Below are 117,500 nucleotides of genomic sequence, written 5' to 3'. Positions count from 1 at the left end.
GGTGCTGATGCTACAGTAGATGACAATAAGCTGTCCCCTGGTGTCTTCAGAAGCCTTGCCAACTTGAAAAGGTCAGTCATAGTTTCAAAACGTAGTATTATTCCTGTCCACAGTATGGTAAATGAAAGAAAACAGTGTAGTACATAACAGTGCATAATGCACACCTACCTGCATATCTGTAAACTGCCGTGGTGATACACGGAGTGTACAAAACATTGAGAACACCTGCTCTTCCATGACATAGACCAGTGATTCTCAACTTCGGTCCTCGAGTATCCCCAACAGTACACATTTTTATTGTAGCCCCGGACAAGCACACCTGATTCAATTTGACAACTAATCATCAGGCCCTAAATGAGTTGAATCAGGTGTGCTTGTCCAGGGCTATAACAAAAATGTGTGCTTTTGGGGATACTCGAGGACCGGAGTTGGGAACCACTGACCTAGACTGACCAGGTGAATGCTATGATCCCTTATTGATTTCAATTGTTAGCTCCACTTCAATCAGTGTAGATGAAGAGGAGGAGACAGGTTAAAGAAGGATATTTAAGCTTTGAGACAATTAAAACATGGATTGTCTATGTGTGCCATTCAAAGGGTGAATGGGCAAGACAAAAAAATATTTAAGTGGCTTTGAACAGGGTGTGGTAGTGGTGAAACTTAACATTAGGAAGGTGCACTTAATGCTTTGTAAACTCAGTGTAGGTCTTTGTCTGTTTTTTGACTACAGCATTTACACCTGCAGGAGAACCACATCTCAGTAATACCGAAGGTGTTACCGAGGAACCTGCAACAGAAGGGATATTTGTAACACCAGCAGGTGTGTCTGGAACAAAATTGTGATGAACAGGACTTCGGGAATCCTCCTGTCTCTGAGGGGTTGGAGACTGAATACATTAATGGTTGGTATACTATATTGTCAAAGTAACGTAGCTGTTTTTTGCTCACTTTGCTTTTTATTAATACTTCATGCTCTATAAAACCAACATGTACTAGTTTTCTGCATGTTTTTTTCTCTTATAGGATGAGTGTGGTCAATCCAAAAACGATTCCCCCACTCACATTCCTTGATGCTGGAGCTGAGGACAGAGGAATTGTATGGAGCGTACGGTTTGCTACTACCAGAGCTTTGTTTCCTCAATGTGGCTGATCATAAGGTATGTACATTGTCAAGATATATTTCAGGAAGACTATATACTGCGAGTCAGTGAAGTTCCTTGTCTCGTTATTGCCTCCAGATTGTTGAGGAAGAAGCACTGTCTGTAGCTGTGTTTTCCTATGCTCAGTGAGCTTGTTATTCACTCCAACCCACTGACCACACGGGGGAAGTGGTATGTTAACTCTACTTATGTGAAGCCATTATTAAGTATTAACAGATTTGATTAACTTAAATATTTTCTTATCATTCATTGTATTCCCATCCAGGTGACCCACGTACTGCTGACTGACTTCCTCCACGAAAGGCTGGGTATTAGAATTAGGTGCAAGAAGACATCGGGGCTGGTTTCCAAGACCCAGATTCAGCCTTGACTAAAATACATCCTCAATAGACTCTCCATTGAAAATACTTTTTAGTCCAGGACTAGACTTTCTGTGTCTAGGAAACTGGCACCAGACGTTGTGAAACCACCTTTTGATATTATGTATTGATTCCAAACGACAGGTTCAAATGCAAAAACGATTTAATCCACATTTTGGCTTTGCATTCACCTGGAAAGTTAAATAGGACTGCAGTCTTTGTTTTCATGTTAATATTTTGTAAACGTTGCATTTTGGTCTAACAGTGACTCACTTTTGATATTGAAACTAATTGTTGAACATTCATCTTTCTCTAGGTAAAAATACATTCCAAAGGTGCCTTTATTGATGCTCTCTGGAGATGAAAGATTTTGATCACAATGGTCATCAGATGACACCTTCCAAAATGAGGTGCCATTTTTTTTGTGGTGGCTGCTGAGGGAAGGACTTTTCATAACAGTGGCGTTCAGTGCCGTTTATGATGAGGGAGGAAGATAAAAAAACAAGCATGTCTTCTATTACAGCATGTTGGATGATGTCATTCATATTCTATTCACCCAGTTCAATGTAACATCGATGGGTTTAGGCTACTACAGTATTCTCAAATGTTCCCTATACCCACCATGACATTGCTACAACTTAGTTTATGTAATTTGGTATTGGTGACGCATTCAAAACTGCCTTGGCTGCAGCTATCTTATCTAGGGTGTAATCATTAATCCAACAGTTTCTAAGGGACAAATTCAGTTTTTTTTCTCTGTTTTGTTTGCTTCCATTTAAGTAATGTTTTTCAACAGAATCATCAGCATAAATAAACCCCTGATCACAAAGTGCACTTTCATAGTATATATTGTATTCCTTCTCGGCTCTATGCACTTTCACCTTTCCCCTTCATTGAAATCCACAAAAGAACACATCAGCTGCATGTGACCAGGTGGGGGGGAAGAATATTCCACCCAAATCATGCCATAACCGCTACACACAGCCTACATCGTTGTCCCCATATTAGCTAAAGTAACGTCATAGTCAACATAGCTAATAGAACTAACGTGTTAGTAACCACACAATCATGCAGTAACGTTAGTGTACAGTCAGTAAGCAGTTTAGCAGTTACACCAGCGGACCCCGGTGGCAATTTGTAAAATCAAAAGATTACCTTGGAAGAGTTCAAGTGTTTTGTTGGATAGTCATAGCAAGCTGGTTAACATGGCATCCCTCTGAAAAGCCAGGTATTTGAGTAACTAAACTACCCAGCTACATTTGCTAAGTGAAAATGAAGAAAAATGGATTCTTACTGCTTCATATTAAGAACAAAAACGGTCTCAGTTTTACTATTTATATTTTTATGAAATTCACTGAGGATGGTCCTCTTCCTTTGAGGAGCCTCCACTGGTTCATAATGGTAGGAACAGTGCGAATGGCATCAAAAACAACCATTTGATACCATTCTAGCCGCTCTAGCCAGTGCCATGAGCCTGCCCTCCCCAATTAAGATGCCACCAACCTGTATTTATGACAGGTGATTGTCATGGTCTCTTTCATGATATTCAGGAGGATAGTTATTTGCTTTGTTTAACATGCCTATGTACAGTATGGTGACATGAGTATAATAGTACCACTCTGCATGCCACTGCTGGCTTGCTTCTGAAGCTAAGCAGGTTTGGTCCTGAAGCTAAGTCCCTGGATGGGAGACCAGATGCTGCTGGAAGTGGTGTTGGAGGGCCAGTAGGAGGCACTCTTTCCTCTGGTCTAAAAAAAATATCCCAATGCCCCAGGGCAGTGATTGGGGAAACTGCTCTGTGCAGGGTGCCGTCTTTCAGATGGGTCGTCAAATCAAATCAATTTTATTTATATAGCCCTTCGTACATCAGCTGATATCTCAAAGTGCTGTACAGAAACCCAGCCTAAAACCCCAAACAGCAAGCAATGCAGGTGTAGAAGCACGGTGGCTAGGAAAAACTCCCTAGAAAGGCCAAAACCTAGGAAGAAACCTAGAGAGGAACCAGGCTATGTGGGGTGGCCAGTCCTCTTCTGGCTGTGCCGGGTGGAGATTATAACAGAACATGGCCAAGATGTTAAAATGTTCATAAATGACCAGCATGGTCCAATAATAATAAGGCAGAACAGTTGAAACTGGAGCAGCAGCACGGCCAGGTGGACTGGGGACAGCAAGGAGTCATGTCAGGTAGTCCTGAGGCATGGTCCTAGGGCTCAGGTCCTCCGAGAGAGAGAAAGAAAGAGAGAATTAGAGAGAACACACTTAAATTCACACAGGACACCGAATAGGACAGGAGAAGTACTCCAGATATAACAAACTGACCCTAGCCCCCCGACACATAAACTACTGCAGCATAAATACTGGAGGCTGAGACAGGAGGGGTCAGGAGACACTGTGGCCCCATCCGAGGACACCCCCGGACAGGGCCAAACAGGAAAACGGGTGGCCTGACTCTCTGAGGTCATTAAAGATCCCATGGCACTTATCGTAAGAGTAGGGGTGTTAACCCTGGTGTCCTGGCTAAATTCCCAATATGGCCCTCAAACATCACGGTCACCTAATATATCCCCAGTTTACGATTGGCTCATTCATCCCCCTCCTCTCCCCTGTAACCTTTCCCCAGGTTGTTGCTGTAAATGAGAACGTGTTCTCAGTCAACTTACCTGGTAAAATAACAGATAAATAAAATAAAAAATATTGGTTGCCAAACATTGCAGAGCCTGTTGGTGAAGGCCCTTTTATGATTACTTGAAGTCGAGTTTTTCTACGAGTCAAAGCAATTTTGTACAATTTCAATGCTACACTGCAGTACCTTAAGTAATGTAAATGTGTGTCATACAGGAATAGAACATGTGATGAGAAAGTTGGAACAAACACTCAAGAATCTCCAAGTTTAAAGAAATCCCAAACCTAATCTTGATTGCATAGAGAAACCATATAGAAGAGGGGGGGACAAAAGGTGAGCTATGTGAATAACTATTGAAGGATGTGCCTAATGAAGATGTCAACATATGATTTTATCTGTCACGAGGAATCTGCATTCAAATGAAATGGCAGTCATCCGTATTTAATAATGAAACAACAACCTTTAATTCTCAGATTGGAAATCTATCTTCTGAGACCAATACAGCAGAAAGGGGAAATAGTTGAAGAGATGCTCATACAAATAAAGGAGAGGTCAACAATCAGCGAAATCTCTCTAAGTAGGTAGGCCTACTAAACCTATTTTTATCCTCATCGATTACATGAAGTGCATATCTATTGTATGTAATAGTATTAGTTGAATATGTAATCCTGTTTGTTTTGTAGCCAGCGTCTTAGAGGGCAGGGGTGTTTTTCAAGGAAGAGGCTTTGACTTTACTAAGGAGTATGAAGAAAAAGTAGGCTGCAAGATGGTTTACGTGAAAGCAGTGGAAAGCAGGGAAAACCTTATTGATTGAGTTTATTTAGCCTATTACAACTGTAATGTATGACATCATGCATTTGTTTGCCTTGATAGTCTGTCATGTTCTTTCAAATAGCTGTTTAAACTTTATTCAACCTTGACAAGAGGGTGACAGTGGATCTTGCAAATGTCCTGGGCTGTCACCCAGGCTTCTGGAATATTTTTGTAATTCAGTTGGGTAGCAATAACATCTGTGTTAATAAATGAGTTTATAAAACTGTCCATCTTACAAGGGACCAATGTGATATAGCATCAACTGTGTGTGTCATGATGATTCCGTACAAATGCAATGCACAGACCCCGAACCCTTGATGCTCTTGAACACATCCCACGCTAACCGATGAAAGAAAGTAAATAAAGCGCGTCCGTGACGTCAGTGTCTTCCCGCCTGAAACAGAAACGGAGGTAGAAGAGCTATCGACTCGTTAGCTTCATACATTGCACAATGGATGACCTTTACTTGGATAATATTGATGAATTTGTCAACGACCAGAATAAAATCGTAAGTCACCTAGTTAACTAATATCTCGATCTATCCACCTACTGTTAGCTTGCTGCTGGGGCCAATAGAAGTTAGCTACAGTAGCTATCTGACTGCTCAGGCTGGCTAGCTAACTTAAGCCATCACTCGCCCAGCTTGAATGGTGCAGTGGGTTTGGACAGCATCAGCAGGCCCCACATTTTGAGACTAGCTAACTAGCTACAGTTGGTTGAATTGGGGAAGGTTGGAGCTGCAATCCTAGAAGATAGGAGTACACCAGAGCTTGCGAAGTTGTCAGGGTTAAATACATTGTTGTGGTGTAAGTTACGTCGTTACTTAGGTACTGTAGTTAGTTATGCATCCCAAATCTCTCGTGGACAGACCACGTTAGCTGCGTAAACGTCTGACCAATTACGCAATATTTTTGTTCTCGGTTAACCGAGTTTAGTGCATCCCGGCCATATCTATGTTGACAGACTGTTGTGTTCTCTTGTGTGTGTTCAAACAGGTGACCTACAAATGGCTGAGTCTCACCCTTGGGGTCCATGTCAACCTAGCCAAACAGTGAGTAACGTTATCCAGAACCACCCACATTACTTGCCTTCCAACGTTTTGTTGTGTTTAAACAACCACCTGTAAATGAGTCTATGGTTCCACCACAATGTGTCTATTTCAGAATGCTCTACCATTACTTGGATCAAAAGAGGAAAGAAGGCTCTGCTCGGCTCCATGCTACCTACCTTGTGTCTGGCAAGTTTGTTGAGAATGGTACCACGGTAAGAGAAAAAGCCAAAACGCCAATTTGTATGCACAATGCACACAACTGCTCACCATGCCCCTTCAGAACATGACATACAGCAAGCAGTAAGCCTATTTGGACTTAGGATTCTTACTTTGTTTTAGTTCCAGTGTTATATGCAGTGCTTAGGTCTTTTCAATGTTTTTTTTTTCATGCTTTCTTTTCAGAGTCACAAGGTGTCAGTAGTGCGAGAGGATCAGCTGGAGGGTAAGTTGTAAGGATTTAACAATTCACCCATATGCATCGATACCGTTTCAAATGTTTAAGATATGAGCGCATCGGTCCGCTGGAGTCCGATCCGAATGAAGTATTCATTGGTCAGAAAATGTATTCAAAAGCTATGAATCATACTATTTTCTTTCTGTCTTATTCTGAAAATACCTCAAATCTGTTGACTGAATTGATGCGTCCTCTCCTTCTGTAGCCTATCAAACCTTTATGCTTGTAACTATGTAGGACATTGATCTACAAGTGCATTTTGTCATTTTTACATGAACAGGGTAAAGTTGTAATTTCATGACGGGGACAGCAATTATTTTGCAAGTTCCAAATGATCAAAACTATTAGCTTTTGAGACTGGGTGAAATCTAAAGCTGTGGTAGAATTGATGTTTTATTTTGTATTTAGCCTTTTATTTTACCAGGGAAGACCTATTGACACCTGGGTATTATTTTTCTTCAAATATGCCCTGCATGATACAACATGAATATACACACACACACACACACACACACACTAGAGGTCGACCGACTAATCAGAATGACCAATTTCAAGTTTTCATAACAATTGCCAATTATGGCCGATTTATATTGCACTCCACGAGGAGATTGCCTGGTAGGCAGACCACCTGTTACTTGAGTGCAGGCAGCAAGGAGCCATGGTAAGTTGTTAGCTAGCATTAAACTTATCTTATAAAAAACAATCAATATTAACATAATCACTAGTTAACTACACATGGTTGATGATATTACTAGTTTCAACTAGCTTGTCCTGCGCTGCATATAATCAATGCGGTGCCTGAAATTGTGTCACTTCTCTTGTGTTCAGTGTAAGCAGAGTCAGGGTATATGCAGCAGTTTGGGCTGCCTGGCTTGTTGCGAACTGAATATTGGGAATCTTAACTGGGAATATTGAAGACTCGTTAAAAGGAACCACCAGCTTTCATATGTTCTGAGCAAGGAACTTAAACGTTAGCTTTTTTTACATGGCACATATTGCACTTTTACTTTTCCAACACTGGTTTTGCATTATTTAAATTGAACATGTTTCATTATTTATTTGAGACGAAATTTATTTTATTTATGTATTATATTAAGTTAAAATAAGTGTTCATTCATTATTGTTGTAATTGTCATTATTACACACATAGATAAGATAGATATATCTATATAAAAATTGACCGATTAATCAGCATCAGCTTTTTTTGGTCCTCCAATAATCGGTATCGGCGTTGAAAAATCTTAATCTGTCGACCTCTAATATAGACACACAGTACCAGTCAAAAGTTTGGACAAGTTTGGACCTACTCATTCAAGGGTTTTTATTTCTTTCTACTATTTTCTACATTGTAGAATAATAGTGAAGACATCCACTGCTTCATGAGGAAGTCACCTGGAATGCATTTCAATTAACAGGTGTGCCTTGTTAAAAGTTAATTTGTGGAATTTCTGTCCTTACTGCGTTTGAGCCAATCAGTTGTGTTGTGACAGGTAGGTTTGGTATACAGAAGATAGCCCTATTTGGTAAAAGACCCAAGTCCATATTATTTCAAGAACGGCTCAAATAAGCAAAAATAAACCACAGTCCGTCATTACTTGAAGTCAAATGTCAGTCAATCTGGAAAATGTTAAGAATTTTGAAAGTTTCTCCAAGTGCAGTCTCAAAAACCATCAAGCGCTATTATGGAACTGGCTCTCATGAGGACCGCCACAGGAAAGGAAGACCCAAAGTTACCACTGCTGCAGAGGACAAGTTTATTAGTTACCAGCCTCAGAAATCGGAAATTAACTGCAGCCCAAATAAATCTGATTTTATTTCAAATTCAAGGCACACTTAACCAGCATGGCTACCACAGCATTCTGCAGCGATACACCATCCCACCTGGTTTGCTCTTAGTGGGAATATCATTTGTTTTTCCAACAGGACAATGACCCAAAACACACCACCAGGTTGTGTAAGGGCTATTTGACCACAGAAGGTGAGTGATAGTGTGTTCCATCAGATGACCTGGCCACCACAATCACCCAACCGCAAACCAATTGACATGGTTTGGGATGAGTAGGACAACAGAGTGAAGGAAAAGCAGCCACAAAGTGCTCAGCATATGTGGGAAGCTTGTTGAGAGAATGCCAAGAGTGTGCAAAGCTTTCATCAAGGCAAAGGGTGGCTACTTTGAAGAATCTACAATATATTTTGATTTGACACTTTTTGGTTACTACATGATTCCATATGTGTTTTCATAGTTTTGATGTCTTCAATTTTATTCTACAGTGTAGAAAATAGTAAAAACATAAAGAAAAACCCTTGAATGAGTAGGTGTCCAAACTTTTGACTGGTACTATGTGTGTGTCTGTATAAACAGTCATGGGAAGCACAGATAAAACATTACAAATCAACCAGAAAAATAGTTACATTCCTCCCCAAATAAGTCCCCAATCAAAGCTTTAAATTGCCCCAATGGCACCAGAACATCAACATGAAATGTATTTTGAATTTTGTTCCAGGAATACAGTGCATTAAAAGTAGACTTACGTAGTCGGAGACCCTAGGAACCTCGAGTTAATTAACCAATCGTGTGACCGGGTTAAGCAACTCCGATACATATACTTCAGCAGCAAAGTTCGATAAGACGGACGTTTATGAAGTAGGGCCTTCTAAACAATGTAGAGATCGACGGGTCTTTAGCAAAGTTCAGCCAACCTTTTGATACAGGATGCAGTGGTGAGTATCAGAAAAGGGCATCCAAAGGTTTCAAAGTAGCAGCAGCTGCATTTTGATAAATAATATCACCATAATCAAGAACAGATAAAGATTGACTGAAAAATCTACTTCCTACTGCTTAGGGGCATGATCTGTTTAGGTAGAAAAAGAGGACGTTAAATCTTGACTTAACCAACTCGTCAAAATGTTTATTTTTATTATTTTTACGTCAACTCCATATCAATCCAAATCAAAGGAGGTCGGTGGTACTTTAATTGGGGAGAACTGGCTTGTGGTAATGGTTGGAGCGGAATCAGTGGAATGGTATCAAACGCATGGTTTCCAGGTGTTTGATGCCATTCCATTTGGTCCATTCCAGCCAAATGCCTAAGTATTTATATGCGGGAACAGGTGTGATTGATGAGCCATCTAATGAATGAACATGTAGTTCATCTGAAACATTCTTATGAGAGTTTAAAAACATATTTTGTTTTGCCCGTATTAAGCACAAGTTTTAAATCGTCAAGCGATTCCAGCACAGCTATAAATTCTGACTAGTTTTGACACAGCCAGATCAACAGTCGGGGAAATGGCATACATGCTAGTATCATCCGCATATACAGTGCATTCGGAAAGTATTCAGACCCCTTGACTTTTTCCACATTTTGTTACATTACAGGATTATTCAAAAATGTATTCCTTATCAATCTACAGACACTACCCCATAGTGAAAAAGCAAACACAGGTTTATACATTTTTGATAATTTATTAAATACTGAAATATGACATTTTACATAAGTATTCAGACCCTTTACTCAGTACATTGTTGAAGCACCTTTGGCAGCGATCACATCCTCAAGTCTCCTTGGGTATGATGCTACAAGCTTGGCACACCTGTATTTGGGGAGCTTATCCACTGCTTCTCTGCAGAGCCTCTCGAGCTCTGCTAGGTTGGGTGGGGAGTGTTGCACAGCAATTTTCAGGTCTCTACAGAGATGTTTGATCGGGTTCGTGTCTGGGCTCTGGCTGGGACACTCAAGGACATTCAGAGACTTGTCCCGAAGCCACTCCTACATTGTTTTGGCTGTGTGCTTAGGGTCGTTGTCCTGTTGGAAGGTGAAACTTCACCCCAGTCTGCGGTCCTGAGCACTCTGGAGCAGGTATTCATCAAAGATCTCAGTAATTTTCTCCGTTCATCTTTGCCTGGATCCTGACTAGTCTCCCAGTCCCTGCCGCTGAATAACATCCCCACAGCATGATGCTGCCACCACCATGCTTTACCGTAGGGATGGTGCCAGGTTTCCTCCAGACGTGACACTTGGCATTCAGGCCAAATAGTTCAATCTTGGTTTCATCAGACCAGAGAATCTTGTTTCTCATGGTCAGAGTCCTTTAGGTGCCTTTTGGCATACTCCAAGCGGGCTGTCATGTGCCTTTTACTGAGGAGTGTCTTCTGTCTGGCCACTCTACCATAAAGGTGTGATTGGTGGAGTGCTGCAGGGATGGGAGAATCTTCCGGAAGGACAACCATCCCCACAGAGGAACTCTGGAGCTCTATCAGAGTGACCATTGGGTTCTTGGTCACCTCCCTGACCACCTTCGATTCCTCAGTTTGGCCGGTCGGCCAGCTCTAGGAAGAGTCTTGGTGGTTCCAAACTTCTTCCATTTAAGAATGATGGCCAATGTGTTCTTCGGGACCTTCAATGCTGCAGAAATGTTGGGACCTTTTTATATAGACCAGTGTGTGCCTTTCCAAATCATGTACAATCAATTGAATTTACCACAGGTGGACTCCAAGTTGTAGAAACATCTCAAAGATGAACAATGGAAACAGGATGCACCTGACCTCAATTTTGAGTCTCATAGCAAAGGGTCTGAATACTTATGTAAAAAATATATATATTTCAGTTTTTATTTGCAATACATTTTCCAAAATGTCAAACTTGTTTTCTTATTGTGTGTAGTTTGAGGAAAGTTATTTAAATTTATTTTTTTACCCCCCTTTTCGTGGTATCCAATTGGTAGTTAGTCTTGTCTCGTCGCTGCAACTCCTGTACGGACTCGGGAGAGGCGAATCACAACCCAACCAAGCTGCACTGCTTCTTGAGACACTGCTCGCTTAACCTGGAAGCCAGCCGCACCAATGTGTTATAGGAAACACTGTACACCTGACGACTGTGTCAGCGTGCACTGTGCCCGGCCCACCACAGGAGTCGCTAGAGTGCGATGGGACAAGGACAACCTTGCCGCCAAACCCGGACGACGCTGGGCCAGTTGTGCGGTCATGGGTCTCCCGGTTGTGGCCGGCTGCGACAGAGCCTGGACTCCAACCCAGAATCTCTAGTGGCACAGCTAGCACTGCGACGCAGTGCCTTAGACCACCGTGCCACCCGGGAGGCCTGAGGATTCGTTTTTTACATCCATTTTAGAATAATGCTGTAACGTAACAAAATGTGAAAAAAGTGAAGCTGTCTAAATACTTTCCCAAATGCACTGTAGAGGAAGTGCAGATTGACCAATGGTGTGTACATATAAATAGTGAGGGGAAAAAACTGTCCCAAAAACGCCCGCTGTGGTACACCTTTATGTACGTCAGGAAATTCAGACTTAACCCCATCAATCACGATGGCCTGAGTTCTGTCACTTAGATAATCATGAAACCATGAACAGCCGTCAGAGCTCATGCCTATCGAGGACAACTTATTCAATCAAATCTTTTGACAGGTCCACAAACAAAGCAGCATTTATTTTTAGTGTCTAAAGCATGGATAAGATCATGAATAACTAAAGTGGTTGCTGTGATGGTGCTATGCCCAGGCCTAAACCCTGATTGGTTTACATTCTAAATACATTTCTCAGATAAAAAAAAAAAAAGAGCGAAGTTGTACATTTGACTAAAGATTCAAGAATCTTATCTCGACAAGGAAGTCTTGAAATGGGGCGAAAAATGATTTAAGATCACTACTATCCGTGCCCTTATGAAGTGGCAGCACAAGCTGATTTCTATACTTTTTTTTTTTGTTGCTTTTTTTTCTCGTGATAACAATGTTTAATGTGGGATATTAAGCCAACAATGATGGGCCCTGCACACTAAAGCAGACCGGGATCCAATTGGTCGGCCCCTGTGGATTTCTTGTCTTATTGCTAGCAAAGCGTCCAGGACTTCTTTTTCTGTAAATAGCCTAAAAGAAAAGCTTTGACTATAATTTCTCTGATCATTCAGCAGTTTTCCCATATTAGCATCCAGCCCAATATCATTGGGAAATGGCTTAAAGTTTTTTCAAAGCGAGATAGAGCCCGCTGAAATAAAATGGTGATTGAAATACATTAGTGATGCGCTATGACAAAGCCAATATAAAGATATTGACATATTGCTTGCTCAAACTATTTTTGCTGTTCCTAAAATTCCAAGTTAATCAGTAGTGGGGTGGGGACAAAAAGCTAAATCAAACCAGATTGTTTGAAACTAACAGTATCTTCAGTGTCTTCAGAAGGTATTCACACTCCTTGTCTTTTTCCACATTTTGTCTTACAGCCTGAGTTTAAAATGTATTAAATTGTGATTTTTGTCTGTCTCAGTTCTACACACAATACCCCATAGTGCCAAAGTGCAATTATGTTTTTTGTTATTTTGACAAATTAATAAAAAAATAAAGCTGAACTGTCGTCAGTCAATTAGTATGCAACCCCTTTTGTTATAAGCAGGAGTAAACATGTGCTTAATAAGTTGCATGGACTCACTCTTTGTGCAATAATAGTCTTTAACATTGAATGACTACCTCATCTCTGTACCCCACATACCCCTCTGTACCCCTCAGTCGAGCAGTGAATATCAAACACTGATTCAACCGCAAAGACCAGGGGAGGTTGTCCAATGCCTCGCAAAGAAGGGCACCTATTGGTAGCTGGGTAGAAGTTTTAAAAAGCAGTGGATGGTGTCTCTACAAAGATACAGGTGAAAGGAAAACGCTTGGGTATTTCACCATGAGGCCAGTGGTGACTTTTAAATAGTTGAAGTATAATGGCTGTGATGGGAGAAAACTGAGGATGGATCAACATTGTAGTTACTCCACAATATTAACCTAATTGTCAGACTGAAAATAACGAAGGCTGTACAGAATAAAAAGTAATACTGCAAAAAATGTGGCAAAGCAATTCACTTTTATTTTCCTGAATAGAAAGTGTTATGTTTGGGGCAAATACAACACATTACACAGTACCACTCCATATTTTCAAGCATAGTGGTGGCTGCATTATGTTATGGGTATGCTTGTAATCGTTAAGGACTGGGGAGTTTTTCCAGGATAAAAAAAAAAAACTGAATGGAGCTAAGCACAGGAAAAATCCTAGAGGAAAACCTGGTTGTCTGCTTTCCACCAGACACTGGGAGATTAATTCAGCTTTCAGCAGGACAATAACCTAAAACACATGGCGAAATGTACACTGCAGTTGCTTACCAAGAAGTGAATGTTTCCGAGGGACTTACCCAGAAAGACTCAAAGGTGCTTCTACAAAGTCTTTACTCAGGGGTGTGAGCACTTATGTAAATTCGATTTCTGTATTTTTATTTTCAATACATTTGCAAAAATGTCTTAAAATTTTCACTTTGTCATTGAGGTATTTTGTGTAGATATATTTCATCCATTTTGAATTTAGGGTGTAACACAAATGTGGAATAAGTCTAGGTAGGAATACCTTCTGAAGGCATATCTACAATGGATGTGTATCGAATTGTGCTTGAAAGGAAATATTCACCTAACTTACTAGGGATCTATTCACCTGCCTCATTTCCTGACTTGATTTGTTATGGTGTTTCCTTCTCATCAAGATGAATATGAAGTGTTCTGAAATTGTCACCAAAACACAATCTGTCATCCTTTCTAGATGCGAAGTCAAAGATGAGCCTGACGGTCAGCGTACATGTGTACAGTGTTCAGAAGGCTGTGCTGAAAGACAGTGGTCCTCTGTACAGTGCTGATTATGACGCTGTGAAAGAGAATCTAAGAAATTGCAGCAGGTACATCGGTATTTACACTTAAAGTGAAAATAATAGATTGAGAAATTTTGGCGAAATATTCAAAGGTTTAGTGACCTAGGCTATTTATCAGAACATAATATCTATTTGCAGGTACAGTGCAATTCGTTGTGCTGATGCGGTGCCTAGGTCCTCGGCAGAGGTGCAGCAGGCCTGTGAGACGACACAGGCCCCACCACCAGAGACGGAGCAAATCAAAGCAAACCATTCTAATCTGGCCTCTAAACCCACCTCCAAGCAACCCAAAGGCATTATGGGAATGTTTGCAAACAAGAATGTCTCCAAGAATCAAGATTCAAGCAAAGAGATTAAATTGGAGCAGAAAGAGGTTACACCTGTGGTATGTGTTTGTGTTTCTTTGGTTAGTGTGTACATGTGCTCTAAATTGCAAGACGTAATGTTAACTTCCGATGTCACATTTGTTTGATATTGTAGGTTGAGACCTCCAAAACTAAACCTGCTCCGAAAACAAATCCTGTGACTAACTTCTTTGCGAAACAAGCAGCCAGTAAGTATTTCAACAATCCCATATCATATACAGTGGGGAGAACAAGTATTTGATACATTGCCGATTTTGCAGGTTTTCCTACTTACAAAGCATGTAGAGGTCTGTCATTTTTATCATAGGTACACTTCAACTGTGAGTGACGGAATTTAAAACCAAATCCAGAAAATCACATTGTATGATTAAGTAATTAATTTGCATTTCGGCAGTGTATCAAATACTTGTTCTCCCCACTGTATATGGTGGATGTCTTTCTATAGTTTCACATGTAAATACTACTATTGTCCCTTAAATCGCTTAAGATAAATCCTGTATATCCACCACAGAAAAACCTGACAAATCCATCAAGGAAGAGGTAGAAATAGCCCAGACATCCTCCTCAGTGGATGAGAAGCCCACAAGTCCACCTCCTAAAGCAGAGACTCCTGTCAAGGAGGAACTAGCAAAGGATGCTGTGGTTGAGAAAGATACAAGGTGTGTACTATTAAACCTGGTAGGAGTCCTTGTATGAATATACAACTTTTGTCCTAACAAAAGTAAAATGGGTACTTTAGCGATTTATAAAAGGAAGTATTTTTTGGGACACTATGGTTGTGTAGTATCTCAGAACAAAAATATATATATATATATTTTTTTAATCTTGTCTTTGCGGTCGACATTGACATTTTGAACGGAGTATGCTTTAACAGGATATTTTCCTCTCGATAGTAAGACCAAGCGTCTTGAACATTCTGATAGTGAAGAGGAGAAGACCGAGAGTCGGAGGAAGAAGAGACGGAGGATAAAGAAGCCCGAGCCAGACAGTAGTGACGATGAGGGTAAGACCAGCTGTAAAGGGAGGGGAAGCGTATTGCTCGGGCTCCCCTCGACATTCACACTGGACTTCATTATTCAATTGTTTCATGATTGAAAACAGAACTATTCTATTTTAACAGTTATTCCAGACTCTCCTCCACAGTTGCAAGAAAAGAGGGACCCATCACCAAGTCCTGAGATTCAAGTAAAGAAAGAGCCAGTTGCTGTTTCACATTCAGATGTAAGCTTTCACATTTTACTGCTATTTAATTTGGGTACTAAACTGTTGACGTTGCAGGATGTATAATTGCCGTGTTTCATTTAGTTTTAACCACCAACCTGTCGATCCATGCAGGACCTTTCAGATTGTAAACGAAGGAAGAGGAGACGTGTCTTGAAATCGCGTACATTTGTGGATGACGAAGGATGCATCGGTAATATATTGAGTTATGTTGGGAGTTTTGTTTCTATTTAAATTTTACATCAAAACATTTTGCTTAGGCCTAACTCCTCTGTTATAAACATGAAGGTTATTTACAGTACCAGTCAGAAGTTTGGACACACCTATTCATTCCAGGGTTTTTCTTCATTTTTACCATCTATTTACCAAATAGGGGGGTGTAGGGAAGATAGCCCTGTCTTGTCACAACACAACTGATAGGCTCAAATGCATTAAGAAGGAAAGAAATTCCACAAATTAACTTTTAACAAGGCACACCTGTTAATTGAAATGCATTCCAGGTGACTACCTCATGAAGTTGGTTGAGAGAATGCCAAGAGTGTGCAAAGCTGTCATCAAGGCAAAGGGGGGGCTACTTTGAAGAATCTAAAATATATTTAGATTTGTTTTAACACTTTTTTGGTTACTACATGATTCCATATGTGTTACATCATAGTTTTGATGTCTTCACTATTATTCTACAATATAGAAAATAGATATTTTTTAAACATAGAAACCGTTGAATGAGTAGGTGTGTCCAAACTTTTGACTGGTACTGTATATTCCCCAAAGTTACTAAATCCATTCTTTATATACAAAATAAAAAATATATTCTATAGGCTGTCTGATCTGACAATCATTTAAATATTGTCTACCTTCCAGTGACCGAGAAAGGCTATGAGAGTGAATCCTACTCTGAGACTGAGGATGACTTTAAGTTCAGTCAACCAACTCCGAAGAATCCAAACCCACCAAAACCATCAACTGGCAAAAAAGAGGAGGAGAAGAAAAGTAAGAAAGCTGCTGCAGCCTCTAATAAATCTACTAAGCAGGCTTCTATTATGGGATTCTTCCAGAAGAAATGACAGACCTACTCATGTTGTTGCACTGAATACTGATAAGGAGCTTGAGGCCCAAGTGAAGAGAATCTAGACGGACACATTTTCAAACGCTCCAGAGGATGGATGGATGTTCTATCATTTGGCAACATTTGGTAGAATGCTCTACTCTTTTAAATCACACTTTTCAATCCATTTCCACATTACTGTATATGATTGAATAAATATATCCACTTGCATTGTAAAGTACCATCAGAGCTCAATTATCATGGCAGCATTTATATTTGGTTTTTACTTTTAGTTTGCAATTCTGCAAGTATTGAAAGGTTCATGCTGTGGTGAACCAGTACAAAACAAACATGTCTATGATGCTATTTTTTTGCTGGTAGAATATGTTCTTCAATGTTTGAACGTGTATGTTCATTAAATCTATTTTCATATATTGTGTTCTGTACAATATGTTAAAGCCAAGTTGAACCGTGTTCAATATTCACAGTATATGAACAATCACGTAACTGGTTTGTGTAGAAAATACAGGTGTGGCATTTCAGCTGTATCCGGTCTTATCTTTGAGTAATAGGTTTGCTTCCTGTGGTTTTGGCACGTCACTCAGGCTCTCCGATTGAGATTGCTAGAAAATGGACAGCCGTTGGCAAGGCTTGAATCTGGAAGCACACTTTGGAATCAAATGAAGTGTCTGATCCAGTGCCATAGCGGTGTTATTGATTGCTGCATGGTTTACTACATACGTTGATGCAGGAGAATACCCTTTGACAGGCTGTAGTCTGATAATTTATAAACCAACTGGCTCTCAGAAATTCCCAGGATAAGATTAAACAACGTTCATGTGCTTTGGGAATGTATGTCTGGGTTAATTTAATAAATTCAATGGAAACGTTTGCGCAGTACAGTCATTCAGCTTTGACCGCCAGGAACAAAATCTGAACTAACCCCAATCTTACTTTTGGTGCTCTGGATGCGTTTACACAGGTAGCACAATTCTGATCTTTTGCCCAATTATTGGCAAAAATGTCTGATCTGATTGGTCAAAGACTAGGCTAATTATTGGCAAATCAGAATTGGGCTGCTTGTGTAAACACAGATTCTGAGTCACGAACATGAAGGTTCATGTGTCATTTTAGCAGCCAACATAATGAACGTCACATTTATAAAAGTAAATAATAATTAGTAAATAAGTTATTTTTTCATGAGTAAAAGGCAACTGGTTAAGCAAACACATGCAATGGAAAAACAGGCCATGGATGGTCCAACTCCGAGACTTGGCTATGCAATGAGGGAACATGATAAACGGTTTCCAGGTTTCTTCAAAGGTACGTTTGTGTGAGGGAGGACTTGGGTGATACATTTACTATCAAAAGCAGGCAGTTGGTCATCAATCTTTTTGAGGGGATGGGGCATGCAGGTATGTATTTTGGACTAATGAATTGTAGTTTGGTACATAAAACAATACTGTCTACATCTAGACTGACAAAAACCTATCCTCAAAGAAACAGAAACCATGAAAACGATCAATGTCAAAACAAAGGAAACCAGGCAAATAAAAGTTGCAACACTTTGAAGGACTTGTTATCTGCAGGTGTGAAGTTTCAGAGCCCAACAACAGCACATCAAATATACTCTATAATTACCTGAGTCTTGAACAGGGGTGTCAAGCGTGTGGGTCCAATCTGGCCTGCTGGTGGTTTAAGTTTTTAAAAAAGAAAGTATTCCTTAAAACTTAATTCAAGGAAAGAAAGAAATTAAGAGACAGTGTCAGCTGTGTGTTAGTGAAAAGGAGGGACATAACTTTTCTCAATAATTGCCTTCAGAATTGTTCACATTTTGTTGCGCTACAAAGTGGGTTTGAAATAGATTTAAAAAAAAAAAAAATTTTGTCAATGATCTTAACAAAATACTCAATGTCGAAGTGAAAAGAAAATTCAAAATATAGTGGTTTATAAGTATTCAACCCCCTTTGTTTAGGCAAGCATAAATTAGTTCAAGGGTAAAAGTTGGTTTAACAAATCACATAAGTTACCATGTGAAATAATATGGGTTGACATCATTTTTGAATAACTACCCGTTCCTCTGCCACTCATACATACAACATCTGCATGGTCCCTCAGTCAAGTATAGAATTTCAAGCACAGAATAAACTACAAAGACGTGAGCTTTTTGAAGCCTCATAAAGAGGGGTAGTGACTGCTAGATGGGTAACAATAACAAATCAGACATCGAACATCTCTTTAAGCACGGTCAAGTTAATAATTATGCTGTGGATGTATTAAACCACCTAGACCCATCAAATATACAGTAGTCCTTCTGAACTGAGCTGCAGGAGAGGACGGAAACTGCTCAGGGATACCATCACCATGAGGCCATTGGTGATTTTAAAACAGCTACAGAGTTAAATGGCTGTGATGGGAGAAAATTGAGAATGGATCAACAACATCGTGGTGACTCCACAATAATGACCCAGATGACAGAGTGAAAAGAATAATACAAATATACAGAATACAAAATATTCCAAAGCATGCATCTTGTATGCAACAAGGCACTAAAGTAATACTGCAACAACAAAACATTAACTACAAAATAATACACTTTTTGACCTAAATACAAAGCCTTATGTTTGGGGCAAATCCAAAACACAACATGCAAAATCCTAGTTGCTTACCAGAAAGACAGTGAATGTTCCTGAGTGGCCAAGTTAGTTTTGACTTAAATCTGCTTTAAAAATATCTATGGCTACGGCTGTTAAAAGGTGTTTCTAACATATATTGAGGGGGGTGAATACTTATCTAATCAAGGTATATTAGTATTTTATTTTTCAGTAATCTTTACAAAAAATTAAATTTTTCTTCCACTTTGAAATTACAGAATATTTTGAGTAAATCGTTGACAAAAAAATTACAATTAAATTCATTTTAATCCCACGTTGTAACACAATAAAATGTGAAGATATCCAAGGGAGGTGAATACTTATGTTAAAGATCTCTCTACTGTGTAACATACAGTCAATTACAAAGTACACCAACAATTGTGGTCTTGTGTTACCACGCCACTTGAATGTGTTAGGGGAGACCGGGGATGGTTGTAACACGGGACAATTCCTCCAATCAGGAGCGAGGTATAATCATATGATTCACTGTGCACATGCTCAGTTTAGTCCTGAACCCTCGTGAAAAAGCAAGTCCCTCTGATAAACTCTGCAAATTCTATTGACAGAAATGTTGAGGTAAGAAAGTCATTATTTTTACCAAATTTGTTTTTGTGATGGCATAGAGTACTTTGTAGTTTGTTTCAGAAAACTTATATCAGGTTTATAACCAGTCTGTGCAGAGATATTTGATGAAAGTTGCAATGCTAAAGTTGGAACAACTTGTGAGAAAATTTTACAACCAACCCCGACTAAAGCTGGATGTTTCGGTACATGTTTTCTTTTACTTTCAGCATGCCTAGATCATGGAAAAGAAAGACAGACAGGGGAGTACCTCTCCACACTTTGAAAAGACCGTCAAATGATGTAACAGAGCAGGGGAAATCAATCAGATCGGTTGCAAAATTTTATGGCATATATCATGTGATGCTGTGCAGATTCTGCAAAGAGAGAAAGAAGCTACTGCAGAAGGGGTGCCGAGAGAGCTTGTAGGCTACCGTAGTGGAAACGGGGTCTTCATTGATGAGCAGGAGCAGAAGGGGTGCCGAGAGAGCTTGAAGGCTACCGTAGTGGAAACGGGGTCTTCATTGATGAGCAGGAGCAGAAGGGGTGCCGAGAGAGCTTGTAGGCTACCGTAGTGGAAACGGGGTCTTCGTTGATGAGCAGGAGCAGAAGTTGTCAGTGTATCTCGAGGGCAGCTGATTTATGCCAACTGTGCCCACTGCTATCCAGGCCACCTCTCCAGATGCCTCCCAGGCCACCTCTCCAACTGCCTACCAGGCCACCTATCCAGCTGCCTTCCAGGCCACCTCTCCAACTGCCTACCAGGCCAAATCTCCAACTGCCTTCCAGGCCACCTCTCCAACTGCCTACCAGGCCACCTCTCCAACTGCCTTCCAGGCCACCTCTCCAACTGCCTTCCAGGCCACCTCTCCAACTGCCTTCCAGGCCAGCTGGAAACACCTGATTACTCTTCTGATTTCAACCCAGTTGATGTACACCCATTCAAGCATTCAAAAGGCAAATTGTTCCCTGCCTAGAAAAATAGCTGGAAAGAAGCAAGCCAAAACAAACCACACTGAACAACAACAAAAACCAAACAAATTGAACCAGAAGATTCAGATTCCTCCAACAAGGAAAACTTCTGCATTGTGTGCATGGAGTACTTTAACAATTCCAAGTCTAATGAGGTCTGGTTGCAGTGCTGGGAATGAAAATGATGGTCCCACCAAGCCTGTACCACTGTCACAACTGTGACTCTGATTAGGTGAACATGTCCAACATTCAGTCACAGTCACACACACACACACACACACACACACACACACACACACACACACACACACACACACACACACACACACACACACACACACACACACACACACACACACACACACACACACACACACACACACACACACACACACACACACACACACACACACACACACACAATAATTTGTTCTTAACTGACTTACCTAGTTAAATAAAGGTAAAATAAAAACACACGCACACCAGAAACGTTAAGGTGTTTAGTTCAGCCTAGTTGTTGTTTGGTTGAGAAAGACCATTTAGTGGAGGGTAAATAATAAACATTTTATTATTTAGATGTATTATTATTTCTGCCAAACAAAATGTTAAACATGGCAATGTTGCTCTCATTGTCTCAATAAAGGCATGTCATGATTTATGCACTTTTTCAATGTTACAATTCACCCCAAGCACTGTTACAACTAACCCAGACCATGGGGTAGATTGTATCACTTCACACCTTGTGTTTAATCATGTTTACATATCTTACATTACTCATCTCATATGTATATACTGTATCTTATACCATCTATTACATTTTGTCTATGCCGCACGGCCACCGCTCATCCATATATTAATATGTACATATTCTTATTCCATCCCTTTAGATTTGTGTGTATTAGGTAGTTGTTGTGGAATTGTTAGATTACTTGTTAGATATTATTGCACTGTCGGAACTAGAAGCACAAGCATTTCGCTACACTCGCATTAGCATCTGCAACCATGTGTATGTGACCAATAAATGTGACTTGATAGGATTTGATAAAGGACAGATGTAGGTTGTTTGTATCAAGTTGTGAACACACTACCACAAACGATCTCTGAGAAACCGATGAAAAGGTGAAAAGTGTTACAACCATCCCCGGTCTCCCCTACTGAATGTGCACCCAAATTGATCCATGTCATTTCAAACCCCAAACTATTCCGTTTTTTCCACAATATGGTTTCTCTGTCCATCCCTTGCTCTTTCCCTCTCCTTGATTTCATGGTCTTGCCCACCGTACGATTTCAATTATACTCCAGCTAGGCAGATGTGGAATGCACTTTTAAGCCCAGGTGGAATAAATCAATAGGCATTTAAAATAAAATAAAATATATCAAGTGATTCCACATTATTATATTCAAACAGGCTTTGGGCACTTGATTTCGTGCTAGTCTCAATTAAATATGATGTTGTCTGTTGTTCTCCAGTCTTCATTACAAGTATCTCTGTCAATGCTCACATACAAAAACCGAACATACATTAATACTCTAACAAGCAGAAATGCATGACGAAATCCGAAGAAATTATGTCATGGTAATTTACCTGCAAATGTTGGAGTAAAAAAAGTGTTAAAAGTGTGGACTTCTTTCTTACAGGGGCAAGATGATTAAAAATCACTTGCCTGTAGAAATACATCTGTGATAGATGCCATGCATACAAAGAAAAAATACAGGTTATTGCCAAAATAATGTAAACACTTGAGTAAATGAGGGATACAAAGTATATTGAAAGCAGGTGCTTCCACACAGGTGTGGTTCCTGAGTTAATTAAGCAATGAACATCCCATCATGCTTAGGGTCCTGTATAAAAATGCTGGGCAGGCCATTATTTTGGCTATCATGGCTATACCCCATAGAATGACAATGCCCCCATCCACAGGGCACAAGTGGTCAATGAATGGTTTGATGAGCATGAAAACAATGTAAACCATATGCCATGGCCGTCTCAGTCACCAGATCTCAAGTCAATTGAACATTTATGGGAGATTCTGGAGCAGCACCTGAGACAGCGTTTTCCACCTCTATCAACAAAAAACACCAGATTATGGCATTTCTAGTGGAAGAGTGGCATCCAATAGAGTTTCAGACACTTGTAGAATCTATACCAAGGTGCATTGAAGCTATTCTGGCTCGTGGTGGCCCAACGCCCTATTAAGACACTGTATGTTGGTGTTTCCTTTATTTTGGCAGCTACCTGTATGTTGCAGTCCTGTATGTTTAAATACATGAAATCCTATGATTTACAGAGGACATCTGGAGGTTATTAGACAGTTAATTGCCCTCCTGTTTGTTTTTGTGTATAAAAGACTGTTCCATATTATATTCATGTTTATTTTAAGGCCTGGCAGAAAACCATAAGTATGAAGTTATCCCAAGGTAAAGCATGCTGTAATATACAAGTATGTCTACATTATGAGGACATCCTACACTATACAAATACAGCACACATTTGACTACTAGCATAGTCACTGCTCAACTTCTTGATACTAGTGATTCAATTGCAAAGGCACGCATTGCCAGGAACAAATGATTTACTTAACAGATTTCTCTCTCTGATTCCAGATCTTAGAGCTGTGAATTGCTTACAACCAAGCACTTGAGAAAACAGCTTTTGTTGTTTTTATTTCTATTTTAAGTTCTTGTTCAAGTCAAAGGCAAATAAACATTCACCGGTCATTTACTTTCATAATCCCATTCTTTCTCTTTAGTAAAACTCCTCAACAATAAATAATTAATTGAAACCAGGTTTTCTTTTCAATGCGTGCTCTTAGGACTTGGCGATTTAATAGAATCTGTCAAGAGAGAACCTCTCTGCTCTCTATCCAAAAGACACATTGTCGATGAAGGCATTGAGGATTCGGAGGATCTTCCGGAATTTATATCCCCGGGTCCATTTCAGTGTATCTGTGTGCGCCAGTATCTCCACATCTGGCATAATCGTTGCAATCAAGCCTGAGAGATGTTTGGATACAACTGTTTGGGGGGGGGGGGGGGGGGCTCTTACATTGAGACCTAAGAGCTGTTGGAGAATACTACTGTGTGGGGAGGCTGAAACAATACATTTGGCTCTGAGGCCAGGCAGCTAATTGCCTCACTAACACTCATTAATCAATGTGCCAAATGAGTTCATTCAAGATTGCCCCCATTCATCATAGTCTTCTTGATGCACAAGTATACAGTACTTGTAAACTGTAGTACATTTAGTATGTAATCATGGGGAGAGTGATTGAGTGGTCTGACCATGTTTTAAATAGATGCCTCCATAACTGTAAAGTTGTGCTCCATTGTTCCTAAACCCTTGAACAACAGTCGCTCTTCTGAAGTGTGGCCTTGGTCTGTCAGTCATGCGTCCATTACAAGCATGTGTTTGAAAAACGTGAACCTCTGAACAGTGGGGTTCAGGAAAGAGGCTGTAATGACTGAAGTGTTAATGACATGAATCCCAGTGTTGTCCATATTTTCTTGGCACGGCCCTGATCATCAGCTGAAGTGATCGGGGCCAACTTAATTAAGGAGAGGGGAAGGGTGTAAAAAACAGTGCCCTCAATAGATTTCGGAAGTATTTTGATGAAGCATAAACTCAGGGGTTCTCTTGAACACCTTAACCAGCTATGAAAGCAAACACACCTATCAGAATGAATTAACTGAACACAAGTTGGCTCGCTTTGAATCAAAAGACTGCCTGCTTCAGTTCCTCACAAACACGGTATCTGTGAGGCACCATCTGATGGAGCAGCCTAGGGGCAGATATTGCTGATATTTATTTTTGTTTGCTCACCTCACCCGCCTCCATCGACTGCAACTAACAGCTCGCTGTAGCCCGTTATCCACAGGAAATGGCTACATTTAGGATAGTAAGACGTGGGCACGTACAGTAGGCCTATATACTGTAGCTACCTAGAGTACAATAATGTATTGTTGCCACACCACATGTTGAGACACTTTTCAATAAAACACCAGAGAAGGGAATATTTCAAAATGCAGATGTAATAGCGGTATTGTAGTGAGCACAGTAACTGTTTTTGACTTCCGATTCTAACCTTTGATTTACTTGACATCTAGTGAGGTTTTTTCTTCAGGTCTGGGAGAATTTTCTGGTCTGACATATTCTTTAACGATGGGCAGCAGCAGGGTTGACTCGACATGCTCCTACAGAGAGCTGACCCCACTAGCTGATTTATACCCACTAACTGCCCCCAGCTGTTACTATTGCCTGAGCCAAAACTAATCATGCATAGCTGGATTGGCCAAATGCTACTTAGAGGGAATTTGAAACATCCACTCAAAAAATGAACAGACCACATAAATGCTAAAAGTTTCAAGATTTTCCACCAGATTTTCCACCAATACATAATCTTTAGGTGAAAATGTGCTCAAACTGTCAGCTCCACCACCCTGTCTACTAACTGCCATAATGAGAGATGCTGGACTTTGCATTATTTTCCAGGATTAAGTTACTTTCTCAAAATATAACATTACAATCTGGCATATAGAAAATACTAATAACATATCAAGTTGGAAGAGAAATAAGCTGTGTTTATGGAGAAGGGTGTATAATGGAGAAGGGTGTATAATGGAGAAGGTTTATAATGGAGAAGGTTTATAAGGGAGAATGTTTTATAATGGAGAAGGTTTATAATGGAGAAGGTTTATAACGGAGAAGGATTTATAATGGAGAAGGGTTTATAATGGAGAAGGGTGTATAATGGAGAAGGTTTATAAGGGAGAAGGTTTTATAATGGAGAAGGTTTATAATGGAGACGGTTTATAATGGAGAAGGGTTTATAATGGAGAAGGTTTATAATGGAGAAGGATTTATAATGGAGAAAGTTTATAATGGAGAAAGTTTATAACGGAGAAGGTTTATAACGGAGAAGGGTTTATAATGGAGAAAGTTTATAATGGAGAAGGATTTATAATGGAGAAGGGTTTATAATGGAGAAGGATTTATAATGGAGAAGGTTTATAATGGAGAAGGTTTATAACGGAGAAGGGTTTATAATGGAGAAGGTTTATAGTGGAGAAGGTTTATAGTGGAGAAGGTTTATAGTGGAGAAGGTTTATAGTGGAGAAGGTTTATAGTGGAGAAGGTTTATAACGGAGAAGGGTTTATAATGGAGAAGGTTTATAGTGGAGAAGGTTTATAACGGAGAAGGGTTTATAATGGAGAAGGTTTATAATGGAGAAGGTTTATAGTGGAGAAGGTTTATAGTGGAGAAGGTTTATAGTGGAGAAGGTTTATAGTGGAGAAGGTTTATATCGGAGAAGGGTTTATAATGGAGAAGGTTTATAGTGGAGAAGGTTTATAACGGAGAAGGGTTTATAATGGAGAAGGTTTATAATGGAGAAGGTTTATAATGGAGAAGGATTTATAATGGAGAAGGTTTATAGTGGAGAAGGTTTATAACGGAGAAGGGTTTATAATGGAGAAGGTTTATAGTGGAGAAGGTTTATAACGGAGAAGGGTTTATAATGGAGAAGGTTTATAGTGGAGAAGGTTTATAACGGAGAAGGGTTTATAATGGAGAAGGTTTATAATGGAGAAGGTTTATAATGGAGAAGGATTTATAATGGAGAAGGATTTATAATGGAGAAGGATTTATAATGGAGAAGGTTTATAGTGGAGAAGGTTTATAGTGGAGAAGGTTTATAACGGAGAAGGGTTTATAATGGAGAAGGTTTATAGTGGAGAAGGTTTATAACGGAGAAGGGTTTATAATGGAGAAGGTTTATAATGGAGAAGGTTTATAATGGAGAAGGTTTATAACGGAGAAGGATTTATAATGGAGAAGGGTTTATAACGGAGAAGGATTTATAATGGAGAAGGTTTATAATGGAGAAGGATTTATAATGGAGAAGGGTTTATAATGGAGAAGCTGAAAAGGACACATCTACCTTCTTCATTGAGGAGGACCAACTTGAACCTCTCCAAAAAAGATATTGCCAGAAACTGTCAAGTCCAACAGCCAGCAGAAATAAATCACAGCTTCATTGTGAAACTATTAAGGTCTACAACTGAGGGTCTTCTGTTTCAAAATATTTTGTCAGGCCTTTAGTGAGAGATGTGCAGCACTGTCTGGCGCAATGTGTGAGGCCAACACAATGAGTCATTGTGGCTGCGACGGGAGAGAGTGGACTGTTGAAATTCACAGAGGAGGGATATTAGTCACAAGTCGGTGCACTGCTCCCATATCGACAGGACTCTGTGTACGGCTAGTCTACTGCAAAGAATATGGCACAGGGACAATGGGGCCTTTTAATTATTATTTTTACACCTGTTGACCTAAACAAGCCTGTTGACAAGCTGTTCACAGGGCAACTCAACTCAAAGGCAAACATGGACTTCAGATGATGTGGTCATAAGCCAGCTATCTCAATGTGTGTAGAACAGTAATGACATACTTTCTCAGTAACTTGTCATAATAGTTATTTGATGTGCTAGGAAAAACAGCAATAATATCCTCCATTTATAAAGACCAAGGGTTTATTTTTCTTGGTTTTGGTAGATTATACATCCTGCAAATAATCAAATTATGTTTAACTATTTGACAATCCTGTTACAGTTGTGCTCTACACCTTTTTTTTTTTCCAAAAGACTGGGGCCTCCAGCAATATTATTCTTATTTTTCAATATAATTCCTTCCCGGAGGCATCTCTTCTTCAGTTCTCTTTATTGGAAAATGTTGGTGTCCTTCCAACTCCTGACACACACACATATATATATATATATATATATCAAATGAACAGTGCTCTATTGTTGTGCTCATCTCCGTTAGGCCATTATAACCCTTGAGAAAACAAACTATAACACTGGAGAACAAATCCAAATTACAGGCACAATTTATAAAGCCGAAATCCTCCTGGTCGACTGTGTTCACTGGAGGATAGTCAAAGGAGAAACAACAGCCCGTCTTGCGCTGGAATTCTCGCCTCAGGTAGAGCTCAACAATATCATAACGTTTAGCCTCGTCGTTACGTGCAAGAACGCCTCGCAACTGTGCAAAAGGGAAAGACGTACATCAAGCACTGAAATCGCACAGAATCATATGGAAAATTCGCCTGCAGAAAACTGACCTAGCACAATGACAAATATATCAGAGAACATAATGGAAAGTGGTTTCCCCAAACCAAAGTAAACCACTCTCATGAAAGAATACATACGAACACTTTTTCAGGGCAATACCAATGCATAGATAACAAACCCACATTTTCTGCAGAAATCACTAGTGTATAGCCCAATGAGCTAAAGCAAGACAAGGACCTTCCAGTACACACTCAAATGTATACATAATGTACAAACATATCAAACAAACCAATATTATACGCTCTGCCAAAATGACATGTTAACATATTTGTATTTACAATAAATATGTTGATTAATATTTCTTGGTACATTCAGAAAAGGCATATGGTTTCAAACAGCAGTATTTAGCAGAAGAGTAAAGTGATTGTGAAAATAGTCTACTCTATAAAAACATGCTATGGCCAGTTGGCAGTATTTTTCTAATATATACATGTACACCTGTATTTTTAGATAATACCAGATTTACTGTATTCCAGCATGCCATAAAACAAAAATGAGATAACTGCGATGAGTTTAAAGCATTTTCTCCCCTATTTTTGTGTCTTCTACTACCAAAATGCTACCAACAATGTTGTTACTGAGAATATGGGACATCACATTGTTATGAGTTATGTTGACATTTAAAAAGAAACAAAAGCTTGTTATTCTCTAACCAATAAGCAATGCTTTGCTTCATGTTTAATGAAATAGATATGAATGCTGTGCATTTTCCACCGATGTCCTCTGTAGTAAATATGTAACTTCAAAGCCAGAGAATGAAAGTTAAGATGAGCACAGCTGGTCTGGATACAAGAACTTCACTACCTCCCTGATCCCATCCTCACAGGTCCTGGGATTGGGAAATCTCTTCTGATTGTCTTCTTCCTCCTTGAATCTTTTCCAAGTCTCTGTGTAAAAAGAACAAAGACATGTGGCTATCCAACAGCAGACAAAAAGCAACTCCCCCCCAGCAGGAAACAAGATGGTCACTGACAAAGAAAAACAGTTGTTTTTTAATCTGGTGAAATGAAATTTCCTTTGGTCTACAATATGTCTAGTCTATGACCTTATGTCTACAAATGGTTTGAGCTGTATTGCCCAACTATTCACATTGGCAAGGAAAAGCTCTACTTAAAAGAAACTAAAAGGATTACAAGATTTGTAACTAGAGGACTATTCTACTTTTAATTACTGGAAAACATCACATAAACTCACCTTCATCTAATGTTGCCAGTAAGGTGTAGTTATCTGGATTATCTAGAAGATCTTTCTTCAGAACTTCTCCCGTTTCCATTAATTGTAAAACTCCTGGGAAAAGTGAAAATACAAAATGGGTGATATTCCGAATAGTAAGGTAATCCACTTTGTTATTAACACTGCCATGCTAGTGCCCTCTAATAACCCCCCCCCCCCCTATTACCTCCTACAGTCTTCCATACTTGCACTTCAACTTCAGCAGTCCCTTGACTTTCAATAGCAATTATCCTTACGGTGTCCTCGGTCTGATCCTTTGACGGCGGCTTAACTTTGTACACTGAGAGTTTGTTGTGGTCATGTCCAAGATTCGTGTTCATGTAACAATCAGTCCCGTTGCTCTCAGTTTTAAGTTCTAGGGGCAAGAAACAGAGAAATGACTTGTCTTGTCAAAAACCTATGGTGAAAAAAAATAATTGTTCACTACTACCTGGACAAATCTTGCAGCACTTCCCCTCGGTTTTCATGGGATGTTGGCATGGATACTGGCTGGGACATGTGAGGCGTTTGCAGTCCTGCATGCCATCCTTACAGGTACACAGGATGCACTCCAGGACCTTCCCCAGGACTGGGTGCCACACATCACCATGAGAGTAGGTCTTGCCGCTGTATTGGCATGCTGAGAGAAAAATGAAAAAACATATTCTTGTATTAAATATTATTACAAATCACAAAGCTGTAAGGGTTATATAGTTTTTTCCCAATTGTTTACACACTAAAATTGGAACTTGAAAACGCAAAACACAGAAACCTGAAACTCATGTACCAAATCCCTTAATAACCAAGTCTGCAAAATTGCAAGCACAATTCCTGCTGTACACTCAGTTTTCAATTCTATATGACATTTTTGCAAAACACTACACAGTTCTCAACATTAGGCACAACATTCAAAATGAAAATCTCTTTAGTCCCTTTGGAAAGCAACACCAATCACAATGCCAGGCTCTATACACCAATTGGCAACACCCACTCCTCACAGGTGTAAACACTAGTTGCTGAATTGTTCACTTAGAAATCAGAGCTTTAGCACTATAAAAGGCCACAGATGAGCTCTCCTGTTTTGGAGGAAAATGGAAGTCAATGGTGAAGCAAGAGCTAGAGGTGAAGGAGTGAGATTAAGAGGAGGAAGAGGAGGACGAGGAAGGACAGTTGTCTCAGATGAGATCAGGGCGACATTGGTTGACCATGTGCTCAACCATGGATTGAGTATGAGGGAGGCTGGGCAGAGAGTTCAGCTCAACCTGAGCCGCTACACAGTTGCATCTATCATCCGTACATTCAGAAATGAGAACCGATAAGTTACCTACCATCTACACTATGCTCTTTATGTATGGATACTGTAGTATACTGCAGTCCAACATATCAGGCCTTTGTTACTCAGTGATTATTGGCCAATGTTGCAGTAATGTCATTTCATATTGAAAGAAAATAGATTATTTTAGCTTACTATAACCAATCATATTTGTGAACTGAGAGACGGCCAGGCCATGGTGGAAGACACCGGCTGTTCACACCAGAACAGGAGACCTGCTATTGTGAACATGGTGGTGGCAAACAACACCATTAGACTAGGAGAAATCCAGAACCACATAATTGCAGACAACACAATATACAATAACATTCACCAGGTGGGATTGTCAACATTGGACCGTGTATTACAGCGCAACCGAATCCGGATGAAACGGGTCTACAGGGAGCCATTTGAGCGAAACTCAGAGAGGGTTAAAGAACAGCGCTATGAATATGTGCAAGTACTATATACTGTGATTTTACTATCATATCAGCACTGTATAGACACATTAAAGTACTGTAATCCAGTGTATTGTGCCTCACCACATTGACCACTCTAGGTCTATGTCACATATTGTCTCGTTGTCTGTTTCAGAGAGTCTTGGAGCTGGATGCCGCTGCAATTCTGCACGTTTACATTTACATTGATGAGGCTGGCTTCAACCTCGCCAAAAGAAGGGGACGGAACATTATTGGCCACTGTGCCATTGTGAATGTCCCTGGACAGGGTGGAGGGAATACCACCACGTGCGCAGCCGTTAGCCAGCAAGGCATCCTCCATCACCATGCCAACCTTGGTCCCTCCAACACCGCCCTTCTCATCACATTCCTGGACACACTACATGGCATCCTCATTCCAGCCGAGCAGAGGGGTGGACCAGAGCAGTCCAGTTATGTTGTCTCTTGGGACGTGAGTTTCCACCGGGCTGCTCTGGTCCGCAACTGGTTCATCGACCACCCACAATTTGTTCTATACCTCCCACCATATTCCCCATTCCTAAATCCAATTGAATAGTTTTTTTGGCGATGGAAGGTGTATGAACGCCATCCCCTCACACGCATGCCTCTTCTCCAGGCAATGGAGGATGCATGTGGTGAAGTTGATGTGGGGCCTTTCGGCGGCTGGATCCGTCACTCCAGAAGATTCTTTCCCTGCCATTTAGCCAGGGAGAACATGGCTTGTGATGTACAGTCATGGCCAAAAGTTGAGAATTACACAAATATTAATCTCCACAAAGTTTGCTGCTTCAGTGTCTTTAGATATTTTTGTCAGATGTTACTATGGAATACTGAAGTATATTTACAAGCATTTCATAAGTGTCAAAGGCTTTTATTGACAATTACATGAAGTTAATGCAAAGAGTCAATATTTGTAGGGTTGACCCTTCTTTTTCAAGACCTCTGCAATCCGCCCTGGCATGCTGCCAATTAACTTCTGGGCCACATCTTGACTGATGGCAGCCCATTCTTGTATAATCAATGCTTGGAGTTTGTGGGTTTTTGTTTGTCCACCCGCCTCTTGAGGATTGACCACAAATTCTCAATGGGATTGAGGTCTGAGGAGTTTCCTGGCCATGGACCCAAAATATCGATGTTTTGTTCCCCGAGCCACATAGTTATCACTTTTGCCTTATGGCAAGGTGCTCCATCTTGCTGGAAAAGGCATTGTTTGTCACCAAACTGTTCCTGTATGGTTGGGAGATGTTGCTCTCAGAGGATGTGTTGGAACCATTCTTTATTAATTTCTGTGTTCTTAGGCAAAATTGTGAGTGAGCCCACTCCCTTTGCTGAGAAGCAACCCCACACATGAATGGTCTCAGGATGCTTTACTGTTGGCATGACACAGGACTGATGGTAGCGCTCACCTTGTCATCTCTGGACAAGCTTTTTCAGGATGCCTCAAACAATCGGAAAGGGGATTCAGAGAAAATCCAATCCCTGTACCTTTTGCAGAATTAACAGTTTGTCCCTGATGTTTTTCCTGGAGAAAAGTGGCTTCTTTGATGCCCTTCTTGACAACAGGCCATCCTCCAAAAGTCTTCGCCTCACTGTGCGTGCAGATGCACTCACACCTGCCTGCTGCCATTCCTGAGCAAGCTCTACTGGTGGTGCCCCGATCCCGCAGCTGAATCAACTTTAGGAGATGCTCCTGGCACTTGCTGCACTTTCTTGGGTGCCCTGAAGCCTTCTTCACAACAATTGAACTGCTCTCCTTGAAGTTCTTGGTGAGACGATAAATGGATGATTTAGGTGCAATCTTACTGGCAGCAATATCCTTGCCTGTGAAGCACTTTTTGTGCAAAGCAATGATGACGGCACGTGTTTTCTTGCAGGTAACCATGGTTGACAGAGGAAGAACAATGATTCCAAGCACCACCCTCCTTTTGAAGCTTTCAGTCTGTTATTCGAACTCAATCAGCATGACAGAGTGATCTCCAGCCTTGTCCTCTTTAAACAATCACACCTGTGTTAACAAGAGAATCACTGACATGTCAGCTGGTCCTGTTGTGGCAGGGCTGAAATGCAGTGGAAATGTTTTTTGGGGATTCAGTTTATTTGCATGGCAAAGAGAGACTTTGCAATTAATTGCAATTCATCTGATCACTCTTCAAAACATCCTGGAGTATATGCAAATTGCCATCATACAAACGTAGGCAGCAGACTTTGTGAATATTAATATTTGCGTCATTCTCAAAACGTTTGGCCACGACTGTAGATGAGGTGTTGTGGCCAGACCCAAATAGGAGGCAGTATGCAGCCTAATGTCTTATTCCTTACATTTTGCACGTGTTTTTGTCTTTTTGTGTTTTGAAAGAATGAGACACTTTCCTTTTTTTAAATTTTTGTACAGAAAACTCTTTATCTTACTGAATTTTTTTCCTGGTTTTCTCCTTTTGGGTATGGAAAGTGTTATATACAAAACACAATTGTTGGAAATAAAATTACAATGTTTTTGTTACGGTATTGCATGTGTGTGTTTAATATTGTATATTTGAGTAGGTATACATTACTGTAACAACCTTTTACAACCAGCTACAGTGTAAACACTGAAAATGCAAAAGGCATAAACCTACTGATGGGATATTCATAGTAGTGTTTTGTGTCGAGAGTTTGGGGAAAATTGTCCAAAGATTCGGCAAGCGTGTGGAAACACTTGTGGAAAACTGTACTACATGGACTGCTCAATGACCAGAGAACCGGTCGCCTATTGTAGGCATTGAAAATCGGAGAATTATCAATAAGTCTATTATCAATGTAGGGCTGTCATTAAATTCTCACCCTTCTGGTGGTTTTTCTGCAGCAGGAAATTCACAGTGGTCTCTGCAGCACCTTTGAAGTGGAGTTTGGGCAGGCTCAGGCCTCTGGGAGTACCCCTGACTGTGGATGGAGTAGAACGGACAGAGCGCCCTTGGAGCTGCTCTCCAGCACACTGGTCCAATGAATGCCTCTTGTATATACACGGACACAAATAGACAGTTATTACGGGGTTATTTTAGATTCACGTGCAGTTACAATGCCAATGAGTTGAACCCCCCCTTCTAAAATACAGTAACACAGGTAGATATGAACATGGACATATGGACAGTACAGATACCTCCCCTAAAATCAAAATCCCCTGCGCACACGGTTTCATCAAAGTTGATTTGCATGTCTCACAAATGAAGATGAAACATTAGTTGTCGTTTTTTTGTTTGTTGATATGACGGTTTTACAAATCTAGAAGACTAAAGTCATTAATGAATCAACATAAAAATACATACAACGCCTCGGTTCAGCTGTTGGCCTCTATGCTCCACTGATGTGTACCCATTAATGACGCCATCTAAACACAGAGAAATTAACAGGAGACATACTTGTTGACTTTGATATTTACTTTAACAGAAAGTATGATGCAAATCTGATGTTGCAAGAAATAAAATGTTAGCACCTTTACACACTAGACAGCAGGTATCTGGGACTGAGAATGGCGAGGAGCAGGTCAGTGGCTGGCAAGTTTTCAGAGCACAGAAGATATTTCCATTCTAAAAACAAGTGGACAAAAAGGTGAAGGAGAGACAGAAGGGATTTCAGACGTTGCAGAATAGGGTGGCATTGGTTACCACCGGGCATTGTAGCTACATTAACAGCTCCAGTATTATGGCAAGGTCATATCTAAGTCGTCAGATATGACACACAAGGAAAAACTCTCAGAATAACGAGCTGTAACGTCAAAGCCTCCATTGTAAAAGATCAACACCGTAAACTACAGGAAGAGAGAGAGAGTGTGACTTACAGAACATGTACACATGACACACTGGCTGGTTTGGCGAGATGGGAAGAGGCCGTGGTTGGCAAAGGTGTCCCCTGGTTGGTAGATAGTTCCATTATACTTGCAGGACTTCACCGGGGCTCTCAGGCCAGCTGGAACCCTAGGCTCATCTGAGGAGATAATGGCAAGCACAAAAAAATGTACACGAGTGCCAAAGCAGGATGTTGTTCTTGCTGTATTGTATGGCAATGTCTGATCCTACCTGTACAGCGAGGGCAGCACTGCTCAGAGTCAGTCACTGAGTTCTCACACTGCAGAGTAGGACACTTAATTGTGTTACATTTCACATGGCCTGTCTAAGAGAGGGAAACGGTACATGTTTTACAGGCATACCTTGAAATCCCACCCACCAAAATCCTTTCAAGCGACTGCCAGTATTATAGATAGCGTGTAGCCTAAATCCTCGGCATGCAGTAGCCTACGATCCAATATCACTCAGATTCAGACAGTTTGATACAGGAGTCTATATGACAGTGTTGTGGTTTCATACTGTATTAAACTAACCTACAGATGAGACTAAACGGACTAATGGCGTATTCTAACTATATGGGTAAAGTACCTTAGTGCAGGAACAGCGCATACAAAACATGAATCCAAAGGGTTCCAGATAAGGATGCCAGCTGTCTCCTGGACTGTACGTTTTCTCTTTGAAAGTACAGAAAACTGAAGACACTGGGTGCAAAAAAAAAGGGAAGGATGGAAGGTAAGAAGTAATTTGAGCAGCTGAAGCGTTTACCATATGAAGCAAAGCAGGAGTTTTCATAAACAGAAAATGAAAGAGACTGATCTCATCAAAATATAACGCCTTCGGGAATAAAGATAGTTAAACAAAGTTCTGAAACAAGTTACTGTATGAATACTACACGAACCTTATAGATAGGACAGAAATACACGCACTGTGTACACTTGCCAAATATAGAAAAAAAAGTTGCAATTATGAAAGTCAGAAGATTAAAAACGACACAAGCGTTGATCATCGCAAGTAGCGGTTGTTGTGTATTCATATAGTAAAACTCAGAATGTTAAATGTTGTTTTTAACTACATTTTAGACGCATTTCATCAGTTGCAGGTAACGATTTAACTTTTGATTTGCAGGCCGTCCGTCCTACCTTTCCTTGTTCTTATAACATCACCGCCACAACCAACGAACATACGTATGCAAATTAATAAGAAAATACGCTTCATGTTGCTTGTCAATATGAAATGAAATAGCAGCAACTGCGACAGCAAACCCCAGGACCGTGTGAAACTCCCCATAAAATCATGAATTTATCATTGGTTTTCATGAAGGCGCCTCCTACAGGAAGAATACGCCAATTTATAAACTGGGGTGAAATGAATGACGTGATGCTGTCAAAGTTCAGGTCGTCAGGACGTTGAAATCATATGCTTTCACAGATAGAGGATGATAATTAATACAAGTATATTAAATTATCTTATGGGTGTTGGTTGTAAAGTAGGCCTACAGTAGGAATAAACCCTATGTTGTCAAATAATTAATTGGAAACATAAAGCAGACTTACTTTGTCTCTAAAATGCACAGTAGCCCTAACTAGACATTTCGATGACATCCTAATGAAAACGGGATAGGTGCCTGTGATGTCATAATAAAAAGGGATGGGAGCCTATGATGTCATAATGGAAATGACCTTGAGGTCAAAAGCCTGCTGCTTATTTGTTAAAGATTCAAAGGCAGATAAGATCTTTCAATAGGGAGAACGAAGCTCCTACTGGATCACAATGGAACCTGTGCGCTAGTGGCGCTGTTTGCTCAACGGAACGACCAGCCGTTCGTGTGTGAGGCTCAGCGAGAGAGGCCACGGCAACTGTCAACTGGGTCCAATGGTTGAGGAATTGAAATGGCAGTGAAAAAGATTAAGCTCACTTCCGCTGCCAAGATAATTTGCAGATGTGAGATGAACACTGAAGGGCCGATGCACAGTAAATCGTGTTGGAGAATTGCCCAATTAGAAATGACAGTGTGTAATTTTTAGGTCTCAAAGCAGTGAAACATATGTAAAGATACTTTTAGGCCTTAATGTATTTTTGTCTCAAGACATCTACCCTCCCTCCTAAAAGGCGAACGCACCTAGTAGGGCTACCAACACACTGCAATGTTATGGGACACGAGAGGAAAGACTATTATTCAACATTACTCCAGCATTTATTTAAACATTCAGGGATTAAAACGATTACTTTCAAACTGCTAGATGCCTTCATGCTGACATCTTTACAGACTGGGCATGGGGGAAAACACAGAATAAAACAACGACAGCACAGCAATGTCCACATAGCATAGGGAACTCATTCCAATCCTCATTTAAGTGTGACTCACTGATTCAGTTTGTCCAGACGAGATTACACAACAGTGGTTTATAGGTAGTCCGATGCCAAACAGTGTTTTGCGTCTTTAAATGAGACACTTCGGCATGAATATGACACCAACAATGAAATTATAACAAAGACATGATGTAGCTGGATCGAATCCCTGAGCTGACAAGGTAACAAATCTGTCGTTCTGCCCCTGAAAAAGGCGGTTAACCCACTGTTCCCCGGTAGGCCGTCATTGTAAATAAGGATGTTCTTAACTGACTTGCCTAGTTAAATAAAGGTTCAATAAAAAAATAACAAAATAGATAAACATACGCCAGAGGCCGACCAGGCATGGTTGAGTGTGAAGAGGCTCAGTATTGATTTGTATTCCTTAGTGCATCACATCTCCTCATGATCTGTGCTCTGTTCTTCGCATAACAACATGTATTTGTCTCTCCTCCCTCAGTACCAGTGGCCAACAAAAGGATTGGCCATGAATGAGATCCGGGCCAAGAAACGTCAGAAGACAGGCGCGGAAGACACAGGGGCAGGCAGCAGTACCACCTCCTGAGAGGGTGTGTGTGTGTGTGTGTGTAGGTGTGTGTGTGTGTGTGTGTGTGTGTCACACCCTGACCATAGTTTGCTTTGTATGTTTCTATGTTTTGGTTGGTCAGGGTGTGAGCTGGGTGGGCATTCTATGTTACATGTCTAGTTTGTCTAGTTCTATGTTTGGCCTGATATGGTTCTCAATCAGAGGCAGGTGTTCGTCATTGTCTCTGATTGGGAACCATATTTAGGTAGCCTGTTTGGTGTTGGGTTTTGTGGGTGATTGTCTTTAGTGTCCTTATGGCCGGTTTCTGTCGTGTGTATGGGCACCAGTATTCGGCTGTTTTGGTTTTCGTGTTACGTTTATTGTTTTGTATTTGATCGTGTTTACTTTGTTTGATTAAACATGGATCGCAATAGCCACGCCGCATTTTGGTCTGACTCTCTTTCCCATACAGAGAACTGTGACTGTGTGCGCGTGTGTGAGTAAGTGACTGAGTGTAAAAGAGAATTTAGAGAAAATGTGTGAGGAGCACAGAGGGAATACCTCAAATCTGTTCTTATACAGTATTAACCTACAGTTGGCCTACTGCTGTATATTTAAAGACCCTACGTGTTTTCCAGGACATATATAATAGGTGAAACTCGTGGGTATGGATGGAAGGTTCTTGAATTATGTATGTGTAACGGATGTGAAACGGCTTGCTAGTCAGCGGGGGTGCGTGCTAAATAGCGTTTCAATCGGTGACGTCACTTGCTCTGAGACCTTGAAGTAGTGGTTCCCCTTGCTCTGCAAGGGCCGTGGCTTTTGTGGAGTGATGGGTAACGATGCTTCATGGGTGACTGTTGTTGATGTGTGCAGAAGGTCCCTGGTTCATGCCCGGGTATGGGCGAGGGGACTGTCTACAGTTATACTGTTACATATGTCTTATGTCCTAGACTGATTGACATTTTCAAATTCCATGTTCCAACCAAATTGGTAACTTGAAAGTAGAGAATTTTCTCTATTGGCATTCTTTCTGTCTACACCAGTGTCCTGTCATTTCTCCAACGCAAATGAGTCCCTTTCCCAGTGAAAGTATAGAGGACATTAGCACAGCCATGAGGGCCAACAGTTGGTTGCTGAGAGTTTAGCCTTTGTCTGTTTTTGCTCTTTACAAGAAATAATTTGTTTTGCGACATCTAGTAGCAGTAAGGAATTACTGCATATTTTGTTATTGGAATGTTTTTGTGGTGTTTTTTTAGTGTCTTTTTTAATGTATATCACCTTTATTTAACTAGGCCAGTCAGTTAAGACCAAACTCTTATTTACAGTGACGTCCTACTAAAAGGCAAAAGGCCTGCTGCGGGGACGGGGGCTGGGATTTAAAATAAATAAATAAATAAATAATATAGAACAAAACACACATCACGACAAGAGAGACAACGCTACATAAAGAGAGACCTAAGACAACAACATAGCATGGTAGCAACACATGACAACACAGCATGGTAGCAACACAACATGACAACAACAAGGTAGCAACACAACATGGTAGCAGCACAAAACATGGCACAAACATTATTGGACACAGACAACAGTACAAAAGGCAAGAAGGTAGAGACAAACTTACATCACACAAAGCAGCCACAACTGTCAGTAAGAGTGTCCATGATTGAGTCTTTTAATGAAGAGATTGAGATAAAACGGTCCAGTTTGAGTGTTTGTTGCAGCTCGTTCCAGTCGCTAGTTGCAGCGAACTGAAAACAGGAGCGACCCAGGGATGTGTGTGCTTTGGGGACCTTTAACAGAATGTGACTGGCAGAACGGGTGTTGTATGTGGAGGATGAGGGCTGCAGTAGATATCTCAGATAGGAGGGAGTGAGACCTAAGAGGGTTTTATAAATAAGCATCAACCAGTGGGTCTTGCGACAGGTTTACAGAGATGACTAGTTTACAGAGGAGTATAGAGTGTCCTATAAGGAGCATTGGTGGCAAATCTGATTGCCGAATGGTAAAGATCATTTATCCGTTCGAGAGAACCCTTACCTGCCAATCTATAAATGATGTCTCCGTAATCTAGCATGGGTAGGATGGTCATCTGAATCAAGGTTAGTTTGGCAGCTGCGGTGAAAGAGGAGTGATTACGATAGAGGAAACCAAGTCTAGATTTAACTTTAGCCTGCAGCTTTGATGTGCTGAGAGAAGGACAGTGCACCGTCTAGCCATACTCCCAAGTACTTGTATGAGGTGACTACCTCAAGCTCGAAACCCTCAGAGGTAGTAATCACACCTGTGGGGAGAGGGGCATTCTTCTTACCAAACCATATGACCTTTGTTTTGGAGGTGTTCAGAACAAGGTTAAGGGTAGAGAAAGCTTTGTTGTAGAGCATTTAACACAAACTCTGGGGAGGGTCCAGCTGAGTATAAGACTGTATGTGCTGTATCCTTAGCAGCAGAGGTGCTGATCAGATGGCTGTAGTTGTCACGGTAATTGGAGCTGGGAGAAACTGCCCTCTTCTGTGTATGTTTGTCTGTCTCCTCTTCCAACGCAGCTGGTTCCTGAAGTGCTGAAGGTTCCACAATCCAAAACTTTCTTAAAGCAACAGCTCTGAACCCAACCTCAAATGAGTACTGTTAGAGTGAGTATACACTGTATCTAAGGTGGAGCAAGACTCAATTGTTGGAAGCAGAGTGTCCTGTGCTGCTCTTCAGTTTTGTTCCTCAGTGAATGTGAGCGACTGTGTTTGTCTCCAGTCTTACTTTAAGTCTGCGCCTGTCAACAGCTTTCTGGGGGTCCCGCTCCATTCCATTCTGGTAAGCCTCCAGCTCATCGTCTTTCTGGGGGTCCCACTCCATTCCATTCTGGTAAGCCTCCAGCTCATCGTCTTTCTGGGGGTCCTGCTCCATTCCATTCTGGTAAGCCTCCAGCTCATCGTCTTTCTGGGGGTCCCGCTCCATTCCATTCTGGTAAGCCTCCAGCTCATCGTCTTTCTGGGGGTCCCGCTCCATTCCATTCTGGTAAGCTTCCAGCTCATCGTCTTTCTGGGGGTCCCGCTCCATTCCATTCTGGTAAGCCTCCAGCTCATCGGCTGATAGAGCAAACTCCTGCCAGATACATAGGATAAATTCAGTTTATTTTCATTTTGAATACATCTACTAAGTTATGCTTCTGGTAGAACGATAAAATGCACAGCACAACTGAAGGGAAGGGCATGTACGGGGCATTCGGAAATGATTTAGACCCCTTGACTTTTTCCACATTTTTGTTAAGTTACAGCCTTATTCGTCATACATCTACACACAATAATCCATCATAAAGAAGTGAAAACAGGTTTTTTAGAAATTTTGCAAATGTACTAAATGTAAAAAACAGAAATATCTTATTTACATAAGTATTTAGACCCTCTGCTATGAGACTCTAAATAGAGCTCAGGTGCACCCTGTTTCCATCGATCATTCTAGAGATTTTTCTACAACTTGATTGGAGTTCAGCTGTGGTAAATTCAATTGATTGGACATGATTTGGAAAGACACACAAATCAAATCAATTTTTCTTTTGTCACATACACATGGTTAGCAGATGTTAATGCGAGTGTAGCGAAATGCTTGTGCTTCTAGTTCTGATCATATAGTAATATCTAACAAGCAATCTAACCTAACAATTTCACAACAACTACCTTATACACACAAGTGTAAAGGAATTAATAAGAATATGTACATAAAATATGAATGAGCGTTGGCCGAACGGCATAGGCAAGATGCAGTAGATGGTATAGAGTACAGTATATACATATGAGATGAGTAATGTAGGGTATGTAAACATTATATAAAGTGGCATTGTTTAAAGTGGCTAGTAATACATTTATTACATCAATTTTTCATTATTAAAGTGGCGAGAGATGAGTCAGTATGTTGGCAGCAGCCACTCAATGTTAGTGAGAGCTGTTTAACAGTCTGATGGCCATGAGATAGAAGCTGTTTTTCAGTCTCTCGGTCCCCGCTTTAAAGCTCCTGTACTGACCTCACCTTCTGGATGATAGCGGGGTGAACAGGCAGTGGCTCGGGTGGTTGTTGTCCTTGATGATCTTTTTGGCCTTCCTGTGACATCGGGTGGTGTAGGTGTCCTGGAGGGCAGGTAGTTTGCCCCCGGTGATGCGTTGTGCAGACCTCACTACCCTCTAGAGAGCCTTACGGTTGTGGGCGGAGCAGTTGCCGTACCAGGCGGTGATACTGCCTGACAGGATGCCCTCGATTGTGCATCTATAAAAGTTTGTGAGTGTTTTTGGTGACAAGACGCATTTAATGCAGATGCACATTAATTACTTTAAAATCATACAATGTGATTTTCTGGATTTTTGTTTTAGATTTTGTCTCTCACAGTTGAAGTGTACCTATGATAAAAATTACAGACCTCTACATGCTTTGTAAGTAGAAAAACCTGCAAAATCAGCAATGTATCAAATACCCCCCCCCCCCCCCACTGTATAAGGTCCCACAGTTGACAGTGCATGTCAGAGCAAAAACGAAGCCATGTGGTCGAAGGAATTGTCCGTAGAGCTCCGAAACAGGATTGTATCGAGGCACAGATCTGGAGAAGGGTACCAAGACATTTCTGCAGCATTGAAGGTCCCCAAGAACAGTGTCCTCCATCATTCTTAAATGGAAGACGTTTGGAATCACCAAGACTCTTCCTAGAACTGGCCACCCGGTCAATCGGGGGAGAAGGGCCTTGGTTAGGGAGGTGACCATGAACCTGATGGTCACTCTGACAGAGCTCCACAGTTCCTCTGTGGAGAAGGGAGAACCTTCCAGAAGGACAACCATCTCTGCAGCACTCCTCCAATCAGGCTTTCATGTTAGAGTGGCCAGACAGAAGCCACTCCTCAGTAAAAGGCACATGACAGCCCGCTTGGAGTTTGCCAAAAGGCACCTAAAGGACTCTCAGACCATGAGAAACAAGATTCTCTGGTCTGATGAAACCAAGATAGAACTCTTTGGCCTGAATGCCAAGCGTCATGTCTGGAGGAAACCTGGCACCATACCTACTGTGAAGCATGGTGGTGGCTGCATCATGCTGTGGGGATGTTTTTCAGTGGCAGGGTCTGGGAGACTAATCAGAATTGAGAGAAAGAAGAACGGAGAAAAGTACAGAGAGACTCTGATGAAAACCTGCTCCAGAACGCTCAGGACCTCAGACTGGGGCGAAGATTCAACTTCTAACGAGACAACGATCCTAAGCACACAGCCAAGACAATGCAGGAGTGGCTTCGGGACAAGTCTGAATGTCCTTGAATGGCGCAGCCAGAGCCCAGACTTGAACCCGATCGAACATCTCTGGAGAGACCTGAAAATAGCTGTGCAGCGACGCTCCCCATCCAACCTAACAATGCTTGAGAGGATCTTTGGAGAGGAATGGGAGAAACTCCACAAATACAAGTGTGCCCAGCTTGTAGCGTCATACCAAAGAAGAGTCAACACTGTAATTTCTGCCAAAGGTGCTTCAACAAAGTAATGAGTAAAGGCTCTGAATACTTACTGTATGCAAATGTCATATTTCATTTTTTATTTTTTTTAGAAAAACACGCTTTTGCAATGTATTTTTGGGGTATTGTGTGTAGATTTATGAGAAAAAACACACAATGTTATCAATTTTAGAATAATGCTGTAACTTAACAAAATGTGCAAAATGTCAATTTGCCAGAACACTTTCCGAATGCACTGTAAATCTAGTGACACTTGAAACTTGAACATAAAGAATACCCAAAGAGGACTGACGTTCTAAAAAATGATGTATCTGCTCTCCTAATCCTCTCCGAGAGAAAACGATGTTAGACCAGCGTCCTCTGCAACATCATGCCTCTAACAAGATAGGACGTCAGTAAAAGTTTACATGTAAAGAAAGATGTGCAACTGTGCCATATTATGTTTTATTGCATAGATCATGCTCTGTCGTCACTTACAATATGCTCCTTTCAATCTTTCCCATGGAATTGAACTTCCTCTTCGGTTGCCTACTGGCTTGAATGAATTCGGGAACCTCTTTCTCCATCTGAAAAAAGAGCTGGCGGTAAGCTAGGTTGATCTTTACCCACAAAAGACCACAACCATTGAAGAATTGGAAACAAAGTAGGGGTTTGGAGCTGGGTTGTCCAAGTTACTGACTGGACATTGATCTGGGTGAGCAGAAAATAACCCCGCAGACAGAACATAATCCTCCGCCTGCAGGCAGAGCCTCTCACCCTTCTCCTGAACTCGGCGTTCTTTTTCCTTCTCATCCTGCTGCATCTTCTTCATTCTTGCTGCCTGGTCTGTTGAGGGATAGAAAACAAGGTTATATGATTCAATTGTTTTCATACTGAAAATGTAGGCCTATTTTAACGTTCATACGAGTGGAATATATATGAATATATCTCCTATACCACTGACTTTTATTGACTAAATATCATTTTGATTAGGTTGATATGATATGGCTTTGGATTTAGTATGGTTGAGTAAATAAAAGGATCATATGCTATATTTGTTTAGGTGTAATTCACATATATATCCTTCCTGTTTGGCCCTGTCCGGGGGTGTCCTCAGATGGGGCCACAGTGTCTCCTGACCCCTCCTGTCTCAGCCTCCAGTATTTATGCTGCAGTAGTTTCGGGGGGCTAGGGTCAGTTTGTTATATCTGGAGTACTTCTCCTGTCCTATTCGGTGTCCTGTGTGAATTTTAAGTGTGCTTTCTCTAATTCTCTCTTTCTCTCTTTCTTTCTCTCTCTCGGAGGACCTGAGCCCTAGGACTATGCCCCAGGACTACCTGACATGATGACTCCTTGCTGTCCCCAGTCCACCTGGCCGTGCTACTGCTCCAGTTTCAACTGTTCTGCCTTATTATTATTCGACCATGCTGGTCATTTATTAACATTTGAACATCTTGGCCATGTTCTGTTATAATCTCCACCCGGCACAGCCAGAAGAGGACTGGCCACCCCACATAGCCTGGTTCCTCTCTAGGTTTCTTCCTAGGTTTTGGCCTTTCTAGGGAGTTTTTCCTAGCCACTGTGCTTCTACACCTGCATTGCTTGCTGTTTGGGGTTTTAGGCTGGGTTTCTGTACAGCACTTTGAGATATCAGCTGATGTACGAAGGGCTATATAAATGAATTTGATTTGATTTGATATCATTTCCCGATTAGGGACTACTAGTATAGCCTGCATGTGATTTACGTATGAACTGTATCATATAATATTCATTATTATCAACTAACGCAGACTGTAAAAGAGGCGGAGCTGCTTTGCATGGACAAACAGCTTCCCACGCAGCACTTGAATGAAGGATAATTTTAGCCAATGAGTGCAATAAAATATATATATATTTTTTTTACCAATCAGAGACATTTTATTGAACAAGGATGCAATTCACCACAAGTGCAAATACTCGTATGTGACTGGATACCTTTCTGTACAGATTATAAAGAGGTTGGGAATACCCCGTAAGGGATCCTGTAACTTTTCATTACAATCAACTAGTTACAAACGAATTGAGGAAAAATGACTATATATTGATATTGCTGATACCTCGGTCCCTTCGTCAGCTCTCTTTGTCGCCCACTGTTGGAGGTTTTCCATTGATTTTAAGATTAAGCCTAAGAGGTCCGCCATCTTGGACTGGATGATCACTACCAGAAGCACGTTGTTTGAAAACATTCGTGGGGGGTAATACGCATGCGCATATCAACAGAAAGAATATTGAAATAAAATCTATTTTTATTGGTCATGTATACAGATTTGAAGATGCTTTTTGCAGGTGCAGCGAAATGCTTGTGTTTCTAGCTCCAACAGTGCAGTAGCTAATACATAGCAAAAATAAAATAAATTATACACACATAATCCAGAAAATAAATAGAAATTAAGAAATATTAGGACCAGCAATGTCAGAGACCTGAATGTAAATACAGTATATATACATATAATGATGTGTCCGGCTGTAGGTAATAATACAAGAAACGTTCTAAGCAAATAATGAAAGAAATAACACAACAAGAAAACAAAAAAATATACTGAAAAATGATCTAAGAGCTAGCCAATTCTTTCTTACAATAATCAACATAACAGGCTATTTACTATAGCCTTCTATGTCTGGACAAATAGTTGGTAGTGAATGTACTGAAATAATATATGTTGAATCATCTTTTTTGGTTTGTTTCTTGAGTTGATTTACTGTGCCTTTTTGCTGTTATCTGATGGTCAATCTACACACACAAAAAAACAGACAATAAATGGCAATATTCATGTTAAATAGCTTGTATCAATGAGAACATGTTTTTTTTAAATGAAATAAATATTCAAACGTGAATTAATTAATTACTATCCCTTTACTTTTCATGAATAAATATACTAAGCGATTGATCAGTTGAAGGGAGGATGATGTCCTACAGTACAGGTTAAACTACGTATGAAAAGAGGAAATCTGTAAACAGTTGTGGAGGCCAGAAGTCTAGTATACCATGCAGTGTGTATACGGATGCTTTATTGAACTTTGTTGACATGGTATCAGTCAATGTGATTTCTCTGTCAAGCAAATGGAAGGAGCAGCAGGAGAAGAGCTGGACAAGCCCCTTGTCTGGGAGCCAGACACAGATCTGATCTGTCAGTTTAGATCAGTCTGTTCTGTCTAAAAAAAGACCTGGTGGAACTTGAAGGTGCTTGGACGATGGAAACAGACAGAAATTCTGGTTTTCCAGTCTGTGCAGTGCATGTTTTTCAGAGACTTAACACAAAAAGCTGTCATCATCTGAAACACAACAGAGCCTACTGGTCTGTTACCTTGATGTCTCTCCCTCCCCACTTCTCACTTTTACTCTGTAAAGGTCAGACATCCAGCTGTCTCAGAGTGTTTACTTCAACACAGAGGAACTGAGCAGAAAAAGAGACAGCAGAGAGGAGTAGGGTTGACAGACTGGTGACAGAGAACAGACTGAAAGGGGAAGATGGGGAAATAGACAGAGCGCATAGAGGTGATGTGACGTGCAGTGAGAGAGCAGGCAGATTCACCAGGCCACATCTGTACTATTGCTGGCCGGTAGTCACTCACATTGTGTCTTGCGTCCTGTGGAAAACAATCAATTCCATAAGGTCGAGAAGAGCCTGTAAATGCATTGGGAAAGGGTGTGGGTCCATGAAGGTGTGGCTTTTTACATTTGAACAAAAAAAACTACTACTCTTTAAAAATGTGGATTGGGAGGCTAACCCTAACATTGAAATAAGATCATAAAGCACATTTTTGTTTTCATGATGATTTTCAACGATGTAGATGATTTTGACTTTGTGGGTGGCTCATCTAGTGGAAACCGCTCAGCTTTTGCCTCCATGACAAGATTCATCCCAATACATTTCAAACTGCAGCGGGCAGAAATTCATTAAGAAAATTGGTGCTATGGTTTCAACAGAAACCACAGGCTGAATTAACTGAGACTTGCAAAGAGGGAAGAGAGATAGAAAAAGAAGGAAGGCATAGAACAAGGGGGTGACAGGCGCCTGGATAATGTACTGTGGTCTTGACAATGTCCAGGGGCATGGAGGTGGTGATGAGTGTTAGTGGTGAGCAGGTGGTGACCAGTCCATCTAAATCACACTGGCACAAGGTGGCAATGATGAATGTCTGGTCATCTCCAAAATATCCCTGTCCGTTGCTGCCATGGTAATGATTCTCTTGAGGTTCCCTTCACCCAAGGTTGTCAGCAACATGCAAACCATCTTGTATTTTTTTCTCTGCCTACACAAAAAAAAGGATGAGCAGAACCCTTAACGAGTGACTGTGTGAGATGAGCAAGTAATTAACATCAAATAATGCATATAAGAGATGCATTCAATAGAAAACCACTGGAAGATTTTCTCTAACCTGCTCGTAGCATGCCAATGAAATACTGCGCAATATTACCAAACACTTTTTTTAGCCATTTAATGGTTCTTGGGGGAACATGGATATACAGAAGCTTGATATGATTTTAAATCAATGCAAAATCTTTACTTGATTTTTCAGCTTTGCCAAAAGGCAGGCAGACCACGATAACTACTGTGTGTGTGTGTGTGTGTGTGTGTGTGGCCCTGCCAAGCTGCCGGTAGATCTGGTTGCATGACCACCAAATGACATATGAGGTATAATTTTCTTCTGATATTTTAAGGGCAAGCATACAGTAATACATTCAAGGCTTCTTTCTCTCTTTTTTCAGGTTTTTGTTTCAAGACAGTAAAATATAAGTTATGCAGGCAAAGCTAGTCTTAAGGAGCGATCTAGGCATTTATGTACATTAGGTGGATGCTTTTCAGTTCAACTTAGAGCCTGCTAATAAAATACATAAACACAGAACAAAACAACATGTCAATCTGGTTAGATTTGTCGTTTGCTCACTTCAGAATCCAACATTTTGTCATATTCCAATATTCCATATTCTAGTATTTACATACACCAGTGATTAGAACACAAACAAACCAGTATCAAAAAGCACAGAGAACACTCATCAGTAATGACAGGGGGATAACAAGTGTGGGACAAATCTCTCATTCCAAATTCACTAGTGCCCTGGAGCGTTTCCTGAGCCTGACCACAAACCAAGGTTCACAAACATGAGAGGTTCACATAGCAGGAGTAGGTCCTGCTACTAGGAGTAATATCTACATGTAATTAACAGAAGTTAAATAGAGACAAAAATTGACTGAAAGTTATAATACATTTGGGAAAGAATTATAACATTTGGTAAGGAAAAACTACAATGAAATACAGAAATAGGCCAAGCAGCTGGGTTCAGGCTGCCCAATGAAACACCCAACATAATCTGCTTCCAACACAACACAAGTGCAAAAAAGCACATTGCATTTAATCAAAGTCCAAATGATTATTTACAGTCACCCCCAGAATTATTGGCATCCTTGATTAAGATGAGCAAAAAAGACTTTAAAACTACTGAACTACATGTATATTGTATACTCAAAAATCGTTATTTTATACTAATACAATTGGCCAGAGGAGATTGTCTATCAAGTAAAAAAAACAAACATGAAAAAGATAGGGGCATCCCTGTTTTCAATACTCTCGTGGCCAAATACCTCTATTTTCACATCATCCAACAAATGTAAACGCCTGGAGTTTGCTTAACAACATTGGCAATTGGATTGGAACCGGTGCTACGGTCAGATTACATGAAAATTGAGCTCTTCGGCCACACACACCAGTGGTGGGTTTGGTGTTGAAAGAAAGATGCATATGTGAAAAGTACCTCATACCTACCGTAAAATATGGTGGTGGATCTTTGATGTTATGGGGCTATTTTGCTTCCACTGGTCCTGGAGCCCTTGTTAAGGTCAATGGCATCATGAACTTTAATTAGTACCAGGATATTGTAGCCAAAACCTGGTTGCCTTTGCCAGGAGGTTGAAACTTGACCACAAGGGGATCTTACAGCAAGACAATAACCCCAGGCACACATAAAAATAAACAAAGAAATGGTTAATTGACCACAAAGTCAACATTTTGCAATACAATGAGGTTCAAGTCCAGACAGTTTATAGTCATCTCTGTCTCTGGAGTCGAACCCCATTGAAAACGTGTGGTTTGAATTGAAGAGGGCAGTCCATAAACACAGACAAAGGATATCAGGATCCGGAAAGATTCTGTACGGAGGAATGGTCTAAGATCCCTCCCAATGTTTTCTCCAATCTCATAAAACATTTTAGAAAAAGGCTCAATCCTTGGAAGGGGAGGTTGCAGGAGTATTGAAAACAGATTACAATAATTTTGACCCCCATATTTTTTACAGAATGATTACTTGTTAAACAAAATCTATTTTATGAGAAATTGTATTTGTATGAAATTATATAATTTCCCCATTTCTTTTGCGTACAATACAGCTCAGTATTTGTCTTACTATTGTATACAGTCTTCTATGCTCATCTTTATCAAGGGTGCCAATCATTTCTCAATTCAGACACACTTGAGTTCACTCGGCTACCTCTCTCGGTCTGACTCATTCCCAGTGAGATAGAACACACAGAACATTACGGGGCGAACGTTGCACTTTGAAGAATTCTTCATGTAAAGGTCATGATTTGCATGTTATGTGGGCTCATTTAAAACGTTAAAACAAAGCAGCAAAAACACATTGAACGACTGCTAGTTTCCCACAGTGGGTTGTACCCGCTGTCTAAGGCTGAGGAAGAATGACCTACAGTACCTTTCATTAGGGGGTCCACTCTCCACAGTCTTTAGTGGATGAGTAAATAGGCTCTTCCAAAACAAGCAGGAAAAGCCTTAGTTGTCATTGTTATTGACGCAGAAATAGTTTTGACGTGGAGGACAATACACACGTCACACAGACACAGACCCTGTCAGCGGGCTTGCAGAGAGTAATTAAAGTAAAGCTCCACAATGTTCCCGCCAGTGCAAAACCTAGATCAGCCCGTCCCACCTGCTAGTGCAAAAAGACTGCTTAGAGGGGCACTGCAAATCTACACAAACCACAAAAGCCATGCCACATTTACACCCTGCTTGGGCTGGTCTCTCTTAAAGGGACATGCACACAGTTTATACACAGAGAAGACACCTAGGAAGACACAGCTGTTAAAGGACACAGAGTGACGAGCCAGTCACATAAGGAGATGACAAGCCAGACACCTATGTGCTGCTAACCTTTGGCTCTCTGCTGGGTACTAAACGTCATAGCGACTCACTAACTGTGGAGAAAGAGTGTCTTGTGACAGCACTGGTCACAAAGTCAGTGGGAGAGTGCAGAGCTGTGTCTCAAGTTGCTTCATGGCATCAAAAAGTTCTCATCTCATTGTTGATAAAGTAGAGTGCAGTTTGCTTGACGATACTGAGGGCCCCCATTTAACTACCTATCACCAACTTTACCCTCATTGGTCTTTCTGGAAGAAACCAAACGCTCCATGATTTGGCCTCACATTTACGTCATTTAGCAGAGACTTTTATGCAGAGTGACTTACGGGGTTAAGTGCCTTGCTCAAGGGCATTCAAACCAGCGACCTTTCGGTTACTGGCCCAACACTCTTAACCGCTAGGCTACCTGCCTCACCTTCTGTTTGTGGACATTATCAGTCAGTGAGGGATCTGTAAATATATCTGATCTAATCATTGTTTTTGCACATTAAAATATAGATTTTTTTTCTCATACATGATACAATGCAATGCGCCGAATGGATATGCGCAAATACTGGAAGCACAATGTTGTTGAGGACATGCAGGTTGTTGATTATACTGGAAGGTGAAAGAGCGATGTTCCTCGACACCATCACCTTTCCGTCATCTTTCTCTGACTCTGTCCTTTACTCCATCGGTTCCTCTTCATGCTCGTGACTCTTTCTTGGAGTGGGGCTTGTTTCCCAAGAGTGAGTCAATCTCAGCCACGGTCTGAGGAGTCATCTGTGAAATAAGCTGCAGGCACAACATGGAACGTCAGTTTAGGACTAGCCCAAAATCATTTGGTGATTGCTTGCTTGTTTGCTTAATCTAAAATGGAATCTTAAGTGACATTAAGGATGCCTAAAAATACAGATATTTTTTGTATTATATAATTATTTGTTACATTTCATGCTTATGACAATGACATTCGTTTTGAAGAGCTCTGATTGAGTGTTCAGTGAAAAGTGTAAAATCAGAGTGGTATGACGTTGAGGGGAGGGTAGTTACCCTAAGGGCACCCAGGTTTTCCATCAGCTGGTCAGTATTGGAGACACCGAGCAGCACTGAGCTCACTCCCTCACTGCGCAGACACCAGGCTACAGGAGGACAGAGAACAAGGAGAGAACACCGAGAGGGATCAGAGATGGAGGCTGAGTTGATGTGGCAGATTGACGCTTTCTATTTAAGTCTGCGTTTCAATTCGAAACAGTATGTTAGAGTGTCAGACAGAGACATTAGTTAACAGAGATGGACAAAAAAAACAGAGACGCATGTACAGACACACACACACGTCGTCCATACCGATGGCCAGCTGTGCGGAGGTGCAGCCTAGTCTGTCAGCCATTAGGCGGAGCTCTTTGATCTTGGCCAGCTGCTTGCGTCCCTCCTCGCTGTTGACCCGCTCCTTCAGCCACTGGTAACCCTGCACCAATATTAGACAGAACAAACAAAGAAATATTTAATTGTGTCATCCACAGTTGTAGGCCTAATGGGCAAAAAGTGGTATAGGAACTAAATAAATCCAATCAAGTAGAAAACACAGGAGAATATCCACTATTGAATGAATTGTATTTTGTCTGGAGAACTCACTTTTATGTTAGCCCTGGAGATGTCAGGTACACCCTCATTGTACTTCCCTGTGATCAGTCCACATGCAAGGGGAGACCAGGTCATTGCCCCTACACCTAGACAAGAGAGGGAGAGAGAGAGAAAGAGAGAGAAATAGAGAGAAAGAGAGCGAGAGAGAAAGAGAGAGAGAGAGGGAAAGAGAGAGAAAGAGAGAGAGAGAAAGAGAGAGAAAGAGAGCGAGCGAGAGAGAGAAATGACAATGTTTTAAGAGTTCTCTGCAAGCAGCATTTTGAGGACATCTGGTGCTGCTCGCTGGACTGTGGACGACTGACCTATCTTGTGGTAGAGCTCAGGGAGCTGCACCTCCACCTTGTCCCTCTTGAAGTAGTGATACTCAGCCTGCTCACATACTGGTGGGATCAGGTTAAACTGACGCGCCACTGAGTACGCCTCCTGGTGGCAGGGAAACAGAGTAACACCATCACCACAGAGCCATTGACGAACAGGAGCAGGTGTTGACTGGAATGTATGAGATAACAGGGAGAGATAACAGGGGACTCACCATGATCTCCATGGGACTCCAGCGAGAGGTGCCCCAGTACATTGCCATGCCCTGATTTATTACAAAGGTCATGGCCCGGACTATCTCTGCAAATGACATGAACCAACTTGTTACACGCTGGTAATAAACATACTGTAACAACACAGATATTACATGCTTAGAATGCAAACCTCAAGACACTTTTCAGAGTGCATATTACACACCATAAAGGGTTGGGGGGCAGAGCAATGAACACATGACAATGGAGTAGAAGGACTGGTGTGACTGTGACTGACCTTCCATAGGGCTGTTGACATCATTACGGTTGGCAAAGACCATGTCCACATAATCCAACTGGAGTCTGGACAAGGATCCTCTCAAACCTGCAACGTAATGGGCATCATCGTCATCATCGCCCTTATTGTCATTCTCACCACCGTCGTCAACGTCATCATCATCGTCACTGTGTATCCTTCATTTGACTGTACCTTCAATGATGTGCTTTCTGGAGAGTCCCCTTTCTGTCTCCGCCCTGTAGAGTGATGGAGTTCCAGTATAGTCAGGGGATGAATAGCAACAATACAGAGTCACTTTGCCAGAGCAATGGAGAAATAATGACTGTTATATCTGGCATCCCCCCCCCCCCCCCCCCCCCCGAGGATACTTACTGCCCTCCCCAGTAGATCTTGGTTGTCACGACATAACTAGAACGCCTGCCAGTGAAATGGGAGGAGAGGTTAGAGAGCACAAGAATGAAATAGAATGTATCCTTTCCCGACACAGTGACACGATGTCAACCACGGAGAAGCCAAAAGCATTTGAAAAAAGATCAGACGGTGATAAAGCTTCTATTTTTTAAAAAAAACTATGTCCGTCTGTTCTTATGAAATTTGAAAAGCAAAGTTCACAGAAAAATATTTATGATGTAATATAATTAGACAGGCAGCTACTCATATGCAGATGAGTCACATTAGAAATACGGTTAATATCACCTCCATCCTTTCTTCTTGATGATGTTCCCTAGGGTGATTTCAGCCCTGTGGAGAGGAGAAGACGTGATGGAATGACAATATGAACAAACGGCAATAAAGAGTGGGGACACTGAACGATGGACAGAAATAGAGTGAGTGATAGATAGAGGCAGGCAGAGTGTATAGAGACAAAGAGAAAGAACAGAAGAGAGCAGTGGAGGATGGTGTACAAAGCCGACCTGCCGGAGGCATACACCTCTGCTGTGTCAAAGAGGTTCACCCCGGCCTCATAGGCAATGGTCATCAGGTTCTCAGCCATCTGAGGGGACAAAGAGAGAGAGAGAGAGAGAGAGAGACTGAGACAGAGAACATTAGGGTCAGACAGAGAGATAGAGACTGAGAGATAGAGACTGGGACTGAGAATGAAAGAGAGAGAGAGAGAGAGAGAGAGAGAGAGAGAGAGAGAGAGACTGAGACAGAGAACATTGGGGACAGACAGAGAGATAGAGACTGAGAGATAGAGACTGGGACTGAGAATGAGAGAGAGATAGAGAGAGGGAGAGACACTTTACCATACTTCACCAAAGAAATTGTGAAAAACAGACATTGTCATCATACAAGAAACATGGTGTAGAGGAGACATACCCACTGGTTGCCCTCTAGGTTACAGAGATCTGGTAGTCCCAGCCACCAAACTACCAGGTGTGAAACAAGGAAGTGTCTCAGGGGGTAGGCTAATTTCTTATAGAGAAGACCTAACCTACCCTATTGAATTCATAAAAACAGGAACATTTGACATCTGACTAGAAATGTATAGGAAAATGATCTCCACAGAAACAAAATGTTCTCCTGTGTGCTACCTATATCCCCCCACTAGAATCTCCATACTTTAATGAAGACAGCTTCTCCATCATAAAGGGGCAGATCAATCATTTCCAGACCAGGGGAGACTCCTCAGAGGAGGAAGGGGAGGACTATCCTACTCAGTGAGTTTCATAAAAAGTATATGTTAGCTAGCTGGCTATATCCAACACAACACTGAAACTCTTCCAAGTCAAGGTAAGCTTTTGGTTTAACTAATTTATTGTCACGGGGGCACGCCGGTGTAAGTACTAAATTACTTACTGACTGTACACTGTCACGTTACTGCATGATTGTAACAGGGTTTACTAACGCATTAGTTCTATTAGCTATGTTGACTGTGACGTTACTTTAGCTAATATGGTGACAATGATGTAAGCTGTGTGTAGTGGTTATGATATGGTTTGGCTTGGAAAGTTGTTTTTGCCTGGTCACATACAGCTGATGTGTTGTGCATTGAAGTCCACAAGCGAAGGGAAAAGGTGAGAGGAGGAGAGCGCATAGATGAGAGAAGGAATACAATGTGGCTGCTATGAAAGTGCATCGTGTTTACGCATGATAAAGGGGTGTATTCATTCCGAGGATTCTGTAGAACAACGTTTCTTAAACGTAAGCAAACTGAAAGAAACGGGGATAAAAATACATTCATTTGTCCAATAGAAACTCTCATTTGCAACTGTTGGACTAATGATTACACTCTGAGTGTATCACTCTCTGTCACCTCAACATTTTCTCTCGACCTGTGTGCACCTACGTGGTAATCTTTCATTCATAGGCTAGGTTGTAGCAACCTCATGATGGCTATAGAGAAAATGTTTGAATCATGTTGTAGCCTAAACCCATCACTGTTACAGTGAACTGGGTGAATGGAATATGAATGAGAGTCATCCAATATACTGTAATAGAAATAAGGATATGCTCATGAAAAGTAAAAATCGTCTTCCCTATTCTTAAACAGCCCCGAGCGCCACTGTTCCAGACCCAGGGACATGTACTAGTCCTTGATGACCTAAACGCCAGAACTGGACAAGAACCTGACACCCTCAGCACATAGGGGGACAAACACCTACCTGGAGGTGACAACATTTCCTACCCAGTATGCTCTGCTATACACCGCTGTGACAAAATAACCAACAACGAAACAGGTCATAACTCCTGCAGCTCTGTCGCACGCTGGGTCTGTACATAGACAATGTTGGGCTTTCTAGGGGACTCCTATAGTAAGTACACCTACAGCTCATCTCTTGGTCACAGTACTGTAGACTACTACCGACCTCAACCCAGAGTCTCTCAGATCACAGCAAAGTCACAGTCTACTTTAACAGAGCAATACTCAATCATGAGACATGAAAGCCAAACAAACTGAATAGTATTATGACACGCTATAGATGGAAGGAAAGTAGTGTGGAAACCTACCAGAAAACAATTAGCCAACAGCTTCAGCTTCCCTATCAAATCTAAACATTTCAACCAGACAATCTAAGGAAATGTACAACAATGACAAATTGTTTAAAGAAAGGAATTGAGGAACCTATCCAACCAAAAACACAGAGACCCTGAAACCCTGAGCCTACGGTTTCACCATGGTGAAGCAGTACATAAAAACAAGAAACGTCACGTCAGACATCAGCTCAATTTAATTGAAGAATCCATAGAATCACACTAAACACACTAAACACACTAAACAAACAACAACATGAAGAGCTGTCTACCCAAAATGGAGATGTGTGGATAAACCTCTTCTCCAATCTTTTTGGCTCTATAACAAATAACAAACAGCAAAAACATATACATGGTATCCTAAATGAAATGATAGAATATACAGAACATACATTTAAATTGGCTATACTTAAACTCTCTAACATCCTCCTCAGCTCTGGCATCTTACCCAATACTTGGAACCAAGGACTGGTCACCCCAATCCACAAAAGTAGAGACAGATTCAACCCCAAAACTACCGTGGTATATTCATCGACAGCAACCTTTGGAAAATATTCTGCATTATCATTAGCAGCAGACTCCTACATTTCCTCAATAAAAACAATGTCCTGACCAAATGTCAAATTGGCTTTTTACCAAATTACCATATGACAGACCACGTATTCACCCTGTACACCCTAATTGACAAACAAACAAACCAAAACAAAAGCAAAGTCTTCTCATGCTTTGTTGATATGTTGTATAAATGAAGAAAAGCGGTGTTGGGGGGAAAACATACGACTTTATGAAATCCATGTACACAAACAACAGTGTGCGGTTAAAATTGGCAAAAAACACACATTGATTTCTTTCCTCAAGGTGAGACAGGGATGCAGCTTGAGCCCCACCCTCTTCAACATATATATCAATGAATTGGTGAGCACACTAGAACAGTCGACAGCACCCGGCCTCACCCTACTAGACTCTGAAGTCAATGTTTACTATTTGCAGAAGATCTGGTGCTTCTGTCCCCAACCAAGGAGGGCCTACAGCAGCACCTATATCTTCTGCACAGATTCTGTCAAACTTGGGCCCTGACAGTTCATTTCAGTAAGATCATAAATACAAATTCCACCTAGACACTGTTGCCCTAGAGCACACAAAAAACTATACCTACCTCTGCCTAAACATCAGCACCACAGGTAACTTCCACAAAGCTGTGAAGGATCTGAGAGACAAGGCAAGAAGGGCCTTCTACACCATCAAAAATAACATAAAATTTGACATCCCAATTAGGATCTGACTTATAAATATTTGAATCAGATATAGAACCCATTGCCCTTTATGGCTGTGAGGTCTGGGGTCCCATTAACTAACCAACAATTCACAAAATGGGACAAACACCAAATTGAGACTCTACATGCAGAATTCTGCAAAAATATCCTCAGTGTACAACGAAAAACACCAAACAATGCATACAGAGCAGAATTAGGACGATTCCCGCTAATGATCAAAATCCAGAAAAAAATGTATTCAATTCTACAACCACCTAAAAATAAGTGATTCTCAAAGCTTCCATAACAAAGCCCTCACCTACAGAGAGGTGAACCTGGAGAAGAGTCCCCTCTGCCAGCTAGTACGGGGACTCTGCTCACAAACATAAACATAAACAGAGCCCCAGGACAGAAACACAATTAGACCCAACCAAATCATGACAAAACAAAAAGATAATTCCTTGACACGTTGGAAAGAACCAACAAAAAAAACTGAGCAAACAGGAATGTTATTTGGCCCTTAACAGAGAGTACACAGTAGCAGAGGGACCACTGTGACTGACCCAAAATTAAGAAAATCCTTGACTATGTACAGACTCAGTGAGCATCGCCTTGCTATTGAGAGAGGCCGCCTTTGGCAGACGTGGCTCTCAAGAGAAGACAGGTGGAAACCAAGCTGCACCTCCTAACCTCCTGCCAACTGTATGACCATATCAGAGACACATATTTCCCTCAGATTACAAAGAAGTTGATAAACTCCCATATCAATTAGGTGAAATACCATAGTGTGCCACCACAGCAGAAAGATCCGCGATCTGTCGTTACAAAAGCAACCAGTGGAGCACAAACACCATTGTAAATACAACCTATATGTCACGACTTCTACCGAAGGTAACTCCTCTCCCTGTTCGGGCGACGCTCGGCGCTCGGCGTCGCCGGTTTACTAGCCGCCACCGATCCCATTTTCCTTTTCTGTTTGTTTTGTCTGTGATTCTTTTTCACACCTGGTTTCATTGGCGTTTATTTCTGTGTGTATATAGGGTACCTGTTGCCTGCCTTAGTTCGTGCGGGATTAGATTTGTGTGTATTGTGCTCGATTATATTTGATGTTGGTTGTTTTCACGATTACGCACGTGTATGTAAAGTGTCACGAGTTTCTGAGTATCGAGAGCGTAGTTTTTGGATTTTCGTCTGTGCCATTTTTGTATTGGTGGACTATATGATTAAACACTCTTCTCAGACATCCCTGCTCTCCTGCGCCTGACTCCTACACCTCTCACCGAGACGCACGTTATCACACTATATCTAGAGAGAGAGAGAGTCTCCAGACCATAAGCACCCTCAGCACCCTCAGACTGGGTTAAACATGGTGTCCCAAATAATTGTTACGTAATACAAAACTCACCTCGTCAGAGATCTGCGATCCAAATGTCACCCAGGTGCCTACCGTCAGACAGACAGAGACAGGCATACGGAGAGAGACAGAGAGAATCAGTTCTGTTACATTCCTCAGGGAGTCTATAATGCATATTGTTCTGGTCCATTTGTTTTGTACTAACCCAGCCCCAAGCAGGACACACGCAGACCAGACTTCCCCAGGTTCCTGAGACAAAGAAAGACATGGGTCGGGAAGAGAAAATAAGAGGTATGAACATTTGTTAGGGAAAGATGTACTGTATACCGTCACCTCAAAAGCTACCTACATTAGCACTTCTAGTGCTTCCAGCACAGTAGGTACATTCACAGAGTGTAGTTCAGTTTCCTCAATTACAAGGGTCAATGCATACACCTCTCCACTAGATTTTTCAACACAATCTGCAGATACAAATTCTAAATAACTTTGGGTAAGGTCAATACATTTATTTTGTATCTGCTTGGAAATCTGGATAAGTGAGTGTATTTCTGGCTGTGATAAAATGATCGCCATTGCCTGAGTGCCCAGACGGCCAATGTTGACCTTTACCCTTCTCACATCAACAGTTCAGTGTAATATAGTGCATAGGCTTTAACAATGGGAGGGCACTGGGTGGGTTCAACCCTACTCCAGATGAAGTTGTATATACTCAGCATATAAGTAATAACATGGGGCTGATTGAAATGGTTTATATGGTTCTAGAGCCCAGTGCTAGGCCTGCCACATCTGATTATCCAGACAGCTGAGTGTTTGAAGGGCAGGATAGAAGTGGGATCAGAGAGCTGCAGTGAGTTCTGGTCATGCAAGTGTGTGCCACTGGAAATTCTGTGGCCCTCCTCCTCTCCTCCACGCATGCTCTCCTCCACTCTAATAAGCCGGCTGGAAAGGCAGCAGAACTGCAGCGGAACTCATTGCTGCTCGCCATCTTTTTATCTCCAGCGCCTCGCCCCTCTGCCTGTCTGCCTGCCTGCGTTCGCCACAAATAGCCTGATGGAAAGAGACAGACTGTCAGAGCGTTTAGATCCGGGCAGACCGGGCACTGCTTTATTTTCCCTGCTCTTTTATTATTTGCCCTGGCAGCTATTTTTAGACGTATGCATATGTGTGCGTTTGTGTGCCATTGTGTGCGTGAATACAACACATACATACGTGTTGTGTGTGTTTCTGTGTCAGTCACATGTACTCAAAGAATTGTGCATGATCCTGTATGTGAAGGGAGAGGGAGGATGGAACACTTTATAATACATTGCATGAGTCATTCTTTATCCCCCACAAACTAGCCTCTGGGCAAAACACACTAACTCTCACTTTCACTACTGACAGGGACTCAAATCACAGCATACTGACCATATCAACACAGATATGACACTTTAGCTGATAACTACTACAAAAAAATACTATAGTTTACTATAGAATACTGTAGTATTACTATAGTGTTTTTGTAGTGTAGTGTTTTAGCGGACATTGCTGTAGTATTTACTTTGGTTGTTTTTCTTTTTGCGGATATTACTGTGGTATACTGTAGCATTTACTATAGTGTTTTTTGCAGATATTATTTAAAAAACTATACTGTAGTATGTACTGTGGTGTTTTTGCGGCCTGTAGTATACTGTAGTATTTACTGTAGTGTTTTTGTTTTATTATATTTGACATAGAAGTGTGGACTTTCTCCTTGAGGAAACCTACTGGAAAAATGATAAAGGAGCACATTTTCAATAACCTGTATTCTACAGTATACTGCTGTTTACTTCAGTTTACTACATAATTCTATAGTAAGTACTACACATGATCAAGGGATACTACAGTGTGTAGTATAGTATTCTACAGCAGGGGTCTTCAACCTTTTGTTGCCCAGGGACTCCTTACCAGGAAAAGTCGCCTGGAATGCATTTCAATTAACAGGTGTGCCTTGTTAAAAGATAATTTGTGGAATTTATTTCCTTCTTAATGCGTTTGAGCCAATCAGTTGTGTTTTGACAAGGTAGGGGTGGTATACAGAACATAGCACTATTTGGTAAAAGACTGAGTCCGTATTATGGCAAGAACAGCTCAAATAAGCAAAGAAAAATGACAGTCAATCATTACTTTAAGACATGAAGGTCAGTCAATCCAGAATATTTCAAAAACTTTGAAAGTTTCTTCAAGTGCAGTCGCAAAAACCCTCAAGCGCTATGATGAAACTGGCTCTCATGAGGACACCACAGGAAAGGAAGACCCAGAGTTACCTCAGCTGCAGAGAATAAGTTAGTTAACTGCACCTCAGATTGCAGCCCAAAGAAATGCTTCCCAATTCAAGTAACACACACCTCAAAATCTGTTCAGAGAAGACTACGTGAATCAGGCGTTCATGGTTGAATTGCTGCAAAGAAACACACTTGACTTTGTTCTCCTTTGTTGTCCTAAAGGACACCAATAATAAGAAGAGACCTGCTTAGGCCAAGAAACACAAGCAATGGACTTTAAACCGGTGGGAATCTGTCCTTTGGTCTGATGAGTCCAAATTTGCGACTTTTGGTTCCAATCGCTATGTCTTTGCATTAGATGACCTGGCCTCCACAATCACCTGACCTCAACCCAATTGAGATGGTTTGGGATGACTTTGACCACAGAGTGAAGGAAAAGCAGCCAAAAATTGCTCAGCATATGTGGGAACTCCTTCAAGACTGTTAGAAAGCATCCCTCATGAAGCTGGTTGAGAGAATGCCAAGAGTGTGCAAAGCTGTTATCAAGGCAAAGTGAGTCTACTTTCAAGAATTTCAAATATAAAATACAGTGCCTTGCGAAAGTATTCGGCCCCCTTGAACTTTGCGACCTTTTGCCACATTTCAGGCTTCAAACATAAAGATATAAAACTGTATTATTTTGTGAAGAATCAACAACAAGTGGGACACAATCATGAAGTGGAACGACATTTATTGGATATTTCAAACTTTTTTAACAAATCAAAAACTGAAAAATTGTCCGTGCAAAATTATTCAGCCCCTTTACTTTCAGTGCAGCAAACTCTCTCCAGAAGTTCAGTGAGGATCTCTGAATGATCCAATGTTGACCTAAATGACTAATGATGATAAATACAATCCACCTGTGTGTAATCAAGTCTCCGTATAAATGCACCTGCACTGTGATAGTCTCAGAGGTCCGTTAAAAGCGCAGAGAGCATCATGAAGAACAAGGAACACACCAGGCAGGTCCGAGATACTGTTGTGAAGAAGTTTAAAGCCGGATTTGGATACAAAAAGATTTCCCAAGCTTTAAACATCCCAAGGAGAACTGTGCAAGCGATAATATTGAAATGGAAGGAGTATCAGACCACTGCAAATCTACCAAGACCTGGCCGTGCCTCTAAACTTTCAGCTCATACAAGGAGAAGACTGATCAGAGATGCAGCCAAGAGGCCCATGATCACTCTGGATGAACTGCAGAGATCTACAGCTGAGGTGGGAGACTCTGTCCATAGGACAACAATCAGTCGTATATTGCACAAATCTGGCCTTTATGGAAGAGTGGCAAGAAGAAAGCCATTTCTTAAAGATATCCATAAAAAGTGTCGTTTAAAGTTTGCCACAAGCCACCTGGGAGACACACCAAACATGTGGAAGAAGGTGCTCTGGTCAGATGAAACCAAAATTGAACTTTTTGGCAACAATGCAAAACGTTATGTTTGGCATAAAAGCAACAAAGCTCATCACCCTGAACACACCATCCCCACTGTCAAACATGGTGGTGGCAGCATCATGGTTTGGGCCTGCTTTTCTTCAGCAGGGACAGGGAAGATGGTTAAAATTGATGGGAAGATGGATGGAGCAAAAGGTGGCGCTACAAAGTATTAACTTAAGGGGGCTGAATAATTTTGCACGCCCAATTTTTCAGTTATTTCTATTTGTTAAAAAAGTTTGAAATATCCAATAAATGTCGTTCCACTTCATGATTGTGTCCCACTTGTTGTTGATTCTTCACAAAAGAAATACAGTTTTATATCTTTATGTTTGAAGCCTGAAATGTGGCAAAAGGTAGCAAAGTTCAGGGGGGCCGAATACTTTCGCAAGGCACTGTATATTTTGATTTTTTTTAACACTTTTTTGGTTACTACATGATGTCATATGTGCTATTTCGTAGTTTTGACGTTTTCAATTGTATTCTACAATGTCGAAAATAGTAACAAATAAATAAAAACCCTTGAAAGAGTAGGTGCGTCCAAACTTTTGAATGGTACCATATATATATAAACTAAGTTTTCACAATTCCTGGCATTTAATCCTAGTAAAAATTCCCTGTCTTAGGTCAGTTAGGATCACCACTTTATTCTAAGAATGTGAAATGTCAGAATAATAGTAGAGAGAATTATTTATTTCAGCTTTTATTTCTTTCATCACATTCCCAGTGGGTCAGAAGTTTACATACACTCATTTAGTGTCACGATCGCCGTAAAGGGGAGACCAAAGCGCAGCGTGGTGTGAATGCATGATTTAATGATAGACGGGCAGCTCCGGACTGATTGGCGGCTCTGGCAGCTCCTGGCTGGCTGACGGCTCTGGTGGACCCTGGCTGGCAGACGGCTCTGGCGGCTCCTGGCTGGCTGACGGCTCTGGCGGCTCCTGGCTGGCTGACGGCTCCTGGCTGACTGGCAGCTCCTGCCTGACTGGCGGCTCTGGCTGCTCCTGGCTGACTGGCGGCTCTGGCAGCTCCTGACTGGCTGACGGCTACTGGCAGGTCCTGGCTGACTGATGGCTCTGGCAGGTCCTGGCTGACTGACGGCTCTGGCAGGTCCTGGCTGACTGACGGCTCTGGCAGCTCCTGGCTGACTGACGGCTCAGGACAGACTGGCGGCTCTGACGGCTCAGGACAGACTGGCGGCTCTGACAGCTCAGGACAGATGGGAGACTCTAGCAGCTCAGGACAGACGGGAGACTCTAGCAGCTCAGGACAGACGGGAGACTCTAGCAGCTCAGGACAGACGGGAGACTCTAGCAGCGCTGGGACGGAGGAAGGCTCTGGCAGCGCTGGACAGGCGGGAGCACCTGTAGGGATGAGACAGAGAGACAGCCTGGTGCAGGGGGCTGCCACCGGAGGGATGGTGCATGGAGGTGGAATCGGATAGACCGGACTGTGAAGGTGCACTGGAGATCTTGAGCACCGAGCCTGCCCAACCTTACCTGGTTGAATGCTCCCCGTAGCTAGGCCAGTGCGGCGAGGTGGAATAGCCCGCACTGAGCTGTGCTGGCGAACCGGGGACACCATGCGCAAGGCTGGTGCCATGTATGCCGGCCCGAGGAGACGCACTGGAGACCAGATGCGTAGAGCCGGCTTCATGGCACCTGGCTCAATGCCCACTCTAGCCCGGCCGATACGAGGAGCTGGAATGTACTGAACCGGGCTATGCACACGCACCGGAAACACAGTGCGCTCCACCGCATAACACGGTGCCTGCCCGGTTCCTCTCTCTCTCCGGTAAGCACAGGAAGTTGGCGCAGGTCTCCTACATGGCTTCGCCACACTCCCTGTGTGTCCCCCCAATACATTTTGGGGGCTGCCTCTCGGGCTTCCAGCCACGCTGCCATGCTGCCTCCTCATACCGGCGCCTCTCTGCTTTCGCTGCCTCCAGCTCTGCTTTGAGGCGGCAATATTCCCCAGGCTGTGCCCAGGGTCCTTCGCCGTCCAGAATCTCCTCCCAAGTCCATGAGTCCTGCGTTCTTTGCCGCTGCTGCTGCTGGCCGTTGCCATGCTGCTTGGTCCATTGTTGGTGGGTTATTCTGTCATGATTGTCATAAAGGGGAGACCAAAGCGCAGCGTTGTGTGAATGCATGTTTTAATGATAGACGAAAAACACGAAACTGAACAAGCTATACAAAATAATAAGACGAACGTGACTGCTAATGAAACACTGTGCTAACATGCAACATCACATAGACAATAACCCACGAACCACAATACAATACAGGCTACTTAAATATGGTTCCCAATCAGAGACAACAACAAACACCTGCCACTGATTAAGAACCATATCAGGCCAAAACACATAGAAACAGACTAACTAGACATGCAACATAGAATGCCCACTCATATCACACCCTGACCAAACAAAACATAGAAACAAACAACGCAAATAATGGTCAGAGTGTGACAATTAGTATTTGGTAGCATGGCCTTTAAATTGTTTAACTTGGGTCAAACGTTTCGGGTAGCCTTCCACAAGCTTTCCACAATAAGTTGGGTGAATTTTGGCCCATTTCCCCTGACAGAGCTGGTGTAACTGAGTCATGTTTGTAGGCCTCCTTGCTCGCACACACTTTTTCAGCTCTGCCCACAAATTGTCTATGGGATTGAGGTCAGGGCTTTGTGATGGCCACTCCAATACATTGACTTTTTTTGCCACAACTTTGGAAGTATGCTTGGGGTCATTGTCCATTTGGAAGACCCATTTGCGACCAAGCTTTAACTTTAAGCTTTAACTTTGATTTCTTGAGATGTTGCTTCAACATATCCACAAAATTTTCCTACCTCATGCTGCCATCTATTTTGTGAAGTGGACCAGTCAGCAAAGCACCCCCACAACATGATGCTGCCACCCCTGTGCTTCACGGTTGGGATGGTGTTCTTCGGCTTGCAAGCCTCCCCCTTTTTTCTCCAAACATAACTATGGTCATTATGGCCAAACAGTTATATTTTTGTTTTATCAGACCAGAGGACATTTCTCCAAAAAGTACGATCTTTGTCCACATGTGCAGTTGCAAACCGTAAGTCTGGCTTTTTTTATGGCGGTTTTGGAGCAGTGGCTTCTTCCTTGATGAGCGGCCTATTGGGTTATATCGATTTAGGACTTGTTTTACTGTGGATATAGATACTTTTGTTCCTGTTTCCTCCAGCATCTTCACATGGTCCTTTGCTGTTGTTCTGGGATTGATTTGCACTTTTTGTACCAAAGTACGTTCATCTCTAGGAGACAGAACGTGTCTCCTTCCTGAGCAGTATGACGGCTGCGTTGTCCCATGGTGTTTATACTTACTGTATATTATATATTGTTTGTACAGATGATCGTGGTACCTTCAGGCATTTGGAAATATCTCCCAGGGATGAACCAGACTTGTGGAGGTCTACAATTATTTTCTGATGTCTTGGCTGATTTATTTAGATTTTCCCATCATGTCAAATAGGAAAAGAGTTCGAAGGTAGGCCTTGAAATACATCCACAGATACACCTCCAATTGACTCAAATTATGTCAATTAGCCTATCAGAAGCTTCTAAAGCCATGACATAATTTTCTGGAATTTTCCAAGCTGTTTCAAGGCACAGTCAACTTAGTGTATGTAAACTTCTGACCCACTGGAATTGTGATACAGTGAAATAATCTGTCTGTAAACAATCGTTGGAAAAATGACTTGTGTCATGCACAAAGTAGATGTCCTAACTGACTTGCCAAAAATATAGTTTGTTAAGAAGACATTTGTGGAGTGGTTGAAAAACGAGTTTTAAGCACTCAAACCTAAGTGTATGTAAACCTCAGACCTCAACTGTGTATATATATATTCGCTGACCTCCTGCAGTACCTCCGTGGACCTCTCCAGTTTACTACAAAAGTGGTAAGTAGTACACAGCGTATGGTATAGTATTCTATAGTTTACTACAAAATGCTATAGGAAGTACTACACGTGATTGAGGGATACTGGTGTGTAGTACTACACTACAGTTTACTACAGAGTTCTATAGTAAATACTGTAGTAAGCTATAGTATTTTTTCATGTGGGCGTATTAGCTTATGTCTTATAGCTCAATATGCTTGCCTAATTATATCCTCTAATATATTTGGAGAACACAAACGGAGGCTAAGCCTTTAGCATAAATCATGCATCGATGTCACTTCAATAGTTGAAATCAAGTTGGGATCTGGCCCAGTGACAATCAGAGAGAAAAACACACAAACAGAGGGGAATGTACGAATTACAGCTGCTGCTGGTAGATATGCAACATACACTGCTTTTGGGTTCTGGGTGATTATGATAGAGTGTCACTGTCACTGTCAGTATGTTTGACAACTGCCCCCCCCCCTCCGCAGTGCTGCAATCTGCAGAGCTGCTGTCTGTCAGTCTGTGGGGGACTATATGAAGACATATAAAAGAAACACAGTACACAAACATAAACTCACATAGCCTACTTACATATGAGCTGGCTGGTTGCTGGTCTGTGTGCTCATATGAATATTCACACTTGATGAGCAGATGCACACAAATCTACATACTGAACAGTCATGTACGCCTGCACTCATACAGAGTGAACACACACAGAGGCACAGATGCTTTCTGTTCCTACACTAAGTTCTCATCTATTTTCTCTCCTGCCATAACTCACGGAGCCATGCTAGGTGATTTTAGGGGTCTGGACATTCTTTACATCATTACACAAGCACACCGGAAGCACACAGGTTGATCTGTTACAGCATTATAGTCTTTGCTGACGCCTACAGTTAGGTTTCACCTGAGACAAGCAGAAGAGAGAGATATACAGTACAGATGGTTCCCACATGAAAAAATACTATGGTACTATGGTATAAATACTATAGTACTATGGTCTAAATGATATCACCGAAGCCCTTGCCAAAAAACAGCATTGTGTCTCACTTTTTATTGATCTCTCTAAGGCTTTTGATACAGTTGATCATGCTATACTAAGGCAGAGATTGTCGAGTGTAGGTCTTTCGGAACATGCAATTGCATGGTTTGCTAACTATCTGTCTGATAGAACTCAGTGCACTCAATTTGATGGGCTCATGTCTGTTAAATTGTCTGTCTGTAATGGTGTGCCCCAAGGCTCTGTACTTGGTCCTCTCTTATTCACTATGTATATAAATAATTTAGACAAAAATGTCCAAAATGCGCAACTTCATTTTTATGCTGATGATACTGTTATTTACTGTTGTGCCTTGTCTCTTACAAAAGCAATCCAGAACATGCAAACTGCTTTTTATACTGTTCAACATACCTTGTGTCAATTGAAGCTTATCCTCAATATTGACAAAACTAAACTAATGGTGTTTTCTAAAGCAAGAAATAGACCTCTGAACTTTTCACCTATTATTACCTGTCAGGGCATTGAGATTGAGACTGTAACCTCATATAAATATCTTGAAATTTTAATTGATGACGGCCTCTCTTTTAAATTTCATATTCAACAACTTACAAAAAAATTGAAGCTGAAATTGGGATTTTATTTTAGGAATTAGGCCTGTTTTTCTTGTGAAGCCAGAAGGAGGCTAGCATCAGCTATATTTATGCCTTTAGACTATGGGGATATTTTATATATGACTGCTTCCTCTCAATGTTTGAGATCAATTGACACCCTTTACCATGGCACTTTGAGATGTATTTTAAACTGCAAAACCCTTACGCACCACTGCACTTTGTATACCAGGGTTGGCTGGCCTTTTCTAGTAACCTCTTATGGCTGCATCCCTTGTTCTCAATTTCCGCCTGAAGACATACCCTAATCTAACTGCCTGTAGCTCAGTCCCAGAGGCAAGGATATGCATATTCTTGGTATCATTTGAATGGAAACATTCTGAAGTTTGTGGAAATGTTAATTGAATGTAGGAGAATATAACACAGTAGATCTGGTGGAAGAATAGAGAATGAAAGACACACACACACGTTTTCTGTTTTTTATTGTTGTAGCATCATCTTCCACATTTACTAGAATAGCCACACAGTCAGATAGGATGCTGGAGATAATTTTGATGGATAACACAAGAGGGCAACCGTAGGTGTGCAAAGTTTCAGACTGATAACTTCAGGAATGGGTGAGCTACATGACATTTAGCATGAAGTCATCCAGGTGTCCCACACAAGTTGCCCAAATGTACCCAAGTGGCCGAATTGGTGAAATGACCTATAACTATATACAACAGTACAAATAACTATATACAACATATCAAAAAGCAATTCTAACACACAAAAAAATATATGAAAATGTTTTAAAAAATATTTGTTTAAAACAGTATACCCTTTGGAAGTCCTCTACACAATATTTTGCTGCCTGTGCCATGTCACATAGCAGTCTCTTTCTGATGTAAAGCAGAGGCAAACTGAACAAGTGGTGCAGGTCATGCGACACAGAACACAACGACGCCTCCATGCTGTGCCCTTTTGGCCCTGAGGCACAGTCATGCCTGCAGTAATGAACTGTGGCATATGAACACCACTGGAGGCAGGAGTAGAGGGAGCAGAGGTAGAGCGGGCAGCTTGCCACCGGGGGATCTCAGTCGGAGTCGCTATCACTGTGAAAGAAAACATTAAAACAAATATTTGTATTGTATGAGCCTTTTATCATCACATAAAATAAACAGATATGTATTGTATAGAGCAGAGGGAACAGGCACTAAGGTGAAGTGCTGTTCCATTCAACTCCGGCCATTGTTGTGGGCCTGCCCTCCACCGAACAGCACCCAATGGCTATTTCATATGGAAATGGAGACGAGTAGCAGGCGCATTGGCCATGTGTGTGTTTGCTGTTCTACTCCATTCCATTTGAATATAAAAATATATATATATATATATATATATATATATATATATATATATATACATACACATACATATACACACACACACACCCAAACAAACCAACAAACACACACACACACACACACACACACACACACACACACACACACACACAACCAAACAAACCAACAAACAACACACACACACACACAGGTTATGGGTCGTACACATACATACACACACACTATAGCCAATGTGTACTTTACACATTTCATTGCAAATTGCAACAATTTTTTTGTTATATATATATATATATATATTTATATTTCATAAAACGGCATTAGCACTTACCCGTCCAGAAGTATGTCCTGTCCTTGCAGAAACAGCTCCTCAGCTCCTGTTTGAATCATAAAACTCAAAGATTCCTCAAACAAAAAATCTGTCTAACTTTCCCAATCAATCTCTTCTATAATCTGGTGCAAATCTATATACTTAGACTTGGACTTCGCTTTTCCTGATTTATTCGCCATGATGTCTTCAATGAAATCGTTGAAAAAACACTTTTCAAAATACTACTTTCCAAAACATTGCTGTGCGTAACAAGCGTGACTGCAACTACTCTGATGGTCAAGGCGAGAATGGAGTTCGTTACGCGTGCGTTTACAAACAAGGAACGGTGGTCCAACCCATATCCATCACATACTGGCGTTTACCTCATCTCATTGGTTATCTACCCAGCTAGATTTCAAGAAGATCAGTGGTCATTGGGCAGAAATACAGTCAATCAACGAAGCTTCGCTAAAATTATTGGTGCGCAACGAAGTCATTGCTCGTTGTCTTCAAATCAGCTCACTTTGGTCAATACTCCCCGCAAAAAAAACAATCACGTTTGGCTGTGTTGCAAACATCCAGCGGATTGCACTGAAACCAACCACGACTAGATAAACAATTGTTTACTGTGTGTAATTACGTCGAATGCTCCGTAAAATGTTGATAGAAATGGAATTCACGGCACAAACGGTTTACAAAATGTTTCGATTTAGGCTATAAAAATGGATTTTATCAAAGAAAACGGCACTTCATTTGATCAATGGGACCCTCAGGAAGAGAAATAAGAGCAAGATATCAGAATGTAAGTCATAATTTTACCTTCAGATGTGAATGTGTAAAAACTGTCATGGAGGAAAATGTTTTTTGTTGTTGATCGCTCTTCTCAAACAAAAGCATGGTATTTGTTCCCAATCACACCAAAGTACGTTCATTTCTAGGAGACAGAACGCGTCTCCTTCCTGAGTGGTATGATGTCTGCGTGGTCCCATGGTGTTCATACTTGCGTTCTATGTTTTGTCCCAACCGACTTGCCAAAACTATAGTTTGTTAACAAGAAATTTGTGAAGTGGTCGAAGAACAAGTTTTAATGACTCCAACCTAAGTGTATGTAAACTGTACTAGTGCCTTTTTTTATGATAATACTGTGGTATTTACTATAGTATTCTACAGTATACTACAACATTCTATAGTAAGTACTACACATGATCGAGGGATACTACAGTATGTAGTATAGTATTCTACAGTATACTACAGTTTGCAGAATTTATAGTAAGGACTTTAGTATTCTATAGTAAACTGTAGTATATATTTTTAATGTGGATTCGGTGCAAGTGCACAGCTCCTCAGGGCGATGGCTTCTTCCAAATACAGCTGTGACAAACTGTCACAATACAGACACACACTGAGCGTGCAGTTCACTGGGGCACATCACCCACACGCATACGCACACGCACATACACACCAACGATGACAATAACACACACACACACACACACACACAGGCACTAGTATGCATGCTCACAGGCACACGCCCTCTGCCCTCCTACCACAAATACACCCTCTACTCTACTCCCAACCAACTTCTACTAACAACCTTAACGTCATCAATAACCCTGTTCCCCTGTCACTCTTCCATCAGTGGCTCTTCTAATCCTGGAATCTCTTATATATGAGATGGCTGTTTTGATGAACAATCAGTGATGGATCTGCTCCAACTCAGATCAGCACACTCACACAACTGGAACATACAACTAGACAGAGGAGTTTCATCTCAAACTGGAACAACATCCATGTGATATTTGTACATACCGTATCACTTAAGCAGCACCCAAAGGAACGCTTTAACGCATGAAAGTGCATCACACAACACCAAAGAAACATGCTCATACATACTAAGGCATGCATAGTCTTTTACAATTGACATTATATTTGAAAGCCAACATTAAACATACACACACATACATTTGAGTCATTTAGCAGATGCTCTTATGAGTCATTTAGCAGACGCTCTTATCCAGAGCGACTTACAGGAGCAACTAGGGTTAAGGGCCTTGCTCCAGGGAACATTGACCGATTTTTCACCTAGTCGGCTTGGGATTAGAACCAGGGACCTTTCGGTTACTGGCCCCACGCTCTTAACCGCTAGGCTACACATAACAGCTTCTCCCAGCTCCTGTGCAGAGAATGCTGCAATGCACCGCAAGTGTTGACTAAGAAGAGGAGCTGAAGGGAGTGTACGAGAGGAAAAAGAGAGAGGGGAGACAGATCACGGGAGGGGTAGAATGGTGGAGAGAGAGGACGAGAGAATTAGAGAGGAGACAGGAAGACAGGAGTGAGAGTAAGAGTGAGAGAGAGAGTGAGAGACAACATTATAGAGAGAAAGAAAAAGACAGACAGACCGACAGAGTTAATGGGAGTGGTGGTCAGTGTTATTTTGCGACCTGCCAAAGAGGAGTCCCTCTCAGCTCCGATGAATGATCTGGCTAATGAGTTAGAATATGCAATTAGGGAACATGCAGAGAAAAGGGAGACGGCGGGAGGAGGGAGGAAGTGAGTTCTCCAACCTCCACCTCCACTCCCCTTTCTCAGCTGTTTCCCTCAGAGTGGATGACGACATGCGGAACGAGAAAGCTCACACAGTCAACACAGGGTAGCTCACTCCAATCACTATCATCACTGTCTGCTGTTTTCCCTACGAGAACTGAAATGAGCCTAGCAGATATTTGTGTGCGGTAACGTCATGTTGTGATGGTGGGACAGTGACACTGATGCTGATTAAGCTTGTTTTGGGCCAGACTGGCATAGTCTTCGCTGTCCATTGTAGTTAGCGAGGGAAAGGGACTTCCTATTCTAAGTTCATTTTCAAACTGATTCTCGTGCATAACATTTTAGCGTGTTGTGTGTCAAATGAATGTTTCAGACGAGTAATAAAGAAAACGTTACAAAAAACAAAAAAACAAGTTATCTCTGATAAGTAATCGTTGCACGTGGGGCTTAGTGACACTGTTGCCTGGAGGCGGTGGTGGTGGCAGCAGGGTGAATTTGGGGGTGAGTTCTCCAGCAGAGGGAGTCTGGTAAGGACCAGGGATGTCTGCAGCATTCAAAATAACACTGTGGGCACTAGGCACTAGTCACAATGCCATGGCTTTATGGGCTGCGTGCTCATTTCAAAACCAACCCACTAATCAGGTTGTTATTCCCTATCCAATTATATCAATATGCAGTATGCACAAATGACATAAAACACCACGTCCTGGCATCCCATTTCCTCTTCTGCCTCATTCCCTATTTAAATGGCCTCTTAAATGAAAACCTAATTGCGTGAAGAGAATGGTGTCACGATTGAGCTAAGGGGCATTTTCATTGCCTATCCAGAATAACACGATGGGACCGTGGATCGGGAATGATTCTTTCCTCTGACGTAGGCAGCTGTCAATCTGTTTAATGACTACTCACTTCTATCACGCTCCATCTTATTCTGGAACAGGCTAAAAAGGAATACAGATCTGTCTGTTGTATTTCAATATCACAATATGTGACATTTGAAACAGTCCCATTGTTGTTCTTATCTGGTGACGCTAATCCTATCAAATGAATACATATTACTGAATTTCCACTATAACGCTCACAGCTGGATGAATTCTATGCTTATATATATGGTGAGGCTGTTGTGATTTCACACAGTAGCTTACACACACATGTAAAAATAGACATGAGAAACACTAAGAACAAAAACTCCCAGCCACGTAAATGATGTAATCCTAACATAGTTGTTCCCCGTCCACAACAACTCAGGTGTTAATTGAAATGCAATAGCCGGCTGTCTGAGAGGCCCTTCATGGTAAGTGAAAGTGGGGTAACCTGAGTTGCCGTCATGTTCCAGAGAGAGGGCTGTGTCTGAGTCCTTCATCATAATGATCCATCATTTAAGTGGAGGTCAATGAGACTTCATCGCTCTTCAGACACAACATGAAAACTCTCATTCACTCATTGAATCAGATACCCTCCCAATCTGTCTGTGCCACCTCTGTTGGCATGCCCTTTCACTCTCCACCCCAAATATTCAGTACCCCTCCCTCCCCATGCTCACCTGTATTTCATACTGCTGTGGCGCCCTATGGCTTCCTTCATGTGGGCATGGCCCTGGGGAACCGGGCGGGACCCCAACTGCTCCCTGGGCTTGGCTGAGCCATGGGTGTTGTAGTTGCCATTACCCCCTTGGTTGCTCCCTCCACCACCTCCCCCAGGGGGTGGCGCGGTGCGAAGGCCACATAGTCGGTCCTCACTGCGGCTCTTCAGGTTGTGCTCAGTGCAGGCGAAAGAAACCTGCATAGTGACCACTGCCTAGTCTCTGGTTCACTAAATTGGCCCCTGGAGAGGCTCTTTGGGATGCTGCTTAGGGTCTGACCGCAAAATACTAATGTCTGCAAAATTGCTGCTACAAAGTCAAGCTGCTTGTACAGTGAGGATGTCCCTGTCCAGACAAATGCCCAAACAGGGAAGTTTTGTATTTTTGAGGCAGATCCACAGGCGCCGGCAAGAATCCAGGCCCTAACCTGGCACGCAGAGTCAGCGTCTGGTCTGTCTCCGTCTCTCCTCTCCTGTCTGGTGTTGCTCAGTCTCAAGAGGTTTCTAGTCAGAACATTCCTCCCATCATCAGCGGGGAGCTGGTATACAGTGTGGTCCTCGGCTCGTAGTCGGAGGCTGATCAAGCAGTTCCACGGGCTGGGGTAGGCTACCTCTCCAACCGCGCTCTCCACGGCACAGGAGCGCAACAGATTCCTCACTTAAAACAAACCGGCTGATTTGCCTAGTCTTGCAGAGACATCCGGAAAGATCCTGGAGGCGAGGAAGATGCTTGCTATATGTTTTTGCTACAAATTAAAAAGGTAGGGTGGTAAAGCATTCATCAACTTGCTTGTCTCCTCTTCAGCTACAAACTGAGGTTAGTCTATCGTTGTCGAGCCCAGCTAGAGACCCGGGGTGCGGCGCAACAACGACATGAGCTACAGGCATTTTTCTCACACCTCGGGTCGCATTGCATGTTTCGACGCAAACACAACGAATAAAAACCGGGGATGTGCTGCATCCCACAGGCTCACAGAATTCAACACGCGCTAAAACACCATGGTCTTCGCATGCACACATCCAATGTCTTTCCTATATCTAACATAGTGCCCGGCCTCACGCAACGACATCGAACTGGTGCAGAAAAGGCAACATCAGCACCGCCAAATGGCGTGCTAATTTCATCCACTTTGAATATTGTCAATTTCATAACTGCTATATTCTTTGTCGGATATCCGTCAGGCTATTCATTTTCCTCATCAAAACAGGATCCCCATGGCATTAGGTTACCATTTCACAGCATAATTGGTGGGCAGCATTGGGACTATCTAATCAAATGCATAAAGCGACGCTACTATGTTATTGTGTCCAGCTGTCTCATTTGAGCTGTTGATGATGATGATGGCTAATTCTCTTCAGGATTATAATTCCAATCCCTGGTTCTCATTGCAGAGGCTCCCAAAGTGTTAATCACGACACGTAAAATCGATTATTGGGAGAGGCGCCTCTCTCTCTCTCTCTCTCTCTGTGTGTGTGTGTGTGTGTGTATAGTTCACGCATTAAACAGAATGGGTGCTTTCTAACACATGCATATAACATACACTATTCTGCATGAATCTATAGCACAATTCAGGGGGGGTCGCATGAAAAACATCTAAAATCCCTTTCACTGGTGCATACGCATACACATCGATAAACCTGAACTGCATGGCAGCCTTAAATTCGATACTCAAGAAACACGCACATGCAGGTCTGTTAAGCCACCCCGTGTATTATATAAACCCTACTCACACTCAAGCATATTGACTGAGGATCCCCCCTCCCCCCATTCGTCATGGTATCTCTGTCTGTCACCCTATCTCCTGCTTGTCCCTTCTCCATACTGAAACACAGGCATGCAGTCGAAGGATCTCTTAATTACTTTCACAGTTTATTAGGAAGTGGTACTGTATATTGTGCAGCCTAATACTTTTGGCAGATATGAGTGAATGTGGGGATGAGGATATACAGTGCAATAAGTGAATGGTGGTGACAGCTCTCATTCTGCCTAATTGGCTTTTGAAGGAATCATGACATAAGTCACCGGGTATATGGGCGAGATGGCTGGCTGGCATGCTCTGGGAGATCAAAACAAATCAATAATTCTAAAAGCAATATCACATTTCAGGTAAGACTCAAATGCAGACGGTGTTGAAGTAACAATGTTTATTACAGCAACAGGGGCAGGCAAACGACAGGTCAAGACAGGCAGAGGTCGATAATCCAGAGTAGTGGGGCAAGGGTACAGGATGGCAGGCAGGTTCAGGATCAGGTCAGGCAGGTGGGCTCAGAGTCAGGACAGGAAAGAGTCAAAACCAGGAGGGTGAGAAAAAGAGAGACTGAGGAAAAGCAGGAGCTGAGACAACATGCTGGTTGACTTGACAAACAAGACAAATTGGCAACAGAAAAACAGAGAACACAGGTATAAATACACAGGGGATAATGGGGAAGATGAGCGACACCTGGAGGGGGGTGGAGACAAGCATAAGGACAGGTATAACAGATCAGGGTGTGACAAGAAAACCTAAAGCATTGATCTCTCTTGCATTTACCTGTAAAATTTACTCACATTTAGTTCATGAAATAAAATGTGCCATCACAATATCCCATAAGAAACAACATTTAATATACAGTTGTGTGAAATACATGCTTCTTCTTCACTGCTCAATTGTGTTTGCAGAATTGTGTATAATAACATAATTGTAAAGCTGTTGTATATGGGAGTGCATGACCGTGGCCTTCTGGCATTGCTTGCAAATGAGCAAGTGACCCCAAACTACAGGGATGAACCCGTGTTCTATTGATAACATCAGACGACTGTCTACGGGTTCCCACTGACCAGCGCCAACCAATCACACAGTGATAGCTCGGTTCAGCGAGCCAATCAATGAGCAGTGCATATGTGCAGTGAGAGGAGATAATCTGTTCATTGCTCAGAGATGAGGGTGAAGTCCAAAGTAACCAGATGCATGAATGTAACCTGATAATATACTAGAGAGCTATCTCAGCTCCAAGAAACTGAATCGCACAGCCTTTCATAGCTGCACAATGACATTTTACATCATATTGTGGAATCTTTAAGCAGGAGAGGAGTTGGGATGATGATGTGTAACTATAGAATGGAAATTAATTGTTTATTTTTATTTGATTTATTTCACCTTTATTTAACCAGGTAGGCTAGTTGAGAACAAGTTCTCATTTACAACTGCGACCTTGCCAAGATAAAGCATAGCAGTGTGAACAGACAACAACACAGAGTTACACATGGAGTAAACAATAAACAAGTCAATAACACAGTAGGAAAAAAAAGAAAGAGTCTATATACATTGTGTGCAAAAGGAACGAGGAGGTAGGCGAATAATTACAAATAATAACAATAACAAGAACAAAATAAAGAAGAAATATGCATTGGAGAGTTCGTAAAGGTAAAGGAATAAGTAAATGTCTGCTTTTTCCCAATATCTTTTTTTGGTGTGCTGCAGAGTGTTTGATGTAGCCTATTGGGTTTTCAGGACCAGTGATTATGTGACGGTTACACTGGGAGAGCATAACTGTACTCAATTCAGCACCATAGCCAAATGTTTTTTTTAAATATATTTAAAAAAACGTTAAATCTTTTTTTTTAAATAAAAACATCAAAAACATAAAACGAAGTGAATTCACAATTCAGATATTCTTCTGCGACCGCTAGGGGGAAATGCAGTTCAATCTAAATCAGGACTGCCCTGGCTACCTACCGGTCGTCACTAGTTACCACAGCCATAAAGCCCGCATGGCCAAATTTCTACAATTTCTCTTCAAGTGATTTTAAACCTAAACTTAACCACACTGCTAACCTCAAGCCTAACCGTAAACTTAAATTAAAACCAACAAGATAATTTTCGTTTTTATTAATTTTTACGATAGGCTTCTAGCCAATTTTGACTTTGTGTCCGTGGTAACTAGTGAAAACCAGAGCGCACAGAAAAGTAGCCTAAATTGATACTGATATTTCAAAACGTCGAAACAACGAAAACAACAAAAAGCTGCTGTTTTTATGAGTGAGTTCTTGTCAGCACTGTCAACACTTTTTATTCAACACTTTTTTGAATGAGTAGCAAAGTGTATTCAGTTGTGTAAAGTACTTAAGTAAAAATACTTGAAAATTCTACTTTAATAGTTGTTGGGGGTATCTGCACTTTACTTGACTATTTATATTTTTTACATGTATGTACTTTTTACTCCCTACATTTTCCATGACACCCAGAAGTACTCGTCTTTGAATGCTTAGCAGGACATGAAAGGGGTCTAATTCACACACGTATCAAGAGAACATCCCTGGTCATCCCTACTGCCTCTGATCTGTCAGACTCACTAAACACATGCTTCGTTTTTAAATTATGTGTGAGAGTTGGAGTGTGCCCCAGCTATCCAATTAAAAAAAAACAAGAAAATGGTGCCATCTGGTTTGCTTAATATAAGGAATGTAAAATGGTTTAGAATTTTACTTCTAACACTTAAGTATATTTAAGTAATTACATTTACTTTTGATACTTAAGAATATTTAAAATATATACTTTTAGACTTTTACTAAAGTAGTTATTTACTGGGTGACTTTCACTATTATTTGAGTCATTTTCTCTTAAGGTATTTTAACTTTTACTCAAGTATGACAATTGGGTATTTTTTCCACCCCTAATCAGTGGTTCCCAAACTTTTCCGGTTACTGTAGGCCTACTACCAAAACTGAAATGTGTGCATCGATAGGCTTGCATCGTTATTATTAGCCGCTGTGTCTTTTTTAAATCGATGAATATTTAACTTTCTCTGGTCATAGGAGTAACAACATGAATTTGTGCATGAGGCAGAAATAATGCGGTGTGACTCGAGTTTAGCCATCAACTTTGTGGCTGTGGTAACTAGTGGAAACCCCTACCAGTCACCTTACTGCTGTCATTTTTTTCTAAACGTGAATTAACAATGTCGTTTAAACGTTCAAACATTCACAACCACTACTGCGGATACTGAAAATAGACACTACTTAATAGTGCTCATAACCCAGACCTTAACCACAAGCTTTGACCCATAACCCTATAATTTGTATACTGTAACGACCCTGGGTTTATAAGGCAATCGACGAGCATGCTCTCGTGCGGCTCAGTCGATAGCGCCGGACCTCGGGCTAGAACGTCGAGTGTTCGAGACCTGCTCCCTGCCTGTTTCATTACGGTGTCAGAAGTGATCGGACCTTGCATCCACAACAGTGCGTGTGCTTGTCCGGTGAGCGCGTTCCTGTAAAACGTAGAGTCGCAAGATAGCGCGAGGACGCGCTCTTTCAAAGTAAGGGTTCGAGACCTGCCTGTTTCATTACAATACATTTGAATGCCTGTAAAATCACGCAGTTTTCAATGGACCCTGTCAAGCTGAGGGTATAATAGGCTAGAAATTGGTAGTTGTTGGCTAAAAAGAGGATGACAGAAAATGTGACAGGCGGCTCTCATCCTACTAACAGTAACATGATTAGACTGTCATGCACAAACATACAATTTTACAGCCAGAAATATTCTGCATACAACCACATTTTACACCATCTGTGTGTAAAATCCTGTTGTGCAGGACACGCCGGCATTCTGTTGGTCTCTAGTGGGGGAAATGTGTAACTGCAAGGTGACCATTTCTCAAAAGCAGCTCATCTGTCACCATCTTTTAGGTCATACAAATACTCTCCTAGTGATGATAAACACCTGGGTTCTGGAATAGAAAAACAACACACACACCAACAATAGGCCATTCAAAGTGACAACTCCATGCCCAAAATGTCATTTTAAAACAGCCAGTGGATTATTCACAGATGGCAGGAGTAATGAGGTCAGACTGTGCCCCTCTCTGTCTCTCTCCCAAAGCCTGATGTTTTGATTTGTCTCAACCTACACCCTATGCCCTCCTCTCTCTTATAAGAACATAATCCCATCCCATCTTTCTCAGAATTCATTTGATTATGTGTGTGTGAAATCAGAAAGCTTCCACTACACTAGGAAATCAGATTTAAAACACATTTCTAAAGAAATCTATTCTCATAGTTAACGGAGTGATTGAATCTGAGAAAGTGCACTCCTAAATCAGGACAGGACATACAAGGTGTTAAAAGGATATGACTATGTTTTGTACCATTAAACATTTGACTATGTATCACTCAATGCAGTGAGAGTGGGGCTACACTCTTTCTTTCTTTCTTTCTTTCTTTCTTTCTTTCTTTCTTTCTTTCTTTCTTTCTTTCTTTAACTCTCTCTCTTTCTCTCTCTCTCTCTCTCTCTCTCTCTCTCCCTCCCTCTCACTCACCTGTATATCATGGCACTGCGTTCAGCCTCACAGTCAGTCAGGGAGATTGCACATTCTCTGAGGTACAGTTCCAGTCTGCGTTTCTCCACCAGCCTGTGGGCGGCCTCCAGGATCTGGGTGGCCATCTCTGACTCACTCCTCTGCTGGGCTCTCCTGGACCCTCTCTTGGCTGTTGTGCCCCCAGCGGATGACGAAGATTTGGGCTTCTTGCTGATGCCATACAGGTCCTCCACCGAAAACTTCCCACCCTTGCCACCGCCACCTCTGCCTCCAGCAAACATGACTGATAAAAGTATTTTGACTGAGGTGAAATTGACTTAGCAAATCTGACTTTCAGAACTTGTTGCCTTGCAAGTCCTCTTTCTGTTGCATTCATGCGGCCAAAAAGTAGACTGGAGACTGAATCCTTGATGATACAGATGTGTTATTAATGCAAAAGAATAACAACAAAAAGTTTGTACGTAAACCAGTGTCACTGTTACAGATCTGATCCTTCACATGCAAGGTTTAGACAAGTAGGATATGATTGAAGACAGAATCAAAAAAAAAAAAAGTATTCACTGGTCCCGCTTATTCAAAACACCTGTGAAACGTCAACAAGTCTTGAATTCTCTTTTCGGATGTCTTTCGCTCCACGGGGAGTTGAGATGTAGCAGGGTGTTGCGTTCCCTCCTCCAAGAGGCGTACGTAACAATCCAGAATCCAGCTAAATGAATCCTAAAGGGACAACAGCATCCAAACACTGGGAAAACAGATCCAAGAGAGATGGACTGATGAGCATTGCTTATTTTGCTGAAGATGGACAGGAACAGCCATCTGAATCTTTATCTCCCTCTCAGATGAGGGACAGAGGGGGATTTATGTTGAAGACCCACCAGTTTACAGTTGCCCAGATTAGCGGGAGACCCAGATGAAGCAAAATAAGAGAGGACCGGGAGACAGGGAGACCAAACCCCTCTACTTACACATCAATCAGCTGTAGTCCCATTTTGAGGTCAAATCTTTATCTCCAGCTCTGGAGATTACAGCCATGTCAATAGCAGCTCAGCCAAGGAGTCTAGAGATCTGTTCTCTGACCTTTTCCTGGGGCATTGACAACCTCAGACTCTTTCACTAGTGTAAAAAAAACAGTCAATTGATTCCAAAATCATTTCAGATATTATCCACCTCGTGAATAGCAGATGTGTTATAACAACCGAGGTTCATGCTCTCCGGCTTCCATTGGCTTCTAGAGCGAAAGGGTGGCTTCCAGCCAGCAGCTGGCACAGGCGTCTGACCAGCGGTGAGTGTTATTGGCAGCTGCTGGGCTAGTGTTCTGGCTGAGCCCCAGCCCGCTCTGGTTTTTCACACGATCCCTTTAGGAGAGCTCTATGAGAGAACATCTCCTCTCCTCATTGGAGAAAAGCCTCTTATGGGCTGCCACTCCATCTCTCACTGCTTAAGTAGGACAGTATGAAGTGGGCTCCTCTGTCTGTCCATCTCCCAGAGACTATTTGGGAAGGAGTGAGAGAAAAGAGGAAGAGGATAAAAGTAAGAGACATATGTAAAGAAGTAGAAAGAGAAAAAGGCGTGCAAACTCATGAACATTCAGAGCAACACACAGTAGGACCGCTAGGTCTCAAAGAATGGGGCCTTAACCAAATTTGTTTCTGAGAAACCAGACTGTAAGTAATGACAGAAAATGATGACTCATCTCAATCAGCCTGTCAAGGCTACAACCCCCCGCCCACTGTCCTAGGAGACATTTGTGGATCCCTAGTCCGGAGCCCTCGTAGAACGCTCAAGTTTTACAGAACAAATTTCCACAGCAAAACAGCCTGACTTTTACTTTATATATTTTGCTATTCTAAACTAAAGAAAACATGTTTACTCCTAATGTGCATGCGGTTTGAAAAATCCATTCTCCACCTATATGGTGACACAGCAATTGACTGTCAAAGTTGAATCTTGAAGTAATCATGGTCATAAGGAATCTGGAACTCTGATTGAATACAACGGGGGGTCTGACTGATGACAGCTTTTGGATGCATGAATGAATGAGCGGACATCGGTGCAGATAAACTCATGGATTCCCTGAAAGCTCATTGACTCTCCAAGAACCCACTCAGTTGTTGTAGTGGATTTATCAGTAGGTCTACTTTCATCAGTTTGTCTTGTGGAGGCGGCAGTAGGGACTATTTCTATGCTGTGTTACTCCTGGTCTATGCTGTGTTACTCCTGGTTTATGCTGTGTTACTCCTGGTCTATGCTGTGTTACTCCTGGTTTATGCTGTGTTACTCCTGGTCTATGCTGTGTTACTCCTGGTTTATGCTGTGTTACTCCTGGTCTATGCTGTGTTACTCCTGGTTTATGCTGTGTTACTCCTGGTCCATGCTATGTTACTCCTGGTTTATGCTGTGTTACTCCTGGTCTATGCTGTGTTACTCCTGGTCTATGCTGTGTTACTCCTGGTCTATGCTGTGTTACTCCTGGTTTATGCTGTGTTACTCCTGGTTTATGCTGTGTTACTCCTGGTTTATGCTGCAGTGTCTTCTAGTAGTGGCGATTATCTGAGATTAATCTTCTCTAAGCACTCCTTTTGATTGACTAAAATCCCACTGGCAGCTGGCTAAGGCCAATCTCTCTCTTTGAAAGAGATTGAAAAAAACAGACCCCAAGATTCTCCAATAGCTAGGCACCTTATAGTTTGGGCAACCATGGTTACCAAGAGTGCGGGAGAGTCAGGGTGTACACATTACTAGGGTGGCCTTTATTCTCCTCCAGTACCTCCAGGAGTGCAGTTCAGTACATTTCAGGTGATGTTTCATATGAGTTTGACCTAAAACATAATTTTATTCAGGGCCTGTCTTCCTGTCTTGACCTATGCCTCAAGGTATTTACACAGAGGAAGAGGTCAGTCGGTGTGGACAACTGACAAATTTTATTTTGCAAACACAACTATTATTTTTCTGATAAAAGTAAAAGTAATGTATTCAAATAAAAAAAATACAAAAATGAATGGTCAGAATAAATGGTCAGGACACTTTTTGTCACTTTTGGTCACTTTTGGTCACTTTATCTTCTGCAGTCAGATTTTATATTATAGTGTTCCCCATCTACACACTATTCCTAGTGTTCCCCATCTACACACTATTCCTACTGAAGCTCACTCAACAAAACGTAGGAGCTGATCGTGGACTACAGGAGACAGCGGGGAAAGCAGCCCCCATCCACATCGACGGGGTCACAGTAGAGAGGGTGAAAAGCTTAAAGTTTCTCCGTGTGCACATCACTGACGACCTGAAATGGTCCCTTCACACAGACACAACCTCAGGATGATGAAGAAATTCAGCTTGGCCCCTAAGACCCTCACAAATTTCTACAGGTGCACCATTGAGAGCATCCTGACGGGCTGCATCACCACCTGGCATGGCAATTGCACCGCCCACAACCGCAGGGCTCTACAGAGGGTGGTGTGGTCAGCCCAACGCATCATCGGGGGAACACTGCCTGCCCTCCAGGACATCAACAGAACTCTGTGTCACAGGAAGGCCAAGAAGATCATCAAGGACCTCAGCCACCCTAGCCAAGGCCTGTTCACCCCGCTACCATCTAGGAGGAGACAGTAGAGGTGCATCACAGCTGGGACCGAGAGACTTAGCTTCTATCTCCAGGCCATCAGACTGTAAAACAGTTACCACTAGCCGACCTCCGCCCAGTACCCTGCCCTGAACCTTAGTCACTGTTACTAGCTGGCTACCACCCGGTACTCGACCCTGCACCTTACCGAGACTGCTTTTCCCTATCTACAGTCATTGAACACTGATCACTTTACAAATGTTTACATACTGTTTTGCCCTCTTTTATATGCATATACTGGTTTCTATTATTGGCTCATCCTTTATAACTACTGCTGTACACACCTTTTCTATTAATATACTGTCTATACTCACCATTATATATATATATATATATATATATATATATATATATATAGTACCAGTCAAAAGTTTGGACACATCTACTCATTCAATGGTTATTCTTAATTTTTTACTATTTTCTATATTGTAGAATAATAGTGAAGACATCAAAACTATGAAATAACACATATGGAATGATGTTGTCGACAAAAAAGTGTTAAACAAATCAAAATATATTTTATATTTTAGATTCTTCAAATAGCCACCCTTTGCCTTATTTTTTCTCATCAGCCGTGTCTTTGTGAGACGGTGAATGGAGTAGGTGAACGGATGATCTCCGAATGTGTGGTTACCACCATGAAGCATGGATGAGGAAATGTGATGGTGTGGGGGTGCTTTGCTGGTGACACTGTCAGTAATTAATTTAGAATTCAAGGCACACTTAACCAGCATTCTGCAGTGATATGCCATCCCATCTGGTTGCGCTTAGTGGTACTATCATTTGTTTTTCAAAAGGACAATGACCCAACACATCTCCAGGCTGTGTAAGGGCTATTTGACCAAGAAGGAGAGTAATGGAGTCCTGCCATAAGATGACCTGGCCTCCACAATCAACCGACCTCAACCCAATTGAGATGGTTTGGGATGACTGCAGAGAGAAGGAAAGGCAGCCAACAAGTGCTCAGAATATGTGGGAACTCCTTCAAGACTGTTGGAAAATCATTCCAGGTGAAGCTGGTTGAGAGAATGCCAAGAGTGTGCAAAGCTGTCATCACGGCAAAGGGTGGCTACTTTGAAGAATTTCAAATCTAAAATATATTTAGATTTGTTTAACACTTTTTTTGTCTACAACATTATTCCATATGTGTTATTTCATAGTTTTGATGTCTTCACTATTATTCTGCAATTTATAAATAGTCAAAATAAAGAAAAGGTGTGCCCAAACTTTTGACTGGTACTGTATATACAGCGAAATGCTTGTGTTTCTAGTGCCAACAGTGCAGTAATACCTATATACAAAACAATATGCAGATAATTGGAAAAGTAAAAAGAAAGAAATATCAGAATGAGCAATGTCTGAGTCTGGAATATATGCGATAACATCTGCAAATCTGTGGACGTGGCCAATAAAATTGGATTTGATTTGTTGCAAAGCTTTCTCCGGTCCCACATGAATCCCACTACATGTTTTTAACCACCAACCCAATCAATAGCAAAAGTACTGGAGCAAAATTCAACCTCCCCCCTAAGGAATAACTTAAAGCAGATCCAATACCAAAGAGTGCTTCTGTTTGAAATATTCTTACTGAGAATATTGTTTTGACAATTCCCTTCTTATCATGTTATTAAAGCCTAAAATAATACTTCTAGTAAGTCTGGCATTTGACCTTGTCATAGATAGTCCAATCATTATCTATCAGTGTCTATCACCTAGAACCCCCACCCCTGGAGTTTATGTAACGTTACTCATGCAATTCAGAAGGTGGCGATATTCAGCACAACAGAATATGTTAAACTAAACCTGTCCACCAGCAAAGGAAGAGCATTATTTAGCTGTTCAAGATGGCTGCGTACATGTCAGCGGGTCGTTCTGAAAAAGCTTTTAGTACACATGATTTTGTACCAGAATGGGCACAAGAAGAAGTTAGCACTGGGGTGAGAAAATTGAATATAGCACCGTTCATCTTACATATCTTTAAGTGAGTTGCCCAAGCTGAACGCCAGGCCGTTTACGTGGCTAGCTAGCTTAGCTAACAATGAGACCGCAGAAGCGCTCGTCTATGTAAAGTTAGTTAGCTAGTCACAGCATTTTACAGATCTTGCCTGGAAACCCGACGTTGAATTGCATTGTCGTGAAGAAATTAGCGTTTGAATCCGGGAAGTTTGCGCTCACGACCTCAACAAGCCAGAAGGTTGAATACAATGGCATGTTAACGTACTTTGCCGGTTGTCGGTGTGGTAGGAATGTGAGACAATGCATCCACAGGAAAGTATAATTACATGTCAATTCAACGTCTGGTTTCCAGGCAATGCTATATCATGAAGTTGCTAGCCAGTTAGCCATTGTTCTCTTCTACATAGCTAATGTCACTGAGATTATTGCCCCCCAAATAAAGCGATAGAATGCTGATTCTTCATGTCTATTTGCAGACAACCATAATGGCAGTGGAGTTTGATGGAGGGGTTGTGATTGGTGCTGACTCCCGAACAACAACAGGGTGAGTTACTTTATATCAAGCAGCTAAATGTTGGTCTCTTGCTGGCTTCCTGATCTAGGTAATAGCAATACTAGCTGACTGATTAATAAGTTGGCCTCTTTTCCACACAAAAAAATCGTAATGTGCCTTTACAGCCAGTACAGCCTAAGTCACAATCCTTCTCTTTTGCATCTGTTTGTAGCGCTTACATTGCCAATCGAGTTACTGACAAGTTGACTCCCATTCACGACCACATCTTCTGCTGCCGCTCTGGGTCTGCAGCTGACACACAGGCTGTTGCTGATGCAGTCACCTACCAGCTGGGCTTTCACAGGTAACACCGTAGGGCCTAGGTTGTATGACTTAAAAAAACAACTTTTTCATTTTTTAAAATAATTGGTTACTTCAACATTGACAAATACCTCTACACTAAAATAACTCCTCAGCGCACAGCAATAGTGTGTCTCTCGATACCACTCAAAAATATTGTCTCAAGCGTGTCTGATTCTACATTTATTCACCATTAAATATAACTTCTCTGGACCTGCTGCAGTATTGAGCTGGATGAGCCTCCACTTGTGCAAACGGCAGCAAACCTCTTCCAGCAGATGTGCTACAGATACAGAGAGGAGCTGATGGCTGGCATCATTGTGGCTGGCTGGGACAAAAGAAGGGGTGGACAGGTGAATTCCCAGCATCTGTATTTGGATCATATACTCTAACCACTTTCCCCTACTGTCTCAAATAATTGTTGTGACTCTTCCCCAGGTGTACACAGTCCCAATGGGAGGGATGATAGTGAGGCAACCAGTGTCAGTAGGGGGTTCTGGTAGCTCCTACATCTATGGCTTCATGGATTCTAACTACAAGCCTGGAATGACCAAGGAAGAGTGCCTTCACTTCTGTACCCAGGGTGAGTAAGGCCAGTGTTTGACAGTCCCGTGTAGTTCAGTTGGTAGAGCATGCAGCGCCAGGGTTGTGGGTTCGATTCCCGCGAGGAACCAGTACAAATAAAATATTAAAGTATGCACTCAAGATCGCTCTGGATAAGTGGAGCTGCTAAATGACTCACTACTGCAAGTCCCTATGGATAAGTGGAGCTGCTAAATGACTCACTACTGCAAGTCGCTCTGGATAAGTGGAGCTGCTAAATGACTCACTACTGCAAGTCGCTCTGGATAAGTGGAGCTGCTAAATGACTCACTACTGCAAGTCCCTCTGGATAAGTGGAGCTGCTAAATGACTCACTACTGTAAGTCTCTGGATAAGAGGAGCTGCTAAAAATGATCAATAGTGTGGGGTAATTCTGGTCCTGGAGAGCCGCAGTGTGTGCAGGCTTTTGTTCAAGCCCTGCAGTAACAAAGCAGATTGAAATATTACTATTAGTGGTGTTTTAAATCGAACACCCTGATTACACGATGAGTTGATTCATTTGAGTCAGTTGTGCTTGAAAAAATGCCTGCACACACAGCAGTCCCTGTAACCCACCTCTGCTCTTCACAATGTCATCCGGTTGTTTCAAATCTCTTCAGCTACTGCTTTTCTAATCTCTTTTCACTCATGAATCATGACCACTGAATTGGAAAAACACTTCATAGTTGAATATGTGATGTGTTGGGACACAGGCTGTGTTGTTAACATCCCTCTCCGTACAGCCCTGGCGCTTGCCATGGAGCGGGATGGTTCTAGTGGAGGAGTGGCCCGTCTGGCAGCCATCACAGAGGAGGGCCTGGAGAGACGGGTTGTTTTGGGACACCAGCTGCCCAAATTCTCCAACACCTAGACAAGGAGCAGAGGGAAGTTGCTGTGCAGACAATGCCCCCCCCTTCAAGTCCATTCACATAACCTTTAAAACCTAGTCCAGTGTCGTTTTTATAAAGTAAAATCTGGTTGTAATAAATAAATACTGAAACGTGAATACATTTGTGTTCTCATGTCTGTTCCCTATTTGATATTATTTCCTGGAAATGAAGTGGAACTTCACACGATATGCTATGAAGGATAACAGAAAAAACGTTTCTTATATGGGATAAAACTCGGACTGTACAGATTAACACAGTACAGTTGGGAAGAGAACTCTCTTGGTGATAGTGGATCAGTAGACTGAGAATTGACCTTGGAGCATGTTTGAGAAAGAGTGAGTCAGTAAATGAGTAAGGACTGTAATATACTGGAGGCAAGTGTGTGTGTGTGTGTGTGTGTGTGTACATGTTAGAGTAAAAAAAGAGAGACTTGAGAGAACGCCCCAGCACACTACAAGGGCATTCATCTGGAATGGAACTAGTTTATTCAGTCCAAATATGGGATGTTTTGCCATTTAACCTAAAATTTGTCAGAAGAACATTGCAGATTAGACAAACATAAAAGGAAAGGTAGCTATGTCTGAAAGGTTACATTGTGTTCACAATAGGCATACACTTGCACACAAAAAAAATTGCACATTTCCATGTGTGATCATTGAAGACATCTTTCAGAGTCCATAGCTAGGTTTTCATCCAATTGGTGACAGATTTTCATGCAAATATTAAAAAACATATGTAAAGAAAATATGCTAATTTGCCCGTCAGTGGTGTTTCCTCAACGTACTTTTTCGGTTAAAAGTCAGTGCGTGACGTAGCCTACGTAGTGCAAAAAATATATTTTTCTGCTTTCATTTTCAGGTACTGAATAAAAATCGCATTTTCAACTCTACGGATAGTTTTGCCACAAATTGATGCATTAAATAGCAAATGTGCTTACTCTTGTCTTGGCTCTTGCGCTCTAACCAATAGCTCGCAGATAGTGAGGTAGGCTAGTCTACATATTTAAGGATAATGGCGATAATAATTTTATTTGTCAAGCATCGATCATGTCACCAGAATAAGATTATCTTTATTTATTGGAAAGGAGCATCAATATCACCTTTCACTTTCACCACCACGTGAATCATTATTTATAGTGGGAGAAACACACGATGTATCATAGCGTGACTCCAAAGTTTACTTCGATATGATGGTTATTATATCAATATTTGAGAATAAAGGCATTTCCACCACCATTTATAGCATAAACGTTACCGACACAAAAAGATCCCACCATGTCGAACAAACTAATTATCGGCATTTTATTAAATTGTACCGAAACTACCTGTTTCCATCACGGCTATTTTTATATATACGGTATGACTTTACAAGCATAACAACTGTGGATGGAAACGTGGTTATTGATTTTAAAAATACATATATTGATCAGATATAATTACAACATAGGTGTAAGGAAATCAAATTAAACAAATTAAATGAATGAAGCAAACAACGTTTAGCAGGCACTAGTTTGCATCAAATCTGCCTTGAGCTTTTGGCCATAGGTTCTCGTGTTCTCAAATGTCCTCTTTGTTCATGCGCCTGGGGAAAAATCATTTGGCATTTTGAATCCAAGCCTGACATACAGTGGGGCAAAAAAGTATTTAGTCAGCCACCAATTGTGCAAGTTCTCCCACTTAAAAAGATGAGAGGCCTGTAATTTTCATCATAGCTACACTTCAACTATGACAGACAAAATTAGAAAAAAAATCCAGAAAATCACATTGTATGATTTTTAATGAATTTATTTGCAAATTATGGTGGAAAATAAGTATTTGGTCAATAATAAAAGTTTATCTCAATACTTTGTTATATACCCTTTGTTGGCAATGACAGAGGTCAAACGTTTTCTGTAAGTCTTCACAAGGTTTTCACACACTGTTTCTGGTATTTTGGCCCATTCCTCCATGCAGATCTCCTCTAGAGCAGTGATGTTTTGGGGCTGTTGGGTATTGGGACAGTGACACATTTTTTCGTTGTTTTGGCTCTGTACTCCAGCACTTTGGATTTGAAATGATACAATGACTATGAGGTTAAGTAGTAGACTGTCAGCTTTAATTTGAGGGTATTTTCATCCATATCAGATGAACCGTTTAAAAATTACAGCACTTTTTGTAAATAAGAATAGAATATGTTTCTAAACACTTCTACATTAATGTGGATGCTACCATGATTACGGACAGTCTTGAATGAATCGTGAATAATGATGAGTGAAAAAGTTACAGACGCACAAATATCATACCCCCAAGACAAGCTAACCTCTCACCATTACAATAACAAGGGAGGTTAGCATTTTGGGGGGTATGATATTTGTGCGGTCTGTAACTTTCATTTTTGAAGAGGGCACTTTGATTCCTCTCCTTTGCCAAGTGAGTTGCTTACGTTGCAAGAACTCAGGATGTATAATTTCAAAAGATAAGCCATTATTTCAGATAATAAGAAGCTTACATTGTGTTGTTGCTCGACAATGTTCAAGTGTTTTCCACACCCTCCGGAGGTCCAAGGTTGTTCCGCTTCAGAGTTCCGAGATTGAGACTGAGCCCAGACCTCCTCCCCCACAGTCTAGCTCCCTGTCACAGAGCAGAGAAGATTTCTGCCACAGGATTCTATGTCAGCCAAGATGACTCACCACCAACAACCTCACTCTATTATAAACATATACAGTATGCAATCAATGTTTGTAAATGCTCCAGTCAAATGCACTCTTACTGATAGTCTGTATCTGTTGTTTCATTAATGAAGAAGTGTCTCCTGAGCCCGCCACATCCGACAGCCCTTTTCAGATGCCGAGGTACTAAAACAAACCTGAAGGCCTAGTGAGTAAACCACAGACGATTAGCCTATGACTTAGTAGCCTAGACATGCGTTTCACTGGGGCTGCCTTTTGTTTAATTGGTACAACCTCCTATGATTGAGGTAAAGAGTTTGTTTGTTGTTCATTGCGTGCACAGAAGGTTGGCGTGGTCATGGCAGAAGCACCTCCAGCAGGATAGGGAGGTAACAAAAGGAGGACGGCTGGGTCTTGGGAAACTACCCTCCAGCTGAACTGATGGGCCGGAAGAAGAAGGGGAGGACAGGGGAGCAGCAAAAGGGCAGCCAGGTGGTGCAAGCCAGAGTGGCAGCAGCGTTGCAGCACATTGGGGACCTCTGCAGGAGACAGAGCTCTATTGATCAGCAAGTGTGAATATCCCTTATTCTACTGTGATGTCTTTGCAGAGTCTCTTTGGAGGACTTGAACAAGCATCCCATCTTGCTCCTGGCGGGAGTACGATGATGTCATTTTTCCTGGCAACTGCTGATCGACAAGCCAAGGGGGGATGGCATGGCCCTTGTCTGTCCCATAATGAATTCTGGGGAAATGGGCACACTGCAGAGTAGTAATTGTATTTTTAATATATTTATCCAAAGCAGTTCACATTGTATAAAGGGGAAATAGTTTGTATTGATCAGATTAAGAGTTTGAGGGAAATGTTTTGTATTGTTACATTACATTTGTTCAGATTTTACAGCTTAAAACCGATGTACAACACTTGGACAGTTCATTTTATATCGGGTAGCCAGGCAATGAGGAAATAAATACAGAAAACTTAACATTTTCATTTGCATTCCAAGTGTGACTTGTATGGTCTTGAACTGGGGAGCTTTATATGAGGAAATATATTAGAGAAAACAAACGCTAAATGATTTGCCTTGGCTGCTCACTTCACTGCTGTTTTGACAGCGAGACCATTCCTCTTGTTTGACAAGGCTTTCAGTTCTCGAAGGGCTGGCGAGGCAGTTTTTGAGGTAGTCAAGTGGGAGACTAGCGGCCTCAGCCTTCGACTGAGTCCATCTCTTAAAGGACTTTGACCTTGTTCTGTCAAACCCAGACAACCTGACTAGACATTTATTTCTTTATTTATGTTTGGCTTTCAAGGGGAATATGCTGTGCGGTAAGCCATTTCCCTTGAAAGCCAAGCATATAAATCCATTTATTATAATGTATAGAGCTGCAAACCCACTGAACTGTGTTCAGTTCTTAAAATCAGTTGTTTTTTATCAGCAACTTGCCTGTCTTGGTCACTGTCTTTCTCAAAACAAATTGTATTATGCACATTTCATTTAAAAATGGGCATAAAACTTTGCTTTAGACTTCAATGTAGGATTGTCCTAAGGGCATTTTATAGGCCCACTGTAGTCTATCACTTTTTTTTCACACATCCTCCAAGTCTTGATATAAGTTATTTTGTAATTATAGAATCCATGAGTCATTGTTTCCCAAATGATGGGATCAATAATTCCTCGAGCCCATTCTGTCATGATGACATTCAAAAAATGAAAGTAGCCTAGCACATAACAGGATCATTACAGCCCTTACAAAGCCTTCATTGACAAGGGACGGCCAACCCCTCATCCCTGCAGCAGTTGCGATCGCCTGTGTGACGTAAAGACAAACAGTTGTACAGTAAATGTTCATGGCACATATCTCCTGTGCGCGGTGTCGGTGTTCTTGGCTGCATGATGGTCCTGCAGTCCAACCGCATCAGGGAGATGCAGATCGAACTGCGGGAGCTGCGTCAGTGGACCAGTTTGGTGTGCGGGGGGCCTAGAGAAATGATCTGCGGATGATATCTCGCGCTGCGGGGTAGGTGAGTGCATACATTTAGGCCTACTCCATAGGTTATCGGCTATGGGAAAAATAAAACGCAACTGTAAAACTATGCTTGATTTGTAAAGTGGGTTTTTGAGAAGTCAATAAATATTCTTAGGCTATACTCACTAGGCTATTTCTGATTTTGAACTAAGAAATCATTCAACATGTTTATTATTAGCCTAATGCTTAAAAAAACAAGGCCTATTATCCAACACTCTTTTCAATGGAGTTGAAGTCTGGGAAAAAAGGATGACAATTAGGCTAGTTGATTGTTCACCACATATCTGAACCATCTGATTCCTCTGAGGTTCACATCTGACATCACATCTGGCATTTGGTACAGATATCTGACTCTCACAGACCTTCCAAATGGGATGGAATTAGAGGAAGGAGGGAGTGGTGCACTGGTCAGTCTCTTGTAACACACACACACACACACACTCAGTATGTTGGCACTGACTACAATACTTTCCAACATTCTTTTGTCTCTAACACACATGTACACTTCATGTTTGTGTTTGTTATCTCAGATGAAGATGATTACACTCTGGTGAAATTGTCTTTGGGACAGAGTCTAGGGGAGGGGTTGCAGGTCTCTGGTGAATTGGGCTTTAGGACAGAGTCTAGGGGAGGGGCTGCAGGTCTCTGGTGGAATGGGCTTTAGGACAGAGTCTAGGGGAGGGGCTGCAGGTCTCTGGTGAAATGGGCTTTAGGACAGAGTCTAGGGGAGGGGCTGCAGGTCTCTGGTGAAATGGGCTTTAGGACAGAGTCTAGGGGAGGGGCTGCAGGTCTCTGGTGAAATGGGCTTTAGGACCGAGTCTAGGAGAGGGGCTGCAGATCTCTGGTGGAATGGGCTTTAGGACAGAGTCTAGGGGAGGGTCTGCAGGTCTTTGGAGAAATGGTCACCGTGGTAACTGAAGGGACTTAGTTCATCTACAGTCAGGTAGCCTATTGAAACATAGACATATTGTCATCTCCTGAGAGAATATCAAGATCCCCTCTATACCATCGCTTTGTTTGTGTTCAGGTGATGTATAGACACCACATGAACTATGGGTCATGTGATCAAGAAGCGTCTACATGGTATCGAGACCAGCTTGATGACGTGCATACAGAGCATGCCCAGCAACATCACTGTGGCCCAAAACACCTGCTACACAGCCGGTGAGTCTTCCCCACCCCAGCCAGTGTGTGCTGCAAACGACATTCAAATGAATGACTTATAATACGGAACACAATTACTGCACTACTATATCCAGTGCCGATGTTCCTGGTGTTTCTCCCACAGGTGTCCATTACCTGGAGCCAGGATCCACTCTGGAACTCTGCATTCCCAGGAAATCTGCTGGACTCGTCCTCAAGCCTCACACCACTTTCCTTGGCACTGAGTGATGATCTAACACGAAACCATTTCCCTCCAGAACCCTACAATCCATACCCTCAGTATCTATTACCCAGCATGCTGTGTTGTGTTACCTCGTATTTTATGAACTCTTATCAATGTAAAATGTCTGCAAGTATTAAGCAGACAGTATTTTCCTCTCAGCGTTCATGTGGTAGTATCCCAGGTACAGAAATGTTACCAAATATCACAAAATTGACCAGAAGCCTACTTCAATATTGAAAGGTACACTGATGTGATGTTTGAATTCCATGATTGAAAATATATAGATATTAAATAATCAAACTAAATGTTATACAGTACTACAGTGTACAGTATCATTGTACATTTCCCTCTGTTAAATTCGACTTTCTCAGTTTGTGACCCTTGGAAGACTGGTATATGAGCCAACAGGGACCTCTTGTGGTTAATTCATTAGTGACTCGGGTACATTGTGGTCAATGGTTCTGGAACATTTGAGGTGCCGGTACTCAGCTCCGGTGAGCTCCTGCCCAAATCAAGCACGGATTATTTCGTCAAGTAAATTATTCATGACGTCACTCGCGCGAAACTATAAAAACTGTGCCAGCCACGCAATCACAAGCCTGGAGTTAACCACGCCCTCCTCCTTCCCCCTGGATCTTCATTGCCTCCTCTTCTCATCCCATGAGATGACATGCATGGGTAGAAAAGAGCAGAAGCTCTGAGATATCCAATCAGGCTCCAGTCCTACCTACCTACCACCTAATCGACATAGCGTGAAATACCGATAATCAAAATGCCCAGAAAACGCAGTTCCTCAGCCCGACCCGCCTAGGACCAGGCGTAGAAGGCGTGGCGGCAGGAGCAGTGGTGTAAAGTACTTAAGTAAAAATACTTTAACGTACTACTTAAGTAGTTTTTTTGTGGTATCTGTACTTTACTTTCCTATTTATATTTTTTGACTACTTTTACTTCACTACATCCCTAAAGAAAATAATGTACTTTTTACTCCATACATTTTCCCTGGCACCCAAAAGTATTTTGAATGCTTAGCAGGATAGGAAAATGGTCCAATCCACTGCACTTATCAAGAAAATTAACCTGGTCAACCTTACTGCCTACTGACCTGGCGGACTCACTAAACACAAATGCTTGGTTTGTGAATGACGTCTGAGTGTTGGAGTGTCCCCCAGGCTATCAAAAAAAATAAAGCATTGTGCCATCTCCCTGGTTTGCTTAATATAAGTAATTTGAAATGATTTATACTTTTACTTTTGATACTTAAGTATATTTTAGCAATTACATTTACTTTTGATACTTAAGTATATTTTAAACCAAATACTTTTAGACTTTTAATAGTATTTTACTGGGTGACTTTCACTTTTACTTGAGTCATTTTCTATTAAGGTTTCTTTACTTTTACTCAAGTATGACAATTGGGTACTTTTTCCACCATTGGGCAGGAGACATTAGTTGAGTAGGTTAAACATGTCACATTAGTCTGTAAATTGCTTTTTGGACTGCAAAATTCATTGGCAAAAGTCTTCTAAATAAGCACGAGGGCTTTTCATTTTGACGACTTTCTCATGTTATTGTTCAATAGTTATACTATAGTTTTGTTTTAAGGCTATCCAGTAGGAATTAATGAGCTAGGCTATTATACACACACATAATTTAGGGTTAGGATTAGGGTTAGGAATTAATGAGCTAGGCTATTATACACACATAATTTAGGGTTAGGAATTAATGAGCTAGGCTATTATACACACATAATTTAACGTTAGGGTTAGGAACCAATGAGCTAGGCTATTATACACACACATAATTTAGGGTTAGGGTTAGGAATTAATGAGCTAGGCTATTATACACACATAATTTAGGGTTAGGGTTAGGAATTAATGAGCTAGGCTATTATACACACATAATTTAGGGTTAGGATTAGGAATCAATGAGCTAGGCTATTATACACACATCATTTAGGATTAGGGTTAGGAATCAATGAGCTAGGCTATTATACACACACATAATTTAGGATTAGGGTTAGGAAATAATGAGCTAGGCTATTATACACACATAATTTAGGGTTAGGAATCAATGAGCTAGGCTATTATATACACACATAATTTAGGGTTAGGGTTAGGATTAGGGTTAGGAATTAATGAGCTAGGCTATTATACACACATAATTTAGGGTTAGGGATCAATGAGCTAGGCTATTATACACACACAATTTAGGGTTAGGAATTAATGAGCTAGGCTATTATACACACATAATTTAGGGTTAGGAATTAATGAGCTAGGCTATTATACACACATCATTTAGGGTTAGGAATTAATGAGCTAGGCTATTATACACACAATTTAGGGTTAGGAATTAATGAGCTAGGCTATTATACACACAAATAATTCATTTGGTGCCGGCAACTGTGTTGTAGTAGGCTATTAACACAGCTCAGACTATCATGTATGATGGAATATTCAGAAAAGGGGATATCTAATTTTTGAAATGAGAAGTACATGTAGTCAGTCCATCAAGGTCTGTTAATAAATAGCGTACAACACATTTGATGGTTTGTAAAACCAAAGTTCCAGAAGGACAGAAACCTGGCCCATGTAATCTGTATTTCAGTGGTATACCACAGACCACACTGTTTATAGCCCCTAGCACAGGGCATGGTATCGACTGTCGGAGTAGCATAGCGTCATTACTGTTGGGCATCCTGTTGTTGTTTACGGTCACAATGCCTGTAATAATGTCTGTAATGTGTCTGACTAATACACTGTTTAGTCACTTCATGTAGGTGAGGAAGTGTGGCCAAAAGGATCAGCCAGTGAAAATGGAAAGTCTCCTCTTCCTCTCCCCTGGCCGTATCAGAGCGCTGTGACCTTTATTGTGTGGTAGGGTCAGCTTGGACACTTAATAACAATCCACTCCAGGATGAAGCAGCACCACGCCCTCTCCCGTCAAGTTTCCATAAACAGACCTGATTAACATAATACAAAAATCCCCGTCATAATCATTCAGTTTAAGCTAGAGATATCTAGCGAAAATCGGTCTTCTCACGAAAAACATCTGTCATGTCTGAACCGTACGGTCGATGTGCCAGCTTCCGTTTGTAGCGTCCGGGCTACAAACTAAGCTGGCCCCACTGTAGAAAGGGGAGATTCTCAAGAACAAGATGGCGTTCTCGGTTGTGTTCTACAACCCCCACAAGAACCACGGGACCTGTCTGAGGGTAACCGGGACCCGTCTGAGGGTAACCGGTATCCAGTAAAAACGTGAATGGAAGTATGGAGGTAATTTTGTGCCTACCCAAATAAAGGAGTTAAATATGTGTACAACATTTATATTTCTTGTGCTTTCTTATGTAACCTAGATATATGACAGACACTTCAAAGCATTATTCCTTATGATTTTCTCACTGTCTTTTTGCCATTTATGAATATGTTATTCAATGCAGTTCTATGGGCTATAGTAGTAAATGTGAAATTTGATCAAATGTTTTTTTTAATATATAATCTTAAAACAATTCCATATGTCAGCTTAGACCCCCCCCACTCCCCAATGGCTTAGAATCTTAAGAATTAAGGCAACACTAATGACTTAAGGCAACACTAATGACTTTCCAAATGTATCCAATAGGATGCCCTGCCAAGAGAGGGTTTACAAGAGGCAACTAGTTGCTTACAGGAAAAGTACAGTAGGGGGAGGAAATGGGTAGCAGAGGTGGTAGAGATATAGATTAGAAAGGTGAGCATTGAATGGAGTGAATGAGAGATGGTCCCACTGACAAAAATGTGTTGGTCTTGTATTTCCATGGTTTCCAGGCGGAGCGATCACCCTGACCTAGATAGTGTTCAAAGGTAGATACAGTTGAAGTTGGAAGTTTACCGTAGCCAAATACATTTAAACTCAGTTTTTCACAATTCCTGACATTTAATCCTAGTAAAAATGCCCTGTCTAAGGTCAGTTAGGATCACCACTTTATTTTAAGAATGTGAAATGTCAGATAGTAGAGAGAATGAATTATTTCAGCTTTTATTTCTATCACATTCCCAGTGGGTCAGAAGTTCACATACACTCAATTAGTATTTGATTGGCATTGCTTTTAAATTGTTTAACTTGGGTCAAACGTGTCGGGTAGCCTTCCACAAGCTTCCCACAATAAGTTGGGAGAATTTTGTCCCATTCCCCCTGACAGAGCTGGTGTAACTGAGTCAGGTTTGTAGGCCTCCTTGCTCGCACACGCTTTTTCAGTTCTGCCCACCAATCTTACCATTTTACCACAACTTTGGAAGTATGCTTGGGGTCATTGTTCATTTGGAAGACCCATTTGCGACCAAGCTTTAACTTCCTGACTGATGTCTTGAGATGTTGCTTCAATATATCCACATAATTTTCCTACCTCATGATGCCATCTCTTTTGTGAAGTGGACCAGTCCCTCCTGCAGCAAAGCACCCCCACAACATGATGCTGCCACCCCCGTGCTTCACGGTTGGGATGGTGTTCTTCAGCTTGCAAGCCTCCCCCTTTTTCCTCCAAACATAACGATGGTCATTATGGCCAAACAGTTCTATTTTTGTTTCATCAGACCAGAGGACATTTCTCCAAAAAGTGCGATATTTGTCCACATGTGCAGTTGCAAACCGTAGTCTGGATTTTTTTTATGGCGGTTTTGGAGCAGTGGCTTCTTCCTTGCTGAGCGGCCTTTCAGGTTATGTCAACATAGGACTTGTTTTACTGTGGATATAGATACTTTTGTACCTGTTTCCTCCAGCATCTTCACAAGGTCCTTTGCTGTTGTTCTGGGATTGATTTGCACTTTTCTCATCAAAATCAAATAAAATTAAATGTATAGCCTTTCTTACATGAGCTGACATCTCAAACGGCTGTACAGAAACCCAGCCTAAATCCCCAAACAGCAAGCAATGCAGGTGTAGAAGCACGGTGGCTAGGAAAAACTCCCTAGAAAGGCATAAACCTACGAAGAAACCTAGAGAGGAACCAGGCTATGAGGGGTGGTCAGTCCTCTTCTGGCTGTGCTGGGTGGAGATTATAACAGAACATGGCCAAGATGTTCATAAATTAACCGCATGGTCAAATAATAATAATCACAGTAGTTATCTAGGGTGCAACAGGTCAGCACCTCAGGAGTAATTGTCAGTTGGCTTTTCATAGCCGATCATTGAGAGTATCTCTACTGCTCCTACTGTCTCTAGAGAGTTGAAAACAGCAGGTCTGGGACAGGTAGCACGTCCGGTGAACAGGTCAGCGTTCCATAGCCGCAGGCAGTACAATTGAAACTGGAACAGCAGCACGGCCAGGTGGACTGGGGACAGCAAGGAGTCATCATGCCAGGTAGTCCTGAGGCATGGTCCTAGGGCTCAGGTCCCCAGAGAGAGAGAGATAGAAAGAGATAATTAGAGAAAGCATACTTAAATTCACACAGGACACTGGAGAAATACTCCAGATATAACAGACTGACCCTAGCCCCCCGACACATAAACTACTGCAGCATAAATACGGGAGGCTGAGACAGGAGGGGTCAGGAGACACTGTGGCCCCATCCGATGATACCCCCGGACAGGGCCAAACGGGCAGGATATAACCCCACCCACTTTTCCAAAGCACAGCCCCCACACCACTAGAGGGACATCTTCAACCACCAACTTACCATCCTGAGACAAGGCTGAGTATAGCCCACAAAGATCTCCGCCACGGCACAACCCAGGGGGGGCGCCAACCCAGACAGGAAGACCACGTCAGTGACTCAACCCACTCAAGTGACGCACCCCTCCTAGGGACGGTATAAAAAAGCACCAGTAAGCCAGTGACTCGGCCCCTGTAATAGGGTTAGAGACAGAGAATCCCAGTGGAGAGAGGGGAACCAGCTAGGCAGAGACAGCAAGGGCAGTTCGTTGCTCCAGTGCCTTTCCGTTCACCTTCACACTCCTAGGCCAGACTACACTCAATCATAGGACCTGCCGAAGAGATGAGTGTTCAATAAAGACTTAAAGGTTGAGACCGAGTCTGCGTCTCTCACATGGGTAGGCAGACCATTCCATAAAAATGGAGCTCTATGAAAGCCCTGCCTCCAGCTATTTGATTAGAAATTCTAGGGACAATTAGGAGGCCTGCGTCTTGTGACCGTAGCGTACGTGTAGGTATGTACGGCAGGACCAAATCGGAAAGATAGGTAGGAGCAGGCCCATGTAATGCTTTGTAGTTTAGCAGTAAAACCTTGAAATCAGCCCTTGCCTTAACAGGAAGCCAGTGTAGGGAGGCTAGCACTGGAGTGATACAGTGCCTTGCGAAAGTATTCGGCCCCCTTGAACTTTGCGACCTTTTGCCACATTTCAGGCTTCAAACATAAAGATATAAAACTGTATTTTTTTGTGAAGAATCAACAACAAGTGGGACACAATCATGAAATGGAACGACATTTATTGGATATTTCAAGCTTTTTTAACAAATCAAAAACTGAAAAATTGGGCGTGCAAAATTATTCAGCCCCTTTACTTTCAGTGCAGCAAACTCTCTCCAGAAGTTCAGTGAGGATCTCTGAATGATACAATGTTGACCTAAATGACTAATGATGATAAATACAATCCACCTGTGTGTAATCAAGTCTCCGTATAAATGCACCTGCACTGTGATAGTCTCAGAGGTCCGTTAAAAGCGCAGAGAGCATCATGAAGAACAAGGAACACACCAGGCAGGTCCGAGATACTGTTGTGAAGAAGTTTAAAGCCGGATTTGGATACAAAAAGATTTCCCAAGCTTTAAACATCCCAAGGAGCACTGTGCAAATATTGAAATGGAAGGAGTATCAGACCACTGCAAATCTACCAAGACCTGGCCGTCCCTCTAAACTTTCAGCTCATACAAGGAGAAGACTGATCAGAGATGCAGCCAAGAGGCCCATGATCACTCTGGATGAACTGCAGAGATCTACAGCTGAGGTGGGAGACTCTGTCCATAGGACAACAATCAGTCGTATATTGCACAAATCTGGCCTTTATGGAAGAGTGGCAAGAAGAAAGCCATTTCTTAAAGATCTCCATAAAAAGTGTTGTTTAAAGTTTGCCACAAGCCACCTGGGAGACACACCAAACATGTGGAAGAAGGTGCTCTGGTCAGATGAAACCAAAATTGAATTTTTTGGCAACAATGCAAAACGTTATGTTTGGCATAAAAGCAACACAGCTGAACACACCATCCCCACTGTCAAACATGGTGGTGGCAGCATCATGGTTTGGGCCTGCTTTTCTTCAGCAGGGACAGGGAAGATGGTTAAAATTGATGGGTAGATGGATGGAGCCAAATACAGGACCATTCTGGAAGAAAACCTGATGGAGTCTGCAAAAGACCTGAGACTGGGACGGAGATTTGTCTTCCAACAAGACAATGATCCAAATCATAAAGCAAAATCTACAATGGAATGGTTCAAAAATAAACATATCCAGGTGTTAGAATGGCCAAGTCAAAGTCCAGACCTGAATCCAATCGAGAATCTGTGGAAAGAACTGAAAACTGCTGTTCACAAATGCTCTCCATCCAACCTCACTGAGCTCGAGCTGTTTTGCAAGGAGGAATGGGAAAACATTTCAGTCTCTCGATGTGCAAAACTGATAGAGACATACCCCAAGCGACTTACAGCTGTAATCGCAGCAAAAGGTGGAGCTACAAAGTATTAACTTAAGGGGGCTGAATAATTTTGCACGCCCAAATTTTCAGTTTTTGATTTGTTAAAAAAGTTTGAAATATCCAATAAATGTCGTTCCACTTCATGATTGTGTCCCACTTGTTGTTGACTCTTCACAAAAAAATACAGTTTTATATTTTTATGTTTGAAGCCTGAAATGTGGCAAAAGGTCGCAAAGTTCAAGGGGGCCGAATACTTTCGCAAGGCACTGTATGATCAAATTCTATGGTTCTAGTCAGGATTCTAGCAGCCGTATTTAGCACTAACTGAAGTTTATTTAGTGCTTTATCCGGGTAGCCAGAAAGTAGAACATTGCAGTAGTCTAACCTAGAAGTAACAAAAGCATGGATAAATCTTTCTGCATCAATTTTGGACAGAACATTTCTGATCTTTGCAATGTTACACAGATGGAAAAAAGCTGCCCTTGAAACAATCTTGATATGTTCGTCAAAAGAGAGATCAGGGTCCAGAGTAACAGTTTCCAGAAGATCAGGTCCTTCACAGTTTTATTTGAGACGACTGTACAACCATCAAGATTAATTGTCAGATTCAACAGAAGTTCTCTTTGTTTCTTGGGACCTAGAACAAACTTCTCTATTTTGTCTGAGTTTAAAAGTAGAAAGATTGCAGCCATCCACTTCCTTATGTCTGAAACACAGGCTTCCAGCGAGGGCAATTTTGGGGCTTCACCGTGTTTCATTGAAATGTACAGCTGTGTGTCATCCGCATAGCAGTGAAAGTTAACATTATGTTTTCGAATGACATCCCCAAGAGGTAAAATATATAGTGAAAACAATAGTGGTCCTAAAACGGAACCCTGAGGAACACCGAAATGTACAGTTGATTTGTCAGAGGACAAACCATTCACAGCGATAAACTGATATCTTTCCGACAGATAAGATCTAAACCAGGCCAGAACTTGTCCGTGTAAACCAATTTGGGTTTCCAATCTCTCCAAAAGATTGTGGTGATCGATGGTATCAAAAGCAGCACTAAGGTTTAGGAGCACGAGGACAGATGCAGAGCCTCGGTCTGATGCCATTAAAAGGTAATTTACCACCTTCACAAGTGCAGTCTCAGTGCTATGATGGGGTCTAAAACCAGACTGAAGCATTTCATATACATTGTTTGTCTTCAGGAAGGCAGTGAGTTGCTGCGCAACAGCACCAATGTGCGTTCATCTTTAGGAGACAGAACATGTCTCCTTCCTGAGCGGTATGACGGCTGTGTCATCCCATGGTGTTTATGCTTGCGTACTATTGTTTGTACAGATGAACGTGGTACCCTCAAGAGTTTGGAAATTGCTCCCAGGGATGAACCAGACTTGTGGAGGTCTACAATTTTTTTGTTGAGGTCTTGGCTGATTTCTTTTGATTTTCCCATCATGTCAAGCAAAGAGGCACTGAGTTTGAAGGTAGGCCTTGAAATACATCCACAGATACACCTCCAATTGACTCAAATGATGTCAATTAGCCTATCAGAAGCTTCTAAAGCCATAACATCATTTTCTGGAATTTTCCAAGCTGTTTAAAGGCACAGTCACCTTAGTGTAGGTTAACTTCTCACACACTGGAATTGTGATACAGTGAATTATAAGTGAAATAATCTGTCTGTAAACAATTGACTTTGTGTCATGCACAAAGTAGATATCCTAACCGACTTGCCAAAACTACAGTTTGTTAACAAGAAATTTGTGGAGTGGTTGAAAAACTAGTTTTAATGACTCCAACCTAAGTGTGTGTAAACTTCCGACTTCAACTGTATCTGTAGATGGATTCCTCTGACCCCGCTCCTTCAGTAACCGAAAGGTTGCTGGATCAAATCCCTGAGCTGACAAGGTAAAAATCTTTCGTTCTGCCCCCGAGAAAGGCAGTTAACCCACTGTTCCCTGGGCACCTAAGACGTGGATGTTATTTTATTGGCAGCCCCCTGCACCGCTCTGATTCAGAGGGGTTGGGTTAAATGCAGAACATTTCAGTTGAAGGCATTCAGTTGTACAACTGACTAGTTATCACCCTTTCCTACCATTTACACTGCCAGGATGAACACACAGGTATTATTTATACCCTGCAACATAGCAGAAATTAATACAATGAAACAGGGTGAAGAATCCCTAACCACAAGACACACGCAAACACACACAAACACACGCACGCACACGCACACACACTGAAAAACCTCTCTGAGACTGCAACGAATAGCTATAGCATAATATGGGTTCATAATATGGGTTCATAATATGGGTTCATGTCCCATCTGTAGGTCTGAAGAAAACTTCAGAGGGCACTGTAAACTTGGGTCAGGAAGGTCATACCATATCTTGCCTCCCAGGTTCTTTGCTTGTCTCTACAGCTGTAAGTCAGATTTCCGCTGAGGAATGTTTCCACTATGTTCATGAAGCAAAGTGAAGTCCACAGAGATGATGGGAAAGGAAACCAATGAGATCTGTTGTGCTCTTTATATTGGATTTGTATCTAATTGTGTATTTGCAAAGCATGAATGCATGAAAGCATAGCTTCTACAACTGTATTTTTGTGACCGAGCCACGTCAATCCCATAATGCTCTCTTCCTCTGCTTCTGCTTGTTTTTTTATTGAACCAATTCTCAGGCTCCCCGCTGCCTTGGGCTTATTGTTGCTTTAAGGCAGGAGGACAGGAATACAGAGTAATCCTGAGAGAACAGGGAGGAAGGAGGCTGTGAAATGAAATCTTCTGTTAGAGAGAGAGAGAGAGAGAGAGAGAGAGAGAGAGAGAGAGAGAGAGAGAGAGAGAGAGAGAGAGAGAGAGAGAGAGAGAGAGAGAGAGAGAGAGAGAGAGAGAGAGAGAGAGAGAGAGAGAGAGAGAGAGAGAGAGAGAGAGAGAGAGAGAGAGAGAGAGAGAGAGAGAGAGAGAGAGAGAGAGAGAGAGAGAGGTAGAGAGAGAAAGAAAGAAATTAGGCTGAAATTAGGAAATGTTTAGCTGTAAGAGAAGGTGTTGTTATGGTCAGTGCAGATTTGTTGATTCATCACCGTAACCACAGGCGCAGCAGTTGTGTTGTTGTTTGTCCCCCTCCCTTTCGCTCTACTCAGGATGCGGTTCAAGGAGAGGAACACAAAGACTCTCTGACCACAGACCACAACCCTGTTTACACTCAAAGAGACTTAGCGTCTATCTATCAGTCTCCATCTCATTCCCTACTCTTCATCTGAGTTGTGGTGCTTCTATTTCGTCACATTAAATGCGCCGCCATTACAAACTATTGCCTGATTGTTTGGTTTCAGTATTCCCACCCAGGACTCTATCTTTTCTATATTCCCCTCCACACTCGTATCCTTTCTGATATCGCAAAATCTGAGTCTCTCCCTAAATCCTAATAACTCAGAAGCAGCAATAATTGATGGATTTCAACATGCTGGGAGTCTAAGCTCCAATACTTCAGGGAGTGTGTTTATTTCTGTAAACTGCATGCTGGTAAGATCCCCAATAAAGATTCACATCACATCCTGGGAGAAAAACTGTAGACACAGAATCCCAGATAGCCAGTGGGGGATTGGTTGTGATGGAGATTTCATTCATAATTGATCAGCGCTAATTAGGGAGCTGGTCCTTTGTTGAGAAGATGCTAATTATACATGCAAATGAGCAAATCAGCAATTACCCGAGTCTACATTTGAAACAGGAACAAAAGCTAAACTTAGAAATGGGACTGGCTAAATCTAAGGATGAAAGCACTACCACAAATAGACACTCGTATACAGACCCAGAGACCAAACATTGAGCAACATTCAAGCTCAGAATTGCTCATGTACATTGCAATGGCTTCGTAATCCAAACAATCGGTTTCCCCAATGGTTAAGAGTTGGGACATTAGAATGAGTTTGTGATTACATACTGCTTTGCCAAAAACCAGTCATGGGCAATGGGTCTGGAAACTGTGATCGACACAATCACTCACTACATTTTCCAACCTGACATCAAAACTCAGAGAGCAGGAAACACATTGAAACATTTAATACTCAAACAAGGTTGACAAACTGGTGGTCAGATGTCCGTTAACGAGAGGTTGTGGTGCGGTCAGCGCTCTAAAATTGAGATCAAACAACTCAGGACAATGAGCTCAACTCTACCCTTGTCTACTGGAATACAGCGCGGCCTCGTCACATAGCACACATTAGTTGAAGCAAAGCATTTGAGTCCGTATAAAACAAAAGGTTCTCTATGTTGTGTGATGTACCTGTCCACCTCAGCCTGCGTGTGAGAGGCCCCACAGATGAGCAACACTCCGGTCAGTGGGTGTATTTGGTCCCTCGGGCCATTTAGGAAGATAGGTTGTGTGAAGAGGACTCTTATGTTCTGTCAGGGGGAGATAAGTACGGTGGTTCCACCACTCTGGTTCCACACAATTAGTCCCCTGTATTACCACCACCCCCAGATACTAATTCCTGGCTCCGTCATGCTTCTTGGCTCTTGCTGCTCATCATCCACCACAGCGGTATAGATTGTTATAGATTGGTTTCAACGTGGAGACCGACAGTCTTTATCAGTCTTCATTTATCTGAGAAGGCTCTTCCGGACCAGTGGTCAGATGGTCAAGAAGCAAGAAGCAAGGCCATGCATCATTATGGAACCTGTACTTTTCCTTGTCATCTTCCAAGTGACCAGGTTCAAAAACGCACATCTATTTTTAACCGCGGGGCAGATGCTGCAGTGCGTCCAGTTGTGCATGTGACCTTTGTTTGCTAAAGACCTGGAGAAAAGGGCTCTCTGCAGCTTTAGCTAATTCACTGGGTTCAATCTGGCGGAGAATCGACAGGCAGAAAAGACAAGTCTTAGTTCTTTTCTACACCTTCAACAAACAAAGACTTATGAAAGTCCATATTTTTCAGAAGGAGCTCTGTTTTTTTTGGTCAGTTGTGTGTACAATCAATCTCATGCTTAAAGACAACACTTACTTCAGAGGACTACTTTGAATGTCTTATCTGTCTACAGACAACACAGACAGAGGTGAATAAATACCTGTGTAGAATTATACAGAGAAACCCCCGTCATTATAAAGCAGTTCCTCACCCTGCAGGGGTGAGGCGAGTGTGCGACTGGCAGGGGGTCTATAATCCATCTTTATACCTGCTACAGGTAGCTGGGGGGGGGGGGGGGGGGGGGGCAAAACAAAAGCTTGAACTCTAAAGGGGATTTCAGTTAGTGAATGACAGGGGGAAATATTGTTGCAAGACCGAAACATAAAGACTTGCATGACACAATTAGAGTAATATTTGTTTTCAATATAAGAATAATTATAGTCTGTGTTGTCTGTGGAGTAGACAGCTTAGAAAATATGTCAGTTGTGAGTGAGTGAGAGGGGGATTTGCGGGGGTGTAGAGGTGTGAGGTGGCGTGTGTGTGTGGTAAAATAATGAGGTGGTAGGGATGAAGCTGAACACCCTCCACGCCACTGAATCGCCAACAGTGTAAAGACCGCTACACGCTTTTACCCAAACGGAGCGTCGTTTTCTACGTAGTTCGACGTGCTTTTGTGCGGCTCAAGTTTTGGAAATGGGCCGTATATGACGGTTCGGGTAGGCGGTGTAGGGCCTGTATGTGGTTGTATCCAAACCAGTGAGAAACATAACATTACAGAGAACAGACGTGGGCCTGTACATGGTTGTATCCAAACCAGTGAGAAACATAACATGACAGAGAACAGACGAACCGACGAACCGACGTGGGCCTGTACGTGGTTGTATCCAAACCAGTGAGAAACATAACATGACAGAGAACAGATGAACAGACGTGGGCCTGTACGTGGTTGTATCCAAACCAGTGAGAAACATAACATGACAGAGAACAGACGAACCGACGTGGGCCTGTACGTGGTTGTATCCAAACCAGTGAGAAACATAACATGACAGAGAACAGACGTGGGCCTGTACATGGTTGTATCCAAACCAGTGAGAAACATAACATGACAGAGAACAGATGAACAGACGTGGGCCTGTACGTGGTTGTATCCAAACCAGTGAGAAACATAACATGACAGAGAACAGATGAACAGACGTGAGCCTGTACGTGGTTGTATCCAAACCAGTGAGAAACATAACATGACAGAGAACAGACGTGGGCCTGTACGTGGTTGTATCCAAACCAGTGAGAAACATAACATGACAGAGAACAGACGTGGGCCTGTACGTGGTTGTATCCAAACCAGTGAGAAACATAACATGACAGAGAACAGACGTGGGCCTGTACGTGGTTGTATCCAAACCAGTGAGAAACATAACATGACAGAGAACAGACGTGGGCCTGTACGTGGTTGTATCCAAACCAGTGAGAAACATAACATGACAGAGAACAGATGAACAGACGTGGGCCTGTACGTGGTTGTATCCAAACCAGTGAGAAACATAACATGACAGAGAACAGACGTGGGCCTGTACGTGGTTGTATCCAAACCAGTGAGAAACATAACATGACAGAGAACAGATGAACAGACGTGGGCCTGTACGTGGTTGTATCCAAACCAGTGAGAAACATAACATGACAGAGAACAGACGAACCGACGTGGGCCTGTACGTGGTTTTATCCAAACCAGTGAGAAACATAACATGACAGAGAACAGACGTGGGCCTGTACGTGGTTGTATCCAAACCAGTGAGAAACATAACATGACAGAGAACAGATGAACAGACGTGGGCCTGTACGTGGTTGTATCCAAACCAGTGAGAAACATAACATGACAGAGAACAGACGTGGGCCTGTACGTGGTTGTATCCAAACCAGTGAGAAACATAACATGACAGAGAACAGATGAACAGACGTGGGCCTGTACGTGGTTGTATCCAAACCAGTGAGAAACATAACATGACAGAGAACAGATGTGGGCCTGTACGTGGTTGTATCCAAACCAGTGAGAAACATAACATGACAGAGAACAGACGTGGGCCTGTACGTGGTTGTATCCAAACCAGTGAGAAACATAACATGACAGAGAACAGATGAACAGACGTGGGCCTGTACGTGGTTGTATCCAAACCAGTGAGAAACATAACATGACAGAGAACAGACGTGGGCCTGTACGTGGTTGTATCCAAACCAGTGAGAAACATAACATGACAGAGAACAGATGAACAGACGTGGGCCTGTACGTGGTTGTATCCAAACCAGTGAGAAACATAACATGACAGAGAACAGACGTGGGCCTGTGTCATTTGTGAATGTTGGGTGAGGTTTGCAGTGTGAAACAGAGGCAAAAAGAGGAAAAGAGAAACACGCACACACGCACGCACGCACGCACACACACACACACACACACACACACGCACACGCACACACACACAGCATCCTTGGGGAGTTGAGGTCCTTAATGGAATAAGAGGCTCAATTAGAGAAATGAACACACAGTTGTTACTGTCAGTTATGGTAGTCATTCAAATGGTGTTTTGGGGTAATGTTGGGAGAAGGCAGAGGTCTGGGAATGTAGAAGAAGCGAGGAAAAAGCCAAGGATAATTGGTAGAATAATATTGTGACAGTGTGTTTGATGAATGAGCCTCTAATTTCCCAAAGCTCAAGGGAAATGAGTGATGGAGAACGGGAGAAACTCTTGTCAGCAGAGACCACAGTGCTCCAGGTACCTCAGTCAGAGCAGGGACTTAATGTCACTTCATAAAAAAACAACTAAGCTAACTTCAATTCTTGCCTACATGTCAGTGCAACCAGGCCCCTAGCACCTAGCGCCTAGCCCCTAGCCTCTAGCACCTAGCCCCTAGCACCTAGCACAGATAGGGGTTCCTCAAAATGAGCCCAAATGGACCGAATCAGTCCCCCTGTATCACCCTCTCAGGCACACGTGACCTGCTAACTATCCTCATCATACCCATCATAGTGCATGTTTACCACTAGTAGAGAAGGGCCTTGGGGGAGAGGTGCTAGTTACAGAGGTGAGTGGAGAAACCTGCCTTTCATTACCAGCAGAGAGCAGGACCAGGGGTTCAAGGAGAGGGTAGGCTCTGTTCTCTGTTACATACACATTTCTGTCTGATCACACGCACGCACGCACACACGCACGCACACATGCACACACACAGCGGTCTTGTGAGGTTCTCATTATACACTGCAATGTGAATGCATGCATATTCTGTCTGTAATGGGGAAATAAACAGAGAAAGGAGGAGGTAGTTGCCCTCCATTTTACCAAGGCATCCACAGGATGATTTGCTGCAGCCATTTTGTGTAACAGCACCCTCCATTATCCTCAAAAGTTCCCCAAACATAACAAATCAACTTTTCAGAATGTCATAACGAATCTTATGAACCGGTAGTTACTGAAATGTATTGAAATGACTACGTTGTAATTTGAGAGGACACACTACTTATATTGAGTATGTTTGGCTGCGTTTCGTTACAGACTGAACAACCCCAGTAGCCTACCCCAGACAGGCTTCTTTTACTTTGTCCACTGATCTCCAGGAGGAACTCATGGGTAACCTAACCAACAACACACACACACACGTACGCAAGCGCACACAAGCACAGACATACACACACACAACAAAACATGCATATTGCCACCAGATGCCGGATAAATCAAAACCATATGCTCTGTCCTCAAGGTTCTAAGTATGTACATTGTAAACAATGATACAGGGACTCAAAGAAAGAAAACACACACACACACACACACACACACACACACAAACTCTTGATTGCCCTGCAGACCGTCACAATGGGAGTTTCCTTAAAGCATGCTGGCGGTTTGTAGAACAGGTCAGTATTGAGCATGAGTGAGCATGTGTTTTCCATCTAATGAGTGATTATGAGGGGCTGTAAATCATCCACACGGGCCTGAAGGGAAAAGGAGGTGAGGGGGGCTCAGGCGAGAGGTATTGGAGGGGGGAGGGGAGTTGGGGCGGGAATCTAAGCCCAGGTGGGGAGATCCCATTCAGCTACAAACTCACTGTAAATGGGTCTTATCAGCTGCATAAATCACTCACAATAGCTCTTTTCAGTTGGCTTGTTTGGACTCATTTCGGTGTTCTCCAGGTCAGTCAACTGTCTGAAACAGGGGTAGGACCTAGAAATGATGACTTGGACAGAACACAATCACGTCGCATGACAGCAGAAACTAGACTGAATGCTGATGGGTCTCATCGTTCTACTAATTCTGACACAATCGGTCGAATCGGTCATCGATTGGGCAATTCTCCGAAGAGCCAGACACCCAGACCTGCTTGCGGACAAATAACAGTTATTTATGGATGAAGTGGTCTAGAGACCAGACCACAGTAATAAAGATCCCAAACCCAGATAGGATAGAGTTAACCAGGATAGGACAAGGACCAGATCAAGACCCTGTTGGGGTGAAGGACATTCAGACCACGTAAAGAACCGAGCTTACTGGAGGAGAGAACAGCAGAAGAAAAAGCAGAGAAACCAAGGGGGATTGGCTAAAAGGATTTACGCTTGTGGGGGTCAGAGGTCAGGCGGGGTTGGGTTTAAGATGGGAGATTAAGCTGGGGCCTCAGCAAGAGGTTAAGTGCAAGGCTGACTGGGACACCGCTCTGGGTGGAGCCGGGTTCAAAGCATTCAAACCCAAGCTTAGGTAAACATTTTGAAAACGTAACGTACATTTAACTCCCCTGCAAAGTATGCAATCTCCCAATCACGCACGCGTCCTGGTCAGAAACGTAAGGACAATAGTGCCTTGCTGCAACGCCTTCAGAATCTCCTCATGTTGGTAGTGGTATAGTGCAAGGATATGACCAACTTCTGTCCCTCCCAACATCCGCCTTTGAAGAAGGTCAAATATAGGAGCTAAGATCATTTGGAGGTCAGACGTTCTCTCCGAAGGAGGTGTGAAATGATGTCCTGGGATCAGACAGTTCAGCTGGAGTTGTATAAGATGGCTGTGCAGAGCCGTGTGAAATGCTGTCCTGGGATCAGGCAGTTCAGTTGGAGTTGTCAGTCATACAGTGGAATTAAACGGCGGAGAAGGGGTTTTAAATTAGAGTGAAGAAATCCCCTTGCCTGACAATTTGGTGAGAATTAAGAGCAGTAGTGGGGCCCTGGCCAAGCTAATCCTTCAAACAGAACTCACCTTGATAAGAAAGCTATGAGAGGTCAGCACGCTAAAGATAATGAGCACATTTCAACATCCCCCCACCACAGACACACAGACATAAAATACAACACATCACTCCTCTCACCTTAAAGTCATTCTTTCTCTTTTTAGTGGCTTCTTGGAATAACTAGTGTTCTTCCACTCGCTCCTCAAGTTTCAAGTTTTATATACAGGATACACACAGTACACATCAGTGGCAGTGGTGTAAAGTACTTAAAAAATACTTTAGGGTACTACTCAAGTAGGTTTTTGGGGTGTCTGTACTTTGCTTTACTATTTATATTTTGGACAACTTTTACTTTTACTTGACTACATTCCTTAAGCAAATAATGTACTTTTTACTCCATTCATTTCCCCTGACACCTAAAAACGACTCCTTACATTTTGAATACTTAGCAGGACAGGAAAAGGGTCTAATTCACACACTTATCAAGAGAACATCCCTGGTCATCCCTACTGCCTCTGATCTGGCGGACTCACTAAACAGAGAACATCCCTGCTCATCCCTACTGCCTCTGATCTGGCGGACTCACTAAACAGAGAACATCCCTGGTCATCCCTACTGCCTCTGATCTGGTGGACTCACTAAACACAGAACATCCCTACTGCCTCTGATCCGTTGGACTCACTAAACAGAGAACATCCCTGCTCATCCCTACTGCCTCTGATCTGGTGGACTCACTAAACAGAGAACATCCCTGGTCATCCCTACTGCCTCTGATCTGGTGGACTCACTAAACAGAGAACATCCCTGGTCATCCCTACTGCCTCTGATCTGGTGGACTCACTAAACAGAGAACATCCCTGGTCATCCCTACTGCCTCTGATCTGGCGGACTCACTAAACAGAGAACATCCCTGGTCATCCCTACTGCCTCTGATCTGGCGGACTCACTAAACAGAGAACATCCCTGGTCATCCCTACTGCCTCTGATCTGGCGGACTCACTAAACAGAGAACATCCCTGGTCATCCCTACTGCTGCTGATCTGGTGGACTCACTAAACACAAATGCTTTGTTTGTACATGATGTCTGAGTGTTAGAGTGTTCCCCTGGCTATCCGTAAATGAATAATTTGAAATGATTTACACTTCTACTTATGATACTTAAGTATATTTAAAACCAGATACTTATAGACTTTTTTACTGGGTGACTTTCACTTTTACTTGAGTCATTTTCTATTAAAGTGTCTTTACTTGTACTCATGTATGACAATTGGGTACTTTTTCCACCCCTGCTCTGCTCTCTGCCTAGAATACCCCTGATTTACCCCCGCATGTGCATTTTAGCAGTAGGACTATGGTCTCATGAGTCATGTACCCCCTGAGGATAGCTCCTTGTACCCCTGGTTGGGAACCACTGGTATACATCGTCCAATCAAAGGCTTACTTGCGGGTTCCTTCTCGACAACGCAACAATAAGAAATAATACAAGATAAGAATACGAACGTAAAGTAAATGGCTCAGTAGAATAGAATAAACATTTTAGCATAAGTATAATACAGGAGGGCACAATTTATAGTCCAATATATATACATGTTTTGGGGAAGAGGGGATTGTGGTGCTAAATTGTGCAGTATTTAGCAATAATAACAGGAGTTGTGATGTGTGTGTAGCATCAGTGTATATGCGTGTGTTAGTGTTGGTGTGTGTGTGTGTGTGTGTGTGTGTGTGTGTGTGTGTGTGTGAGTACATGAATGCTAAGGTGCAGGGGGGGGGGGGTACACCCCCAGCCCCCTCAATTCCTCATTACATGGTTAGGGGAGATCATCCAATAAGGGAGAGAGAAAGAGACAGGGGATGAGATGGATGGTGTGGATGTGTGGACAGATGGAACGATAGATAGAGGAAGTTCAGACAGATTGACAGATAAGGGGATGAGAGGTATGTGAGTGATGACTATACAAACACACATTGAAGCTTGAGTAAAGACAGACAGACAGATGGAGAGGCTGGCCAGTGGCGTTGTGGACACAAAACAGCAGACAGACTGGTTGACAGAGAGATGGATGGACACACTGATAATTAAATGGATAAATAAGCAAAATATTGTAACTTTAGTCCTCAATCCCAAGAAACACTCTCCATGACCTGCACCTGGCAGTAAGAAGAAGTCGATATGGAACGAAAGTAAGCAGACACAGTTCTCAACAACCCCACCACATACACAGATTCTCTTTCTCACACTCAAACGTACACACCTGTCTTTCTGCTCGGGCCTCCACCACCCTGGCTCCCCACTTGAGTGCACACAGGAATGCAAGGGGAACGACACAATTACTTTAGTGCTGAAACCTGATTGGCCCAGTCTCTTATCTCCTCAACAAAGGCCCTAATGGATGGGCATTCAGATAGGGGTTAAAGGTCACAAAGACACTGTCAACACTAGAAATCAGAGCTAGCTCAATACCCATCTCTCACACCCACCCACTCACACAGACACACTCACCCATATGCACACACACAGCCCAGGACTGCCTGTGTTGAAAACATCAAATTATTAAACCATTACAAACTGGGACACTGCACTTATTGTATTATTGTGGAGAATTAAGAGCAGGACTCAATGGCAGATTTCAGCAGAAAGACCCTATATTAAGTGTGCTGGTGTGGTTGGAGAGGGCATTTATTGTTTTACATTGAAGGAAGGGTCAGAGTTCGGAGGGGTCATCCTCTCATTGTTTATCTCTGTGACACACTTCCTCTGAAACAGCCGAGCGTAGGGCACATTAGGGTCATGGGACTTGGCAATGACTCATCAATAACACAGATAATCAAAACACATACATTAGCTTGAAAGCATTGAAAAAACAGACACCCAGAGTAAGAGTTGAGACAGCCTGTGGCGAGCTTTCTCTGGGCTGTTCTGACTGCTTTGAGGCTGTGGCTCTGAGGCTGTGGCTCTGAGGCTGTGGCTCTGGGGCTGTAGTAGCAGGGGCAGGGTGAGAGCAGAGTAGGGAGTAAAAGCTGAGGAACAGTGGGGAGAACACCCAGCTAAGTGTCAGAGAACAGAGTCAAGGACAGGCTGAGAGCTCTCAGTGGTTTGGGCTGTCCCCTTTAAAAAAAAAGGAGAGAGGAATGTCCACGAGGGAGCTAAGCTGAAAGTGGTGAGGGTGAGGAGGGGTGTAAGCTCAATTCCCGAACCACAACCCCCCCCACACACACACTCCTTCACCGTGGAGAAGGTCACAGTATCTGCGGGAGGAATGTTTGAAACAAGAGCTGCCAAGGAAACGGATGACCTTAAAACGATTACAGGAGTATGGATATTATACTGTAGGTGGTGGATGCACTCTGTTTTTGGGATGCTTCACTTAGAATGCATGAGTGTGCACGCACTTACATGTGTTTTTCCTCCTGTACTCGTGCGTGTGTTTGCATTCATGTGTGTGCGTTTTTAGATCTCTAGAGGGAGTGTGAGTAATGTGTTGTTATTACAAGCTCAGTTCGCCGCTAAATGAGGAGTCTCGATGATAAACAGCGGTGTGTGTCTTTATTGTGACTGAGTACAGGTTACACACAGAAAGGATGGGGCGAATCAAATGACACATATCTATACATGATTTTGAATGGAAACTTTATAAAAGAGGGGTTCCCGTTTCCATAACAGATCCTCAATGTGAAGACCACATTTCCCACAATCCTTTAGTTAACAAGGAACCACACAATCTCCCCAAACATGTGAAAATGGTGGGGTCTGAAGAGACTTCTGTATGGCAGATCTAACTACATAACCCAGGGAGGGCTTTCTGCTTTATAGAACAGGCATTTTGACATCAGTCCACATAGAAGATCTAATGGCACTCAAGCAAGACGAAAAACTGACCACCTATAATATCAACCAAATAATGAGGCCAGACTGGTATTTTTCCTGGTCAAAGTCCCAAGTAAAAATGGTCAGGGACCTCCTTCAGTCTGAGTGTGTGGAAGTGATCTGCCCAGTCCAGCAGCAACAGGAAGTGGAAATGCCAGCCAGCCATACTCCAAGAGAAACACAGGAAGTAATGTAGCTGCTGACAGGAGGGTTGGAGAGACAGAGAACTGACTAAAAACCCAACTTCTGTCTGTTCAATATATAAAAGTGCTGATATGTCTCAGTCCTCCTCCTACACGACTGACCCAGGAGGGTCACACATTGTCACTGAAGAAGATAAGGAAACAAAGGCTTGTATGACTACAGTCTGTTCTGGTCCAAACGCCTACATTACCCATAACACCCGAGGAAAGCCAAGGCCATTTTGAAATCAGGGGGAAAAGTGAGGCCGATTCGAAAAAGAGTCCAAGCACACGTTTTCCGGGTCCGCTGAAACTGGTGGCATCCCTCCACCCCGTTGTATAATTCCCATGGAGTAATATTGTATTAATCCATGTTGCAGTAACCTAGTCTGCCACTGGCGAAACACACCAATAGATCAACTTTAGTCCTTGGGTTTGGCGTCGGCACTGACCTGTTCCTCCAATGGTATCACCAGTTTGTTTAGGACCACAGGTAAACATTCAAGCAGTGAAGCAGTGGAGGCGGAGTGAGGGTGAACTGGCCAGAGAGGCAGTCTGAGAGGCTCCAGCAAGCCTATCAAAAGGGGACGATCACGCTCTCCCAGAAGTTTGGTTGGGCGCGTAAAACCCGTAACTTCAGATTGGCAAAAAAGTGTAATGGGTCCTCACAAAGATGTTTTGCCTAAAGCTTTTACCTCTTCTATTATTTTCACTGCATCGAGGATAGAGAGCACAGCAGCCTCCTTACCAGTCCTCAGCACCAGGCCTGACTGATCACTTGACTGATCAGCAAGGACAGGTTGGTCAGGTTGTAGGGAAGGTCATCTAGAATTAGTTCAACTTGAGGTGCTGTCACTACGCCCAGTCACTGATGGACTTCACATCTAAGAATGGTGCCAGGGTCAGGGACTGTGTGGTTGTAGCAGGGTGCTGGCTGGATCCATGGGTGTGCGATGTGCTGTGTGCGTGCTGGTGTCTGTGTTGGGTCAGAGGTCGGGGGTCAAGGTAAATTGTGCCGGGGTTAGAAGCGTATGGTGCCAGGGCTCTTGGTCATGGTCAGAGTCTGGATGCTGGACAGGATCTTCCTCTGGTGTCCAGCCAGGGTCACTCCCAGACGCAGCAGGTCCCTGAGGAGAAGGACATACTGTTAGATAAACAGACAGACAGAAGGCCTGACAGACAGACATACTGAGTGACTGACAGATAGGCGGACCGAGACATAGAGCTACGGTCGTAGAGTGTGACTCAACTTCAAGAGGTTTGAAAGTCAAAGAGAGACACATTGTTGCAGGTGTGAACTGTGAACTTACTCAGCAGTGATCTGGGCCAGTAGCTCTACAGAGGTGAATCCTGCCTGGAGGAAGCTGTCCTCGTAGCGCTCCATCTTGATGGCCCTCAGCCACTCCCCTACGGAGCCACACGCTGAGGGGGCCGGGGGGGCCCGCTGGTCCAGCAGGGGGTGGGACGGCCTGGGGACAGGGGACACACACTCTCTCTGTCACTAGCATACCAGGGGCCTCACAGGCATGTAGCCTTGAGGGACAGGCTTTTCCACAGAATGGGGGCGGGATCTAAGGCTGCATGAGTGGCAGGGAACAACAATGGCTGTTGGAGGGGAAGGGGGTGTGGCCCAAGCTGTGAGTGACAGGTTAGTATTTGGGGTTGGATAGGCGGAGAGAATGGGCACAGTTAGAGTGTGACAGGTCACAGCAGGACAGAGGAGGAGGGACAGTAGGAGGTTAATGTAGACTGACTCTGACAGACAGGACTGTATTCTAGGAATGAAGCAATGGAATAAAGACTGGGCTCTTTTAAGAGACAGTATATACTCTCCATCTGGTGAGACAGTCACCTCCTTGTCTTTACCACAGGCTGTGTTCAAACCCACACTGGCCTTCTCTGACTCTCCACACACCCTCCACACCCAGCCCTTTGCCTAGAGATCTGTGCCCACTCACCCTGCACCCTCCTGGGCCACAATCTTCAGCGAGGCGGGGTTGCGGATCAGCTTGTCCAGGGCGCTGACGATGGCGGCAA

The 117,500-nt window shown here is 42.2% G+C and overlaps 5 protein-coding genes and 1 pseudogene across 11 annotated transcripts in view; 2 read left to right on the top strand and 4 right to left on the bottom strand.

Moving 5' to 3' along the window:
- The first annotated feature begins 5,323 nt into the window (after positions 1-5,323).
- Positions 5,324-17,669, top strand: LOC139418589 (polymerase (DNA-directed), delta 3, accessory subunit). 2 transcript variants are annotated; one of them, XM_071168177.1, is made up of 12 exons: positions 5,324-5,463; positions 5,951-6,006; positions 6,119-6,218; positions 6,409-6,448; positions 14,045-14,177; positions 14,289-14,535; positions 14,631-14,703; positions 15,027-15,174; positions 15,409-15,518; positions 15,636-15,736; positions 15,851-15,929; positions 16,598-17,669. In XM_071168177.1, the coding sequence occupies exons 1-12, from the start codon at positions 5,407-5,409 to the stop codon at positions 16,798-16,800; spliced, it is 1,347 nt and encodes a 448-aa protein (XP_071024278.1). In that variant the 5' UTR covers positions 5,324-5,406; the 3' UTR covers positions 16,801-17,669. The 2 variants fall into 2 exon arrangements, with proteins under 2 accessions (XP_071024278.1, XP_071024279.1); XM_071168178.1 differs by having other exon boundaries at positions 5,337-5,463; positions 15,645-15,736.
- A 9,807-nt stretch (positions 17,670-27,476) lies between these two features.
- On the bottom strand, positions 27,477-36,238 carry LOC139418568 (chordin-like protein 2). Of its 2 annotated transcripts, none has more exons than XM_071168134.1 (11): positions 36,037-36,238; positions 35,486-35,598; positions 35,129-35,222; positions 34,891-35,036; positions 34,546-34,639; positions 34,379-34,440; positions 33,897-34,065; positions 29,758-29,946; positions 29,494-29,682; positions 29,289-29,381; positions 27,477-28,981 (listed from the first exon to the last, which is right to left on the bottom strand). In XM_071168134.1, the coding sequence occupies exons 1-11, from the start codon at positions 36,182-36,184 to the stop codon at positions 28,857-28,859; spliced, it is 1,422 nt and encodes a 473-aa protein (XP_071024235.1). In that variant the 5' UTR covers positions 36,185-36,238; the 3' UTR covers positions 27,477-28,856. The 2 variants fall into 2 exon arrangements, with proteins under 2 accessions (XP_071024235.1, XP_071024236.1); XM_071168135.1 differs by having other exon boundaries at positions 35,796-36,219.
- Positions 36,239-40,127: 3,889 nt separating this feature from the next.
- LOC139419242 (sperm-associated antigen 7 homolog) lies at positions 40,128-45,411 on the bottom strand (annotated as a pseudogene).
- A 2,284-nt stretch (positions 45,412-47,695) lies between these two features.
- LOC139418566 (voltage-gated potassium channel subunit beta-3-like) lies at positions 47,696-73,810 on the bottom strand. 2 transcript variants are annotated; one of them, XM_071168132.1, is made up of 14 exons: positions 73,404-73,810; positions 58,638-58,681; positions 58,484-58,521; positions 53,764-53,843; positions 53,546-53,590; positions 53,222-53,266; positions 53,042-53,085; positions 52,850-52,936; positions 52,575-52,660; positions 52,345-52,465; positions 52,034-52,128; positions 51,746-51,872; positions 51,452-51,540; positions 47,696-51,196 (listed from the first exon to the last, which is right to left on the bottom strand). In XM_071168132.1, the coding sequence occupies exons 1-14, from the start codon at positions 73,643-73,645 to the stop codon at positions 51,107-51,109; spliced, it is 1,233 nt and encodes a 410-aa protein (XP_071024233.1). In that variant the 5' UTR covers positions 73,646-73,810; the 3' UTR covers positions 47,696-51,106. The 2 variants fall into 2 exon arrangements, with proteins under 2 accessions (XP_071024233.1, XP_071024234.1); XM_071168133.1 differs by having other exon boundaries at positions 51,746-51,866.
- An 11,363-nt stretch (positions 73,811-85,173) lies between these two features.
- On the top strand, positions 85,174-87,681 carry LOC139419586 (proteasome subunit beta type-6-like). The gene is made up of 6 exons (XM_071169556.1): positions 85,174-85,294; positions 85,790-85,857; positions 86,039-86,170; positions 86,390-86,519; positions 86,605-86,749; positions 87,492-87,681. The coding sequence occupies exons 1-6, from the start codon at positions 85,202-85,204 to the stop codon at positions 87,617-87,619; spliced, it is 696 nt and encodes a 231-aa protein (XP_071025657.1). The 5' UTR covers positions 85,174-85,201; the 3' UTR covers positions 87,620-87,681.
- A 27,257-nt stretch (positions 87,682-114,938) lies between these two features.
- The window catches only part of LOC139418565 (ephrin type-B receptor 4a-like), a 33,407-nt gene continuing 30,845 nt past the window's right edge, over positions 114,939-117,500 (bottom strand). For all 4 annotated transcript variants that reach the window (XM_071168128.1, XM_071168130.1, XM_071168129.1 and 1 more), the window contains 3 exons: positions 117,422-117,500; positions 116,774-116,932; positions 114,939-116,590 (listed from right to left, as the gene is read on the bottom strand). The exon at positions 117,422-117,500 is cut by the window's right edge and continues 265 nt beyond it. In XM_071168128.1, the coding sequence (XP_071024229.1) occupies positions 116,485-116,590; positions 116,774-116,932; positions 117,422-117,500 (344 nt within the window). In that variant the 3' untranslated portion in view covers positions 114,939-116,484. The remainder of the gene's footprint in view (positions 116,591-116,773; positions 116,933-117,421) is intronic.

This window comes from Oncorhynchus clarkii, chromosome 10 (genome assembly GCF_045791955.1).
Source record: "Oncorhynchus clarkii lewisi isolate Uvic-CL-2024 chromosome 10, UVic_Ocla_1.0, whole genome shotgun sequence".
NCBI lineage: Eukaryota > Metazoa > Chordata > Actinopteri > Salmoniformes > Salmonidae > Oncorhynchus > Oncorhynchus clarkii.
The sequence above is the reverse complement of the archived record's forward strand: the minus strand, read 5'-3'. Positions and strand labels throughout refer to the sequence as shown.

Excerpts from the sequence above, each read along its gene's own strand:
- LOC139418589 (XM_071168177.1), top strand. The coding sequence starts at position 5,407 with ATGGATGACCTTTACTTGGATAATATTGATGAATTTGTCAACGACCAG. Across the intron at positions 14,704-15,026 it reads CTTTGCGAAACAAGCAGCCA|AAAAACCTGACAAATCCATC; the intron begins GTAAGTATTTCA and ends TATCCACCACAG. Across the intron at positions 15,737-15,850 it reads TTGCTGTTTCACATTCAGAT|GACCTTTCAGATTGTAAACG; the intron begins GTAAGCTTTCAC and ends CGATCCATGCAG.
- LOC139418568 (XM_071168134.1), bottom strand. The coding sequence starts at position 36,184 with ATGGGGAGTTTCACACGGTCCTGGGGTTTGCTGTCGCAGTTGCTGCTA. Across the intron at positions 35,223-35,485 it reads TGCGCTGTTCCTGCACTAAG|ACAGGCCATGTGAAATGTAA; the intron begins GTACTTTACCCA and ends TCCCTCTCTTAG. Across the intron at positions 28,982-29,288 it reads ACTGGCAACATTAGATGAAG|AGACTTGGAAAAGATTCAAG; the intron begins GTGAGTTTATGT and ends CTTTTTACACAG.
- LOC139418566 (XM_071168132.1), bottom strand. The coding sequence starts at position 73,645 with ATGCAGGTTTCTTTCGCCTGCACTGAGCACAACCTGAAGAGCCGCAGT. Across the intron at positions 53,591-53,763 it reads GAGGTGTATGCCTCCGGCAG|GGCTGAAATCACCCTAGGGA; the intron begins GTCGGCTTTGTA and ends TCCTCTCCACAG. Across the intron at positions 51,197-51,451 it reads AAAACCTGGGTGCCCTTAGG|CTTATTTCACAGATGACTCC; the intron begins GTAACTACCCTC and ends TTGTGCCTGCAG.
- LOC139419586 (XM_071169556.1), top strand. The coding sequence starts at position 85,202 with ATGGCTGCGTACATGTCAGCGGGTCGTTCTGAAAAAGCTTTTAGTACA. Across the intron at positions 85,858-86,038 it reads GACTCCCGAACAACAACAGG|CGCTTACATTGCCAATCGAG; the intron begins GTGAGTTACTTT and ends ATCTGTTTGTAG. Across the intron at positions 86,520-86,604 it reads ACAAAAGAAGGGGTGGACAG|GTGTACACAGTCCCAATGGG; the intron begins GTGAATTCCCAG and ends ACTCTTCCCCAG.